We start from the raw sequence: 140,406 nt of genomic DNA, 5'->3' as shown, positions 1-140,406 counted from the left end.
CATTTTATGTTTATAATTGCTCATCCAACACATGTTTCTTGATACCTTCAATAGGGAAGACACTCTTTAAAGCTAGGAATAGATGAAGCCTTACAGAGGTTCAGTCTGTTCTGAACACAACAATATCCCCTCCCCTCCTGCAGGGAGTAGTACTTCCTGGCTGCATATTTAACTGTGAGTTCGACCCCAGCATAACCAAACCACTTACCTTGAGCTTCCCCTATGCGTCATCACTTTCTATTTCACTCCATAACTGACTTACCAATTTTCTTTATTGTCTGTCTCATTCCACTCTAATGTAAATCCATGAGAGCAGGGCAGGGCTTTTCCCCTTAACATTTTATTATAAAAATTCTCAAACATACAGAAAAGTTGGGAGAATTTTACAGTGAACCTTCATATGCCCGTCACCTAGGTTCTACAATTCACATTTTACTATATTTGCTTTTATTACATATCTATTCATCCCTGTATTCAGGCATGAATCCATTTTACCATTTTATTTCTGATGTAATTTAAAGTTGGAGACATCAGCGTATTTTTCTTTACTATTTCAGTGTGCATGTAACTAATTAGAGTTCAATACTTGTTTCTCTTTTTTCCCCTGAGGTAAAATTTACATGCATGTGTTTACATGCACAAAGTTACATGACTTTGGCAAGTGCATTCATATACCTTTATTGAGATATTCAGTATTACCACCACGCCAGAAAATTCTCTCCTCTAGGGTTGCCAGATTCCACAAATAAAAATACAGGACACCCAGTTAAATTTGAATTTCAGCAAAACAATGAATACTTTTTTTTTTTACATTTTTTTTAATTTAACATTGCTAAGGCAAGGGAAACAAGGGCAAAAATGAACTATTGGGACCTCATCAAGATAAAAAGCTTTTGCACAGCAAAGGAAAGTCAACAAAACCAAAAGACAACCGACAGAACGGGAGAAGATATTTGCAAATGACATATCAGAATACATTTTTATTTATTTTAAATTTTTATTGATTTCTTTAATTCCAGTCTAATTAACATGCAGTGTTGTATTAGTTTCAGGTGTACAATATAGTGATTCAACAACTATATATTATGCAGTGCTTATCATGGTAATTGTACTCTTAATCCCCATCACCTATTTCACACATGCCCCTACCCACCTCTCCTCTGGTAACCACTAGTTTGTTCTCTATATTTAGGAGTCTGTTTTTTTGTTTGTCTTTTTTTTTCTTTGTTTATTTTGTTTCTTAAATTCCACCCATGATTGAAATAATAAAGTATTTGTCTTTCTCTGATTGACTTATTTCACTTAACATTATGCCCTGTAGATCCATCCATGTTGTTGCAAATGGGAGGATTTCATTCTTTTTTATGGCTAAGTAATATTCCACTCTGTGTGTGTGTGTGTGTGTGTGTGTGTGTGTGTGTGTGTGTGTGTGTGTGTGTGTGTACACTACATCTTCTTTATCCATTCATCTATTGATGGACACTTGGGTTGCTTCTGTATTTTGGCTATTGTAAATAATGCTGCTATAAACATAGGGGTAACATATACCTTTTTGAATTGGTGTTTTTGCTTTCTTTGAGTAAATACCCAGGTAGTAGAATTACTGGATCATAAGGTAGTTCTATTTTTAACTTTTTGAGGAACCCCCATACTGTCTTCCACAGAGGCTGCACCAGTTTGCATGCTTACCAACAGTGCGTGAGGGTTCCTTTTCTCCACATCGTCGCCAACATGTTTGTTGTTTGTTGTGTTTTTAATTTTAGCCATTCTGACAGGAGTGAGGTGATATCTCATTATGGTTTTGATTTACATTTTCCTGATGATTAGTCATGTTGAGCATCTTTTCATGTGTCTCTTGACCATCTGTATGTCTTCTTTGGAAAAATAACTGTTTATGTCTTTTGCTCATTTTTAATTGGATTATTTGTGTTTTTTTGGTCTTGAGTTGTATAAGTTCTTTATAGATTTTGGATATTAACCCCTTATTGGATATATCATTTAAAAATATCTTCTCTCATTCACTGTGTTGTCTTTTTGTTTTGTTGATGGTTTCCTTCACTGTGCAAAATCTTTTGATTTTGGTGTACTGTCAACAGTTTAATTTTGTTTTTGTTTCCCTTACCAAAGGAGACATATCTGGAAAAGTGTTTCTATGACTGATGTCAAAGAGATTATTGCCTATGTTTTCTTCTAGGAATTTTGTAGTTTCAGGTCTCACATTTAGGTCTTCAATCCATTTTTTTAGTTTATTTTTGTGTATAGTGTAAGAAAGTGGTCCAATTTAATTTTTTAAAAACAATTAGCTGTCTAGTTTTCCCAACACCATTTGTTAAAGAGATTATCTTTTTCTCATTATACATTCTTGCCTCCCTTGTCATAGATTAATTGACCGTATCGTGGGTTTATTTATGGGCTCTCTGTTATGTTCCATTGATCTATGTATCTATTTTTGTGCAGGTACCATACTGTTTTACTTGCTACAGCTTTCTAGGATATCTTGAGATCTGGGATTGAGATTCTTCCAGTTTTGTTCTTCTTTTTTAAGATTGCTTTGGCTATTTGGGGTCTTTTGTGATGCCATACAAATTTTAGGATTATTTGTTCTAGTTCTGTGAAAGACATTGTTGGTATTTTGATAGGGTTTGCATTAAATCTGCAGGTTGCTTTAGGTAGTAAGGCCATTTTAACAATATTTGTTCTCCCAATCCATGAACATGGACTCTTCTTTCCATTTGTTTGTGTCATCTTCAGTGTATTTCATCAATGTTTTATAGTTTTCATAGTACAGGTCTTTCACTTCCTTGGCTAAGTTTATTTCCAGGTATTTTATTATTTTTGGTACAACTGTAAGTGGGATTGTTTTCTTAATTACAACGAGCACATTTTTAGTTTAATAATGTCTCAAATAGTGCATAGGACATACTTATACTAAAAAAGACTTTGTTGTTTATTTGAAATTCAAATTTAACTGAGAATCCTGTATTTTATCTAGCAACCCTATTTTTTAGTAAATTCATGCAACCCTATTTTTTAGTAAATTCGTGCCTCAACCCCCAGAGGAACCATTGTTCTGATTTTTTTCCACCATAGATTTTGCGTATATAAAAGGAGTTGTACAGGGGCGCCTGGGTGGCTCAGCCGTTAAGCGTCTGCCTTCGGCTCAGGTCATGATCCCAGGGTCCTGGGATCGAGCCCCGCATCGGGCTCCCTGCTCCGTGGGGAGCCTGCTTCTCCCTCTCACACTCCCTCTGCTTGTGTTCCCTCGCTCGCTGTGTCTCTCTCTGTCAAATAAATAAATAAAATCTTTAAAAAAAAAAAAAGGAGTCGTACAATTTCCATGAGACTTTTTTCACTCAGTGTGATTGTTTTGAGATCCATCCATGTTGTGTATATATTTCATGAGTTTGTCCCTTTTTAATGCTGAATAGTATTCATGTTCACCCATTCCTCACCTTGGGCTTTTTTCCAGTTTCTATTATGAATACTCTGCTAAGAACCAAACCATGCTTGGAAACATCCAGTGGCTGCCAGCCAAGTTCTAGGTGAAGTAGCAACTCCTTACTATGCCTCGCAGGTACTTTCTGCTTTAGCCTTCCATACCTCTTCCCTGGTCTTACCTCTCACTATTCTGTTCTCAAGTTTACTCCTCTCCAGTCATCTTCCTTTCAGTGCCCTGAAGCGGAACCTCTATGCTGCTTCCACGTTGGGCCTTCTATGTGCAGTTCCCTCCGATTGGAATACTGCTTCCTGCTGGCTGCCTGGCACATTTTGCTCAGGCTCCTCTACTTACTACAGTGTGATTGTAGGCAAGTTTCTTAACCTCTGTGGGCCTCTATCTGTAACCCTTGTCAGAGTCCTAGAATAATAAGAATTCCTTTTCTCAAGGGGTTGTTATGAGGATCAACTGAATTAACAAATGGAAAGTACTTAGCCAGGCAACCCAGTAAGTGTTCAATGTTAGTACTCCATGTTGTGGAGAACTTGAATTTTGAGAAGCTTATGCTTTACGTATACTGCATACGAATGGATGGGGAGTGATGGAAGGGGTTGACAGCAGACTGGAAGAGAAATTAGGGGCAAAAGCCAACACAGGGGTGGGGGAAAGACCGGATAGGAGTTTATAGTAATAGTCTGTGTGAGTACACTCAGTGGGAATTGAGGTAATGGCAGTAGGAATTGAAAATGTGAGAGATTCAGAAGACCTTTATTTTGGAGACAGAACTGACTGACTGAAAGTCAGAGAATGAAGTAGATGGTGGAGACAGATACCTCTGAGATTTCTGTCTTGGTTATCTGTGACAAGGTTGGTGCCAAGTAACGAGATAAGGGATTCAGGTAGAGGGACTGGATTTGGTGAAAAACAAGTTTGATTCTAGACGTGATCAATTAAGGATGCTCACTGGACACTGGTGGAACTGTCCACCAGAATGCTGGAGAGGAAAATACAATCAAAAGCATGGATTTTGATCATGAAAGAATTATATCTTTGTATCATCTGAGGATTTTGTCTTCAAGGAATAAAGCATCACCAGTGATGCTATTATTGCTGTTCTATAAATCTCATTCCTCATTTAGAGTCACCCTGGATAGGATTCTAATAAGTAGACAACTCTGTCCTTTCCACATCACGGTCTCAGGTAGCAGAGATACAGGGACAGGTGGAGAAGCCTCTTTTAGTAGGAGAGGGCCAAGGGCTCACCTGAGGAGCCTGTTTAAAAGTCAGAAGAAACAGTATTTGAAGGGAACCACTTAATAAGGTCTGACTCTGGCTGTGATTCTTTTCTTCTTTTTTTTTTTCTTCTCAAGGATTAAGACTTTGGCACTTTGAATCACTGTGTTCCAATTTGCAGTTTAGTGTGGATTATTTTAAATCCCAAAACTAAGAAGAAAAAGATGGAGTCAGTAGGTAGCCGTTAGATTCCTGATTTCAAGGCAAGAGGCCAGTAATACATGACACAGGGAAGAGTGTGTGTGTGTGTGTGTGTGTGTGTGTGTGTGTGTGTGTGTGTGTGTGTGTGTTGTCTGTTTTCCTTGTTTTGATTCTTTTCCACTGCTGGGCAGGAACCCGAGATCAGAGAAGGATCTGGCATTGCTACTGTGGTCTTCCTTTGATCTAATAAAAACTCCCTAGTCATCGTGCTGGAGCTTTGTGTCACTTTTTTAGAGAATTAGTTGTATGCAATTTTTATCTATTACTCTATATAATTTTGTTAGAGTGTATTGTAATAAAAATTTCTGAACTGAAAAGTCCTTTTAGGACAGAATTACTTATTAAGAAAAAAGAAACTGATCTGAGTTATTTTTTTCCCCTCTGGATGTATTTTAGAAATACATAGCAATAAATAAAGTACCGCCTTCCTGATAGAAATAGTCATGGAATCGAATTGTTTCAATCTAAGCATTTCCAGGGGTTATTTATCTAACCAAGTGGATCTACTCACAATATGTTATTTGTATTTATGTTCATACAAGGCTTTGTATTGTGAACCAGAATTCTGCTACATTATGTTTTTTTTGTTAGGTTATGTTAGTCACCATTCATTACATCATTAGTTTTTGATGTAGTGTTCCATGATTCATTGTTTGCGTATAACACTCAATGCTCCTTTCAGTACGTGCCCTCTTTAATACTCATCACCAGGCTAACCCCTCCCCCCAACTCCCTCCCCTCTAGAACCCTCAGTTTGTTTCTCAGAGTCCATAGTCTCTCATGGTTCGTCTCCCCCTCCAATTCCCCCTGCTTCATTTTTCCCTTCCTGCTATCTTCTTCTTCTTTTTTTTAACATATAATATATTATTTGTTGCAGAGGTACAGGTCTGTGATTCAACAGTCTTGCACAATTCACAGTGCTCACCATAGCCCATACCCTCCCCAATGTCTATCACCCAGCCACCCCATCCCTCCCATCCCCCACCACTCCAGCAACCCTCAGTTTGTTTCCTGAGATTAAGAATTCCTCATATCAGTGAGATCATATGATACATTATGTTTGAAAAGAGTTATTTAGAGAAACTGAGAGAATCTTTCATGTCATAGACACTAGGTATTTTACTGCTGATTCTGAACTTCTCATTTCATGAAAGGAATTACTTATTGTTAGAAAAGTACTTTTCCACTCTACTATGATTGTTATAGTGCTAAGGGTATTCCCATTAGCTTAGTACTCATAAATTTTCCAGGGCATATGTCCCAGAATCAGTTCTGGTTGAACATGTCTTGCTGAATTTCAGAAACATCTAAGCAAAGCACAGTGGCTTGACGTGGAGAAACCAGAGTGCCAGAGTGCTTGTGTAGGTGGTAGGAGGGCAGAACCAGTGAAGATGTCGCCAGGAATGGTAAATGGGCCTATTTTGTGTTTGTTGACAGAACATCCACGGGATGGGAAGTATTATATAAAGGAATCAGTCACTGCCTATGTTTAGCAGGCTGATGATATATTCCTATGAAGCCTCAATCTAAACAGAATGTTATTCTTTCTAGTCCCGTGATTCTAAGAAAGGCTATGCATTTCTGAAGCTGGTGATTACTGACAAATTAAGGTTTGACAATTCTAGCCAAGAATGCTGCTCAGTGTTCATTAGGAGAACGGAAGTATATTGGGAATATTTCTAAGTTGGTGGAGAATGTCTTGGGTTTGCAAGATGCCTCCGTGGTCTTGCCTGATTGTATTTAAATTGTGTGTTTTTTGGATCCTTTTGAAACCCTAAGGATCATTTCTTTCAGCCTAGTTAAGATGCATCAGGTTGACTCTTGCAAAATAGAAAGCAGGATAAGCCCAAAAGGGGAGAAGAAGAAATGTGAAGAGAAAAAGCAACAAAAACGTTGGTCTCTGCAGAGGCAGTGTGGAAGGCGGTAGGCTGATTTGTCCTCAGATAATGTGGGGGAGGGACACATAGCCTGATATCATCTCACTTTTGAAATAAATATATTCCTGAAATCCAAAAATGTAAAGTAACTTGTCCAAAATCACTCAGTATATCAGTGGAAATGCCTAAATGCTTAGCTTCCTGCTTAGTTCCTAATGTTTTTTTAAATATACTGATGCCTTGCCCATAGAGTCTTCCAGAGAGCCAGACTTCCTATAACATATCGTTTTAACTTACTTGTTGCTACACAAGGCCATTCTTTGTGCTATTCTTTACACCCTTAAATGTAATTATTGCCTTCCAGCCCCTGTCACTGTCCTTCCCTCTGTCTTTTCTCTCTTCTCTTCTCCAACGCTCTTAAAGATGATATTCCAACTTTGAGTTCTCAGAAACATTTGCTTATTACAAATAGATCAGATAGCAGATGTAGAAGACCAGGGCAATAAAAAGAATGGATTTAATTTGTTTGCCGTGAATCTTGGAATTAATTTTCATATGTAACTTAGTTTAATTCTTTTCAATGAGTATAAGTCTCAATTCTCTGAAAGTCTCAGTTTCTGTTTTTTTCTTGCTCTTTGAAGTATGACCACCTCTAGGGGTGAAATGTTGGCCAGGAATATATTTTGGAGATTACTAGCTTTATAACTTAATTGGTTTTAATCAAGCCTGTTGGTCATAGCACAACCTTTTCTTTTTAAAATCTTGCTCAAAGTGTTACCCCATTATTTTTCAGAGTGGCTTCCCAAAGCCTTTATAGTTGGTTTGTGTATTAGGAAATTCTTCTAGGTTTCTTAAGAAGTAGATTAGGAAGTAGAGTAGTTACTTAACATTAAGTTATTACTAAAGCAAAGCATTTATCTATCTATATCTATCTATAATTGTCCTTGCATGGATTAAATTTAGATGGCTCCTTTGTTATTATTTACAGAAATTGTACAGAAAGACTTGGCAGCAAAGAGCAAGTATCTTTGCCTATTTTTCACTTGCATAAAATACTGGCTCATTCTCAATTCTAATGAGGGAATTGAGAAACCAAATTTGAAGTATATGATGCTCTTAAATAGAGTTCTCATTCAGCCAAACCTGAATGAGAACTCTATATTTTTTCAGATAGCAAATGACCATGATTGAAAACAATCTTCCCATTTTATGAATAGAAATATTATGACCTAGCTATCATTTTATTGTTACTTGGTTTTCTCAGACATACTCTGATAAGCACTATGCTCAAGGAAGAACATGTCATTCCTTTCCTCACCTGACTCAAATGGATGAGTTCAAAGGGAATGTGCAGTATTACCTGTTACTTCAAGTTTACCTTTTCTAAGAGCAGTCATTCATGCCCTACAAACAGACATGCCATGAATTAGTGAGCAGGTTTCCCAGGTGTGCAGGAGTTGGAGGTCCTAAGAGGATTCAGTGGTCCGGCTCTGTTGTTATACCTGGGATTTCTGCAAGGTACGATTGAGTTGTCTTAGCCATCTACCTCTGGTCATGAAGGGCTCAGTCCCTACATTCTGAAAATAAGCCTCCAGAGAAGAAGGAGCAACTAGAGGAGATGGAAGGAAATATTGCAAGAGATATATTCTTCCTTATGTTTAGAGGGACTTTTGAGACACTGGCATGCACTTTCTAATAAATTATCCATGTGTCTGTCCTTACTCATTCCTATCGGGAGAAAAAGAGAAAATAAAAATTCCTACCAGTCTAGGAACATTGTAAAACAATGTCAGCCCGTGAAATATTTATGAAAGATTCTGGATGAAGCAGAGTCTGGGGGAAGAAAGGAATGAGAAAGGTCTGAGAGACAAATATTTTGATGATTGAGAGTCATTGTCTGGGGATTTAAAAAAATACAGCTAAAAAAAGATTGGTTCTTTAAAAGGACTGGTTCCTAATGGATGTTTAAACTATATATATTTCTCACAAACACAGGAAGAATTTCTAACAGCCATTGACTAATAACTCTCAAGTCATATTTGAATTGATATATTACCAATTTAAATGCTAAATTTATTTAACTGTCTCCTAACCACTAAGATTTTGGTTTGGAACTTCTGTAATATTCTCATAGAAGAAATAGAATAAATAGAGTCAGAGTAAAATCCACCCCCCCCCAAATTACTTGGAATTCTTAACTTAATGTCTTTTGACATTTCTGGAAGTGAAAAAAAAAACCCTACCCTATTCATTACTTTTAAACATTTTACTTACATGTATAACGCTGTGAGCTATAAATCTCTCATCTCTTTGAGAGGCCCTCAGGACAGAAGTGGTAGAATATATCTGGAGTAGACATTAGTCCCAATTAATACAGAAACAAAATTTGCAGTAGTCTATTTATATCTGAGTTTAACTTTTGGGAAAATCATATCTTTTCTTTTCCCAAAGAAAAGCATAGATCCTCTTGACTGCATGAGAAAGAAAAGAGAAACCTCTACCCTAAATAGAAGGGGGAAAAATTGAAGCTGGTAATTGAGTAAGCCTCAAGCTTCAAATTTCCAGCTCTCTGCACTTCTCCTTCCCCTTTTGCCAAGGTTTCAGGTAGTAAGAGTTAGAAGAAGCTGTGAGAAGTCCAAAATCCATTTGAATCATTTCATAATTCAAGTATTCTGGGCAGTTAAATTCTTTAACAAAGTATATTAGACTGTGTCAGATGAAGTAGGTAAAAGCAGCAAATAGCCAAAACTCTCTCTCTCTTTTTTAAAAAATATTTTATTTATTTGACAGAGAGAGACACAGCGAGAGAGGGAACACAAGCGGGGGAGTGGGAGAGGGAGAAGCAGGCTTCCTGCAGAGCATGGAGCCTGATGCGGGGGCTCCATCCCAGGACCCTGGGATCATGACCTGAGCCGAAGGCAGATGCTTAATGACTGAGCCACCAAGCATCCCCAAAACTCTCTTGATGGTAGGGCACACATCATTTTAATTAGACAAAATGAGAAGAAATGGTGTATCATGTTACAGAAAATATTAACTAGCATCAGTAGTCATCACTGAGATAAATTTGGGAAGTTCTGTGCAGATACAAGCCCTTAACAGTCTTTACCTAGGTGTTCTTAAGTGTTCATTTTTGTTTTTTGTTTTTTGTTTTTAAGATTTTATTTATTTGACAGAGAGAGAGACAGCGAGAGAGGGAACACAAGCAGGGGGAGTGGGAGAGGGAGAAGCAGGCTTCCCGCTGAACAGGGAGCCCGATGCGGGGCTGGATTCCAAGACCCTGGGATCATGACCTGAGCCGAAGGCAGACACTTAACGACTGAGCCACCCAGGCACCCCAAGTGTTCATTTTTGACTTGACAACCACTAGGTGACACTGTTGCTTCACAGAGTTAGCGCAGGACATTCCATTAACCATGTAAGCTATAGGAGAAGCACTATTGTTTATGTTTGTTATAAACATATTTTTAATGTTTAAATAAGCATATTTGATTTACTGGCCTGAAATTGACCTAATAGTGATTGTCAGTATTACTGGAAATAGTTTTGACAATACTATTTACTATATACAATTTACACATGCTGAGAATAAAGCGAACCACTATTAATTCTGCTGCTACACCAATGTCTAGTGTTTATCAGCTGCTTGGTCTCTGACGACCTTTGTGCTTAGTCTTTTAGGTAAATTATTTTATTGGGTCCTTCTGTCAGTCAAGCTTGCTAACGATGACACAGCCAGGAAGCGGCAGAATGGGAATTCAGAACCCATCTTCCTGCTACTCCAGCCCCTTTATTGATAATGTGGTGGCCAGTCACCTGAAAGGCTGGTGGCAGGACATGATCTGAGCCCTGTCATGGCATTTCCAACCCAGTTCTCTAGATCAAAATAACAGGGTCTGGGGGCACCTGCGTGGCTCAGCCGGTTAAGCATCTTGCTTTTGGCTCAGGTCATGATCCCAGAGTCCTGGGATGGAATCCCACATCGGGCTCCCTGCTTGGTGGGAAGCCAGCTTCTCCCTCTGCCTCTCCCCACACTTGTGCTCACACTGTCTTTCTGACAAATAAATAAATAAAATCTTAAAAAATACCCAAAATAATAGGGTCTAAGGAAAAAATAATAGAGCAGGTTTAACATAAACATAATATGGTTTCCTTTACATTACTTTTAAAAATGTATTTTTGGGAACTCATATTTGTGAAAAAAAAACAAAAAAACTTGCGTCTATTTGATATGCCTATTAATATTTTTATTCACAGCAGATAACCTGAATTTAGGATTGCTGGATAAAACACTGGATCCCCATTTAAATTTGTGTTTCAGATAAATGACGTTTTAGTGTAAGTATGTCCCATGCACAAATCTCAATTTCTGACAAACAACAGATACATTTATTTCTTGTATAAGTCTGTTCCAAATATTGCATGGAGCATATCTATATTTAAAAAAATAAAAATCATTCCTTGTTTATCTGAAATTCAAATTTAACTAGGTATCCTGTATTTTAATTTGCTAGATCTGGCAATATCACCTTACCTATTATTCCAGTTAATTTGAGGCAGTTTCACAAAAACTCACTAAATTTCCTTTCTCTCTGTCTTGGACTTTCTCCCTTTTCTCTATATCTCTCCCTCCATTCCTGTCTGAGGAATATACATTTGTCCTTTTAGAGGGTGATCCTGTGATCTGTGCCCCTCATCGTTTTGCTTCCTGACTTTTTCCAGACTTGCTCCATCTGGTATCATTATGCATGTCTCATTTTCACCTTTCTCCCCCTCTCTACTTTGTCTTTTTTCCATTTATAAAAGTGATTAGAGATTTCTACCTCAAAGAACCTCAAGCTTCCTCTGCATCCTATTTGCTTATACTTCTTGAAAAAGTAGCTCGTATTTTCTTACCATCCATTCATTCTTCAGATAGCTGCAACTTGGTGTCTGTACCTATTACTGTAATAAAACTTCTCTCCTGAAAGGCATTCACCAACTTTCTGATTGCTAAATTCCATGCTTTTCTAAGCCCTCATCTTTCTTTTTTCCTTCCATCTCTAATCCCTTATTTCAGTTCTCCATACTATTTCCCATGGTTGCATCATCACCTTCTTGTGGTGCATTCTGAGATTCTCAGTGTCTTTATCCCTATTGTAATAATGGCATCACCATAGACCCAGATACTAGAAAGATTTGTCTTTGACATTCTTTGGTCCCCTTATTTTTTTGCTTTATTATGCAGCTTCTGCCTCTACTACATTTTTGCATCCATCCATTCCTTTTGATTTTTAATTTGATTACATTAATCAAACAAAGGAAGGGGATTTTTCAAAATTTAAGATTGGAAAGGAATTGTCTTCCATTATTCCCCACCTTAGTCTCCTTACCTGATGATTATTCTGGGGTGAGAGGAATAAAAGGTGTATTCTTGTGATGGGGTTCTTTATTTTTCTGGACTTACGGATAAGTTGCTGAGCTCTCTGCTTTCAGCTGGTTGCTTTTGGGCAGTGATCTCCTGACCCATGAACATGGAGGTGGGAGATGAACTACTTTTCTTATCTTGTACCTGAAGTGGGTCAACAGGTTCAGAAATTGCTCTATTGATAAACATGATATAGGTATTTCCATTACATTCACTGTTTTGAACATTAGCTACTCAAGATGTGGTCTAGAATATGGGAAAGATCATATATACAGTTTGCCTTATTTCTAATCTCAAGAACCAATTCCAGAAGGGCAGTTTATACCTTGAACTCTTAAATCTTTTGCCCTAGGTTTTACAAACCTAATTATGTTAGGTCTCCTAAAGTATAATGCTTCCTCATCTTGAGACTTCCTGGGGGATGGGTAATCCATGGAGATAAGTCAGAAAACATGCTGATCATCCTGCATAATTGTTTAAGCAACCCATTAAAACAGTGGTTTCAAATAATAAGAATGTTCATTGGATTGGAGACTTTGGGAATATATATTTAATTAGGTGGAGATCTTCTTTTAAGTACAGGTTAGTATAGTGTCCATTAAAAATAATTTCTTCTCTAAAGAATTTCTTCTCTAAAAGAATTGATAGGCATAAGTACTATGTGCTACTAAGCATATTCATCACTTTTTCCTTTGCACTAATTTTAAATTTCTAAGTACAATAAAAGCTTGTTTTTTGATAGATTGCATTGAGACTCAGTCAATTTGTTAAAGGCAATTTATGGACAAAAAAATATGAGAAAATGTTTCTGCTAGCTCTCTTAAAGGATTGCCTTAGATTAAAAGTTCTTAGAGCAATAATGGTAAGTTTACACTGTATGGGTGGTCACTCCTGCCAATGCCCATGGCAGACATCACTAATAGATCTATGCAAACTTTCTTGCTGAGCATGATGCACTGCTTTAGAATTTTTCTCAACTTCAAATTTCAGTAATTCAACTGAAGAACAAATTCATCTCTATTGACATAGGATATGGATGGCCCTTTTGTTAATTATACTCAGAATGTAGAGGATAAATACCAGAAGATAAAGTCAAGAGTTTAGGAATTTTGGGACCACTTTGAGGACATAACAATGTTTAGGGTTTGAGCAGAGAGAGTGCAGATCTTCAGACTAGACAGACAGGAGTACAGGACCATGTTTTGAGGATAAATAAAGCTTTAGTCCAAGTCAGAATTTCAGATTCAAGCAAGGCAGATGGAAATAGATTTGGGTTGTTATTCAACTTGAAGGCTAAGTAGACTGGTTTGAAAAAAATTGTAAACTGGATAAGAGTATCCATTCCAGAAGAAGAAAACATTCCATTTTAATTGAATAATGATGGGAAGTAAGACATATATGGTGTTCTTCTTCTATGCTTTTAATGCATTAAGGCATATTAAAAGCTCAATTCAAAACTGTTGAAATGCACACATTGTTCAAATCATCTTAGCAACCAATGAAAGAAATTTATAGGAGTTAACAACGAACATTTATCAGTGCCTCTCCCATGTGCCAGGCATTGTCCTTGGTACTCTACTTATCTAAATCCTCCACTCGAAGACTTTGAAAAGTTAGCATAGAATTTCAGCTTTGCTTGCCAATGTGCTGGTTGGTTGTCTGGCTCCATAATATAACACTTCAAATATTTATTTTTTGTTGTTCTCCTTTTGATATGAATAAAAAGTATTGTTCTCTAGGGTTTGGTTTATCTGCTCTAGTATATATTGTTTTTACTGTCAATAATATAGTGGATATGGTGCAAAATATCATTGCAATCTATGTGCAATGTAAACCGTGCAATTTCTAGTGTAAATTTAAAGTAATGCCAATAATTAATTGGGAGAATGAGAACTCTGGTACTATTCCCTATATGCTACTTCTTGAAGCAAGAGAAGTGCTTTATGGAAGGTCTAAAAAGTCTCTTAAAATTTGAATTTTCAATAAACTAAAATGGTTTGGGTATTTGTTTACATCTTCCAATAAATGATAAATTTATAATTATTAACTCTTTCTTTTTCTATTTGGCTCCACTGCCAGAGTTATATATATGTAGTCACTGAATTTGACTTCCTATGGACAAATAAACTTGAGCACTGAGAATTTCTGAATATTATTATTTTTAAAATTTTTTATTTTTAATTGAAGTATAGTGACATATAATATTAAATTAGTTTCAGGTGTACAACATAGTAATTTAACAATTATATACGTTATGAAATGTTCACCACAATAAGTGTATTATAATATTATTGACTATATTCCCTATGCTGTCTGAATATTATTATGTGCTTTTTGGTAACGAGACATTAGTGGTAGCCCACATTAGAATTATGTTGTCAGATATGGAATGTAAACCAGCAAGTAAAAAGTATCTCAAAAGAAAAATATGTTCTGTGGCTTCAAGGTCCCAAGAAATTCTAAGCATGGTGCTTTTAACTTTTTATTGGAGAGTCAATTGATCCAGAAAACTAGACATCATTAACTGTTGTAGAAATCAGCATGGGATAGGTCGAAGAATGTCCCAGTGAGAGCACTCAAAAGATGAATTTATTATAAATCAGGGCTGATGTAAGATGTTAACCCAAAAAAAGTGCCTTGGAGCATGGGAAAAATATCCACCAATGAAAATGACATCATTAGTAATGATTCTTTGCCAGTTAGACCCTAATAATTCTACTTCTAAGGAAATAGTCCAAGATTTGGTTTAAGATTTATGTCTAAAGCTGTGTACCCCAGTGTTATCTGTAATTTAAAAAAAGCCCCCAAACTAGAACCAAAGTATCTACTCCTAGGGGAGTGGGTATGTAAACCAAACCATCTTTATGAAGGCATATTGTGCAGTCATTTAAAAAATGGTGCTCCCCTTAAGAGAAAACTCTTAAGTTTTCTATGAAATGATAAAGGCTGATGATATACTACTCAGTGAAATGAAAAATTATATGTATAGTAATGTCTCAACTATTTAAAGGAAAACTTTTCATGGAAAAAAAAACTAGGACAAATGTACCAAAGTTTCAATCATCAGTATGATTCTGGAGCATATTTTTTTTTTCTATTTTTTAACACCTTTCTATACTTTACAAAATTTCCTATTTTATAATAGTAATTTGATTATCTAATAACTAGAAAATGAAGAAAAATATTTCAAAAAATAAATGATTTCTGAATTCTTGTTAAAGTATAAGTGTTCTGCATTTTGCTCTATTTATCTTTCACACAACATGTACAAAGCCATGAGTTTAGCCATGGAAAGTAAAAGCAATAGAATGAGTAGGAACTTGAGTTTTAATTTTTGATATTTTAATACATATATATTTATGAGAGTAGTTTGGTTATTTTTCAGTTTTGTAAGTTTACTAATATTACATGTATACAATAATTGTCTTTTGATAAAAATACCTCTTGGGGGTGCCTGGCTGGCCCACTCAGAAGAGCAAATGGCTTTTGCTCTCAGGATCATGAGTTCAAGCCCCATGCTGCGTGCGTATAGAGATTACTAAAAACAAAAGAAATAAACTTAAAAGAAAAACACTTCTTATTGCAAGTGAGAACCTAAAGTAGTTATCAGTCCTGCATCTTAGAATAGCCCCCTGTTTCATGCATCAAAAGACCATCTCATAAATGCTATAAAAATTATTTCCACATCGCTTGGATCTTCTAAATTAGGGATCATCTCTAGGTACTATTTCAACTTTAAGACTTAAAACTGAATAAGGCTAACAGTACAAGATTCATTCTAGTATTGAATTATCACTAAAAGTAATTTAATAAATTAAACACTGATAATATTGGAGAATAATATTGATAATGTTGGGGAAATTTTTTTTTGGCTGATCCTTATGCAGCAATACAGGCTATATGGACTATTTTAGCTATTTTTCTTCTGAATATCACAACAGTTCCAAAGAGTCCATTTTTTTCTCTGATATTATGATCCCTTCTAGATGAGGATTCTGTGCCCAGAGGGAGAGTCTAATGGAAGTACTAGATTGAAAGGTTACATAGTTACATGACTGCTGAAGACATATTATATTTGATTTCAGGAATAAGTCTGATATAAACTCTTAAGATAACTTTTTAGACAAAATGAGAACAATTATATTTGACTGACTGTTCTCAAATAATTCCTACTAAAGAATAAATTTTAATCTGAAGGACATTCTAGTAGATGTGTCTGTTTTTTCTTATTTATTGATTTGAATAAGGACATATAACATGCATCATTTTTTCCCAATTCTATGGACTGAATTGTATCCTTAAATTTATGTTAGAGCCCTAACCTCCAATATGATGATATTTGGAGATGGGCCTTCAGGAAATAATTAAGCTTAAATTAGGTCATGAGGATTGGGCCTTTCTGATGGGATTAGTGCCCTTATAAGAAGAGATATCAGAGCTTGTTTCTTCTTTCTCTCCCTGCTATGTGACACAGTGAGGACACAATGAGAAGGTGGATGTCTACAAGGAAGGAAGAGAGGTCCTCACCAGGAACCCAACTGACCATACCTTAATCTTGGACTTCCCAGCTTCCAGAACTGTGAGAAATAAATTCATGAGGTTTAAACTACTGAATCTCTGATATTTTGTATGGCAATCTGAGCTAACTAATACAGGTAAAACAATGGTTGAAGGAATAACTAATAAGTTGAAGTGAAGTATATAATTATCAGTATTAGTACTGTCTGTCTCAGATTTAGAAAGTCTTTGGCCCAATGAATTAATAGATTCAATATGTCAGATAAGGCTTAATATAAAACTTAGTGCTTGGAATTTTTCGAAAAGCTCCTACATAAAAAGGATGGAGAACAAATCATTTAACAGAGTGGTTTGGAAGAAATTAGAATTTAATTGTATGGTATTGTTTACACTTCTCAAGTCAGAACATAGCTAATCACTACTAAATTTTAGTACCACATTCTAAAAAGAAAATTGGCAAGGTATAGCAAATCATAAGGAAGTGATCATAATGGTAAACTGTTTGAAAGCCATATTATATGATGAATAATTTTAATTTCCAACCAGAATGGAGTGACAGGGACTAAGCTTATACTTCTGCCTGAAACAAATAAAAACCTGACAAGTATGTGAAACAATACTATCAAGAATTTGGACAACAGGCAACGAAGGACCATAATCTTAGAAAGATTGGAAACAAACTAAATGAGGCACTGATTGTCCCAGCTTATTACTAGGAAAATTTCCAAGCCAGGGTATAGCAGAGCATGGGGTAGATTAGAGCTCAGAAGACTGGTGGGCTCCCTAACTTGAAGAAAAGGATCCTGGAGTCTGGGAGGCCAAAGCAGATAGATTTCACACAGAGTATGAGAGAAAATAGGGACAGAGAGACAGTCTTAGAAATCTGCACATGCAAAGTGTTCAGCTAAATAAAGATCAACATAAGAGTGTGAGGAATCTACAGACACTAGGGAAATGGCTAGAAGGAGCTATCCTAGGGACACAGTGTCAGGAATTGTTCATGTTTCCATCAGCCTGAGTGAAAATCTCATGATCCACAGAGCATCAGGTAGCAACTTTGATTTTACCTTAATAGTGGGAATAAATGTTCCTCTGGTCCCACCTGCCAGTGTAATGCTTTCAGGTCTTGCTTTTAATCTCTGAGTTGAAAAACACACTAGATGGAATTAACAATAGATTAGAAACTACTGATTAAAAGATTAGTGAACTTGAAGACAACAATAGAAACTACCTAAAATGAAACATAAAAAAAGCCTGAAATAAATATACATAAAAGCATCTGCAAACTGTGGGACAATATCAAGTAGCCCAATATATGTTTATTTGGAGTCTCCAAAGGATGTAGGGCAGAAAAAAATATTTGAATAAGTAATTGCCAGATGTTTTCCAAATATGGTTCAAACTGTAAACTCACAGATCTAAGAAGCTTGACAAACACCAAGTACATACATCAAAAAAGGAACAAAATATGCTGGAAGGAAGAAATACCAAGATACAGCATGATGAAATTACTTAAAACCAGTGATAAAGACAAAATCTTGAAAGATCTAGGGAAGAAAGATACAACATGTACAGAAGAACAAAGAAGATGACAAAAAATTTCTTGTTGGAAAAAGCTAGACAGTGGAACAATGTCTTTAAAGTACTAAAACAAACAAAAAGAACACAACAGGGCAACAACAACAAAGAAAATTGCTGCCAACCTAGAATTCTACACCTAAATGGAAATATCTTTCAAAAACAAAGACAAAACAGGGGTACCTGGGTGGCTCAGTTGGTCTAACTTAGGCTCAGGTCATGATCTCAGAGTCCTGAGATAGAGCCCTGAGTCAGGCTTCCTGCTCAGCAACGAGTCTGCTTGGCCCTCTGCCCCTCCCCCCTGTCGTGTGCATGCACTCTCTCTCTCCCTCCCTCAAATAAATAAATAAAATCTTTTAAAAAGTCAAAATAAAACCTTTTTCAGATATATAAAAACCTGAAAGAATTTATTTAGCAATCTGCACAAGACAAATGCTAAAGGAAGTACTTCAGGCAGGAGAATAATACCAGATGAAAATCTGGAACTATCCAAGGAAAAATGAAGACCAATGGAATGATAACTTCATGGGTAAATATAATAGAATTTTTAAATTATCTTTAAGACAGAAAGTAATAATGTAGATATAAATCTATAACAATAATAGCATAAAGGAAAGTGGAAGTGTATAGTTGTAAGGTCCTTCTACTAAATGTGAAGTGATATGCTATCACTTGAAGATAGACTTTGATAAGTTAAAAATGTGCAATATAAGCCCTAAAGTGATCAACAAATTAAGAGTTATGCGAATAAAACAACAAATGAAATAAAATAGAATCATAGAAAATAATCCAGAAGATGGTAATAAGAGAGGGAAAATAAAGAGCTGATGGAATAAGTATAAAATAAATAGCAAAATGGTAGATTTAAACCCAACCATATCAATAATCACATAAATTTAAATGGTCTAAATAATTCAAAGAATTGCAATCTATGCCAATAACTGAAGGTACTTAGGACATGTAGCTGGAAAATGAGGATACATAAGAGAAGCACACTCACAACCTTCCAATTTACACATATTTCCTTTAACATGTGTAATGTTAATGTTAATGTTCTTAGAAATAGGAAAGCTAAAGCAGCGGTTATAGGGGCTTAATGTTCTTAGAAATAGGACACAAAAGCAGCGGTTATAGATTCATAATCATGGAACCCTTAGAAGGGTGGATTTCTAGTACTGTACTGGGTAATTCCCTCTTTTGGTGTTTTCAAATCTTAAATCATGATATGTCCCCAGCCATAGTATATTTCACTTATTGTGTATCAATTGTTGGTCAGAAATGAAAAAAGGCTTTAACTAATTCTCAATGAACTACTATTTTTACTGTTTCTTTGTTTCCTTTTTCCTTCCTTCCTCCTTTCTTAACTTCCCTCCATCCTTCCATTCTTTCTTTTTCAGCTCAGAATGCTATAACAGAAATACATGGACTGTGTGGCTTAAATAACAAACATTTATTTCTCACAGTTCTGGAGTCTGGGAAGTCTAAGAACAAGGCACCCAAAGATTAGATGTCTGGTGAGGGCTCTCTTCCTGGCTTTTAGACAGCCACCTTCTCATTGTATCCTACATAGCTGAGAGAAAGAATTCTCGTCTCGTTTCCTCCCTGTAAGGACCGTAATTCTATCATGGAGTCTCTACCCTCGTGACATCATATAAACCTAATCATTTCCCGAAGTTCTCACCTCCTGATACTCTTCAGGTTCCAACATAAGAATATTGGAGGGACAAAACCATGTAGTCCATGATACCTTCCTCCCTCTTTTTCTCTCTCTGTCTCTCTTCTTCACCATGTAGTTGAAAATGCCTTGGATAATTGTGGAATGCACATTTGATTTTTTTCTTCTGGGTATCTTTTTATTTCACCAGAGCTATCTCTTTTTGGTTCCCATTATAAGTCAAAACAAGTCACAGAACACAAAATAATGGCAGAAAGAGAAAAACATGGTAAAGAAACAGACTGGGAAGTGCTATTTAATCCAAAGAAGGCAAAGTAAGGCATGTTAGCAATCAACACTGAGAGCACAGGATTTTGCTCACACTACTATAGTGGTTTGTCTGTCATGAATAAAATATTAACTGTACTGTTCAGGACTGTAATTGACTTATATGTGTGCATCCACATTTAAACATTCCAATCTAACAGTATTTCTGAAATGAAGAGCACCAAACAAAACAAAACAACCAAAAAAAAAAAAAAAAAGAAAGAAAGAAAAAACCAAAAAACCCCAGAGCTTATTTGGGATAGAACTAAATGAATTAGTTCTAAAGCTGATGGGTTGTTTAGTATCACAAGGATTAGGATAAATACTAAAGAATGAACATTTTCAGTAGCAGATCTTGGCACAATAATTGGGAAAAATGTTTAACAATTAGAATGTCTAAAAATTGGAAAACCTGTTAATTTTAGTCATTAGAGGAATTAAAACAGCAGTTGGATTCAGGGCTGTACCAGCTTATATAAATTTTGGGTGAATGAGGAAAAGGTACCCTTCCTGGTAGATGACTTAATGGGAGTTGCTTCCTTTGTGTGGATGTATCCCCAGGCCAGTTACATGGTTTAGTGAGCAGAACATGGCCTTAGTTTCACAGCCTCTACTTTCCTTCTCAGATGGGAACCTTGTGTAGTGTCCTCTTGTTAGAAATACTGTAGATCAACTTCTTGAAGTAGGCGTGAGTTTGGAGTGATGCTCTCTGAAATTTATGAGTCTGTATTTCCAAGAATAATGTGTCCCAGTCTTCAAATAGATCACATTCAAAGAAGCATAATGCCACAATCAAAAGTAACCCAAGATTTTCAATCTTTACTAGTGTCTCTCAAAAACCATTGAATGTGGTGCAATTTATAACCTGTACAACATTTTTTTAAAAGACTCATTCCTCATTTGAGCCTGACTCAATTTCCTTGTACTTCACATTTTTTTCAGAGGCTCTCATAGTCTAACCCTCCAAAATTCTCTCTGAAACCCCAGTGCATGAGGTTTTCTATCTTTGTTTTGTCTCCTCCCTTTCTCCTCCATTTACTATCTAGTTTTTCCTTCTTCCATTCTCTAGACTCTTTAATACAAGGAAAAGGAATTGTATTGAAAAAGATAGAACTTTCCTTAGATTGTAAGAGAATAGGGAGAAGTTGAGCAAGTAAAAATGAAATCTATTTTTCCCACTATCTCTTAACTTTCTTTTTTTCTCTATACCTATTTTCCTAATTTAACATCACAGCCTGGAAACCAGGTTGAGAGAGACTAAATAATTCTGGCATACTTTCAGGAGTAGGGACATTCATATGTTAATACTTTTTTGAGTGGGTCCTAAGTATGCCGAGCTTTCTATTAGATCCTAAGGAAAAGAAACAAAACAAGTTATGTGAATAATCCCTACTCACAAGGAATTTACAATCTCATGAGCCAAACTGAATAAAATCAAATGAAATAGATTTCAAAGAAGAAATCCAATAGACAGTGAAAATGACTACAGCTGTATACCCATGGGTTGCTTCAAGGCTACTTGGGTGTTGGTATGAACAGAACTTTGGGGAAGCCAGGGAAGACTTCATGGAAGAGGTAGTATTGAGTAAACTGCTTGGATGAGGAAAAAGACCATGGAACAAGGGAAATCATTAGAGAGATGTACTAAAGAGTCAAGTAATGTGCAGCAAAACATGAGTACACTTATCTGCTGGAACAGAGGGTCTAAGTAAGGTGGGGAGCCTTTTTTCTCAGTGGGAATGCAATTCTCCCTTCTCTGGGCAACCATAACATTTCTTGTGTGAACTTTTATTAATTTATCCCATTCTGCTTTGAGTTAGTTATACATTTTCTATTTCCTTCATTAAATGTTAACTCCCAGAAAGTGAAGACAATCTGCCCATCCCCACCACCGCACTCTACTTTTATAGCACGTCACACAGAATCTATCAAATAGTTGTTGTTCAATAAATACTTAATTAAATGGAGTTGATGAGAAGCTGGTCAGAGGTGGGTAGGGGAGTGGAGTAGGGTCACATGCTTGTGCTAATGAGTTTAACTTTGATATTGGACATCACTGGAAGTTCAAACATGTCAGGGATGTAATCAAAATACTATTTTAGGAAGAAGAATTTTTCTGTCTTTCTGCATAGGAGGTGGAACATATGGTCATCTTTTTATTGTGTAAGTGTTGCCTGGACATTTGGGAAGAGATGTCTCATATAGATGATACATAGGACTGAACTTTAAGCTAATTTTAGTCATTGAAACTTTTGAATAAATATATTTAGTCTTCTTGAATTTTACAGGCTGGATCAAAGTACTCTGAGAATCTTGTGGGTGTGAATAAATTTCTTCATACGGTTTTTTGGTATTGTTGATTATAAATAGGAGTGATACCATGCTTTGGAGTGAGATGTTGGCATGTTTTAAATAATGTGCAAGCATATCAGATTGGAAAAAAGTCTGGATATTGGAATTCTAGATTTATGCTTAAAGAAAGATTTTATGGAAAGATTTATTGTATTTTTAAAGAGTTTTTTGACTGAAATACAACAGAACTATTTTATCAAACTAATTTATCCTCCTTCCTGGTCTTAGGATGTTTTAGAACATTTGCTGGTACTAATGTATTTAGGTACTTATATACAGATTCATCTTCAATTCTAAAAGTCCATTCATGTGAATTCTTTGTTATAAACATTTTTTTAAAGATTTATTTATTTATTTATTTGAGCGAGAGAGAGAGAGAGCATGAGAGGGGGGAGGGTCAGAGGGAGAAGCAGACTCCCTGCTGAGCAGGGAGCCCCATGCGGACTCGATCCTGGGACTCCAGGATCATGACCTGAGCCGAAGGCAGTCGCTTAACCAACTGAGCCACCCAGGTGCCCTAAACATTTTTTTTTTAATGATTGAAATTACACAAATCACAGCTGTTGCTTGGTGACTTCAGTCAAGCTTTTTTTTTAAGTTTGTCAGTATAGATTTGAATTTATGATCTGGATATATTTTGAAAAAATATCTTTAGTGTTGATTTTGATTAAGAAGTAATACATACATACATATATATCTTTGTTTTATATACTGAATGTAGTATATAAAACAAAGTTAAGATTGCTGTTTGTGAAGGAAAAGCAATGTATCAGCACTATTAAGAGTGGGTTTACTGGACGCCTGGGTGGCTCAGTTGGTTGGGCGTCTGCCTTGGACTCAGGTCATGATGCCAGGGTCCTGGGATTGAGTCCTGCATTGGGCTCCCTGCTCAGTGGGGAGCCTGCTTCTCCCTCTGCCCCCGCCCCCACTCCTGTGAGTGCTCTCTCTCTCTTAAAAATAAATAAATAAAGTCTAAAAAAAAAAGTGGATTTACTTATCTGGTGGTTTTACCTTCATATCAAAGGATAAGGTTAAAATACTATGACTCAGTCTCTAATGGGACTCAAAATCTAAGGTAAGGAAGAGCTTGTAAATTTAACACGATGTAAACAATTGGAAAATGCAAAGCAAATTCTATCCTATACATATGAACGAAGTGTACCTGCATCCCTACATATGTGGGATTTGTTGTATTTATAAAGAAAGTTATTTTTGTACAGATAGAAAGCCGTGTCATCTTTGGAAAGCTGAGAGAATAGTTCTCCACCTTAATTTAAAAACAATGGAAAAAGGTACAGCAGAGGACCTTGGATGTAGCCAAGGGCTCCAAGTACTCTGTTATTCTGAAGGCTTTCAGAAACCAGATTTCTGCTCTCTGGATAAGTAGATATTAAAGGGGCTGCAGCAAACTTGTACATGATATTCTTTTTCTTGGCTTCACAATTTTAGTTAATATATTGGCTTTTTGGTTGAATTCCAATGGCACAGCTTATAAATGCAGGGTTTTTCTTCTGGGGTAGGAGAAACAATCATAAAATAAAAATCTTTGACAGCCTGTCTGTTCTATTATAAAATGTAACACCCTGTCTAAAAAAGAGAAACCCCCCAAAGGTCATGTGAAAAGAGGGCAGCGCCACAAAAAAATTTGGGGACACTTCAAACAATAGTTTGACCCATACATTATTCCTTGAGAAATTCCAGTTACAATAGCATGAGTGTGAGAACTAGATGATTTGGAGAAATAGAGAAAACTGAATGAACAATTTCCGAGACAGGGAAGAACTGTTGCCACAAATATTTGTTCATAGTGATCTTATTTTCTCAGCCCATGAGATGAAATTTCAGTTTATGAGAACTGGCTATTCCGTTTTCTGACTGGGCAGCGGCTGTCTGAATGTTTCCGTATGAATGAAAATCTCATCTCCCAGGGAATAAAAAAAGATAAGGATATTTAGCAATACCCTCTTCTTTTTCTGAATTTTGTAGAACTGGCAGTTGTCTGATATAATGAAAATATATACTTCCTCAAAAAGTAAGGCTAGATTGTCTGAATATATTTTGCACGATAGACCCCTCTGGCAGTTTTATGTTTTTGCACAGCTTGTAGGGGAGAGACTGGACTAGTTTCCTGGTTGCATTAGCATAACCCAGCCCACTTCCAACACACGCCCAGAACTACCTCATTAGCCATTGGGATTGGAGCCAAAAACATAAGACTACAGTGAATATAAGGGGAATTACTGGCGAAAGAGCTCTAGACCAGCTTAACACTGAACCCATTACTTTTCCAAGATCAGAAAAATAATACACTAACAGGAACCATTTCCCCGTCTTGTTCAGATAAGGATTCAAGGTTTTAACCTATACCTTTTATCTAGAATAATTAGCTTCACCATAATAAGGCATACAGCCTGGCTGTAGATATTTAAGTGCTTCTGTTAATCTTTCTCTCCCTCTCTCTCTCTTTTATTGACTTATTTTCCAGATAGCTTTGACACTGAAAACCACAGACGAATTGGAGCCTGGCATTGAAAGGAGGTGCTCTACAACAATTTTTTTTTGCTTGTCTAAAGAAGTTTACTTCTACAAGAGGGAATTTGAAAAATGACAGGGGCAAAGAGGAAAAAGAAAGGCATGCTGTGGAGCAAGATGCATACCCCCCATTGTGAAGACTTTAAACAGTGGTGTAGAAGGCGTCTACCTATTCTGGAATGGGCACCACATTACAATCTGAAAGAAAACTTGCTTCCAGACACCATGTCTGGGATAATGTTGGCAGTTCAACAGGTGACACAAGGTAATGTACTGCATTTGATTTTCCTGTTTTATGCAGAATAGATGTCACTTCGCTTTCTTGAAAGAATATTATGACCCAAGATCTATAATTTAGCTTGTGAAATGGATAGTCGATTAACTCTGGGGGAAATAAGCACATTGAATATCTGTATAAAAAGGCTTTCTTAGTTGTCTTTTTTTAATGTATTTTTGAAAGCTATTAAGCACTGAACCATTTTTTGAATGGCATTATTATGTATTTGCAATGTTAAAATTCATACGATGTAAGAGTAAAAGATGGGAGTAATTGTGGGAGAATGAGTTTTTATAGCTTGACCTTACTGATATAGTTTATTACTTTCACGGAATCAAGCTATAAAATATCTCCTGGCTTGTACATATCGTTTGTAAACCTAATTAGCAGCACACAATTACCTGTTGTAGCCTTGAGAGTTGCTATAAGCAAGGAACAGAGCTTTCTGTACATAAAGGAGGCTCTTTGCCAAGATCATTATTTGCAAAGAGAATCCTGTATGTCCTCAGAGCTTATGTTTTACTGTGCATGCTGATTTAATTCTGTATCATATTACATACTGTATTTATTTCTCAATAAGAAATTTAAACTGGTGAGAAGTCGAGTTTAACTTTCCCAAAGCAGATTCTAAGTGATATTCTGGATTTAGATAGGTGTTTCTATTGGTGAGAGCTGTAAGTTAAGTAGTACGTACATGTGTGTGAGCGTGTGTGTGTGCACATGTGTTTTCCTTAAAGGTATATTTGTTGTATTATTATTAGTGGGTTTTTTTTTTTTGTTAATTCAAGTAATAATTTCCTACCTGTAGCAAAGAAAGGAACCAATTTCTCAACCTTGAGAATTTGGAACACTTTCCTTGGCATAGACTCTGTAGATTTATATTTCCTTGTAGTTTCACTACATCCCTGGCTTGAACTATTATTCATACTGTTAAATTATAAGCACTCTTTTAATTGAATTATTCTGTAGCTGGAACAAACTGGTTTGTGTATTTGTGTTTTTAGTATGATTAGGAACATCTGCACTGGTGGCTTTACTTTAAGATCCATAATACTATCATACTTTATGGGATTCTATTTCCCTGAATAGTCTTATATTACATTTTTAATGACCATTTTGCCAGTAATGAAGCATGGTAATCTTTAATAAAAATACAAAGCAAATAACAGGTTAGGACATTTTCAGCCTTGTTTTTATTCAATTTTAAATTCAAAATGAGACACTACTATGTACTTTGAACCTTAGGTGACTGAGTTCCAAGGGCTTTTTCACCAGATAGTTTCAGTATAGCTTATAAATTTATTTTGCTTTAATTTAATGTAGAGTGAAAAAGAAATGTATTTTTAAAACAATTTGTAGTTTCATCTCTGTAAAATACCAAGTTAATAGGGAAATTTGGGGATGTGATCAAGATGCCTGTGATACACTGTTAGCAATAATATTTATGTAGTTAATTGTACGGCTTTCATTTGGATGTAGATTTTGAGAGATTTTGCTTTATGAGTCATATATTTCATTGGTTACAAAGAAACACATTGGCCAGTCCCTGATGGAGGAGAAGCACAAAGCTTACTCAGCCCTGTGTCTTGCAGTTATGGAACTGGCTGCTGGTTCTCTTGGAAAGCTACCAGGGACTGGACAAGGCTACACCACTAGAAAGAACTTCAGGGTTTTCATTGATGTATGAAAAGACTAAGCCTCCTAAAAGTATCTATTCTTTTAAAGACAATTCTCTCAAACTTTCTCAGGCTTACTCACTATGGGGAGATAAAAAGTGAAATATAAATAAATTACCATTGTTGTAAGGGGCCCTGTGCTAAACCCCCCTATTCATTATCTTCCCTTTTCCTAACAAAATCCCAAGAGACAGCAGTCTCTTCTCTGTTTTCCAAATGAGAAAATGGAGGCTTAGAAAAGCAAGTAACTTTCTCTGGACCTCATACCTGATAAGTGGTAGAGTTAGGACTTGATTCCAAAGCCAACACTTTTAACATTTTATACTTATGCACTACACTGCCAAGATAACTAGATTTTTTCATTATACCAATGTTATTAGTAATAGAAGATATTTCTTGGGACAGGTATGAATATCCTTCCCTTCAAATTACTTTTGCATTTAGGCTTCATCCCTGGAGTTTTTAGACTCAAAAGTGAGTGATGAGGGAAATAACTACCGTAAAATATAGAGTAAGAACTGCAGTTAGATATCATTAGCTTCTATTTATGTGAATATAGGCAATCATTATCAGCCCTATTTCTTTAGGAAAATCAGAAGAAAGGGGTAATTTTTGCTCTTGCATCATAACACAATAGAAACAAACACCTTTGAAGCAGCTTTTTAGTTACTCAGCATAGTTGAATTATATGCAGTTGTTGAATTCAACATTTTTTACCTATAAATATGGAAAGTTATATGGTTCAATCCAGTAGTTTTTCATTCTTCTCTCCCTAGAAATGCAATTAGAATTAAGAAGAATAATGTAAACTAACTTTTGAATGTATTCTATATGTCAGATATTTTAAATTATGTATTTTAAATCACTTTATTAAGGATGTCCCAGTTGTTACATATAGATGATGTCAGTTATCATCATATTTAACTCATGTACAGCATTTTCTGTATTGATTATACTCTTTCTAAAACTTTCTTGTCTTGGTTTTGAGACATTGCTCTTTCATTTTTCTCCTCCTGCCTCTCTGGCCTTCTCTTCTTGTGAGTCTCTGCAGCTTTTGACTCCTATGCTATCCACGCATTAAGCATCTGTGTCCTGAAGGCTCAGACCCTGGCCTTCTTCTTCAAGAATGCTGGAGACTATTTAATCAACGTAAGGGGTTTTTAACTACCATCATCCTTCGAATGAAACTTTCTTCTAACCTGAGATCCACATATTCAGTTGTGCAAACCTGGAATCTTCTTTTTTTTTAATTATGTTCAGTTAGCCAACATATAGTACATAATTAGTCTTTGATGTAGTGTTCAAGGATTCATTAGTTGCATATAACACCCAGTGCTCATCACAACACGTGCCCTTCTAAAAGCACTTCAAATGCAACATTTAGTCTTCGAAAACAACCTGAATAGCACCACCATCCTAACCAGAATTATAATAATTAATAATAATAAAAGTAATTTTCAGGCATGAATGTAAACACTCTTGTAAGAATATTTGACATTTTATACAAAGCTGAGGTCCAGAGAGAATAAATCACTTGCTTAAAGTAACACAGCAAAAGAGTTAGGATTCTCATTCAAGTAGTCGGGCTCCAGGGACTGTGCTCTCATCTTAGACAAGACTGCATCTCACAGGGGATCCCAAGAGTCATTTCCAACTCTTTCCTGTCTTTTGCCACTTAGCCCCCTAGCACACAATCAGCCCCTAGGTTCTGTTATTTCCAGTCCCTGATTATCTTTCCATCCAGGTAGTCTTCCTCATGCATCCTGCTGCAGCCCTAGTTCAACTGTCTGAACTATTGCAGTCATCATTCTGTGGGCCTTCTTTCTCTCCTGTCTCCTCCTGTAGGCTGTATTCTATACTGCAGTCAGAATGATTGTAAAAATCTGAATATATCACTTTCCTGTTCAAAAATCTTCAATCCTCTCTTTCGTTTAGGATGAAAGTCCAATTCTTCAGAATAATTTGTTAGATCATTAATAATCTGGGCCCCTTGATACTAAGGTCTACTCAAAGAGATCTCTTCTCTGAAAATCCCTCTCAATCTCCTGGGAAGATGTATTTTTTTTTCCCTCCTACTCCCTCTGTAAGACAGATTGTATTATAGTATTTCAATACAGCTCTTTCCACACTGGTCTGTAGGCTCTGGAAACAAAGATAATGTTCTAATCTTCATATTATTACCAGTTTGTATATTCCCTGTTGCATAGAAGTAGGTTTTTAATAAATATCTGTTAGAAATATAAAAAACAATTTAGCTCCTGCAGCCTCTGATTGTTCCATAGTAGCATGTTGACATTCGAGGAAGGAAATTAAATTTAAGTTCTTAGATTTTCAGAATAAATGCAACAGAGATACTAATAGTAAAAAATACATTATAAATATGAGTAATTAATTTCTTCTAATTCCTCTTACTTTCCTGAAGTTACAGACTTGCAGCCCTCCAGACAAATCTGGTAAAAGACAGATTTCCTTTGTCCCCAAACAGTGATAATTAATTTTTTCTCCAGCCAACATCAACAAATATGAAGCGTTCATATATAAATCCAGATGCCTGGCTTCTCTTGAAAAAGGAGAATACATGGCTATACGGGCGGCCCACATTCCCATTTGGCAAAAATCTGCTGGACTTCAGAGAGGCTCCCGCCTTTAAATAGGACATACACTTTGCATTTTGCCACACTCTTCCTCACTCAACCTGTGCATTGCCACCCTTCCTGCTAGTGTTCCTGTTAATTGCCCAGGCCTATGAATGTCTGAATTTGTTTCCCCTGCCAAGGCACTTTCTAATATGTTTTATCAAAAGGCCTCAAACTCACCCCTAAATAAAACCTTTACAGAGAGATTACATAAAATCAGTTTCTTAGCTTAGATCCATAGAACCTTTAGGTCTACATACCTGGATTAATGTATTACAATAGACTTCATTTCTATATAATCCTTTGTATTTTCTGTTAATTATTTTTTTTAAAAGTCCATAGGCATTGCCAGACTGCTAAAGGGGGAGATTGCACCTCCCCAAAGCAAATAACATTGTCTTCGTGTCCTCGTTTCAAAGGAAGAGAAAGCTTAGACCCTCTTTCAGCATGTTCAAGTATTTCTTAGAAACAATTTGTATTTAAAAAAATATTTAATAATAAATCTAGAAGCTCTTATTACTACCATCAGTTATACAAGCCATTAGAGTCTGTATCTACCGCAATATCCTTTAACTGACATTTTGTAGGACCTCACTACAGAATGTATTTTGAAGATGAGCAATATTGTAGAGACAGTCATTGACTTAAAACATGTCACAAATATGGTGGGCAAGCTAAGTAGTACAAGACTCTGGCCTCTAGGGTACATGGCCCACATTCTAGCCTGAGCAAACACTTGGGGGAAGTAGTTTCTTTGTTTCCAACCTGAAAACTCAAGCACTGAGACAGGGTGGAGCCCTAAAATGCATGACTTGCCATGTAAGAAGCTAATCCACTGAGAAGAAATATGAGAATGTTTTGCCTTGCATTCCAAGGGATCACCTAGAAATTGTGTTCCCAAACCATGAAAATTTCATGCTGCCATAGGGTTGCCTGATGTTCAAACCACAGTGTTTTGGGCCGCAGACAAAAGATGGATATTCCTTATAATTATGCAGAATGTGTGGCATTACTGGCATTGAAACATATGTGTGGAAGCTGAGCTTCGTTGCACTCCTGAGGGCAGCTTAGGGACATGTGGAACAATAAGTGGAAATTCCTGAAGCATACTGCCTTGGGAAGATGAAAGGCTTGTCTGGGAATTTTTCCCTGCATGGTCTGAGCCTTGAGGATTCAGAATCCTAGCATTAACTATGTATCTCTTAACCTAACCCCCTTAGACTATTTCTTCCTGCTAGTAACTTTTCTCTTCTCCAGAAACAAGGGCAGCAAAATATTGCCAAGTAAGTCCAAAGAATGCTTGCCCTTATCCTTATACAAATATGCCCACAAGCTAGGAACTCTTTGCCGGCCTTTCTCTTCCATTTCCCTTTATCCTGTGACCCATCCTCACATTATAACTCCAGGCTTCATTCTATACATCTGGTTTTCTTTTTCTTAAATGTAAAAAGATGATGATGTTTATATTAAAGGGCCATTTATGTACTTCTGCACTTAGAGTAATGCTCTTTACAATATTTAGCGTTGTTCCCATGGAAGAATCATGACCTTCCTTTTCAGGGTTTCGGACCTTAGCAAGGTTTACAACAAAATAGGTTGGCAGTGAGTGTGAGGATAAAGTGTGTGGCCTGTATAGACTTCTATTTTTGCCAGCTAGGATCCATCCTTACTTCTGTTAGTGACTATATCCATTTTTAGTATATGTGGTTTAGTATATGTGTATATGAGGTTGTAATTTTGACTCTAGTGATGGAGTCAAGGCCAGTTAATGGGCTGATTCCCCCTCAACCAGATTCTCAACCTTACAGACCTATTGGAACCACCTTAGGGCTTAAAAGAATACTGATACCTGAGTCCCATTATCAAGCAATTATCAGGGTTCCCAGACATTCAGGCATTATGTTTTTTCTTCTTTAAGTTGTCCCAGATTCTATTGTGCAACAGTATTGAGAACTGGATGCAGACACAGTGATTAGTCCAGGGTAAGGCTTGTGGCTCAAGTCTTGGTGGTTGGTACAGTCCCATACATCAGGCCAGTGACTGGTTCAGGGATGAGCTCTGCCACCTAGGCACACTGGCATGGATTTACTATGCAACAAGTCAGTCATTTTTTATTCAAAATGATAATGGTGGTACAAATGACCTGAATGGTTCAGTCAGTCTGGATCCCAGGGTATGTATGGACCTTTGAAGAAGAGACACCTTTGTGGGGCGCCTGGGTGGCTCAGTCGTTGGGTGTCTGCCTTTGGCTCAGATCATGATCCCAGGGTCCTGGGATTGAGCCCCGCATCGGGCTCCCTGCTTGGTGGAAAGCCTGCTTCTCCTTCTCCCACTCCCCCTGCTTGTGTTCCTGCTCTCACTCTCTCTCTCTCTCTCTCTCTGTCAAATAAATAAATAAAATCTTAAAAAAAAAAAAAAAAGAAGAAGAGACACCTTTGTTTATACGGGGACTGCTGGCAGGGAGGATGATGTGCCTCTGTAGCTTCCCAGGGCCTCCACAGCCTGAAAATGAAGCCAACCCAGCAAAGAGCGTAGCAGAGAGAAACAGTCCTCATGGCAGCTAGCACATCCTCAACTTTTTACTTGCATGTGAGAACACATTTTTTTAATTGCTTAATTAGGTTTAAGTTCTAATCACCTTAACTACACATTTGAGTGTTGTTAAATTTAAATGTATCACACATTTTTTTTCTAATTCTACAGAACCCAGCAAGATAAATATCACTGTACTTTATATTTTTACAAGAAGAGGAGTTTGAGGCTCAGAACACTAGATGATGTGCAGCTTAAGAGGGGTTCAAATCTGCATGTGCCAAGCTCCATCCCTCAGCCCTCACTGCCTTCTGTTCCCCAGTTTTGTTCAACTATAGCAGCCATAACCTGAATAGGACTGGGGCTGACTGTGGGCGACAGAATGCCCTAGCTTCCCTTCACATCAGCCCCCCAGGTGCCCCTTCCCATGATAACACGTCACCTTGCTCGATGAAATCAAACCCAGAGATTCTGGTTGAGAGCAGAAGAGGGCTCTGCTACTGGGAAGAATTACCCATACTGGGGCTCCTGCTATTTTCCTTGAGAGCTTCTCACTGCCCCCTGTTAGACGTGCTTCAAACGAGAGAGGGAGGGCAGATGTCCTTGAACACTGGTCCTGAGCATCAGTGAACACTAGCTTTTACCATGTGGTAGAGCACACAGATCAGATGTTTGGATGAGACTTTACTAAAGGCTAGGGTGCAATAAAAGTGAAAAACGGAGTGCATGGGTCTATAACCAGGCTTACTCATCTTCACGCGGTTTATTCCCCTTCATCTCAGCTCTGCTCTTCTGTATCACAGTAGATGCCATCTCTAACCCTAACTCCCCTGCCCAGGGCACATTTATCCTTTGCCATTCTGAGTCCAAGAGAAGGCCTCCCTGGAGCTCTTCTAACTTTTCTGCCACTGGAGATGTCTGCCCACCAGGCAAGACTCTATGGCCTCCGTAGCCATGAGCTCAACAGCATAGGTTTGTCTCAGCTTCACCATTTCTATAGATAAAAAACATAATAGGCTGTTTCTCTAGCCTTTGTTCTCGATCGTCTTTTTCCCTATACATTTTGTTTCTCACGAACTAATCCATTTCCATGGCTTCAATTGCCACTTTTCTGCTGGTGAGTTGTAAAAATATATTTCTAGCTCAATTTTCTCTTTTTTGTTCTAGATATAAATATCCAGCTGCTTATGGAACATCATCTTAATGTCTTCCAGGGACATGTTTACAGCTGGACACATCACTTTGCCTCTCAGAATCAGTCATTATCTGCTATTCTGTATTATACTGAGAGTCACCCCCATCTACCCAATTGTCTATACCAGAAGTCTGGGAATGATCCTTCCTGCCCTTCCCGCTTAACAACTGTCTTCAATTGAGGAGGTTCTCTAAATTCTTTCCTCTTAACATCTCTCAAATATACCTGATGGCCATTGGCATTAATGGTATTAATAGATATTAATTAGATATTAGACCTTGGTATTAATAGATACTGTACTATTGTACTTAATAGATATTGTTTTACTTGCTGAGTGCTTAAAATGTGCCATAAATTATACTTCAGAATAATCTAAGAGTTTGATACTATGATTATCTGCATTTTTAAAATTTTTATTGTTATGTTAATCACCATACATTACATCATTAGTTTTTGATGTAGTGATCCATGATTCATTGTTTGTGCATAACACCCAGTGCTCCACGCAGAATGTGCCCTCTTTAATACCCATCACCAGGCTAACCCATCCCCCCACCCCCCCTCCCCTCTAGAACCCTCAGTTTGTTTTTCAGAGTTCATCGTCTCTCATGGTTCGTCTCTCCCTCTGATTTACCCCCCTTCATTCTTCCCCTCCTGCTATCTTCTTCTTTTTTTTTCTTAACATATATTGCGTTATTTGTTTCAGAGGCAGATCTGTGATTCAACAGTCTTGCCCAAGAGGAAAGTGGATTAGTTTGCTTGTAGTGCAAAGTAATACAGTTTCCATAAAGCAGAGGGAGTGGTTTTTGTTTTGTTTTGTTTTAAAAAAACCTCTTTTTTGTTTTATTTTATTTTTCAGCCCTAGGCAGTTGTAGGTGGTTGATTTAGATGAAAGTTATCTTCTTAGATATTTATATTTTAAGTACATAATAAGATTTCCATTTCCAAGGGACAGAAAAAGGATGTAAGTTTTCTCTCAGAAGGAGTTTAAAGGCATATTTGCTCAAATCTAGGGCATTTACTATTTAAGTTTTAAAAATTAATTAATTAATTAATTTTTTATAGAGGGAGTCTTTTTTTTCTTCTTTAAATTTTTTGTTGTTATGTTAATCACCATACATTACATCATTAGTTTTTGATGTAGTGTTCCATGATTCCTTGTTTGCGTATAACACCCAGTGCTCCATTCAGCACGTGCCCTCTTTAATACCCATCACCAGGCTAACCCATCCCCCTCCCCCCTTCCCCTCTAGAACCCTCAGTTTGTTTCTCAGAGTCCATCGTCTCTCATGGTTCGTCTCCCCCTCTGATTTACTTCCCTTCATTCTTCCCCTCCTGCTATCTTCTTCTTTTTTTTTCTTAACATATATTGCATTATTATAGAGGGAATCTTTTGATGTTTTTCTTTCTGGCTCCTGAGCCTATGCTCTTATCTTAATTAAAAGCCACCATCATTCCTTCCATGCCGGTTAGAATGTCTTCTTGTTTATAGTTTTGTCTCTCTATTGTTTATTTCAAACTACAACAAAAAATTTTTGAGTTGGATAGTGGGGATCTTTGTCTTAAATTTCTTTAGCTACACCTCTGCCAATGGCTTTTGGACCTTTTTTGGTGTTTCACTCCCTAGAATACCCTTGCTTCACAGTATCTCATTGGCCTCTCTCTCTCACTGCCCGCACCGTCTTTCTTCTCATCCTTTCCCTCATGGCTCTCTGGAACTGAAACCACAAGTGTGTGTTTACTGACTTGTATCATGTTGGGAGCCAATATTGAAATATCAGAAGAGTTCTTTTTAAAACTGAGAGGCTTTTCCTCTTCATTTAAATCTAATCATCTAAAAACAAGTGACTCATATTCCTAAATGGGCACCATAGGCTGAAGTTTATTGGTGCTTGTACCCTTTCTATGGGTGTGGACTTTCCAATTTATCATATTCCCCAATACTTGCTATTCTTTTACATCAGTACTACTTCATGCCTCTTATTCATCCTCTTCAGACCTGGGGCAGGATGTTCTCAGGCTCAACTCAGGGACACCTTGATTGTCCAAATTCATGACAGTATTCAAAAGAACAGTACAGTTACTATAAAAGCAAACATTATTTAGAAGGGAGTTATGGCTATAAATAGCTAGCTTTTCTCTCATTAGACAGCATTGGACTTCTGAAGATGTTTTTCAAAGCCCTTCAATATTTGGATCTCACTTTTCCAACCACATTTCTTCTTATTCATCCTATGTTCTGGTTACACTGAACTGCTTCGTGTTCTAAAGGATCGTACTCATTTCGCCCCAGGACATTTACACATACTGCTTCTTAAATGGGTAGTTTTTACCCCCTGATTCACTCTATATAGATTATATCTTCACCTGATTATATCTTAGCATCTATCAGGGCTGGGTTTAGCTCAGTGGTTCTTAACCTTGGCTGCATATTAGAATCTCTTCTGGCACTTAAAACCTGTGCTCAAACCCTAGACCAATTAAAATAGAATTTTGGGGAATTTACGGCAAATCATTTAATTTCCTGGGCCTTAGTTAGCTTCCTCAACTAATAATAAAGTGAAGTAAAGTGAGTTGCTAGGGTTGAGAATTACAGGCTTTCACAAAGTGCTTGATACCTCAATTTTGTTCTCCCATAGTACTCTCGCTTGTCCACTTAACTAACTATTGCTTTTGTTTTTGATTTATATTTGATTCCCCCACCTAAGTTATAAGTTCCTTGAGGGCAGGGACTATTTATAGTCTAGGATGATCAACTATCCTCTCAGCAATGAAGTTCTCAAGTCCTGGGAAGCTCTTTCAGCTCCTATCAAAGTATATGAGGTTGTAATTTTGACTCTAGTGATGGAGTCAAGGCCAGTTAATGGGCTGATTCCCCCTCAACCAGATTCTCAACCTTACAGACCTATTGGAACCACCTTAGGGCTTAAAAGAATACTGATACCTGAGTCCCATTATCAAGCAATTATCAGGGTTCCCAGACATTCAGGCATTATGTTTTTTCTTCTTTAAGTTGTCCCAGATTCTATTGTGCAACAGTATTGAGAACTGGATGCAGACACAGTACCTAGTAGGTACTCAAATGTTTGTTGACAGTGAAAAATCATAACTGAGATGACAGGACAGAATTTTCCTATGTCCACTTTCCTTTTAGTGGCTACTCTCCCCATGGAAACTTTCAGTCTCTTACTGTTTCTGCTTTATCAGCTTCTAGGTCTGTTGATCCTGAAGCTTCCTGGTCATGGTAATTTTTTCATTTTCACTCTTGTGAGCTCTCACCTATATAACAAGCTATGTATGGTATGAAAGAATGATGTGATTTGCCTTAACCCCCTCTAGCGATTAGAACCAATGATCTTTGATTAACAGTCTTTGTGAACCTAGAGAATATGGGTCTATAGGAATTTTGTTTGCATGTAGTTGTGGTTCTTGAATATATGTAAATTTACTCTGGGAGACCCACTTGTAATAATCGCTTAGCCCTGAGCCCACTGATGCTATGAATCAGACAGCTGATTATACTGTGGTTTGCTAATAACAATTCTAAGACCACCACAAACCAGTTACCAGAGGGAAATAAACTTTCATCATTACCCACACAGTTTGGGTTTGATTTCTTATGTGTAGTTCTTGGAAGTACCTAGTCCCACCTAATTATTTTGTTTTCAAGAATACTAATCTGTCTTCCTAGGGTACTTTATTCATTTCTATTAAAAAACATACTTGAAAGAATACACAGTATTTTGCTATGTTCTTGGAAAGAGACAGAGACATATAAGACAATAATCCAGCCCACAAGGACCTTATTATTTTTCCTTCCTCAGAAATTTGTACAAAGTATATGAGAATATGATCTTGTTATTCAGCCTTGAAGATCTCAATCTGGTGTGGGTACGTAAGGGTGGGAACATTTTCTTAATGAAAGTTTGTAGAGTATTGGTTTCAGCCACTTTCTGCTGTGAGTAGGTTGTTTAACCTAGGCAGCTGCCAAAGAATGTGTTTTTATTTAGGAACATGAAAAGTTGTACGAGCCCATCTATATAACATAACATGAAATGAATTGTTGGTGGTAAAAACTGGACCAATATAGAGATCCAAGTGGCAGTTTTAAATAGCTGCAAGACTTGATTAGTATAGACGTATGGTAGTATATGAAATGGCATTTTAAGAACTCAAGTCCTCCTCATCATTCTTTCTCTGAAGAGGATCTCAAGAGAGGTAACGTTTAGGGAAGGGCAGCCAGTGTCCCACTTTATCTGCTGTGTTACTCTTTAAAGCATAGCTCTAGCTAAACTGGATTGTATCAAAAACAACTTAGGTCTGAGATCAAAGAAGTATTCTTTCTTGTAAAGCTAAGGTTTGGACGTGCTTGTGAAAAGAGAGCGAGAGAAAGATATATCAGACCTTACCTTGAGGCAGGCCCTGGTCTTTTTATCATATTAGGAGCATGGATGAAGAAACAGTAGAAGAGAGAAAAACGTACATGTGTGGATATACCTTTGCCCATCATGAAATGTGTCTTTGGATTAAGAGATATGAGGAATTCTTAATCTCAGGAAACAAACTGAGGGTTGCCGGAGTGGTGGGGGGTGGGTGGGTTGGGGTGGCTGGGTGATAGACATTGGAGAGGGTATGGGCTATGGTGAGCACTGTGCATTGTGTAAGACTGTTGAATCACAGACCTGTACCTCTGAAACAAATAATACATTATATGTTTAAAAAAAGAAAAAAAAGAAGATAATAGGAAAGGAAAAATGAAGGGGGGGACCCGGAGCGGGGGATGAACCATGAGAGACTATGGACTCTGAGAAACAAACTGAGGGTTCCAGAGGGGAGGGGGGTGGGGGGATGGGTTAGCCTGGTGATGGGTATTAAAGAAGGCACATACTGAATGGAGCACTGGGTGTTATAGGCAAACAATGAATCATGGAACACTACAACAAAAACTAATGATGTAATGTATGGTGATTAACATAACATAATAAAATAAAATTTTAAAAAAAGGGAACCCTCATAAATATAAAAAAGAAGAGAACATATCACAATGAATGTTGGGTAGTGTATAGGATTTTTGAATCACTATATAGTATATCTGAAACTAACACTGTATGTTAAACATACTGGAATTAAAATTAAAAAAATGTGTCTTCCTTGGAGTGTTCAACTTTGACCTCTCCAATTAGCAGCCCTCCTCTTGGGTGGGGGAGGTGGTGGGTGGTGGGGAGAAGGGGTCTGAGAACTTCTTCTCCACTGCTTGAGCTGAGGTTGTAACTAACTGGAGAGAGCGGGATAGAATCAAGCCATTTGAGAAGGTAGGATTGAGGTCAAGTTCAAGAAGGTGAGCTAAGACATGCAAATTCATCCTGGTGGGTGTAAAGTTTAGCACCTGGATGTCCACCAGTGAGAGCAGGACACAAAAGGTAAAACTGGGGATAAAGTGTCAGAAGCTAAGGTGAAATACAGGAGCAATTTAGGATTAGGACCTGGGTCCAAGATTCTGGGTAAAAAGGGACTGAGTTACAGTCTAGGAGGCCAGCAGCATGGACAGATCTCAGTGTCTTTTCTGATTTTCTACCCAGTATATGAGCAGGCTTCAAATTTCAGTGGGTGGACTTGAGCACCTAGGAGGCAGTGAGAAAATACACCTGGCTGGCAAAGAGAAGGAAGAAGCAATAGCCAGCAGTTAATGTAGAGTGGGACGAAAGTTCTTGCCCTCTGCCGCTCCCTGATCTAGTGTCTTGTCTAGATGGGTGTGATGGAAACGTGGTCCTCAGAAAAAACACTGAAAGATGCCATGGGGCAATTCCTGTTCAGATTTACTCAGGTAGAGAGTTCAAGGGGAAAGAATATCAGGACCATGAGAAGTCTTAAAGCCACCAGTCATACTCTGCCTAATGTTGTTAGCACCTCCTAGAAAACTGGCCTTCAGCACCCTTGGGTTGGTACTGGCTTCCTCAGTGAACCACTATTAACCTCATTTCCTGAACTATTTATAGTTTTTTGACTACCTGACCTTGCTTATGTCTCCATCTGCCTGATAACCAGTACCTTTCTTTGTCTTTGACCCTTTGTTTGTCTCCTCATATCCTGGGTAAATCGGTGTCTGGTAAATCTGGGTAAATGTATCGTTTCATTTCTAGGACCTTTTCTGTCTTTATCGGAGCCCCATGAAAACTATTATGTGCTTGACACATAATAGTTTACTTATAAGTGGAAATAATTTTTATTATCTTCCTTAACAGTAGATCTCACAACCTAATTGGAGACCTAGACATAAAAGCCGATAATTATAATAATTTTGGTAGTAGTATAAATGAAGAATATACAAGGTATGGTAATTACATTGATGGCATGATCAAGTCTTGCTGAAGCGGGGTTGAGGTTTGTAGTTAGGGAAACTTTCAAGAGGATATTATACTTTGACTGGGTCTTAAAGGCTAAATAATAGTTTCCCAGGTAGTCCATAGATGAACGGCACTATGGACAGGAGAAAAAAAACATATGCAAGGGTAAGAAGAATAAAAAAACACAGTTCGTTTAAATACTCATCAGTAATCTCATTTGGTGGGACTTGAACTGGAGAGGGTAGCAGGGCCCACATTCCTAAAAGGCTTGAATATCATGGACAAAGTATTTGGGCTTATTTTCTAAGTTGCTGGAGAGCATTGGTGGCTCTTGAGAGATGCCAGGGTGTGACAAAGGTTTGTGTTACTGAATAAAAACTGGCAGCAGTTTCTATTACATTCTTGGCAGAGGCAAGAGGCTAGTTAGGAAAGACTAGTTAGGAGAAATTCTATTCTGGAAAGATTATAGTCATGGGGGTGGATAGGATTAGTTTGTAGAACAAAAAGAGAAATCAGAATGGAAGCAACTTTGGGGAACACTGACATTTCAGTGGCTGAGGAGCTAGCAAAGGGGAATGAGACATGGTCCTTGAGCATCATGGTGCTCTGGGAGCCAGTGGGTCAGAGTTCTGGGTACCATACATAGTAAAATGTATGGATGAAGCATAGAGTTCCCAGGACATAAAGAATAACCCCAAAATGTGAACTTTGATGAGAGCCCTGGAAAATATTTTTAATGATAAACTCAGATGTACCAGAACAAAGTGCTTCATAACTCTTCAGGAACGAGGACAACTTGTGGAAAAAAATTCTTTCTATCCTCAACCCCAGCTTCAGTTCTTACCTTTCAATAAAACTTTCTGTGACTATGGCTCCCATATTTCTCTATCTTCTTTGAACTCTGACCATACTGATCATTCTATAAGCTGCACATATAATTGTTTGTTTCAGGCAAGAACCTTATAGTTCATATCTCATATTCCTTTTTATCTCTAATGAAATTTAAGGTGGATTTGGGTACACAGTAAAAGGTTTAAGTACTTAAAGAATAACTATCACAAAGACCACAATTTTGAGTTCCAACTACATCACTTGGTCAAGTTCTTTAGCTGCTCTAAGATTAAGTCTTCCTATGTGTACAAGGGGAATAACAACACCCAGTACATAGAGTTACTTTGGGGATTAAATGAGAGAAAACGAAGTGCTCAGGACAGAATCTAGTACGAAAGAAGTGTTTAATGCTATTATTTCAATGCTGTAATTGCTGTCTTCTATTTCTCATGAGAACATAAACTTCAGAAAGGCAGGGATTTTTATCTGGGCTGTTAATCGATGTACCTCAAATGCTTGGCACGTAGTACATGTTTCACTTGAGGCAGATGTCTTCCTGTGCCTAGGTCTTAGCTCGGCTACTTGAAGGTAAAAGGAAGGTAAGATGGAAAATATCAGTTTTGCCTGAAGTCTTCCAAAACAGTTAAGTTAGAGAAGTTCTAGGCATCCTACAAAATATTAAGGGTGCCCTCCCAAATTCGCCAGGATGGATACTTCAAATCTTACTTCCAGCTATTACTGATATCCATTGCTAGACAGGTATCATTGAACATCTGCATCTCTATGCATGAATGTGCATGTATTCTGTCTCTCTCCCACTTTTCTTTCCTCCCCTGCCTACCCAGTTAAAAAACAGAAACAGAGGGGCACCTGGGTGGCTCAGTCGTTAAGCGTCTGCCTTCGGCTCAGGTCATGATCCCAGGGTCCTGGGATCGAGCCCCTCATCGAGCCCCTCATCGGGCTCCCTGCTCATCAGGCTCCCTGCTCATCGGGCTCCCTGCTCGGCGGGAAGCCTGCTCCTCCCTCTGCCTGCCGCTCCCCTGCTTGTGTTCCCTCTCTTGCTGTGTCTGTCAAATAAATAAATAAAATCTTAAAAAAAAAAAAAAAAAACAGAAACAGAAATGAAAACAAATCTGAAAGGGAATGGGAAGAGGTGCCAAATAACTGAATTAGCATTTTAAGCTCATTGTATCATTCTGTTTGGGTCTCAAGGCCTGTGAGCCAGCACTTATATCCATGACTGGGTCAAAGAACATTTTAATGACTATTTGTATCCCGTGGATTCATGATCATTCTCATTTAGCTTGTTGTGTGTAAACTGGGGGTATTGCTGGACAGCACTGGGCAGACAGGAGGCTCATTATTGCTTTGGTATGATTTGTGTGGCCAAGCGGCCGAGTCTCTGAGGCTGCATTGTGTGAGGAGGGAGTGCCAAAACAGACTGTGGCTGAACTCACTGGTCTGCACAGACAAGGGCTCCTCAGTTTTGCCGGGAGTCAGAGATTAACTAAATGTGCCTTTCCTCTGCTCAAACAGTTCCTTATTTTCATGTGGGCCTTACTGTTTGCTCTTAACACACTTAGCTACTTGAAACTGGTGAGCTAATGAATCCCTTCCGGAAGTAGCTGGGTTATCTTTAAGGAGTAAATTAACCCTTTCCGAGCATGGGGGGCTGCACATAATCCATTTTTTGAAATGATTTAAACCATCACAGCCTGAAAAGTGATATAATCTCACATGCCTGGTCTGATGTTTACTTATATACTTACGTCACTAAAGCTAAAGGATTGCTTCTTACCCCCCCCTGAAAATTAGTGTTTTGAATATAGTCAGGTAACAACTCTAGTATTAAAAATATTAAAGGATGGGTGACCCAGAGAAAGTCCTTCACACTGACCTAGTTCAAGACCAGGAAACCAGGGACCACTGTTGCAGTCTCTTTCTCTTCTTAATCCGTGGGTCTAATTAAGAGTCCCAAGTAAATACTGTAAGAAGACACAAAGAAATGGCATATGTTGTGTATATTTGAGTTTATACTTGCACATTTGCCTCTGGTTCCTGTGATTCTTGATCACCACACAAAATCAGACGCTTCCTTTATCATTTCTCCTTCTCTTTCTCTTCCCCTGATACACAGTGTGTGTCCTCCCTGGCTTGTTATTTCTAGGGATAGCTTCGCAGCCAGCCTGTACCAGTGCACCCTTAGGAACCCCTCTCCCTTAGGGAATAAAAATCCACACTTCCAAAACGTTCACAAGATGTTCTCTCAGACCGTTAGTCTTTCTTAAAAGCTTGCTGTCTCATTCAAGGGCATTATCCCCACGGACACTCCTCTCAAGTGGAGGCTCATCATCCTCCCCTCGCCCTTGGTAATTCACATATAAAACACATCATGCTTGTATTTCCATGCTTAATATCCATCCTCTTCAATACTGCATCTCCATTTGCTTGTGCCCCTTGCAAGGTCAGTTGTCTTCACGTGGTCATGTATTTTCATAAAATTTCCAAAGTGAGATATTTTAACAGAAGTTGATTAAGAACACTGTCTCTTCCCAACTCAGCTTCCCTTGGGTCGTGCCTCTTCTGTCTGGTGGCATTGGCATGGCTGCAGGTATTTTTGGGATCTGGCTGAGAGGAAGTTGCCACAAACGGCTGATACTGACAGAGATCAAATAACACTAATCGGACAGTAATATAACAAGGGCATTATCAAGAAACTGGATAATTAATGTCAGCAGTTCTCAAATAATATTTAAGTTTCTGCACAAGAAAACTTGGAATGCCCTGAAATCTTACAGTTATCAAGAATCTCAAAAGAGGCTTATGCAGTTTGACAGTTTGGATTACACGTGATATTAGTAACTAGTTATACAGCTAAAATAAAAATTTCTGATCTACCAGTAACAACAACAACAAAAAAACCCCTTAAATACACAATGATTACTTTAGTCTGATTCCCCAGAAACGGGAGTCTGAGTCAGAGAGCTTCTGTGCAACTTTGTAATTAGGGAATGCAAGCCCAGAGGGCAGGGGGAGGGACTGTGAGGGGGAGACAACAGGAAGATGCCTGTAATGGGGCTGGCTCTCTCCAAGGGTGTCACATAGCTCCGGCATGGGGCCATGCCCCCAAGAAGGTATCGATCCACTGCACCTCCAAACCATCTTTCAGTTGGGAGAAATGTGGGAACGTGTATTCACTAGTTTATTCTGTCACTGGTCAAAGGCACACCCCTTGGGTGCTCCTCTGAGCTGACATGTGGGAATCTGGGCATTAACAGAATCACAGAGCAGGTGTCAACAGAGAAATGCCAGGGTGAGAAAAAGAGAAGCTGTCAAATTGCACTGCATGAGGTCAGACAGCCCCTGCAGAGCTATGAGAGACAGGTGAGGCCAAGAACCCCTGAAATGGTATATTAGAAATGTCTGATGTGCAAGAGGAAAGCCAAATTTATCTTTCCATTCTCTCTATAGCAAATATTACAAAAATCATTATCAGATGAAAAAGTGTTCAAAGAATATCCAGCCTAAAATTATAAAGGGGATAAAGACGTATAGAGTTGTATCAGGCAGTTAATTAATAAAAATAGTATATTATTTTTTATGGATATTTCGTAATGGAGTTTGTCAGCTTTTTAGAATTTATAATTTAGAGTTATTTCTCAGTGTAAATATTCACTTTTGTAACTAATTTTATGTTGTAACTTTATCTTTTTTCTAGGAAGCCTTTCAAAATATATAAGATTTAGGGCTCATAAAACCTGACCGCCCAGGGGCACCTGGATGGCTCAGTTGGGCGTCCACCTTTTGATTGCGGCTCTCGGGTCAAGGTCTCAGGGTTGTGAGATCAAGCCCTGCGTTGGGCTCTGTACTGGGCATGGAGTCTGCTTGGGACTCTCTTTCTCCCTCTCCCTCTGCCCCTCCCCTCTTTCCTTCTCCCTCCCTCTCTAAAAACAACAATAACAAAAAACCTGACTGCCCAAGGGCTCATGTGTCCTATCTTAAAATAATAAGAAAATAAACAAACTCCTCTTTCCTTGATCCCGTGTCACCATTTGGCCCCAAGCCTTTTTCTCTTCTCTTCACTAATAAGGTTTTTCAGGGGTTGGTTCATGTTTCCTGCCTCTTCTCCCTCTGCTCAGGTCCATTCCTTAACCTGCCCTGCCCCACCCTCCCCTTCCTTCCTATGTCCTCTATTCCCCAGGAGTGCTTGGTCTAAGGTCATCAGTGGCTCCTCTTCTGTTATCCAATTCAAAGGACATTTCTGTTCTTTGTCATACATACTGTTTCTGTAGAATAGTCACAGACTTTGGCCTTGGCTTCTTTCTCCCCTTTTCTCCTAATTCTCTTCCTATGCATCTGGCAATTCCTTCACTCCATAAATTTTGGTGTTGACCAGGCCTTCAGCCTTCTTATGATAACCTGCCCAGTCTCTTTGGACCTAACCCAGGATGTTAGCTGGTTCCTGTTACAACCACTCACATCCAGTCAGCCACCTTTGGTCCTGTGACATGTTCTAGGAAGAAAGTGCTCTGTGCTAAAGCCACAGGCCAAGGAAATGATTTGTTTATTGACTGCGTGTAATGCCTCTTTATATGGGATGGAACTGCGTTTCCTTTCTCTCCTGCCACTACCTGGATATCAGCAGGAGCTCCCTGTTTTCTGTCTGCCAATCTTGTGTGTCTTCTACATAACCGCCAGAGTGATCCCTTAAAAAGCAAATCTTGTCACCTTGCTTCCATTAGAAAGAAATCTAATGACTTCTCTAAGATTCAGGATAATGTTAAGGTTGCTTTCAAAAGTCTCTACCAAAAATGTATAAATTGTATAGGTTTATAAACTTAATGTAAAAGGTGAAAAAAGTTACAAAGATGTGTAAAAAGATGTATTATCTCTTCCTTGGATTTTTACATAAAGTATTACATAAAAAATATATATGCCTATAACTTGTTTGTCATGTCTAACAATATATAATGGACATGTCTCCAGGTTAATGGATACAGATCTAATTCATTCTTTTTAATAGCTGCATAATATTCCATAGTTCTTTTATGCCAAAATTGATCTAGTGGTCTCCATATTGATGACTATTCAGGCCATTTCCATCTTTAATTACTATGTAAGGTATTTTAATACATAGAATTAGATATTCATTATTAAGTAATTATGTATTCATGTAACAGTTCCAATAAAAGTGTAATGGGATTTCATAAAACATACATGCATCTCATGTCCTTCTCTAAACCAGATGCTTTGGTGAAGGGAATGCAAATCTCCGATTGGCCAGGCTGAGCCATGGGTCCCCACCTAGAGCTTGGGGCAAGGGTCAACTGCCCTTTCTCAAAACAAACAAACAAACAAACAAACACACACAAAAAAACTGCCCTTTCTCAGCCCATGCTCTTTGGGTGGCAGGAGGGACTTCCTGAAGGAAATTGGTGTCTTGCTACCAAAAGAAGGGACACTGGAGGTGGGTGGCTAAAAATAGCAAATGTTTTACCACAGACGCTAATGACCTATCCCACCGGGGGCAGGTGGTGACATTATTCCCGTGTTGTAGACAGGGATTCCATCCTGTGGGAGTTGGGGCGGAGGAGCAGAAATACTGAGGCTTTGAAGTGTTCCATATCATCTCCTTGGCAGTGAAATCTGACTTGAGAAGAATTCAGTTGGCTTAAAGCTGTGGTGGTGGTTTTGGTCAGCTTGGGTGTGCTTGTCCATGTTGTTTGCTCTACAAATGGAGGTTATATGCCTTATCTAAAATTGAGAAATGAGTATTCTCAGTGATATGTAGGAGTCAGTGGTAACTAATTAACTTGGATGTGTAAGGACCCAGAGGTTTTCCAACTAGAATCCATGGATGGAGTGAGGGCATGTCTAGGCTTTGCTTCTCTTGAGCACCTAAATAACACCTAAATGTTCGGTGTTAGATGCAAAATTCTGCCGGTAACCTGCCCAGAAACATTCCACACTGTGAGTCCTGACTTTGTGTATGTGTGTATGGCCACGTATTTTAAGTTAGTTTTCATTATTGGATTTATAAATATACCAATTCTGCTTTTACTCTTGGGACAAATGACTGTTCATTTGAAGAGGAAATAAAATGTGTAGCTGATAGGCCAGTTGTAGTGATTCAGTATTTCTTATCTTCCCACTGTCCCAATGTCTTGATTTTAGATATTTCTATCACCTTCTCTGAATCAGAAAATATGAGATTATTTAAAAAACAGAGAAAGAGAGGGGCACCTGGGTGCTTCAGTTGGTTAAGTGTCTGCCTTTGGCTCAGGTCATGATCTCAGGGTCCTGGAATGGAGTCCCACATCAGGCTCCCTGCTCAGTGGGGAGTCTGCTTCTCCCTCTCCCTCTGCCCCTCCACCTGGCTCGTGCTCTCTCTGTATCTCTCCAAAATAAATAAATAAAATCTTTTTTTAAAAAAAATGCTATAAAAATGGAGAAAGAGAAAAGGAGAAGTTGGGGAGGAGAAGGAGGGAGAAAGAGACAGCGAGGGAGGGAGGTGGGGAGAGCAGAACCGCCTAACACCTTATTTCATTTAGGTAGCATTTTCTCCTTTTTAACTGTTAACCTGGAAAAGTACCTCGGGATCACCTTGCCTTCCATTTCCTTTGTCCATACAAGCTGCCCTTTCATTTTCATTAAAAAGGCGAGTCATGAGAACCTTAAGTCGGTGATTAAGGAATGCAGCACAGGATTGGATCTTTCATCTCCTTTCTTTGAGTCTTACTGTTAGTGCTTTCTCCGAACACTTTCTATTACTCTCTTGGGATTATTGGTGCTTAGTCCTTACTCTTTGGAATGAGAACTTTAAGTGCTTCTATCTTTAGCAATTCTGGGCTCAGAATAAGTTCTGAAATGCACACAAAAATACTTCTGATCCTCAATATTCATGACATCACTCTGCCACCTCCACTGCCCGGCCCTAGGCATTTATCAGAAATAATTAAGCTTTTGTTATTGGCTTTTACTCCCTATGAAGTATTTTTACTGAGGGGGTGTCATTTGGATAATGCTCTAATTCATTAAGTGGTATGACTTATTAGGATAAGAATCTCGGCTTTGGGGGCGTCTGGGTGGCCTAGTTGGTTAAGCGACTGCCTTCGGCTCAGGTCATGATCCCGGAGTCCCGGGATGGAGTCCCACATCAGGCTCCCTGCTCGGCGGGGAGTCTGCTTCTCCCTGTGACCCTCCCCGCTCTCGTGCTCTCTCTCTCTCATTCTCTCTCTCAAATAAATAAATAAAATCTTAAAAAAAAAATCTCAGCTTTGGTTTTAAAATAAAACCAGGGGGCAAAGGGGCAGGTGACAAACACCACCTGCCCCCTGGTTGAATAGATTATTAGCTTCTATCTCAAATCCTAGAGTTCCTCCTTCATCATATCCAAATGCAACAGTTCATCTGTGGGCCCAGCATTCAGAACTGAAAGGTAATGTTTGTTTTCTGCTTGACAACTTAAAACAAATTGAATACAGTGCTTTAACATGATTTTGAGAAATGAATATTTTCGAGATTGACCGAACTAAAAGCTGCCCATTTTTGCAGAAGATGAGGGAAAGCTACCCTGTGCTTTTCTGAAGGGCAGTTCCTCAATCAGAGGTCACAAATAAGGTGGGGTTGATCATCCAGCAGGGGACACCTTTTTCTAATTTGCATAGAGTGCTGAGTGATCAAGCACCAGCTTCAGTTAGCTGCCGGCTGGACGCAGAAGCCAGGGTCTTTGCGTGAGCCGGTCAGCCTGGGTTCAGCCTTCTTGATATTTTTGTAAATATTTTCTTTCTTGTGTATTAAAAATTGGAGAGATTAATGAGACAATTCAGTTGTATTACTTCGTATGGAAACTCAATTCACAAAGTCTTAAAAGACTGATCATGGTTCTAAGGGGAGTAAAACCAGTGCTTCTGAGTCCTAGCTGCCTGACCTTAGAATAAATAGCTGCAGAACTTGGAATAAACCTTAGAATAGGCCAACAGAACATGGAGTCTCCAACAGAGTGGCTCTCCACGTGTAACTCCAGCACCAGATCCCCAACTTCTAACACATTACTTAATGTCTAGACATGATCTTTTGCAATTCCAGTTTCCTTTGATTTTTCTGAACAATTGCTATCATGTAAATCCAGATAAAACGGCTGACACGGAAATAAAAATCTGTATTTTAAAGTATTGAATATCGTCTTCTCTGTGATAAACAGTTCTCTTTCTCATTGGTAGTGACTGTGTGGCTTTCTAGCCGTTTCAACCAAGAGATTATAGTAGGAGCAGAGGCAGAGACTCAGAGCGATCTACTCGTCTGGGTGCTCCTTCTCCCTTAGGGGTCAGGCACTGTGTTTAGGGAAGTCATTCGCCCTGCAACCGGCCTGGGGTTTAGGGGCAAGGGGAATGGTGGGAAATGTTTGACTTCGTGCTCAGGGCCCCTCCATAGTCTGGGGGTGTTCACAAGCCCTGAAGCTACTGATGGTATTGATGCTGGAATAAAGAGTCTGTTCTGTTTCTGTTCTCTAATAGCCATTACCTCACCTACAAAACATGTTTTCTTAAAAACTGCATCTTTCAAAGCCTTCAGAAAGTGACCATTCTTTTGTGGTTATATCAGACTTGCATTACCAATTTATGATTTTTGATCTTTAAAAATTATCTAGAGACCTTAAGGTTTGGGCTTCCTCCAATCTCTCTCTGTCTCTCTCTCTCTTTTTTTCTCTCTCTCTCCCTTTCCCCTTTGCTCTCTGTTTCCTTCCTGTCCCCTTTTGGCACCCTTTGGCCTGATACTTGTTTTGTGTTTATTTCTCGATCCTTCTTTTTGTTGTCTTCTCTTCTAATCTAAGTTAGATTAGGTAATACAAATATTTATTAGCATTTGCAGTATTCCTCCCCAAATAATAGAGTTAGAGAGTTGTAATCCTGCTCTTAATTTATCAAATACCGTGTTTCATAAATATGGAGAAGAGTGTAGATAATTCTGGTCATTTGTAAGTGATTTGAACTAGTCAATATTTTCATCATTTTTGGAGTACTTACCATATTTTAGCTGGATGAGTATGTGTGTATGAAAATATGTATGTGGCTTATTTTGTAACCCAGAATAATAAAAGAATCCGAATAAGAAAACTTCATCCAGCCCTCTGTGCTTTTTGGAGGTGTGTGTGGGAGGATGGCTTGGGTTTTATGGTTCTTATTTGTGGAAAGAGTATTTGACATTTTAAAGCACCGTTTATCTGCGTTCATCCATTCCTCTTTTATGTTGGCCATTGTTCATTGTCATCTTAGCAAAGAAGCAGATTCTGGCTGAGAGTGAAAGGCACTGTTGCTCAAAGAGAAAGCTCAGTATCAGTGTCGGATGAGATGAAGGAAGTGTCTACAGGATTTCTGATCTTTGAGGTTGTTTTTGTAGAATCTACTGAAGTATTATTTTACATTTTTAGGTTTAGAGATCTCTTAAAGATTTGGGTTAAACATGTTACATGATTATTCCTATTTTAATTTGATAAGAGTATGAGATCTGAAGAAATTCTGTTTTTGAATGGATTTTGCTATACATAGATTTTGCAGGGGATTAAAGAGAGACAGGGAGAAAGAGAGAAAGGGAGGGAAACTGGAGGGAGGGAGAGAGGGGGAGAGGGAAGGAGTGAGAGGGAGAGAGGGAGGGAGAGAAAGAAAGGAGTTAATAAAGCAAACAGATAAATAGGTATCTATTCACTAGGCAAGAGGTGAGGGTCTGGGTGCCTGGGTAGCTCAGTCGTTAAGGGTCTGCCTTCGGCTCAGGCCCTGGTCTCAGGGTCCTGGAATCGAGTCCCACATCGAGCTCCCTGCTCTGCGGGAGGCCTGCTTCTCCCTCTCCCACTCCCCCTGCTTGTGTTCCTGCTTTCGCTGTCTCTGTCAAATAAATAAATAAAATCTTTAAAAAAAAAAAAAGAGGTGAGGGTCTTACTGCTTCTAGCTCCGTCTATACATTGTCTGCTGCAGATAGAATAAAAATGTAGCCAGATAGGGCAACTCCTATCCTGTTGATATTTATCACATTTATCAAAATTTAGTGTGCATATAATTCATCCAAGATGCTTTTGTTAAAGATGCTGCATGCAATTTTCCTTTGCCCCCATCATTGATTTAGTAGATCTAGGTGATCCTCTGAAATGTGGACCACATTTTTTTCTTGCCTGGAAACACTCAGTATTCTGTCTCTTGATAGGTAGTTTTTTCAGGTAACTCATTCTGAAAATGAAAGGGAAAAGTTATTTTCTAGCTTTCTGTGTGACTGATATAATGTACAATTTTTACAAAGTCACATAAGCTATAAATGCTAGGAGGGGCTTGTTGGTGGGGCAGGGGGACACGTGACATCGTCCTTCCTAACAACCAGAATGCTGCCTGTCATCCTGCATGTATGAAATTCTAGAGCAGCCTCTGCCACTGAACCTTCTAGAATCACTTTTTATTCATTTTCACTGGACATTTAGGAATATGTTGTAAGTAAATAGCAATCCAGATGGGTTTTTTAAATTTATTTTTTATTTTTTATTGTTATGTTAATCACCATACATTACATCATTAGTTTTTGATGTAGTGTTCCATGATTCATTGTTTGTGTATAACATCCAGTGCTCCACGCAGAACAGATGGGTTTTTAAAAATAAAGAAGGGATGGTCATTGGTAGACATTTTATGTATTTTAATTAAAGCTAAAGTGTCTTGTGTTCAGAAAAAAATATTTGATGTATAACTACTGTTTATTTCTTTAAAAAGAAATTAAACTTAAGAGTTTATTTGAGAAAGAGGGAGAGAGCACGAGAGGGGGGAGGGGTAGAGAGAGAGGGAGAAGCAAACTCACTGCTCAGCAGGGAGCCTGATGCGGGGCTTGATGTGAGGTTCGATCCCAGGACCCCAGAGTCATGACCTGAGCCAAAGGCAGACACTTAACTGACTGAGCCACCCAGGCGCCCCTAAACTTAATTTTAAAACAGTAAAAGTTAAACAGTAAAAAAGTATTGATCTTGGAACCATATTGTCAGGCTCCATAGTGTGGATAATGAATTAACCTCATATTCAGGTAGTCTAGATTCTAATGCTGCCTCCTTCCTCAAGTCTCTTTGTACCTTCTAAAGTGCATGATGTTCAATCAAATGCCTATCAATAAGTTGTATAGACTTGAATGAACATATCAGAACCTAGCTTAACTAGCCATTTAATGCCAAGGACCAGCCACAAGCAAGATCACTTTAATGAGCTCGTACTCACATGCATTTTGGTCACATTTAGACCACTAGTGATCATGTAGACATATCTAAGAAAATCTTCTGTGTGTATGTAACATACAAACTATATAGACAGTAGTATCGATGAGGAATAAAAATGAACAGTTATGAGTTACTCTTTACCTACTCTTTGAATAAACAAAGTTGATTTTTTTTTTTCACTCTAAGAAACTATATCTGAAACAGGCTGGGGTCCAAGATGGGAAGTGCCTGGGTTCACACGTCACCCCGCTGTTGTGATACGGTCTGAGCTTGGCCAGTCAGCTGCCGGCCAGGCGGCCTGGAGTGCGTGTCCTTCTTACCCCTTCTTCCTGACCTTTTCATCTTGTCAGCAGTGATGCTGTGAGTGCTGCCTATCCCACAGATGATGCTGCACCGATAAAATGATACACAAAAAATGTAGAAATGCTTCTCGAAGCATGTGTGGAGATATTTTGCTTATGATGTGATCGCTTTTACCAGGAAGACTCTCTGAACTCACGTTTTCTTGTAGACATCTCTGTAATCAAGAGGAAAGGTAGTGGTCCCAAAGTCATGGTTTTTAGAATTGAAATTTAAATATGAACTATATGAGGGAATTTCCTGTTACTTAGGGATAGTAATGCTAGAATCTCACTGAGCAATAATTAATTAGAATAATTAAGTCATAGTTCCTTTTGTCATTAAAAAAATCAATATCCATTCTACTTTGTAGTGGACTGTATCTTGGAGTTATAAGATGGTCCTAATTACCTGGGTCTGCTTGACAGGGTTGGCCTTCGCGATTCTCTCATCTGTGCACCCAGTGTTTGGTTTATATGGGTCTCTGTTTCCAGCCATCATTTATGCCATATTTGGAATGGGACGTCATGTTGCCACAGGTAATAATTTCTGTCTATGTTTATGCTTCTCATGTTACTAATGAAAGGGACTCAGAAGTGCTCATTAGGGGGGCACCTGAGTGGCACATTTGGTTAAGCTTCTGACTCTTGGTTTCAGCTCAGGTTGTGATCTCAAGATCATGAGATGAAGCCCCACATCGGGCTCCACACTGAGCGCGGAGACTGCTTAAGACACTCTCTCCCTCTCCCTCAGTCCCTCCCCTCCACGCTCTTGTGCACATGCTCTCACTCTTCCTAAAATAAATAAATAAATCTTTAAAAAAAAAAAAGGAAGTGCTCATTAGTTACTGATTACATTTCTAAAGCAATTCTAACTTTACTTCTGAAAACCTCAGCAAATATTAGAGCAGGACATTTAACTCTCTGTGCCTCAGTTATTCAATATGTACTGTGGCTTATTGCTATATTATTATGTAATCAAGGTTGTTTTAGAGATTCTTTGCATTTTTAAGTTGTAAAAAGGTCATAAGCGAAGGGCGTATATTCTGAATTTACAATGAAATGAGAGAAGGTAAGCTCTTTGAGGGAAAGAAAAAACTACTGAATTTAGTTACTCAAACATTGAAAAACATTTTTTTATGTAATTGATACTTGGACTAAATGATCTTTCAGGTTTCTTCCAAGCTGGAATCCATCATGCCCTTTAATCAATATACTCTTACCTTGCCTACCTATGCATTACTAAAGAAAATCTGAACTTTCACAGGTAGTCTGATAATAGAGCAAGCTGGTTAAAAACCTGGGTTGTAGAGTTAAATGGTTCTGGGTGTATGTCTTATTTGTTGTTTGCTATCTGCATGACCTTGGACAACATTTTAAAGGTCTATTTGCTGCTTTCTGTAGAGTGAAATAAAAAAAAATTCATATGATTGTAATGAAAATTAGATGAGATAGTTGATGTATAGTGTCTAATTTAGTACTTGCTGTATAAGATTTAGTAAGTTATTATTATTATAAAAATGATACCCTAATCTTAAATATTAGGTAATAATGATAAAAAATACTTTTAACTAGAAATATCCATATAGGCATTTCTATTTATTTTGTGTGCTTAAGATCTCACCTCTAAGTATGTGTCTTATTTCTTCAGTGGTCAGTTTATGTTATTGATTGCATTGGTTTCCTATTTCTGATGTAACAAGTTACCAGGAGCTTAGTGGCTTGAAACAAGATAAATTTATTATCTATAGTTTTAGAAGTGTTCAGAAGTCTGAAATGAGCGTACAGAGCTAATATTGAAGTGGAAGAGTTCACAGTTAACCACTGAGCCTACTGAGGTTATCATAATTATCATCTCCTTTTTATTTTCCCCAAACCCTGAAAGGTAGGTATTAATTATGCCCAGCTTACAGATGAAGTAATGCAGACTCAGGGTAATGTGCTTTAAGTCATATTATTGATAAATAGAGGACTTGCATTCGAGTCTAAGATGTAATCTGAATCCCTGCCCTGAAGATATTCTCTGTGCAGGTCTGCAGAGAGGTGGGAAAATGTACGTATGGCCTGGGAAGAGCAAGTAGCTGGGTGTGGCTGTGTGTTGAAGGAATATGTGTATATGTAGGAAAGTTTCTGCTTCTTGCCTGGAGTGGAGTGAAGGGTGGATGAGTCAGGGGGCTGATAAGAATGTTTCCAGTAGATCTATTTAGTTTTACACCATGGATTCAACTTTAATGGTGGAATCCAACCATTATCATTGAGTCCGTTACTAACAGAAGATTCCCCCCACCCCCACCCCCTTTTAGGCACCTTCGCTTTGACATCCTTAATATCAGCCAACGCAGTGGAACGGCTGGTCCCTCTGAGCAGCCAGAACCTCACCACACAGAGTAACACAAGCACACTGGGTTTATCGGACTTCGAGCTGCAAAGGATTGGTGTAGCTGCAGCTGTTTCCTTCTTGGGAGGTGTGATTCAGGTAAGTGGTACTGAGACTTGGGAATGAAGAAAGGGAGGCCATGGAAGGAAGGAAGGAAGGAAGGGAGGCAGGCAGGCAGGCAGTTGGTGCTTTGTTTTTATTTGTGTTCATGTCTTTGTATAGATGGATGAAGGGCTGATGTGTTTTATCTTTATGGAAACACTGTCTACTACACAGAGTAGTTACTCTGTAAGTGCTAGTTGAATAAATGAATCAGAATCAAGAAATTAAAGTTACAGAGAAGCGGTTTTTTACTTTTCAAGAACAAACTTTCTAAAAAACGTTTTACAAAATGGAAAGGGCTTCCTTATAGGCAATGAGGCAGTCCTTGTGTTCATACAGTGACGGGATCATCACTGTAGGATAAGGTAGGAGAAGCTCCTACAACGGGAAGAGAGGTGACTAGATTTCTCGGGTCCTTCCCAATTTTCAGAGTTTATGATGCTAACTCCCCAGAGCAGTAACAAGTGGTATTTCATTTGTGCCGAAGACTGACCAGCGTGAAGGCTTTTGACTCAGACCTGCACCAGACTTTGCCCCTTTCAGCATCAGGCAGCTGTTTTGTTACCTGGTCTGCTCTAGTCTTTCTACTTCTTCAAAATAGCGGGCTATGTAATTTGCTGTTTCTAATCAGTTGTCAGAATTCGATAATTCAGAAGTGTATAGAAAATAAATGTAGGACAGTACTGACTCTTAGACACGGAATTTGTCTGATAGCCATTTTGGTTTATTCTTCTGTGTTATAATGAGTTATATGTACACAAACTTCCTGGGTGACTATTTTCTGGGTTGATAGAGGCTCTGTTTTACAGTGTAACATTATTTATAAGGTCAAATATGGTGTAAAGGCCAACAAGGGAGAAAAATAGTTGATGATTGTCTGGAATTGGAGGGTTAGAAGAAAAGATGTGATCTAGAGGGAAGGAAACAGAAGTTCCTAGAATTACATTGCCTTCTAACGATGTAAAAAGGGTGGGAGAATTTAGGATGTAAGACCAATCCTAACTCAACTCTTCCCAGTTCTTTAGAGAATAGATTATGTGAGGGGCAGCTTTGCCTAGGAAGGTACCAGACTAGAAGGCCAATACTTATTGTGTGCAGCGATGACTGTGCTTCCATGAAATACAGACTGGTTGCCCGAGTACCCTGTAACCTTTGTTTTATTTTTTCAAACGCGACGATGTCCATGTATTCTGAGACTTGCACAGGCAAGCTTAGTGGGCTCTTCTGCCTCCATTGGCCACTGTGAAACCCTCTAATGGACCTCTCATCTGTGTCCATCTCAGAAATAATCAACCATGTGAATTGGTGATTCAAAAATGGGTATGTTGCCATAGATTTGGTATAGGTTTTCCTCAATTTCTGCTCATTTAAAATAAAATAATAATCTCTGTGTTAATACAGCAAAAATATCAGTACTCCTCCTGGTGCCATCATCTACCATTCATATCTCTCTTTGAATTTATGATTTTTACTAGGTTTGGACTTTCTGTTATTCTTTTAAGCATGGAACAAGTAGTTTTAAGTGTATATTAGTATTTTCTAAAAATCCAAGAAAGTATATAACTCACAGTAAGACCCAGCAACCTTCTGCTTTGTCTCATTTTAACCATTTTCCATAGTTTAAAACAATCATCAGGTATTTTGTTATTATCTAGCATATTTGGATTGAGAATTTAAATGATAATAAAATATAAAAGGAAGAGCCAGGATTCTAATAACATAAAAAATAAATGTCTCATTTCTCGGAATGAAACTCCCTAGAATCATGAGAGTAAAACAGGATATTATTAAAGATAATAAAAATAATTTGGTTTTCATCGACTTTTATTACATGTAAAATCTGATCCAGAGAGTCGCATGTTTTGTCTTATAACTTCATCAAACATCTGCTTTCCTTTGTCTTTTGCTCTGATCCTGGATATGTGACCTACGTTTTAGCCAGTTTTTGAACAGATGGCTGGAATTTATTTGACCTCCAAACTCATCTGTCCCTTGTCAACCAGAACCCTAGGGTCTGTGGGATTTGTTAGATCCAGCTTTTTGGTCATTTTTCCTTTCCTCATTCAGATTTGAAACCTCCTGAGTATGAGGGCAGTCCCAGGATTTCCAGCTTCTACAAACACAGACAGTGTTTTTATTTATTGTTTTATTTATTTTTAATTGTTTTATTTTGTTTTATTTATTTTTAATTCCAACTGATGGAACTATTTAGGTTAATAAAATTATATTAAGGTGTTTGAAATAGTCACATCCAATCTGGTTGACAAATTGTGTATCAGTTGGAAATGCTCTCAGCTATAAGTAACTGAGAACCCTACTATGGGAAGCTTACTTATACAGACATATATTGCATTTTGTGTTACAAGAGGTCATGGCAGACAACAGGTTCTTCAACGTCTGGCAACCCATTCAATTGATGAACTGATCTGCCTTTTTTATTAGATAATAAGGTCCTTTTGACTCCTCTTTTGCCTTCTCTTCTGGTAGTTCATCAATAATCTTTCCTCCTAAATTGTTGCTTTTATTTATCTAACTTCCTTTCCCATGCAACTGTTTCTCTACTTCTTATATTCGACTATATCTACGACTTATATTCCTTAACATTGTTTAATGATTCTAGTATGTCTTTCTCTTTTTTAGAAGAAACTATGGCATAAAATGATAAAGGAATTAGAATTAAGATGTATACTTATAGTGAACTCTTTTCATACCATAAAATTTCTGATTTTATTTTGAGATTGCTTCTTTTTTGCCTTTCAGCTTTCTATACATCCATAATATTTTGGTTTGTTTTCTACATAAGACATTATTTGGAACACAAGGTTTTTGAGGTTACAGTATCTTAATCTGTTTTCCAATTTTCATAGCACTTAGCCTAGCACTCAACACATAGTAGATTCATAGAAAACTTGGTGAATTAAATGAACTATTCAGAATCTGAAAATCAAGAAATAGCAGACATCATGCCAGGTAATAATTTTGTGATTTTAAAAGAATTGAGTCTGACATTTGTTGACTTAATTATTATAACAGGAGGAGACTCCGAAAAAAGGTACATCAGAGAACTGTCATTCTCTCCAGCCCACTCCCAGTCTCCCTCTCCTTTCTGCTTTATTCTCACCCACCTCCTATGGGTAACCTGTCTCGTTCATTTCTGGTTTATACTTTCACAAAATGAGTGTTTTCTTATTTACCCTTCTTTCTTACATGGAAGTTAGCATTCTTTTGTGTTTGACTTTCTTCACTTAACAGTAGTATATCCTGGAAATCACTCCATGTCCGCTCCTAGAAATGCTGTCCATGCTTTTTTATTGCTGCATTGTGCTCAGTTGTATGGATATGCCATTGTTTATTCAACACATCTCCTATATTTGGGCATTGAAGTTGATTCCAGCATTTTGCATTTGTAAACAATGCTACTATGTATGTGCATATGTATTTTCATATTATTGGTGGTGTCCGTTCAGGGTGAATTCCCAGAATGGGATTACTGGATCAAAAGGTCAATGAATATGTAGTTTTGTTTGATATTTTCAAATTACCTACCAAAAGGGTTGTAGCAGTTTGCATTCCTACGGAAATACATGAGAGCACCCTCAGCCTCACCAACAGAATGTGTTGTCAGACTTTTAAGTTTTAATCAACCAGATAGGTAAGAAATCATATTCAAGGGTAATTTGCATTTCTTAAATTATGAGTGATGGCAAATTATAACATCTTCGCATATGTTTAAAACCATTTTGTATCCATTTTGTAGATTGTATTTTGTGTTCATACATTTTTCTAATTTTTCTATTAGGGTTTTGGTTCTTTTTTCCCCCAAATTTTAAGAGTTCTTCATATATTATGGATATTAGCCCTTTATCTGTGATATATGCTGCAAGTATTTTAGTCTAATTAGACATGCAATTTATTTTACCATGCAACTGAAAAAATTTATGTAGTCAGATTTATTAATCATTTTTTTAATTGCCCCTGGACTTTGTCAATATTAGAAAGCCTTCCCTTACACTAAGTGTATAGAAGAATTCACCATATTTTAAAAAATTTATTAAATTATTTTCTATATGAATTTTTTTTTAATATTGACTTTCCTGATCAGTGTGGAGTTAATTCTTGTGTGTGGTGGGAGATAAGAATCTAATTGTATTCTTTTTCTAAGTGGTTGCCCAGTTGGGCCAGTGACATTTATTTATTTTTTTATTTTAATTTTTTTTAAAGATTTTATTTATTTGAGAGAGAGAGAGAGCATGAGAGGGGAGAGGGTCAGAGGGAGAAGCAGACTCCCTGCTGAGCAGGGAGCCCGATGTGGGACTCGATCCTGGGACTCCAGGATCATGACCTGAGCCGAAGGCAGTCGCTTAACCAACTGAGCCACCCACGCACCCGGGCCAGTGACATTTATTAAAAAGCTCACCCTTGCTTCTGTGATTTATGATGCCACCTATACCATTTCCACATTTACTTAGATCTGTTCTATTCTATTCTATTATACTGTTCTGTAAATGTATTCTTGTGGCAGTAGCACCCTGTTTTAATTATGGAGACTTCTAGTGTGGTTTTATCTGGTAGGACTGGTACACCTTTGTAGGTTTTACATCTTAGTGTGTTTTTGGCTATTCATGCATGTTTGTTCTTTCTTCTGAACTTTAGCATCGACTTGTCTAGCTCCATTTAAAAAAACTTGCTGAGGGGCACCTGGGTGGCTCAGTTGTTAAGCATCTGCCTTCGGCTCAGGTCATGATCCCAGGGTCCTGGGATGGAGCCCCCGCATCGGGCTCCATGCTCTGCAGGAAGCCTGCTTCTCCCTCTCCCACTCCCCCTGCTTGTGTTCCCTCTCTCACTGTGTCTCTCTCTGTCAAATAAATAAATAAAATATTTAAAAAAAACACTTGTTGATATTTTCATTGGGATTGTGTTTAATTGACATCTTTATGACATGGAGTTATCTTATGCAAGAACAGGTGCCTTTAGTTTTAGACTTTCAAGTCTTTCAGGAGTGTCTCCTCATACATATTTTGCACATTTATTCCTAAGTATGTCATCATCTTTGTTGCTATTATACATGGAGCTTTCTTTACCATTATGTCCTTCAGCTTGTTATTGTTTCTGTCTATAAAAGCTATAGATTATTTCCCCACTCATTTCTTTATTTAACAAATGTATCTGTTAAGATGCTGTCAGCTGCAGAAAATATAATTTATACACAAAAGTGACTTAAAAGAGAGTTTAGTGTTTCATATGACAAGAATTCTGGTAGTAGCAGAGTTCCTGGTTGGTTAATTCAGTAACTATAATTTCATCAATAGCCTATATTTTTTATAGCTTCCTGCTATGCCATCCTTGGCCGGTTACTTTTCTTCCTGGGTGATCCCTCAGTCCATGACTGCATGGTTTCAAAATGCTGCCATCATGTTAGGCACCATGTCCTCACACAATCACATCAAGACTCAGAAAAATGTAAGTCTCTTCTTGTGCATTTCTTTGTCAGGAATAAAAACTGACCCTAGAAAGTCCCTGGTGGATTTCTCCGGCTTGGAAATATCACATGCCCATTCTTAAATGAACTGCTAGTGGGGTGGGGGATAATATCACCATAACTGTCTTAGACTAATTAAAATTTACCTCTGGGATATAGAAAGGAACTCCTTCTTTGAATACCTCACAAAAAGAAAAGTGAACAAATTGGGATTCTGCTAGTGATAAGAATTTGATAGTTGTTAGAAACATTAAACATCAGTGCCAGACATGAAACGACTTTTTGGAACTCTACTCTAGCCAGCTATCTGCTAGACATAGGGAAAACTGGAATTAGAGAACAGGCTCAGGTCACTTTTCTTTTCTTTTCTTTTTTTTTTTTTTAAGATTTTATTTATTTGACAGAGAGAGACACAGCGAGAGGGAACGCAGGCTTCCTGCGGAGCAGGGAGCCCGATGTGGGGCTCGATCCCAGGACCCTGGGATCATGACCTGAGCCGAAGGCAGATGCTTAACGATTGAGCCACCCAGGCGCCCTCAGGTCACTTTTCATAGAAGATATAGTCTAGTAGGGAGAGGGGTAACTGAACAAGTCATTATCAAGAAAAAATAGTATTATTTTTGGATGAAGAAAGTGAATAAGCAAGCTCCAGTATTGTATACATGTACATATGGGGTGCTTGGGTCTGTTCATTATATATCCTGATAACTTATTGAATTTTTTTTGTTTTTTTTTACTATTTAAATGAGTTTTATTATTCATTGATTTTTTAAAGTATTTTCTAGAGGTACTTTTACTTTTTTACAAATTAATATAACTCGTGATTTCTCTTGTTCAGTTGCATTAGATGGTACCTCTGCTATAATGGTAAATGATAGTGGAAACAGTAGGGTTTTTTTTTTTTTTTGCCTTTTCTTGAACTTGCTTAAAATGCCATTAGCATCTCCATTAAGGTGCTAGTCTTGAGAATAGAGTATATAAATTTACCATGTTAAAAAATTATTTATTGTTTTACATTTTTGTGTATTTAATAGAAATTAGAAAAAGTGTTGAATATTGATGCAGGCTTTTTCAGCATCTATAGAGATAATCCTGTGATTTTTTTTTCCTCTGAAATCTATTATATGTTATGTTAATGGATTTCCTAACATTGAATCAACCGTAAATCACTCAAATGACTCCTACTTGATCATGGTGTGTTTTATTCTTAATGTGGTTTTGGATTCTGTTTATTAATTTTTTTTTAAGATTTTATTTATTTTTTTGAGAGAGAGCACAAGTCAGGGGAAGGGCATGGGGAGAAGGAGAAGCAGACTCTCCATTGAGTGTGGAGCCAGATGCAGGCTGGATGGACTCAGTCCCATGACCCTGAAGATCATGACCTGAGCCAAAGGCAGATGCTTAACCGACTGAGCAACCCAGGCACCCCTGGTGGTAATTTCTTGATAACGGTCTCTATTTCTTCTATAAAGTTGTCATGTGCAGCACTCTGTCTCCAGTATGGTCAAATTTGGTAATCTGTATTTCCCTAGAATATTGTCCTTTCTATCTAGCTTTTCAAATTTACTTGTATGTAGGCCTTTGATTTCTTATGATTTTTAAACAGTTTCTTGTTTTAATGTTTTCTGCTTTGACATTTTTTAGTTTTATATTTGCACTTTGCTCTTTTTTTCTTGATCAAGTTAGTTAGTGGTTTGTCTATGTTAATTCTTTATTTAAGAAAAAAGTAGGATTTTGAAACAGTATGTCTACTTTTTTCTATTGCTACCTCTGCTTTTAATTTTATTTCCTTTCTTTTGTTATTTTATTAGTTTATTTATTCTTTTTCTTGTTTTTGAGTTGGGAATTCAATCATTTATTATAATTTTAAAATTTTTATTGATAAATACATTTTGTGCATTTAGTGAATTTTCCCATGCTCTTTGCTTGAAATGTTTTCTATACATTCTGATAGTGTTTAACTGTCAATATTTTTTAGAAATTCAGTACTTTCAGTTTATATTTCCCCTTTCACCCAACAATTATTTAGGAAAAGGTTTTAAATTTCCAAACAAATGGGCCTTTTTGTTTTTTAATTTTGCCAATAATTTTGGTGTTATTGCATTGTGGTCAGAGAGAACTGTTTGTAATAGTTCACATTTTCTAATTTACTGATGTTTTCCTTGTAACCTAATATATGATCAATTTTTGTGAATGTTTCATGAGCACTTGGGGAGAAGAAGGCATAGTCTTTTAGTGTATAGCTGTAAGTTCTACCTTATTGATTAAGTTATTAAGTTTTCAGTATTCTTATTCATTTTTTTGTCTACTTGGTCTTTCTTGCACTGAGAATGATACATTCCTTACTGTAGGCTGCTTTCACCAGAATAAACAGACTTGCCCTGTAGTGGTTTGATTATCTTTTAGGTAAGCTGTTTATGTATACATCTTAAACATAAATGCTTTCAAATATCTCTCATTCATTGTTATTCAGGCAAAGAAGTAATTCCTGTTTCTCTTCTCTCTCACCATTTTTTTATATTGCTAGTATAAAGTGCACTTATACAACCACAATAATGTAATGTGATAGGTTTCTATGTTGTAGATTAGATTATGGACCCTTTAAAAACAGCTTTATTGAGGTATAATTGCCACACATAAATTCCACGTATTTAGAGTGTGCAACTTGATGTTTTGACATATGCATGAAACCAACACCACAATCAAGATAGTGAAAATATCTGTGACTCCCCTAAATTTTTCCTTGACACTTGACCTTCTTAGTGCTTTAGGACCCCCACCTCCCATCAAACATGAATCACTGTGATTTGTTTGCATTTTCTAGAGCTTCATAAAAATGTATTCACTGTATTATTTTTTTGTCTGGTTTCTTTCCCTCTCTGTAATTTCATTGTTGTTGATTTTCTAGTTTTTTTGTAATGGTTTTGTAGCATAGCAAGGATCTCTGTGATTAGAACTCATGCAGTATTTGATCGTAACTGAACTTTCGGGTCTGGAAATTTTTTGTTTCCACTTGTACCATCTATTTCTAAGGTACATTAAGTGTCTCATCTTGGAAAGAAAGTCTTTCTCAAGTACGCGCGGCCCCAGTGCCAGGGCATCAGCCTCGCCACCGCCCACCTGCTCTGCTGCCTCCAGCTCAGGCATCTAACTGATGCAATTTTGTGCTATTAGTGTTACTTTTCAAAAAAAATGAAAAAGAAACATTTTCTAGCCAAAAAACAGTAGCAGCCAAGAGAGGAATTGCTTGCTCACTCACAGCAATAAGGTGTTAATTTCAAGGCAAGGTGGAACCTTTTAAAATGCCAATATCACTAAGCATTTCTGTTGGGGAAACAAACACTCAATAAAAGTTAAGGCACTTTTAAAAACCATTGTTTTCTTCTCCCTGTAGCTTTTATTATTCTCATGTTGGGCATCTTGCCCATTACTTTTTCCAAGAACTGAAAGGGGTCTGGGATTGTCCCCTGCCCATTTACTTCTGGAAGTTTTACCGAGCTCTACTTTTCTGAAGCGACTATGGGACAAGATTTCTGCCCTGGAGGACATGGGTATATACAGCTCCTTTGTTTGACAGTTGCACAAGCATGGGGTGACACAAGTGGGGGTGTTTAGTGGTGCAGAGCCTTATATTATTGTACTGGTGCATTCTGGAAACACACAGGCTTACGTCTTCAAGAATGATAGAAACCAACTGCAGACCCAAATAGGAGATTTTCATTTACTTTTGGTTTTGTACTAAACATTTTTTTGGGTGTATTAAATAATGGGATCATGAATATAGGAAAGATTTAAGATATAAACTAGTTTAACCTGACTATTCAACACATCATACATACTGCTCCCAGAAAAATCATTGAGTTCATTCTTCTGAAGTGCAGGGGGAAGATAATCTAAAATTTCTTTTGATGATGTTTCACTATTTCACAACCATTATAGTCAGGAAGTCATTACTTCGTTTAATCTAAATCTTTCCAGCTGTATTTGTATCTGGCGAAGCTAAGGAGTAATACACTTAAAAGTAGAATTATAACATCCTTAAAATTATAAAAATGAAAATTTTTCACGTTGAAAATAGTAATAATAATAATAATAATAATAATATTTATTATCCTACTATATGCCAAGCTCTGTTCTCATCTTAGTGCATGTATTCATACATTCAATCCCCATCATTTTATGAAATAAGTCATTTTATTCTTCCCATTATACAGATGAAGATGCTGAAAGGTGAAGTGACTTATATTTAGAATCTCACAATTAGGAACTAGCCAAGTAGGAGTTGGACTCCAGTATAACAGCCTCTTAACTGCTATGCTAGCTACCTGGCTTTCTAAACTCATACTGAGACAGGAAGCAAGGAAACTCCATCCAGTAACTTCCAAGGCCAGGCATTGTGTGTGTTCTTTCCACATTTCACCTCCTTAATGGTAGCAGCAGCCTATGCACTAGGCGTGACTTGAATGGTGGGGCAATGGCTTTGGCTGGACGACTGTGTGCCTGCCAATTCTCCATGCACTCAAGGTCCTTTTCCATGTCACTTGCATATCCTTCAAGGCTCAGCTTAAATAGAATCATCTCAGAGAAGCCTTCCCTGATATCTCTGGACGTGGTTATAAGTGATTACCCCCACTGCCTTTGGTAAGACATTGCTCATGACTTACATGATAGGACTTTTCTATCTACCAGGAAATATGTTCCGCATATTTACACCTGCCTTTCTAGACTCTGAGTCTTTGGAGCAGAGACTGTTTATCTCCATAATTCCAGTAGCTAGTATTTAATAGATGCAAATTGAATAACTTGAATAAGAAAAAGGTCAATTAAATGTTAATGATATCACTTATGTTAAGTAGCCAAAATTAAATTGAGATTTTTTTTTTTTTTACTTTTATCAATTTACCATTTTCTCCCTCTATCCCTGACCGGAAGATAGGGAATGTGTTTATATCTGTTTAAACTGTAAACAGTTCTTAATGAAAAAGGAGTAAGAAAATGTAGTATAGTTTTCTAATTTGATTATGGATTTTGTCAGATCCGTCCCACTGAAATGTGAAGACCTAGTTAGTGAAATCTCCCACCTCTTCCCACAGCTTCCCCCAACCACCACCCGGTGAAAAACAGAATACAACCACTTCCCATACCCCTTAATACTATCATGCTCCAATCATCCCATCCTACAATGTCATTGTTTTCTATAACTGGGGCAGAAAGGAAGACAGACGGGTCAAATCACTGTCCACCCTTAGCACTTCTGATTCTCATCACCTCTTGTGTTAGAGGCTTTGTTTTCCAGAAAAGTCTGAGAACTGAAAAGATTATGGCGCCTCTTTCAACCATGTAATTCCAAATAAAAATAATTCTTAACCCCAGTGAATTTCTGATATATTCTACAATAAAAAATCAAATGAAAAATAAACTGTGTTTCATAAGCCTATGATCAATTTCCCTCTGGATTATCCAACACATGGCTCATTTCTGTTCTCCATTCCAGCTGTGTCCAGTTTAGGTGTTTTCTGTCCTTTTTCCTTTAGTTTCTCCTCTTATACTGACCTATTAAATGGCCATTTGTTCCACATTTTATCATCAGATTAATCCTACCAAAGCCCAGATCTTATTTTTGAGCCAGTGTGCAACACACTTCTTGGCAAAATTAGGTGTTTAATAAATGTATGGAAGAGTGATGTCACTCACTCCTGCAAAACTCTCTTTTCACTACTTTTAAGGTGCTCCATATTCTGACTTCAAAATGTCTTGCTTTATTTTCTATTACTCCCTTCAGGCTAGTTGTGCTCCTTCTGAACTAGCAGCTCTGTGTCTTCTGAACATATCCCATGCTGTTCCGCTTTATACTCATATTCTTCCCTCTTTCTGGAATGCTTTCTAATAACTTCTCCCACTTGGATTCCTTCTTATGTGTCAAGGCACAAGTTTACCCCCTATCCAGCATAATTCATTTCTCCCTGAAATCTATGGTGTGTTTTCTATTCCTCTCTTTTATATGTGTGCACACTTGTCTTGGTGTGGTTATTTACACACATGTCATACTTTTGAAGCCCAGCTGTCTGAGCTCCTCTAAAAGTCTCTCTCTTCTCCCCCATGCCCACGTGTGCAGAACTCAGGAACGCGTCATGCGCAGTACACACGTTGCGGAGAAATGTCGATTTACCTGAAGATTCTGTAGAAGACGTGGAGGAGGTTTTCTTTTCTTTCCCTTTTTAAAAACTTTTTGTTTTAGAATAATTTTAGATTTCAGTAAAGTTACAAAGAGAGCAGAGCTACCACCTACTCCATCCACCTACAGTTTCCTCTATTATTAACATCTTACATTAGTGTGGTACATTAGTCACAATTAATGAACCAGATTGATACATTGCTATTAACTGAAGTCCATTTGTAGTATTCAGCTTTCCTTAATTTTTACCTAATGTCATTTTTCTGTTCTAGGATCTTATCCAGTACACCACATTACATTTAATTGTCCTGTCTCCCATTAGGCTTCTCTCTCTCTCTCTTTTTTTGAAAGAGTAAAAGTAGATTTAATGAGGGAAGACAGAGAATTTGGTTTTGCACACTAAGTTTTAGACATCTTAGTTACATTTTGAATACACAATAAAAGGTCTTAAAACTGAACTAGATATACAACATTGTAAGCTTCTATAGCTTAAAAGATTTTTCTTAGAGAAGTCATGAATTTTTTTCCCTTTTATAGACTTTTGCAACCTGTTTTGAACAGGACAAGTTGAAACAGGTTTGCCCTGTAGAATATTAAAAGAGCATGGACTTCAGGGTAAGATCTGATAGAGAGGAAATGTTGAATTCTGACTCAGATTCCTCAAGAGTAGAACTGATGGTTGTTATTCCTAGGGATGTGCAAGGATGAAATCCCTTGCAGTAGGATACCTACAGTATGTGGTTTGCACAGTTATTCAATAAATGTTGATTTCTTTCCTTCATAATCTTAAATCACCACACAAATACTTAATATGTTTTAAGAACCACTTAAACTTCCTGCAGGCTGATCTGCAGTCAGTATACAATCTTTCAGCCAAAATTCCATTTCTTGCAACCCTGGAACAAAGATTGTTTATAATAATGTGTTGACCAAAGACAAGGTATTGATGGAATCAAAGGTCCCATTAGGATTCTCTTAACTATGTAAATGTCTAAGACTTTTCTTGTTTTTGATTACCTTGACAGTTTAAGAAATTCTGGTCAGTATTCTGTAGGTCCCTCAATTGGGATTTGTCTGATATTTTTCTCATGATTAGACTGGGGTTATGGAATTTTAGGAGGAAGACCAGGGAGATAGAGTGACATTCTGGTTACATCATATCAGCAGTCTAGACTATCAATATAACTTATCATTCTTGATGTTAACTTTAATCACTTGGCTGAACTAGTGTTTGTCAGGTTGCTCCAATGTAAAGTTTCTCTATTCCCCTCCCTTTCCATACTGTATTCTTTGGAAAGAAGTCAATATGCAGAGTGCACACTTAAGAGGTGGGAGTTACCTTAAGTGAGGAGTTGAGATAAGGAGTGGGGAGTGTCTATGTAAATTATTGGAATAATAATTTACACAGGAGATTTCTCAGATCCCCCATTTAAAAATGTAATCAATTATTTATATCAATATGGACTCAAGGATATTTATTTTATCCTTTGGATTATAGTCCAATACTACTTTATGTATGTTGTTCCTCAAATTGTGCTAGCTTTGGGTGTTAGGAGATCTTTCAGTTGGCTCCTATGTCCCTCCTTGACATAACTCCTCCATTTATTTATTTGTTTGTTTGTTTATTTTTAGACCATTTCCTTTCTTTCTGACACTACAAGATAATCCAGGCTCATAATGTATATTTCCTTCCCCAGTCCTAGAATCAACCATTTCTCTGAGGAGCCCTGGTTCTTCTTATTGGGGAATAGCATCCGAGATCAAGATCTGGATGCTGGGTATGCTCATTGCAACTGGAGTGTTGTTGCTTCTAGCCCTCTCAGCTGAGAGAGGAAATATATATATGTCTATTAACCCATGTATGCGGACATATCTATATATATTTCTATATGTATCTATCTGTATCTATTTTTATTTTTTTTCCCTAAGATACTCTCCCTGTTGTAAAGGCCATAACCTTAATGTCATCTGCAAAATCCCTTCATAAATTAGTGTGATTTTTTATTTATTTATTTGACAGAGGGTGAGACAGCACAAGCAGGGGGAGCGGCAGAGGGAGAGGGAGAAGTACGGTCCCCTCTGAGCAGGGAGCTGGATGCGGGACTTGATCCCAGGACCCTGAGATCATGACCTGAGCCGAGGGCAGATGCTTAACCAATTGAACCACCCAGGCGCCCCCATAAATTAGTGTTCTTTTGAATAACTGGGAATAAGAATTTGGGGAAGAATTCTGCCTACCACGCTGAGTTTATATTTCAGAACTGAAGTGTGCATTTTCCAGGTTTGTTAGTTTTTAAAAGTAATACAATGGGTAAATGTACTGCAAAGCCTGCTAAATGTAAAACACAGAGGCAGACTACCTGTATCTATTTTTAAAACCTGAGTTCCCAGATATCCCCAACTCTAATCCCTTACCACATCGATCATCCTGGCCTTCTCCCCTTGCTGGTCTGTAACTTCTCCAATGGTGAGAAACCTGGCTCCCACCATTCACCATCCATCTACTTAATTTTTTAATTCCAGTATATATGTAGAGTAGTTTCAGAATGGTTAACTCTTATCCCCGTGGGAAACAACTTTATAGCTGGACTACAGTGTTTCTTTTTCGTCACTGGTTTTATTTATTTATTAAAGATTTTATTTCTTTATTTGACAGAGAGAGAGACAGCGAGAACAAGAACACAAGCAGGGAGAGTGGGAGAGAGAGAAGCAGGCTCCCTGCCGAGCAGGGAGACTGACTCGGGGCTCGATCCCAGGACCCTGGTATCAGGACCTGAGCCGAAGGCAGACGCTTAACGACTGAGCCACCCAGGCGCCCCTCGTCATTGGTTTTACAGACTTTACTCATTTCCAGAGTTATTCACATGAGCAGTTTTTTTTTCCCCACCCCTTTCAATGAAGTTATCCATTTAGCTAGTGTGAAAAGTCTGTATATTATATGATGCCATTTGAGTGACACTCTGGAAAAGGCAAAATTGATAGAGATAGAAAATACAGCAGTGTTTGCAGATTCTTTGTCATATTCTGCATTCCATTCTGGGATCTCCGGACCTCCAAAGGGTTTTTTAAAAATATTTTCATACATTAAGGTGCACTCTTGTGCTGTAAAGATCTATGGGTTTTGACAAATGCTTGTGTTATATATCCGTCATTACAGTATCATACAGAATGGTTTCACCATCTTAACCAGTTCCTTGTAGCTTACCTACTACACATTCTCCCACCCCCAAGGCCCTGGCAACTGCAGATCTCCTTACTGTCTCCATAGTTTTGCTTTTTCTAGAATATCACATATATGGAATCATGCAGTATATAGTTTTTTCAGATTGTCTTCATTCACTTAAAACACTCACTTAAGATTTATCCATGTCTTTGCATGGCTTGACAACTCCTTCTCTTTTAGCACGAACAATATGGAGGAGGGTTTTATATTCTCAAATCCACAGCATATAACTTCATAGGTATCCATTTGACATTTTTGATTCTCAAGTTTTCTGGCCACACAGGCTTTTTTGCCATATCCCTATGCAGCACTCAGTCATTTTCCTGTCGTCATGAGCAATTTAGCTCTCTTCCCCAGACCTGCCTACGCTGCTTAATAAAGAACACAGCTCTTAGCATTTTAGCTTCCACCCAAAGAGCTTCTCAGGTTTTACCTTCCTAGTTACACCTACATTACAGTTCTTTATGTTTTTGGTTAATAGTGCACGCTCCCAGCATCTTCATTTCACCTCTCTTTGTATGGTTTTTTAAAGTATGAACTGTATCTTTATCACTGTATTCGGCAACAATGCTGTGGCTAGTCCCTAGTAGGTATTCAGTAAATATTTATTGAGCAGACAAATAAATGACTTGGTATATGTAAAAGCCCGATTACAAAGGAACTGACAAAACCTGAAATGCATGCTGTATTCCATCCACATGGGTAGAATAGTTGTTTACTATGTACTCTTTTCTTTTTTCACTGTTTGAAGGCCACTTGCAAAAAATGGCCTGAAATCTGAGATGCATTCAATTTATATAGAACACATGGTGTTTATAGAAACATTACCCAATAGTATCACGCTAGTGAACCTTGATAATGTGTGTCAGAGGTTTTCAGCCTTAGCCCAGATTATCAGCTTTACTACAAACAGCTGAAATATATTGATTGTATAAAATTTATTTTCTCATAAAACATTGCATGGGCAAATTTTGGGAGTTGGCTAGGCAGCTTAGAACTATTGTCATCTATATTATTAGTAAAAGGAGGTAAGGTGGCTGTTTAGTATGTCATTAGCTTAAAAAAATGCTTAACATTGGTATAAAATTTAAATACTGGGCCTCCAAGCAAAATAGTCTAGAAGGATCCTCATTTCACATATTTAAGTTCTAAGATGATCTTGGAAGCCACATCCATCTGTGGGTGCTTCTACAAAACCTGTGTTGCATGGGTATTTGCTGTCTTCAAGCTGTGTACCTCAGCCTCTATATGCTAGAGCCCTAATTTTGATGTGAATAAACTGTTCAAATTTGGGTAGTGGGAAAAGAGGAGTTCTTAAATTTCTCCTCTTCTCTTTCTGATCCTTCTTTTTCCTTTTTCCTCCTCCTCTTCCTGTTTGTCCTTAAAATATCTGTCATTGTCTTGGATAATGGAGAATGTCATCATCCAGAAAAGAGTAATTTTTCTTCAGTTAAATCTCGCATGTTTGCAATCATCCTTCACATACCCAATGGTTTGTATCAGAAATGAGCTCTTAAGGGGCTTGTTGACCTTTTGGAGTCAAGAATTCTTCATTTTAGGGATTTATCTCTTGCTGGGAAGATTTTTTTTAAGCATAAAAATGTGTACAAGTAGACTATTACAAAAACACTTTGAGTCTTTGGCTAAGTTTGAAAGGAGGGTACTCCATCTTTTCTGGTTTCTGTTGTAAGGCAGGTGTATGTATTTTCAATATGTGGAAAGGCTGAACTCTTTCTATCGTGTACTTTCCTGGGCCCTTCCATTTGTAACATTCAGGTTGTGGAAATGACTAAGAAGCTGCTATTAACAGCCAGTGTTACCTGGAAATGGTTGGTGAATGACTTCAGGTAAAGTGACTTTGTTTCTTAGCCATGAAAAATCATTAACTCCTCTAAAAAGGTGCTAGAATTTAGGAAACAAATAATAAACAGAAGGTAAAGTGGTGATGGTTTATACAAGGGCTCCCAAAAGAGTTTGCTTCTCAAAATAAATGAAGATTTCTTGGCATCCAGATAAGAACTTTCCAACATTCCACGTATGCATAAAATTCCATATATGCAAACAGGTTTCACAATTTCCAAGATTTGGATTGCTTGTAAACTGCATTTAGTTGAATTGAAAATCTATCTCTCTGGTGTTCATCTTACCCCAATAATATGCTAATTTTATCCTTAGGGCCTGTAAGAGTTAATGTCATAAGTTGGAATTTACTTACTAGTAGATAGATGCTTGGGGGAAATTGGTTCAATGTTTTTAACTGATTGTGTTTTCAGGATGAAAATCAACAGACTATGAATCAAGAGTTGCCAAGATCAGTGTGTTCCATTTGTGCCTATACCATTGATTGCATATTTCCCTCAGGACAATTCTACTTTGACAAACACACAGTTTCTGAAAAGGAAATGTTAGTAGCAGAAGCTGCTGCTCTGGCCTCCTATGTTGGCAGAAATAGACTGCCTGATTTCTGTGTTGGCGATCCATATTATTTTTTAATTGCATATTGAATAAAAGGGGGCTGCTAAACTGCAAGCAATTTGAATACATTTCTTTCCGCACTGATAAATTCTCTCAAGTTTTCCAGAGATGGAAAAGGTGGTGTGGTCCCTTGTACATTTTCAAAACTGTGGCTGGTTTTTCATACTGGAGAAACATGCATGGCACCTCATGATGCTCCTGGTGCATCACATATATTGCACATTTTGCAAGTTTTGAAGCCCTTTCTTATATTATTTCATATTCATTTTATAATGATTCTACAAGACAGCATAGACTTCACTGTAATGATTTATAGATGATAAGGAGGCTCAGAAAATTTCAGTAGATCTTCTATAGTCACACAGCTAGGATGTCAGGCTAGGACCCAGATTAGGACTTAGGTTTTCAGATTTGAGTGCAGGAAACTCTACTCTGGTGCAAGTTCAGAGCATGATCGCTTTTGGTCAAAGGGCCTTGCAATATAATAGCAGTGATATATTTTTCAATTCATGCTCTAGGGTTATCAGATAGCACTTTATACTTCCCTTTCTCATCACTGTGAACTCTTCATAGAATGAGATCTCATTGCTATTCTTTCCTCTGATTTTTAATAATTAATCATATTTTCCAGCAGGAATTTTAAGACCTGACCTAAATATTATAATTAACACATTGAGAGGCCCTATCAACATGACCCACTTTGTGTCCCTTTTCCAGTGTGGGGATACTCATGAATGTAATTTAATGTTACTTTCAAAACGCTGAATTTTATGTTTTGCAGTTTCTCTGACTGAGTTCACACAGTTGTATTCAGGGAAAGGGTGGGCCATCTTCTGAAAGCTCTCTCTCTGGCAAAGGAAGGATACTAACCACTGCTATGTTAATAGTGAGAGAGGAGAGTTTTGATTCTTCTGGTCATCTTTTGCCCAGCAGAACTCAATGCATAGCTTCTACTCAGACTTGATCATTTTGTCTGGTCATGACACGGTTTTGCCATGGAGCACGATGCTATGAGTAGCAAGGGACTCTTAAAGGAAAATGAGTTTTTGACTGATTCCTGGGTTTCTGAATTCATATCCCTTTAATGTATCTCTGTCTTTTGCTCTTCTCCACATACAAATAAGTCCTCATATGGTCTTATTAGTATTGGCCATTTAGAACTACTTGACATTTTCTAATCACAAAAGGGTTTCCATTTCTCAGAACCCGGGAGAAACTCAAGAAGTGGCTTTTGAGGTTTTAAGCCTACTGGGTGTAGACTAGTGAATCACATCCTTCTGAGATTTTTAAAATTAAAATATGATCAGGCAACTTTACTTTTCTCCATAGAACCCCATATATGAACTGATTTGAGAATATTTCCCCTTTTTGTGACTTACGTGATTAGGAAAAGAGAAAAAAAAGAAGTCAATTTTCAGGGGATGGGAAATGTGCTCCTTTTCACTGGAGCACTTACACTGTACCCAAGAACATTTGGAAAGTCTTGGAACCTAGTTATGTTTTCACAAAAACTCAAGATATTAAATATATAAGACTTAAGAGTCTCATCTTGCGTCAGTTCTTTAGGTCTGTATGGAATGGAAATGAAAATGTGTCAGACGTTAATTCCTCTAGGAACCCTGGGAAATGTCATTCTCCTTTGTCCTCTTAGGTGGCCATGTTTGCACTGCAGCTGGGCAGGGCCACATTCCTGCTTACGGAGCCCGTGATCAGTGCAATGACAACCGGGGCGGCCACCCACGTCGTGACTTCACAAGTCAAGTATCTCCTGGGAATGAAAATGCCATATATATCTGGACCGCTTGGATTCTTTTACGTGAGCTTTCCATATGTCTTTGTTCGTGTAATTTGGGAGTGTGTTTTGCAAAGTAGAATTCGGTGAAGTCTAATACTGAGATTTTTCGGTATGAAGGGAACGTGGGTTTCAATACGACATTTTGGGATACTTTGAATGTAATTTAGGATACGAAGCTAGCTTAATGAGTTCTAGCTACTAATTTTGGAAGCAATTCTTGATAAAAATTGAGTATGATATAACTTGGGGTCATGATTAGAAAAAAATAACGAAGTTTTTTGAGAGCCAGGTATGTTGCCAACTTCTAATGGAAGCCATCTACTGGGATTGGGGCTCAATTTAACTACAGTACACTCTTCACATTCAGCATTGTGAACTCCAGTTTGGCTCAAATCACAAGGCCTGGGCAAAACTGGAGCCCCAGTAGCCGACAATCAGTTATTAAAAGTCACTTGAAACTGAGGGAGGAACCTATGGCCAGTTTCAAAATATTACCCTAATAATACTCCATTGTTTTTGTCTTTTTTTGAAGTTGACCTAAAATCTTTGACTGCTCAGGAAATCACATCCTGTGGAGCTTTATAAGAAAATGAATGTCTTGTTAATAAGCTGGAGGGCAACCAAACTTCATTTTACTTAATTTTATGTAGTAGAGAAGGAAAAGAAATATTTTTGTTCTACTCTTCTAGGTTCTGAGCTGTGGACCCTCTAACAAAAAACAGATTAACAAGAGAAAACCAACGAGTTTATTAACATGTATATCGTATATACAAGGGAGAATCTCATAGATGAGTAACTCGAAAGAGGTGTCTGGAATTTGGGCGTAAATACCATCTTCACCTATACAAAGGAGGAAAGGGTGTGGGGAGCCAGGTTATGGGAAGGTGACTGGGAAAAGTGCTGTAAACAAGGGTAAGGTTGGCTACGCAGATTTGAGTTGCTCCTTCTTCATTGATCAGAGTCTTTTTGGTTTAGAGTCATCCTTTCCTTCTTGGTACAGAGAGGGAGACACAAGTGGAGACTTCCTTTATGAATGTAAATTTCTCTTACAAAAGGGTCACTTATATGCTGTTTTCAGAGCTTCCTTGTGTCTGTTGTTTCTCAAAAGAATAAACTGAGGATAATCCTTATGTCAAAGAGGCATATTTTGGGGTGGCACATTCTGAGCTCCCTCAATATAATGCTGCATACAAATAACATTAATGTTTTATAATGAGAGTAATCCTACCCTCAATTTTCTTGATTTTAAAGGCTGAATATTAGCTTAGCATATAAGTACAATAATTTCTTTATCTAATGCCTGATGTTGAGGTGGTTTGTGGTGTTTCGCTATTATACACAGCTTCATGAGGATCTTTCTTCTTTGTATGTTATTATCTGCATCACTAATTATTTCATTAGGATAAATTCCTAGTGATGGAATTACGGGATCAAAAGGGCATAAGATTTTTGCCAAATTTCAATCTGAAAAGTTGTGCTAATTAATATTGCATGCTTACCATATCATCAACTCTAATTATTTTTTAAAATTTGTCATTTTGGTATGTGAAAAGTAGTATTATCTATCTGCTTAAATGTGTGTTTTTCTGAGTAACTGGTAAAGCAGTCAACAAAGATAGCAATCGGCAACATGGAGCTGGAAGCTGGTTCTGAATTTTTGTTATTTAGGTAATATCCTGCTCAATGATTCATTCATTATAAGAGAGCTTAAAACTAGAACAAGAACCCTGGGACTGAGCCTGGAGGCAGCAACATAATTCCAAGCCCCAGATCAAACAAAAGCAGACCAAAGTAGCTGTAAGCTGTCAGGTGACTGGTCCCATTAAGACTTTTGGTGTCACCAGGTCTACACCAGAGAACCAAATCAGTACTGGATTCTGTCTTGACCTCCTTGGATGGTGTGCTCATCTGTGCATGTGAAGTGTAAGGAAGTGTGAGCAGGTTACAAATTAGCCTCTTCAGTCATATTCACACACAAATAATCATCCCTCCTTTTTCTTTTCTTTTTTTTTTTTTAAAGATTTTATTTATTTATTTGACAGCGACAGAGACAGCGAGAGCAGGAACACAAGCAGGGGGAGTGGGAGAGGGAGAAGCAGGCTTCTGGCCAAGCAGGGAGCCCAATGTGGGACTCGATCCCAGTACTCTGGGATCATGACCTGAGCTGAAGGCAGCCGCTTAACAACTGAGCCACCTGGGCGCCCCCATCCCTCCTTTTTCTAGTTCTGTTAAAAGAAACAGGGTAGCCTGATAGGGGAATGACATTTAGCCTTTCAGCTTGTTTCTCTCGTGGCAAGGTGCATAAAATGCTACGTTAAAGTGCTTGGTGTTTGATTTTTTTTTTTCCATTTTGTTTTCTTGTGAGGAAAACTGCAAGCTAATTAATCTTTACCTTGTCTGTCAAATACTGTGTGGCTTTTGGGGGCCAAGGGTTAAGTTCTCACAATGAAACAGAATCAGATTTTAAAATATTTACAGATGGCTGGCTTTAAATTCACAGTACTCAGTTGGTGGAAATTGCTATGCTTTGTGCTGATGGAAAATGAAGAAAGTTGCTCTTGCTTTTCAATGTCACAGAGACCTGCACTATTCAGGTGGCTTAGTTGGAATGGTGCTTTGATTCTTTGCCAGGGTTTCAAAATGAATGTGGATATTTTAATGTAAAAAATGGTGGTGATCTGAGCTTTAGATTAAGAAATAAATTTTGCATCATGCATAGCTTGCACTGGGACATTTGCAAAGTGAGCTTTGGTATAGTTAGGCTGAAGAACCTGATGATGATAATGCAAATGTGAAGTTGCCCCTGGATCATTTGGGTGGGGTGTGTGGGAGCAGAGCTGAGCTCAGCACTGAGGTATAGAAGAGAGGACAAAATTGAGGCCTTGGGCATCAGGCCAAGTGAAGCCAGAGGAGAGTGAATTAACACATTTGGGGATTTCTCACTTTTTCACTATGCTTCCTACCTCTGAGGTATCACAACTGTTCTATCCTTTTTGAAAGCTACTCAGGCTGATGGAAGATAAAGAATATGTAGCTGATTATCTTTGGAACATAAATTAATATCTAGAGTTGCGACTCTTGCACAGTGAGCCAGTGATCACTCCTAATTTTCTCAGCTGGAACACTTATTTTTCTTAAAATAATTCAAGTCTGGCCAATCAAAATGTCTATTGATTAATTTTGATAGTAGTGATCCTTACTATCAACTGGGAGAGAAAACACAGCCTTCTGCCTTTATCCTGTTCTGAGGTCACTGGAGGTTGGGGTCTCTCCTTTCTGCCACTGGGATGGTTTCTTCAGTGTCTTCTACCTGGGGGATGCCTGATTCTGTGCTACTGAGAGAATCTAATTCTCTAGTTTGAATATCTAAAATCTCCATCCCTTTAGTTGTTCTGGGATGGTGGGTGTTCTTGCCTCAGCAGAACATTTTTGGAGAACAGTTTGAATCAAATACAGGTGATAGCAGGTTCTGCCCTGTCAGATTATAGAACAGACCTCTGATAGGTCTTAAGAAGTAGATGTGCCCTAATGCTTCTCCCCTTTCTACATCTGGCATGTGGCTCACATGCCACCAGTGCCACCTAAGATCAGAGAGTTGGGCCACTTCTTCTCTTCTAGCTGAAAACTGTTAAGGAGCTTCACCAGATGAGGGGTCTCCCATAAATGTTAAAGCCTACTAAAGCTTTCAACCACTGGTCTCTTGAGCCCCTCTCACAGAATTTCTATGGTCTTCATATGCAGATAGATCCCTGGAAACACCCTTATGATGCTCCTCAATTCTCAAGAAAAGTGGATAGAATTAGGCCAAATTCATCTTTTTATTTAACCTTCCTAAATCCCTTCATGCATCATGTTTTACTTTCCCCTTTGTTCTACAAGTTTTATCTCTAAATTCATATACCTCTAATGAATTTTAAATTATGGCCATTTCTTAAAGGCCTTTGAAGTATTGCACATTCTTTTTTAGTTACTTATTGGGTAAAAATCAGTTTTTTTTCTCTGAGTTGACTTTTAGCTCTGGTGATTTTATTTAGGGCCCATACAATCAGGTAGACACTAATTGATCTTTTCTTTTCCTTAGAAAGAGGCGAGTTAGAGGAGAAATAACTTGAGAATCTCAGAAGCCCAGATTCAGATCATAACTCTGGCCTTGACCAAATCACCAAGTATCTTTGACTTCTGGTTGCCTGTTTCTTTTTTTTTTTTTTTAAAGATTTTATTTATTTATTCATGAGAGACAGAGCGAGAGAGAAAGAGAGAGAGAGAGAGAGGCAGAGGGAGAAGCAGGCTCCCAAGGAGCAGGGAGCCCGATGCGGGACTCGATACCAGGACCCTGGGATCATGACCTGAGCTGAAGGCAGACGCTTAACCATCTGAGCCACCCAGGCGCCCTCTGGTTGCCTGTTTCATAAATTGTTGATAATTATACCTATTGAGAGTCATTCCCTAAGTGAAATGCCTGGAACACAATAAGTGTTCATTAAATAGAAGCCCTTATCTTTGTACTAGTAATGCATATTTGGATATAACAAATTTAAGATTTTTTAAAGTGCTTTTTATGTAAGAGATACTTTTATATATTAACAATAAAATAGTAATAGATGCTTTTCCTGTAATCTATAGAGTACTCAATCAGATAACCAAAGCTAAACAGTAAAACAAAGTTATACTTCTTTTTGCAACTTAGAAAGATGACTTCAACATTTATAAAACTTAAAAAAAATTATATCTGCTGCTTATAATAAGGGTTAGTCATCAGAATTCAAGAAATGCTGTGTTTTCAGTTTATTTTTATTTAAAAATATTTCCATCTATTCAGCTCACTACCCCAATACTTTAAAACTCGCTTAACAAATTATAAACAGTGCTGGAATACATTTCACACTAAGCGGAAACAATAACATTCTGTCTTGGGACTCTGGCTCACCAGTTACACCGTTTTATTCCTCTCATTCTTAGATTCAAGTATTTGGCTGGTAGTTGGTTCCCCACACAGATAAGAGGGAAAAGTTTAACTCTTCTCTAGAATATTTTTTTTAAATTGAGAAATGATGATGTATCTTTTATTAGAAAGGATGTTTCCCCAAAAGGCACAATAAAAATTACAAAAATTCCTAGTTCCTATTAGCACATGTGGGTTTCTTTGAGATGGTGCCAGTTCCTCAGCCTGTAGCAACATATGATAAATTTGGCAGAGTTAGTTTCACTGGCATGGCTTTATATGAGTACTGTTCTAAATAATTATGTACAATTTTGTACATTAAACCCAAGAGCACAAGGCAAGCTGGACAATACATTCAATTACCCTTCTTGGAAGTTTTTATTTCCTTCCTTAAATCTGAGGAGTTTCAGGACTGAAAAAGAGTTTTATTCCCACCCCATCCCTGAAGTATACGAAAGCACTTTTCTAGTTTGGACATCCATGAAGGCTGCAAAGCAGAGACCAAGAATGTTAATAAAATGGGATAGAAACGTCAGAAGGAAATCAGAGCCAATGAAACATTTTTTTAAATAGAGAATGAGATCACAATTAAGTATGTACAAATGAGGTTTATATGTGGAGAACAAATCTGCTTTGAAGATCTAGGCCCTCTGGGAATTCTGAATCAAGAACACGCTTTGGTGGTTTATGAAAGCCTATGTTTTCTCTGCAGTTATTGTGACATGTCTATTGTGAATTGCAGGGATGTTCAATATACCCTGAGAAATGGACAGAATAAATGACGGGGAGAGGAAAGGAATGTTCATCTCAGCTTGATTCAATCAGTGATGCTGGGGATAGAGAATGTGGCAGGTTTAATTTGGATACGGAACAATTATATGGGAATTTGTAACAAAGGTTACTTTAAAATTTTAAATCAGAGAGCAGATATTTTTGCAACTCAAACATCTTGAGTTGAGCTCTCCCTGTCCCCCACAATTCACTGAAAAATGCAGCACTACAAAATCCACGTTCAAGTAATTCACATTAAACTTCGTCTTCTAAACAAGGGATGGCCAGATGCCACCGAGGCCAGTGGTGCATTTGGTTGTATGTGTTGTGAGTTTTGTGTGCTGTGTTGTTTCTAGTGTCTAACACACCATACTTCCCCTAGTTCACATTTTGGTTGCAGACTTAATTTATCCCTTAAAGCAATAGTGAATGGATTTGTTCCCAGTGTGGGAAGCACTTGTTGATCAGAAGTTAGCATATTATTAAGTAAAAAAAAAAATAATAATAGAATGTGTTTTTTTCTACCTTTGGAGGTTTTGTTTGTATTCATGAAAACACAGCCCAGGGTTAAGCTTTCAGCTTCATATATTTCTCTTGCTTTTCTGTTTGCGCTACTTTAGGAAGTAGAGGGATTTGAGGAGTTTGATTTAACAATACCGATCCTAAAATGTTTAATGATACAATGCTTTGTAGGCAAAGTTTATAGGAGACATCAAATTCTTAAGAACAGAGAGAACTAGTACCAACATCAATTTTGGAGGGATTGGATATGGCTTTAGGGCTCTCCAAGCAGAATCTATATCTGCTTAGAGATGGGATTCAAATATAATGAAGTTGAAAGTGAGTTGAGGCAGGGAGAGGGCATGTCTGGGCAACTGTAGCTCATGTTTAAAGGCCCCAAGGATGTAAAAGCTGCCAGGGCTGAGAGTAGACTTGTCTCCCCATCTGCCAGGTGGGAGAGTTGGACTAAGTGTGAGGTTTCAAAACCAGAAATCTTCAACAGACTAATCTGGGGAGATTTTAGGAACTACACATGGATGGGAAGAGATTAGTATGCATGCATCCTTGATTTAAGAAACACTAGAATAGATTTCCTCAGCAAATATTAACTGACTGCCTCTTAGGCATTGAGGATATGCTTGAGAAATAATATCCCTGTTCCCATGGATTTTTCTTGAAATACTGAAGAAGGCATGAAATAGGGCGGGAGGAGACAGATTGTTGAACAAGATCATCCCAGATAATGTTAATGAAGGAAGCCAGGTTGTGTAATTGAAGGTGGGTAATGGGATAGAGCAAAGGAGAAATGATAATACTCATCTTGTATTAACTGGTAAATTAAATGAGTCACTGCACATAAGATAGCCTAATGCCTATAAATGTTAGTCCCCCTGCTCTTCTAGAGAGTGATGATATTGAAATAGGCTCTCCTGTTCTTTCTACCTCAAGCTGCCCTCCCCACATCTGTATGTGGTAGTGAAAATATGAAAATTCCCCTCTGTTCAGGGTGGAAAGAAGGGGATAAGGTGAATGCACTGTATGGATGCAAGGAGACTTTCATCAAATATGAATATGTTAAGAAAAAACAGTCACAGTCCCTGTACTCACAGCTTTTAGAATCAAGTTAGAAGGCTTTATTGCCTTGCATGATTCTGCTACTGATGTTGAAGATGCAAGGCCAGGTGCAAGAAGAGTTGGTTTGCCTGAGAAGCAGCTAGGTGCCACCAAATCCCACCACTAACAGAATCAAAGACAAATCAAAGACTGCATGCTCCAAGGTGGTTTCCCCTTCACAGGGGTGGTGTCTCCTCTCCGCCCCCCCCCCAATATTCCGAGGCAAACAGGAAGCACCAGGGAAGTTTGGAACAGTTGCTTACTGGACTAAAAGAAGAGAATAGTGAGGGAGGCATTGGTAAAATGGTGAATAGGTTGGTCTAGAGTTCGGGGAACCTGCATCACAGTCCTGACTCTGTCACTTGCAAGCCAAGTCACCTAAGATAAGTCACTAGTCTTGGGAGCCTAGATTTCTACATCAATAGAATGAGTGTGTTCAACTGCTTGATTTCTGAGGCCTTTTGGGCTCTGACAACTGACTTCTAAATATTGCCTTTGTTAGACACTTTTGTCAAGATCCTTGCCACAGCTGTCCACCAGGCCTATTTATCTGGGATAGATGCTTAAATCAGCTTGCTTCTTTCTTAATGGTGCTAATCATTTAGTGATGGTTACTAAAAGCTTTCTGTTTAGTTTTACTTTGTGTTTTTTTTTTAAAGATTGTATTTATTTATTTGACAGAAAGAGAGACAGCTAGAGAAGGAACCCAAGCAGGGGGAGTGGGAGAGGGAGAAGCAGGCTCCCTGCTGAGCAGGGAGCCCGATGTGGGGCTTGATCCCAGAACCCTGGGATCATGACCTGAGCCGAAGGCAGATGCTTAACGACTGAACCACCCAGGCGCCCCGAGTTTCACTTTGTGTTTTAAAAAGACTTCTCTCTTAGTTAACTTGAAGGGGGGGGGCATTTCGTAGGTATATATGAAATCCCAAAGGCAAAGGTCTGAGTCCCCTCCACCCTCTGTGTCCGTTTGGTAGGGCTGCTGTAACAAATGGCCACAGGCGAGATGGATCCAACAGCAGAAATGGATCTTCTCACAGTTCTGGAGGCTGGACATCATCCAGGTGCCAGCGCGGTGGTTTCCTCTGGGGCTTCTCTCCTTGGCTTGCAGATGGCCACCCTCCGGCCTCTTCACATGGCTTCCCTCTGGGCATACACATCCCCAGTGTCTCTCTGTATGTCCTCATCTCCTCTTTTTATAAGGGCAGAGTGGATTGGATTGGATTAGAGCCCACTCTAATGGCCTCATTTAATTTAGTTACCTCTTTGAAGGCCCTCTGTCCAAATATAGTCACTTTAGGAGGTACTGGGCGTTAGGGTCTCAGCATATGAATTTTAGGGGAACACAATTGAGTCCGTAACACCCTCTTTGAGTTGTCTCAACAATGAGAAGTATTTGACTTGGTAACTGTGTTAGTGTCCTGTGGGTACTGTTACAAATTACCAGAAACTTGGTGACTTAACACAGAGAACTTTATTCTCACGTTTCTGGAGTCCCAAAGTCCAAAAATCAAGGTATTAGGAGGGTTACGATCTCTCTGGAGGTTCTAGGGGAATCCTTCCTTGTCTTTCAGCTTCTGGTGGCTCCAGGCATTCCTTGGCTCGTGGCTACATCAACCGAACTCTGCCTCTGTTACCCCAAAGCCCCTTCCGCTCTGTGTCATGTCTCCTCTTCTACCCTATTGTAAGTGCTCTTGTTGGATGAGAAACATATGTCTGTACAGAGATGATGCCACAAGTGTTTTCAGACCATAGTCTGAACACACGGTAGCAGACATTTATGAATGTTACCGTTTTTTTTCTAGACATATTCCTGGTTTTGTGGTTGAGGACAGACTCAAAATCATATATTGGGAATCAAGACTCATGGATTACAGATTAGTACTTTATACCTGCCATAAAGTAGCATGCTAACAGCTTTATTAAGGTTTGCTGATTGTACCATCACTCTGTTGTTTCTCTAGCAAAGCATAAAGTGATTTATGACAATTCCTAATACAAAAATAGCACAGGAATGATAAAATAATACTAAAGGGTTTATATGTTCTTTTTGGCATAAAATATATGTTAAATTATTTCATGGGGCCCCTTATAGATAGTTCAGAAATATACTCATCATTGTTACTGAAGAATTGTCAATGATAGCATTGTATAGTTAAAATATTAAAACTTTTTTTTCTGTCATGGAGATTTCATGATAGCAAAACCTAAAGCATGCAGAATGCTGGTGAAAAGGATATTTGGCTGATAGAAATTTCTGGTTGACTGGGCAGAAAATCCATTAGTTTTTAATACTTATTAATATTTCTAAACATTTAAGATCTTTCTCTCTGCCTTATGAAGTTTAACAAAATGGACATAATTTAGCTTTTCCAGTTACACAATGAGAGACTCCTGAATGGGTATGACCCCAGAAACTATTGAAAGGGTACGACCTCCTTTGCTTATTTATTTTTTTCCTTAATTAAATACTGAATATGAGTTTTTTTAGCTTTGGATTTTGCTTCATCCTCATAAAAGTGGAGTTATTAAAAATCTGATTATTTGGATCAGATAGAAGATATAAAAAATCGATCATTTGAAATTTACTGCAATAGTAGCTTTAATATTTAGCTCAAGAGCTTGCATATAATAAAACCTCAATAAACATGTTGAGTGAATTAATAGATGATAACTACAAATCCCCTTAATGTGATATAGCTCGAATATTGATAATGAGAAAAGAAGAGTCTGGGTCCTCCCTCTCTTCGTCATTCTGCTTATTCAAATTAAAGTCTCCTATTTACAGATTTATTATTATTTTTACTACATTAGGCCAAAGTATTTATTCATTCAGCAATATTTATTGAGTGTCCATCTGCCAGACACTATTCTAGAAGTTGAGAATCCATCAGTTAAAGAAAAAAACAAACAAGAATGGCCAACTCAGATGAGAACACATTATATAAATAAATAAAATTGGGGCACCTGGGTGGTTCAATCAGTTAAGTGGCTGCGTTGGGCTCAGGTCATGATCTCAGGGTCCTGAGATCCAGCCCCACATCAGGCTCCCTGCTCAGTGGGAAGTCTGCTTCTCTCTCTCCCTCTACTTCTCCCCCTTTTTGTGTTCTCTCATGCTCTCGTTCTCTCTCTCTCAAATAAATAAATTAATTAAATAAATAAAATCTTTAAAAAAATTTGTGTGGGGGTGTGCAAATGTCTATTAAGTGCTTCAGAAAAGTTTCCTCTGTAAAGACAACAGCAAGAAACAACATATGTATTATGAATAGGCTACTTTTATTCTTTGAAATCTCTCAAAATGGATTTGTTTAAACATTATCAATATTTTTCATTTAATGTCATTATAGTAAATGGTCAGTTTAAAGAACTAGTAATATAGTTTCAAAATGAACTAAACTCCTATTTTATTAGACTGACTAATCAGTTCTGATGAAACAGCTTATTTATTTATCCATACACATATAAACTGCCTCTGCTCTTCTGAGGTCTGAGAAGTGAAAGATGCTCTTCAGTAGGAATTTTTATCCACTGAAGTTTAGTGCGTTATAGCATTCTCAGATAACTGGATTTATATGAAAAATGAGAAATTTTATTTATTTATTTATTTTTAGATTTTATTTATTTGAGAGAGAGAGAGAGAAAGCACGAGCAAGGGGGGAGGGGAGAAGCAGGCTCCTCACTGAGCAGGGAGCCCGACACGGAGCTCAATCCCGGGACCCCAGGATCATGACCTGAGCCGAAGGCGGTCGCTTAACCGACTGAGCCACCCAGGCGCCCCAAGAAATGGTAAATTTTAATGTGTGCTTACGATATCTAGACCTGTATTGAACGAGGCTATGTAAATATGTGTTTGTACGTGTGCATATGTATGTTTGTATCCCTATTCCTGTTCCTCTCTGTTTCCATATGCCACTTAGGGCCTACAAGCTGACTTTAGCGGTGACTTCTCTACGTGGGACCACATGACAGTCATTAGGATGACACTCCTCATCAGCGTGCTTTTCTATTGTGTTCTTCATGCGGGTTGTGACAAGCCTTTGCCCACACCCACGCTCTTCTGGAGCATCTTGTGAGACATGCTTTGCTCTACAAGTTGTTGTTTAACCCAGACAGACGATAAAAACCCTGAGGGGCTTTTCTCATTCCTTTCATTCTGGGGTGGTCATTTTTATTACTGCAAACACATGTTCGCAAAATGCACATGACAGCAAATTTGGTATGGCTTGGCAGTTGAGCATAGTCCCCCCCTTTCTATATAGGCAGTCTCATGGCATACTTTTAATACCATGGATAAAACAGAAGGAATAATCCTCTAAATGCTTTAAAACATTTGGATGCTTGTTTTTTCTTGACAAATCATCTGAATGATATTCTCATTTTTGTCCTTAAATCATCAGAAAGCTATGTATTTGGACAAAATTATCTTGACATTCCTCTAACCCTACCCCCTATAGAATATATTTCACTGAGTAGCATTTTGGATTTTAGTCCCTGGCTTTGAGTAAGGGGTGACTATGAGAAATAGAACTTGCTCCTTCACTTGCTGTAGGAATCCTGTGAACAATTATCATCCACAACATAGAGAGACAGAAAGGAAAAAATATTGTCTGCGCCTCAGATAACTATGATATTGTAGGACCTAATTTTCTTTCCAGGTAGTGTAGGATAAAATAGAATACTGTGAAAAAGATAACAGGTAAAGCTGTTCTGATCCCTAATTATTCCTTACTGTATCTGATACACAAGTAGTGGGGTTTTTTGGTTTGTTTGTTTTTTTGTTTTGCTTTGGTTTTTGTTGTTGTTTTGTTTTCAAACTGTGTGGACAAAAGGGATTCTGGATTACCTACATTATACTCTGGTCCCTTTCACCCAGTGAGGCTCCATTTTAACTGAGTTTATTTAACATATTACAGTGTTAATGATAATGTTTAACATCTAGAATTCAGTTCAGATAGCATGATGTACCTCCTTACACCATCTCTGGACCAGATCTCTGGACCAGACAGGTTAAGTCCTTTGATTAGGAAACCTGCTGAGCAGAATTTTAGGAGATGCTAAAAAACATAGTCTATGTGAGCTCTTTTGATCCATTGTGTATGTAATATTTTGATCCATTATTTTTAGCTGTGGTCAACTTAGATTTGAGATAGTAAAAAGAGAGGCCAAAGAATGCCAACCAGTTGGGCTGCTGTGAGAATAGCCTGTGAACTAGAGTAAAAGCTAGTTTTTATCACCTGAAATGACTTGAAGAATCCATTGTGGACAAATAGAAATGAGCTTATAAAAACCAGAGTCAGCATGATCCAACAGAAGGAGGAGTTAAGGGACATGTTGAAGATAAGCATTTAAGGCCTATTTAAAACCTTTGAAATTATACAAGTGACATATCTTCGCAAGAGAGAATTTGGAAGATACAGATAAATGAAAATATCTCCTTATTCAGAGCTCTTAACTTTCCAGATGCATCCATAGATATTTAAAGTGCCTGTGCATTGATCCTGGAGCTTGAGGAAGAGCCTATAGTGTCCTCACTGCTCTTACTGATGAATCTGCATGTAGGTAATGAGTTTCAGCATCCCTGCCCATCGAAAGACCCGGAAGAATCATCTTCTCTAGCAGTGTCCTTATGTACAAAGGAGCGAACACTGAGTTTAGTGGAAGTGTCAAGGACAAAACAATTTTGTACATGCAAGTGAATTATAGCTTGCTCTGCATCAGCACTGACCACCCTTTACGCCCCACAATTTCACACCCCACCCCTTAACATATTTTTGTGAAATATCACTGAGTTCATTTGGAGCCAGATTTCAGTGTTGGTCTGTTGTGAATAACTCTGAGTTTTGTTTGTGTGTTTCCTCATCACTGTAGATCTATGCCTATGTCTTTGAAAACATCAAATCTGTCCGACTGGAAGCACTGCTGTTATCCTTGCTGAGCATCGTGGTGCTAGTTCTGGTTAAAGAGCTGAATGAACAGTTTAAAAGGAAAATTAAAGTTGTTCTTCCTGTCGATTTAGTTTTGGTAAGTATGAAATCAACATTTAGCATTCTTCCTCACAGTGTTTGCCAGTTGTTGGGGTAACCTGCAGAGGCTCACTATATTGTCTGCAGTAACCCACAGCTATTCCTGTCTCTCATTAAAGGAGGGCTCATTTTGCATGGCTATACATTAATGTAAGAATAGGAAACATTTTGAGTCAATAATTTTAAAAAGGAGGCACACGTGTTTTCAATTTACACAGCATTTCTCATATGCTTGTAATTTTTTTACATAAATAATAGAACATATAGCTTAAGATTTTAAATAAGGAGACATTTCTGAGGGTGAGACTCAAAAGATTTCTGGAGTGATTCTTTCCAAAGTAATAAAAAGGGATATCACATTCTATTGATTTGGCATCTGTAATGATATACATAGAAGTATTATCAGTTGACAAATGTCCATTAATGATTGGTAGAGTTATTAACACATTTTTTTTTACTGACCTAATTTTGCTTTGTTGAAAGGATACTCATGATTTTCACTGGCCAGGGCTGGTTCTCTAAGATATTTTTTGTTGCTATACCTGGCAAAACAATGAATTATACTTTGTGTTAGGGTTTATGGTTTAAGGCTTATGGATTATGCATTAAAAAACACATTTTGAAATTTTAAGAGCCTCTAATGGGAACTCTTAATTAAACAAAGCATTAAGTTGAAAATGTAATGTTAACACAATCACAGTCTACTAACTTAATCATTAATTGGCTTTAGTTTTTTAATGGTCTTTGGGTTACACATGTACAGAACAAGTGGTATATAAATAATTTCACCTCTTGAACTATTCATTCATATTGCTGAAATGGTGTAGGTTTACATAAATAGATAAGCCTAACACGTTGGAAACTATCTCTGAGGACTGTGACTTCTGCAGAACTCAGATGGATGGCCTCTCTCCATAGCTAGACCTTGTATGATTCTATACTCCTGATAATTTATGGAGATCCATGTAACATATGTGATCTATATAATGTGTGTGTGTTTGTGTGTATTTCAAATAAGCAGTAAAAGTGGAGGGTACTGTGATTATTAGTAGTTCTCACAGCAACAACTGTGAAACATACCATTTTATTCCAAAATCCTATCGGTATTAAGAAATCTTATTATATCTTGGGAAGCTTTATTATATTAAGTTGCATGAAACCAAAAACTGAAGATAACCTTAGATAACAAGGCCCTTGAGCTAGTAATAAAAAAATTACTTATTCAGTGTAAAAGTAGTAAGAATTATCCTTTATCCTTATAAAAAAAAGGAGAGGTAATTCTTATAGAAGTTTGTCCCTAATATTTGCAAGATCCAAGGTAAAAGTACTAATGCAGGCCTCAATACTTAAAAGTTATAGATCAAAGTGTTAAATAAAACATGTTCTGGGGTGCCTAGGTAGGTCAGTTGGTTAAGCATCTGACTCCTGATTTCAGCTCAGGTCATGATCCCAGGGTTGCGAGATCGAGCCCCATGTAGGACTCCATGTTGGACGTAGAGCATACCTAAGATTCTCTCTCTCCCTCTTCCCCTGCTCCTCCTTCCCCACTCCGCTTGCATGAGGTCTCTCTCCAAAGAAACCCAAAAAACAAACAAACAAAAAACAGGTTCTGTTTTCCTATTTTGACTAAAACACCTTAGTGATTACCTTGAAAGGTCAGAATAGAGAATTCTCCATCGTTTGAGTTCTGCCAGAATGAGGCAGCATGGGGAGAGCCCGCTCCTTGGCCTGACCCTTCTCTTCCTGAGAAAGAGCTCCAGCTCTTTCTCACCTACAAGGGGATTCATATGTATATGTGTGGCTATTCCTGCCCCAGTATCCAAGCTCCAAACACATCCCCACTCTTTCATCACCAGAGCTGTCCCCTGGCCTCTTCATGGGCCACACTGGGAAGATGAACCTGGGTGAACAGGCTTGGGGCCATTGGAGCAGGAAACTGTAGATTCCTGAGTATCCAAAGTGTGGTCCAGAAAGATGAGTACCGGTGAGTCGTGCACATACAAAGCTCTCATTTTATGGGGAGGGCTACAGTTAGAGGAGGGCCAGATTAGAACTGCCTAAAGCACTGGGCCCTCCTGGACTGGGATCCCCTGTTGCCCAAGTCTAAGGTCAGTGCTGGCCTTATACACATACGTAATATTAAAATAATATTGAAGAGGGACCAATGATTCAGCTGATAAAGGAAGTTTACTTTTGGCAAAGAGATATAGTGAGGAAATAAGATACTGTCTGAAAGCCAATTCAGTGGCTTAAATTAATTTTAATATTGACTATAGGTATTGAACATTGCGTATTCTTCCATTTTCAATAAGGAAGCAACATTTTGTGGCTATGGCACATTTTCTTTTACAGCTCACAGTATTTTCTGACCTGATATAAATATTTAATGGAAATTATTAACAATTAAAATTTATTAATCATCTTAGGAATTTTTGAATATGTTAATGCTTTTAATTCTAATAACCTGAATTTTTAACCACTTATTCTTCATCAGAAAACACTATTATATCACAATATTTATTAAGTTTAACAATATAACCTCTACAGTTTTGTTGCCTTTTTAAAAAATCCTCAAGGCTGTTTTGCTTTTTAAGTCTATTTGATGTTTTAAAGCCCTCTGTAAATTCAGTTAAATATCATTACAGAGAACAGAAATACACAGATAGGAAAAATCCCTACAAAATAATATTATTGGGCATTAATTGCTAAATATGTCTTAATTTGCTAGTGTGATTTTGTTATACCTTTTTTTTCTGACATGTGTATGGTAAATTTGTACTTTAAATAGATAATTGGTATGTCTCTTTTTAACAAAAAAAGTATAGTATATAAGTAGTTACAAGCTAATACCAAACTGATACCATAACCATGTGAAATTTCCAGTACCTACTAAAATTATCAGAAGAATGAAAAGAGAATGTGAAAATGGATGGAAAACATGGGGGTGGCATGACTAGAATAACAGAGACTGAACCAGGTTCTGAACATACATTTTAAAGGTGATGATGTATACAGCAGAGAACACCTGAACTTGCCTATCATAGGTCATACAGAGTGTAGGGAACCTGAGACTCCATGGAGGTAATTTTAAAAACGGTGAGTCCAGCATATTATTAACTAGTGTATTTTACTTCAAGAAATAGTAAAAGCTCAAAATTCAAAATTACAAGGAGACTGTAAATCATCATTGGTTACTAACCTATATAGGTATATTAATGCAATATCTCAAACTCTTGAAAAGTTGGCGTCATAGAGGGAAACCGTGCTGTGTTATAAAGCATTCCTTCCTGTTCCAGGAGACAGGGATTTAGGTTGGTTCTAGTGTCTGTACACACATACACTCCCATATTCTATTCTGCGCCCCTTCAAAATCAGTCACAATTGGATTGACAGGTTGGGAAGGATATTAGAAAAACCATATTATTGGGAGGCCATTTGATTTTTGAGACGGCAAAGCAAGTGTGCTCAAATTTCAGAGGCATTTTTTTGATTCTCAAAATTTTCTTAATTTTTAAAAGTCTGTGCAACTGCTACATTACTCTTGACAATCATGGGACACATAAACAATGTTTACTTTTAGAAATAGTTTCACGGTGTTTGAGAGGCCAGTAATAATTTTCTTTTTCTTTTTTCAAATGGAACCACACAGATTATTGCTGCATCATTTGCTTGTTATTGTACCAATATGGAAATCACATATGGATTAGAAGTAGTTGGTCATATTCCAGAAGGGTAATGTAGTCTTTTTCTTTCTTTCTTTTTTGTTTGTTTGTTTGTTTGTTTTTGATGGAGGAAAGGTCTTGGAGTAAGTGGCTATGGATTTCATTTCTTTCAAAGGCCCTCTATAGGACAAATTCTAATTAATTTCTATTTGAAAATGATAGAAACAAACAATACACATATGGAGAAAGAGTAACTTCTAAAATGTTTACCTATTACTAGGGAAGCTGACAACTATTTTATACAGCATTGCTTCAGGTAAAAGATTTGGAAATTATTTACAAAGACACTATTTAGGAAAAAAAAGGAGGGCATTGAATTTCCAAATTATAGTCATGCTCTGGGATTTATTGTTCCCTATTCCATTCATGTATTCTTATGACTATTTTTATTTCACTTAAAACGTACTAAAAGCACACAAGCATCATCTGAAATAGCAACTCCATAGGCCTGGGTGGTGTATAATGGTGAGAGAGTGTAGAAGTAGAGCAGAGGGTATGATTTTCTCAAAGCCTTCCTCTGGACCCTAAGAGGAAGGTTAACAAGAAATGTTCACCCTAAAAGGGCAAAACATTGAGGCAAATATAGCCTGAAGGAACACAAAGACATCTTAGGGAAGAGAGGGGTGTCCATAGGGTTATTCCCTCCTGATGGGCTGTATACATATATATATATATATATATACGGGTATTTATAAATGTGGGGCAAAGTTACAGTTGTTTCCTCTATATTTTTATCTTCCAGTCCCAAATTTTGGTTTCTAATTACATTAAAATGGAGGAACAGTAGAGGTTAAAAAGATAATTAAATAAATTAGATAATTAAACAAAATCTGTCTTTAACCTTTAACCTTTAACCTTTATGTAGATGCAGGCTAATGGTTATATTTAAATCAACTTGGGTTTTCTTCAGGGTTCTCTACTTTTCCACCTTCAGAAGTCAATTTATTGACTAGGTCAGCTTATTGTTATTAATAATTAGGCAAGCTCAATTTTTATGAAACAAAAGTTCTTAAACTTTGAAATGGCAGCATTCTTGTATATCATATTAAGATATCTTAGGGCCTCTAATGTTATGAATCAACTTCTCTTGGGTGTAAACTTTAGTAAGTGGATAAAATAAATCATGCCTCTCCCCTACCTGCCTTAATTCTCCTTTATTTTGAGTGAGCTTTCCAGACCCATTCTCTGAAGGAATTATAGAAAGAGTGGCATTGAAAAGAGACAGTGAACCCCAGCTCTACCATTCACTTTGTGATTTAGATGCCTTACCTAAACTTTCTTAAAATGTTTTCTCCACCGTAGAGTGCACGAGTGGTACTCAGTGTGGGGTTGTGAGGACGATTAAATGAAACAGCTAACTTGAGAGGGCTGAACATTCCACTTGCTTGTTGATATTGAGTCAACATGATTTATCTTCCCTTTTTCTTCTACTTTTTCCCCAGAGGGATTTTTCATTTGTTTGTTTTTGGAGGAGAAGTCCTCCAAAGCATCATCAGGGATAAATAAACAAGGTCCCTTGGCTCAAATGGTTTTCAAAAGACAAGGAGACAATGGCTGGGTATTAGTTGAAAGAAATATTTTAAACACTTCTTTAAAACTGGGGAACTGTATTTTGCAACAGAGGGTAGATGGAGGCTTTACACACATTTTTCTTAACATATGTGATGCATAGTTAAGTGTACTGTGAAAGGATTGAGTTAAAAACATAATTAAGATTATGAACTCAATGGCACATTTAGGGATTAGCTCAAGAACTGTAGCTCACAGTAAACCATTGTTTGCATACAACACTGTAGTACTCAGCTCAGGAAGTACAGTTTTTAACGCCTGCCAATTACATATTTGGAAAGGTTTGAATGAAAGAACACTCGAGATTTGCTTTTGTTCTGATACAGGAAATTTTTGTCGAGTCAGAGTTCTGTAGCGTAACCTGGGCGTAAATGCCGATGGACGCATGGAGCCCGTCTCCGTGGTGATCCTTGTGATTTTGCTTTTCTGCTAAGTAATATTGAAAACAAAGCACTTCTAACTGCAAGGCTGCCTGGTTTTCACATGAGTGTTTCACTTTTTCTGTGTAAACTTCATAGTCATTAGCACAGTTGAACTCAGTGCAAGTTGTTACAGAAATTACATGAAAATTGATGACTTCAGTATGGTCTTTCTTTCCACAGAATCCCTCCACCTAGAGCTCCCCCAATGAATGTCCTCTCTGCAATAATCACTGAAGCTTTTGGAGTGGCACTTGTCGGCTATGTGGCCTCCCTGGCTCTGGCTCAAGGATCTGCCAAAAAATACAAATATTCAGTTGATGACAACCAGGTGGAGTACACCCCAGCCCCCCTCCACGGTTTTTGTGTCATGGTACTCCATATTACCAGACCCTGAGAATGTTGAACTTATGAGAAATATAACTTTTCTAAGTGTATAGCAAGAATGGGTAGACCAAAACAAAAATCTCTAAATCATTCATAGAAAGCTGAAAATCTGGCCTTCATGGGTTGGTTTATAATATACTTTTTTTTTTTTTTTCCACAGGGAGAGGGACATCTTGATGTCCTTTCTGATTTTAGGATAGAATCTACATATATTTATCATAGCATGCCGACTTTTAAAAATCATGGATTTCAAAGTAAAAATAACACGAATATTACTTATTGGTGTTAGTAAAAAGCTAAAGGTGCAAGAGTTTATTCTAAGACTACCGAAGAATGAAAATTTTACTGATTATATTTCTGAACTGACTTCTGCTAGTTTCTTATTTCAATCTTTGTGGCCCTACATGCCTGCACAGGTCTGCAGAGGTAGATGTGGAATAGTGGTTATGAATGGCTCATTACCTGTGTCTAAATCTCACTCGGACACTATGTGCCCTTAATTGGTTCTGTGCCCTGTTTTGTCATCTGTGAAAAAAAACCAGATTTATTCATTTAACAGATGTGTATTGAGCTCTACCATGTACCAGACACTGGTCTAGGAATAAGGGATGCAGTGGTATATGACACAGACCATGTCGTTCCTCATCTCAAACCCTTCCGGTGGCTTCCCATCATGTGCAGATAAAATGCCTCTTTTCCAAAGCTTACAGGGCCCTACACGACCTGCCACCATCCCTGTCCTCTGTGATCTCATATCCCTTTACACTCTGTCTTTGCCACACTTACTGCCTTGCTTTACCCTGGCCTCACTAATCATGTTTCTGGCTCAGGACATTTGTACTTGATGCTCCCTTTGCCAAGAACTCTGTTTTCTCAGATATCTTCATGCCTCTTTTATTCAAATGTTCCCTTCTCAGGAAGGCCTTCCTTGGTAAACTAAAATCCTAAACCCAGATTTTTCCACTCCCTTCTCTGCTTTGCTTTTTGTATTATTCTTGTTTACTGTCAGCATTTGCTCACTAGAGTGCTAGCTCTCTGAGGGTAGGAATTTTTGCCTGTTTTGTTTATTGGCAACAGTAGATGCAGGAAAACATCAGGAGCCTTTTGCAATAATCCAGGTGACATTTGATGACTTGGACCGGGATATAACACTGCAGGAGATGAGAAGTATACGGATTCTGGATTGAATGTGGATACCATCTGGGAAAAGGGGAAGGAGTAAAAAATATCTCTAATGCTTTTGGTCTAAGCAACTGGAACTTGAGGTGGGGAAGAATGTGGGAGGACCTGGTTAGGGATGTTAGAGAGCAATAACCCAGTTTGGTTAAGTTTGGGTTACCTGTCAGCCATCCACATGGAGATGCTAAGTAGCAGGTTGGCCATATGAGTCTGAAGTACAGAAGAATGGCCCAGGCTAGAGATGTAAATTTGAGAGTTGTCAACGTGCATTTGGGTAGCTAAGATCAGAGAGAGAAGTGGTCCAATATTTGTGATTGGTTAGATGAGGAGGAACCATAAAGAAAATGGAGAAATGGCAGCCAGGGAGGTAGGAGGAAGACAGGAGGGTGTGAGGTCCTAGAAGGACCTAGAAGGAACCTTTAAGGAGGAGGAAGTGAGCAACTATCTCAGAGGCGACTTTTAGGCCAGGTAGGTAAGAAATAACCACTGGATTTAGCATTGTGGAGGTCACTGGTGGAGTGGTGGGAGTACTTCCAAGGAAGGTGATTATGAGCATTAAATGCTTAGAACAGTTTCTGGCTTGTTGTAAGCACTCAATAAACGTTAGCTATTTTTTTTTTTTTTAAATAATGGTTAAGTCACAACAAATGGGGAGAACAGAACTTGAACGCAAAAAAGCCTCATCCTTTGACAGGATGTCCCTGTGGTCTCCAAAAGTTGATTGTGATTAAGTAATATATTCTCTTATTATCAATCTTGTAGGAATTTTTGGCCCATGGCCTCAGCAATGTGATCCCTTCATTTTTCTTCTGCATACCAAGTGCTGCCGCCATGGGAAGGACTGCTGGTCTGTACAGCACAGGGGCGAAGACACAGGTAACTTCATTGTTAGAATGGACCAAAAAACTGCTGGTTGCTCTCCTTCTTGGGAAGGGGGAAAATTGAGCTCCTCTCTAAAGTCCTGAAAATATTTTCACTCCTTAAATTTTTTTTTAACTAGTTTCAAGAAAGTCTATTTCTCTCTCTTTCTTACGAATGATCCTTCCAGAAGCCCAGTTGACGCAGCGAGCAGACAGAAGTCCTGCTAGTGCCTGGGTTATTGTTGGCAATCTTTGAGTAAAGCTCCCTCTAGTGGTGCTGCTGATTTTGTGTTTTGCTAATCTAAACAATTTGAAAATTTTCCATTCTTGTTCATTTCCTTTAAATAAAATTAAATATTATATGTAAAAATCTGTCCTTGACGCTGACATTTCTGTCTATAGAGATGTACAGGTATATACAGGAGTGATAAGTCGTCTGTGCACATTTTAGGTTAAGGAAACAATTATATATTTTTAGGAACTTAAATCAATTCAACATTTGTTGAGAGCCTGGTATATACCGGGTATTATGCTGGGTACCGGTAGGCAGACAGTGGTGATAATGAAGACGTTGTTTTGATGATGATGATGGTGGGAGCGTTGGTGAGGCATATATGGAGTATGTCATACTTTTTATATAAATGGACTCTTTTAACCTGTAGGCAACTCTATGGAGGAGGTATAATTATTATCCTCAGCTTCCACATGAAAGAGTTGAGGAAAAGAGGGTTAAAATAACTTACCCAGGTCACAGAGCTCATGAGCGGCAGAGCTGGGATTTGAACCCAAATAGATCAACCTCAACCTCAAACACTTTTAAGTACTGTTTCAGACACAAAAATTTATGCAGATGTTATTATAAGAAATTAATATTAACAGCTAATCATTAATAAAACAATTCACATTTATTAGCATTGGAATTGAATGAGAATTTATAAAACATTTTATGTGATGATTCAAACATTTATTAGGGGTCTACTTTATATTAAGTCATTTGGGGGGGTTGTAGAAGAATAAATTTGAAAAAGATATGGTTCTTGACCTTGGGGGCAAGTGGCAAGAGAAAGATGGGTAAATGGAAATTAAAATATAGCATAGAAGTAACTAATAAAATTACTGATGAACGTACCGTGAAGCAGAAAGGAAGCAGCAACAAATTCTGAATGTATAATAATTTCAGAGATAATTGCCACAACTCATGAGCTGAGCTGTGACGTCCTCATTCAACCTTGTTTTACATGACAGTTTGATTAGCTTTTATGCAGCTAGTGACTTCAAGCATAGGTTTATCATGTGAACCGGCATGAACACTCGCAAACTGGACTCTCAAGTGTTTGGGGGCTAAATCTGAATGTTTAACACGTAGTGTACTTACTCAGTATCATCCCCGACTCTGAAGACACTTCTATCTATAAAATTCTAGGATTCTATAGTAGTTTCCACCTGGTTTCTCACAAGGGGGGAGTATATTCGATTTCCTCTCTTCGTGTTCAGCCTAGATAAATAAAGAAATTGGCTAAGGGCATACCAGAGCCTGGGCTTGTAGTCTGGCTCCATCACTAGCAGTTGAGTGACTTAACACAGGTAACTTGACCTCTCTAGCCTAACTGGACTTGGCTGGTAAAGTATTTGTTATAGGGATTATATGAGTTAATACATGGCTTAGTTTGCCCATAGCCTGAGCACTAAATAAATAATCCTTCGATGTTAACAATGATCATTGATGGCATTATTATTATTGTTAAATATTTTTATTACGATAAAATCTTTCCAGAACCTTTTGTTTGACATTTAATATTAAAACATCCCGGTTTGATTGTGATGCAGTAAGACAGTTTCTATTCCAAGTTGCCCCTCCAACTTGCTGGGGATGATGAACAGGTTAACATCTTCATCCATCACATGGACGAGAGAAGGTTGGAATGTGAGATGTCTTCCACCTAAGTGTGTATCAGACCTGGAGTTTCCTTAGGCATTTACTACTTTTCCAATTACTATTTTCGTAGTAACAAAACTGTCTCATTAATCTTTGTAATTTTAAAGATTGAATGTCTAAGGGGAAAATACATTGAGAAAACATTATTTTTAAATCTTGGATTTTTTTTTTACCATTCTAGTTGGACATACATGTGTTCGACTAATAGGGTGGGGATGGAGGGGCCGCTTTCTCTGTTGTGCGGGCCACATGTTTGAATGATAAGAGCAACAGAACTCTTCTAATGACCTTTGAGAGTTATTTTCTGCATGGTGTTTTATCCTAGACTTCAGAAGAAATGACAGAAATCTAACAAAACACAAGGTCAGAGAAACAAAGCTCAGCAGGAGAGTATTTTCATGCTGTTGGGATGTTGGGATGGTCACTAATCAGTTCAACAGTTCCCATTATATTGCTTGTTGGGATGGTCACTAATCAGTTCAACAATTCCCATTATATTGAATAGAGAAGGAATCTGATTTAATGGGTATACCCAGATTGAGGATGCTTTCCCATGGAAGTTGTTTTAGACCTATGATATGTGGGTATAACTGATAACTGACATGACTTGAAGAAGGCACGTGGGGAAGCCAAGTCTTAAAAGTTTTTTTTTTTTTAAGATTTTATTTATTTATTTGACAGAGAGACACAGTGAGAACAGGAACACGAGCAGTGGGAGTGGGAGACGGAGAAGCAGGCTTCCCGCCGAGCAGGGAGCCCAATGTGGGGCTCGATCCCAGGACACTGGGATCATGACCTGCGCCGAAGGCAGACGCCTAACGACTGAGCTCCCCAGGCGCCCCAAAAGTTTTGTTTTAAATAGGCTATTTGTGAAACCCGTTTTCTGTGTGACAAGACTTCACACAACAACCCCTTAAATGGCTCTGTCTCTTTTAGGAACGAGTTATCCCCGGTAAATTAATCTAGAAGACCTCAGAGCTCTTAACTTTCAGGCTAATGACAAGTAATTAAAGGAGCAGTGGGAACCACCTTCCATTGTTAATTATTTCAGCAACGGAATCTTTCCTATTTGGAAATATTATTGGTATTTCTGTAGAAAGTTACCATTTTCAAATGTAAATATGAACTTACTATTTCCTCCTAAAGCCCTTAAAAGGCTTTGCATATGTCTTAGAATTCACGCCTTTACGTTACCTACAAGGTGCTGAGTGTTTCCTTCTACAGCCTAATCTTAGACTCTCCTCTTCCTCTGTCCCAGCCCTCGGGCCCATGATGCTTCTTCCCTCCTGTGGGCAATTGTCATGGCTTCTGTCGTGGCTGCCTCCGCTTACCCTTTAAGATAACTCCTCCCATCCTTCGGATCCCACTGCCCCTTCTGGCACAACTGTTCTTCTCTTCAGGGTCCTTAGCTCTGCTGCACATTTAACGTTCATCAGTGTGATTTATATGATTGAAGCCTGCCTTCTACCCTTGACTGAGGCTCTTAGAAAACAGGGCCCCTGTCTGCTTTGGTTCACGGCATCCTCAGTGTCTAGCCCAGGACTCAGCACATGGTAGGTGTTCAGTTAACTATGTGTGATAAGAATGAATGAAATGAAAGTATCTGATAATGATAAAACTAGTGGGTTTTGCTGACATTAAAAGGGACAGGTGAAGCCATGCAGCTTTTATTGGGACTTAATACAGTATGTTTGAAGTCAGGAAAATCCCACTTGAAACCAGGCTTAGGATCACAGACCTTAGGAAAGTACTGTTCAGTAGAAATGTGTAGGAGCCACATAGGTAATTTAAATGTTTTAGTTGTCATATTTTAAAAAGCAGAAGCTGCTAAAATTATTTTAATAATACATTTGATTTACCCAATATAGTCAAAATATTATTTCGACAAAGAATCTATCTAAGAATTGTCAATGATATATTTTATTTTCTTTTTGTACTAAGACTTCAAAATCTGGTGTGTATTTTACATTTCCAGCCTATCTTAAGATGGACCATCCACATCTCCAATGCCCAAGAGCTACATGTGGCTATATTAGTCCATTTAGGAACATTTTACATACAAGAGCATTGGTGGTAAAGCTTTCAGTGAAAATTGAAAATTAAATTGAAATGTTTGAATTGAAATAAGAAAAGATACTAATCATTTAATCCCAAGTGCCGTGGTCAGAGACCAAGATATTTCTTTCCTTCTTTTTTTTTTTGAAGATTTTATTTATTTATTTGAGAGAGAGCCCACGAGCAAGAGAGAGTGGGGTGGGGGAGGTGCAGAGGGAGAGGGAGCAAGAACCTCAAGCAGACTCCTCATTGAGCATGGAGCCCACGCATGGGGCTCAATCCCAGGATCCTGAGACCATGACCTGAGCGGAAATCAAGAGTCAGAAGCTTAACCGACTGAGACACCCAGGTGCCCAAGAGGCCAATACATGTCTTTCTTTTTTTTTTTTAAGATTTTATTCATTTATTTAATAGAGAGAGAGAGACAGCGAGAAAGGGAACACAGGCAGGGGGAGTGGGAGAGGGAGAAGCAGGCTTCCCGCCAAGCAGGGAGCCTGATGTGGGGCTCGATCCCAGGACCCCAGAACCATGACCTGAGCTGAAGGCAGCTGCTTAACCAACTGAGCCACCCAGGCGCCTCAAGGCCAATACATTTCTGTCCTCCACACGTAGAAACCCTTTTTACAGTGATTCCCTTAAGATGTGACATGCTGAGCATGGGTATCTAGGAATAAGAAGGTCTTGGTGCTGCCTAGACATAGAGCATGAAGAAGTAAGTGTTGCAGGTCTTCCTTCTGTCCTTCCCTCTGAGGCATGGTAATATGGGAGGGAGTGCAGTGTGCCCGGGGGTTCTATCCCCTACGCGCTTCCCTTTGCTTCCAACAGAGCAGATATCCTGGTGCTGTGCAGGCAGTTTGGGAGGCATAACCTCTCATGAAGGATGAAAGGCTGCATCGGCTGCCCGCGAAGCTTGGTCACAGCCGGAAGTTTTTCTGCAACCCTGAGAGCTGCCTCTAGGCTCTGATTTGCCAAGTTGTATTCTTTGAGTCTTTCAAATTTGGCTTATTGCTTCCAACTTCTTTAAAGCTTCTTAACTCTAGCCGTAGTTACTCAGTATCCTCTCTCTCTCCTGCTGCCCTTTCCACTTTTGCCATTCCAGCACTTTCCACAAAGCTGTGCACAAAGTCGACCGACTTTGCATTCTTTAGCACCCATTTAGGAGGGAAATGGCTGGCACCTCACCCTTCCTCCAGGCGTCTCTCTCTATATAGGTATGGGTAACATGAATGCGGAATCATCTTTGTAAGCAACGTACAACATATACCAGACATATAGTAATGTAAAAGAAGAAACTGCCGATTCCATTATCCTTTATGCAGAATTAACTCAATATGAGTAGTTAGATTTTAGAGCAAAAAAACTCTAGCCATTTAGTTCATATGACATGGAAAGAGGTGACGAAGAGTAAAATACCTAGACAGTGTTTGCCCTGTGCATAACTAAGGGTGCGAACGCTTTTCATTACTGGTTAACAGTGTAAGCCAAACTGAAACTCATTAAGAAGAGGGCACTTAGGTGGCATTTGTTTTCTGAAGTTTGAAAGAGAGTAACAAGGGGGGGCGCCTTGGGGGCACAGTTGGTTGAGCACCCAACTCTTGGTTTTGGCTTGGGTCCAGATCTTGGGGTTATGACATTGCGCCCTGCATCGGGCTCTGCGCTTAGTGTAGATGGTCTGCTTGAGATTCTCTTTTTCTCTCTTTTCCTGTGTGCCCCTCCCCCAGCGTACTCTTTCTCTCTCTCTCTCAAATGAATAAATAAATCTTAAAAAAAAAAAAAAGAACAAGGTTCTCTCTTGTTTTGGTTGCAACTTGCCTTTAAAATATTTCTCTTGGTAGATCAGAGATATATAAAAAGCAGCATTTCATATGCAGAGTAACAGATATTCAGAAACTGGGTAATACTTGAAAATATAGCTCAACTGTGTTATTCCAGAAACCTGAAGTTAGAGAAGTCTGGGATGGCACTGCAAATATCTGATCGCTGTTCAACCATGTTGCACAGTTACCGAGTTGGCCATCTATGAATGATGGCTTTGGATCTCAAAGATTTTTTACAAATCTGCATCTCAGCATCTGGGGGTCTTGATTGAGGACACAATGAATGTCAGTATTTTGAGAGCATCGAGGGCAGAAACTATTATATTACTGATTTTTATGCCTGAGGAATAGATACACTGGGCAGAACTGATACTTCTTGTCCAATTAGATACAATTATCTTTTGAACTAGAGCATCAACAGGGATGAGGCAAGTGCTTTGAAGTAGTTAAGCCATTTGCTTATATGGTCTATTTCATTATGTGACTTACCATTGAAGGTACACAAATAATCTTTTTCACCCATAGTTTGTCACCTTTGGAAGTAACATCCATTTAGTTCTTGACTTATTTTGACAAGGACTGAAATTGTAGTTCAGTGAGTGCACAATTGTTGATGTACCTACAAAGCATCATGTAAACAAAAGGTCAGTTAAATGTTAGAGAAAAGTCCAAAGGTAGTTGTAGTTTAATGTTTTAAAATAAAATTATTCAGTTAGGTTGTGATTTCTATAACAGTTTCCGTGTATTATAAGATATTTAGGAACCTTAAAATACGTTTGGCTTTATGGGTCCCATTTTGGCTCATAATCCATATGCCTTCTAATTCCCAAACTCTATGACCTTGGACAAGTCACTTGGCCTCCTTGTGCCTCAAACCCTTCCAAAGGAGTTTAGACTGTAGCTGTCCAAAGTTCCTATCTGCGAAGTTTTTTTTAAGTACATTTAATAGTGAAAGTGACATTTCACTTGTAAGTGAATTGAGTGAAGAGTCCCACAAAAGGGGTGCATGCCATTCATTATCCTTTGTCATGAAATAAATAAACCTTTGCATTCGGTATTCCTTTCTTTCCATAAACATACTTCACTTACTGAGCTATCTGAATGAATCCTATGATCTGCTGCTCTTTGACACTGGGCTTTCTCCAGCCTAGTGGAATGTCAGACATAATTTGTTGTTTAAAAATTCTTACGTAAAGTCGCCAGTTATTCCTAAATGATCACCGTAACAGTTTGGTATACTATGACTTGTTTTATAAGTGATTTTAGTTTCCTAATGACTTGTTTCCCATAAAAGGATTTTTTCCTCTTTATATGCTGGGGAATGCTAGAGATGAGTTCCACTAAATATGAGAGGAACCTGTGTCTACTTTCACTCAGGTTAATGGTTTTGAGTTTCATCCATGCTGTTGCATATATCAATAGTCTGTTCTTTTTATTTGTTGCTGAGTAATATTCTGTTGTATGGATGTACCACAATTTGCTTATCTATTCACCAAGTGGGTGGATATTTCAGTTATAGTTTTTAGTGTTTATGAATAAAGCTGCTGTAAATATTTACATATAGGTATTTGCATGGGCATATGTTTTCATTTCTGTTAGGTAGTTCTGGGACAAATGTAAGTGTATGCATAACTTCATAAGAAACTGTCAAACTCCTTTCAAAGTGGTTGTACTCTACTGCATCCCCACCAGCAATGTCTGGCAACTCCACTTGCTTTGAGTCCATGCCAACCTTTGATATTGATAATTGTTTACATATTTATTTTTAATTTTAGCCATCCTACTAGATCCTGATTCACTTGCTATCTCCATAATGATATCTGAGCATCTCTGTGGTCCTGTGAAGCCCTCTTTTCTCTCCTTAGGCTGACAGTTTAGCTAAATGTTTTTACTAAGTCATGCACATTTGCTTATGTGGAATCAGGTTCTCCAACAAGTGGAGCATAGCTAGGAGTCAGGTGTTCTGAACTGCCTTTTGTCAGCAGGTTGAGTTGGTTGGGACAGGATACTAATGACTCTTCAGGATTAATAAAGTTAAGTTTACTTCACTGCAGAGACTGCTCCTATAATCCCATATCACTGCTTCATACTAGAACCCTTCCTAACAAAGAACTCCAAAGAGAGTAAGTGCTTCAGTGGAAATTTTTCATCAGCCGGAGAAAAACCCTAAGCTGCATATTCAGTTATTATTCAAACAACTCGCTAGGAAATGAGGAGAGTCAAGCTGAACAACAACAGGCTAACAGACTTTTAATTGAAATGTCACTTTCACTATTAAACAAAAAAAGCCATTTCTGTGATGTGTGATAAAAGTTGATGGTGTCCTATTTCTTTGTGTGGAATTGCTTTTCTCCCATCACTGACTTAATTTGATTGTGCCAATTTGTCAGCTGTCATGTTTGGGTTCCCTCAGCTGCAAAATATAGATAATGGTAGTCTATGCAATTTAACAATCATGCACCAACATTTGGTCTCTTATAATCAAGATGAACTAAGAATTTTATTTCCCCCTATAACTTTGGAATAATAATGTTCAAGGCTTGCTTTCTCATCTGTCTTGTATTTTACAGGTGGCTTGTTTAATATCTTGCATTCTTGTCCTGATAGTCATCTATTCAGTAGGACCTTTGCTTTCCTGGCTGCCCATGGTACAGTAGTACTTTTTCATTATCTACTTTTTAACTTTACTTTAAATGAAATCACTGTATATTAAAATGTCGTAGAAGAGTAACCTCAATGGCCCTACATCTGAAAACCATGTGACAGAGGTAATGATTGAATGGAGGGGGTGGTGATCAGAGACCACATTTGTAGGGAAGGAATGGGAAGGGACCTTGACTGTCTTTTGTGTTTCTTATACCCATGTGTAAAAATGGCATTGTGGAATTAGATTTATTCTGTGCTCGTTAGGAGGGTGGAACTGGGCAATCTCTGGTATAAGACACAGACTTTGGAAGAATTTTATCAGAACTTGGACTGTTAGAAAAATGTGGGTAGGGCAAGGGAGCAGGGAACAAAATGATATTGATATCTTTATACAAAGTGACACAGAACAGCAGTGTCCTTTTCATAAGCCTGGGGCACCAAAGTGACCCAAGTAAGATCCTGGTCTTCAGAGAGCCAGAGACCATCTCAATCCTGTCTTGTTCTAAATCTTCATTCATATAGTGAGAATCAGTCATTTCCACAGCAGGTTCTTCCAATAATCAAGTTCACTTTTCAGGAGAGTTATACATATCTTCAGGTGAAACCAGATAATTGGTGTTGAAGGCAATTATAAAGAAATACATAATATAAATATTTAATTTTTTGTAACAAACTTCAGATGGCAGTGGATAATTATTTTAAAGTTAAGAGGACATTTAGCTTTATAACATGAACCCTTATAATTCATTACTTTTCTTTTTTTCTTCCTTGTATTTTACAATGGCATAAATTTTAGGTTGTGATTTTCTAGAATTGATATTATATTCCTAAAGTACAATAATAGGTTAGTTCTAAACAAAATGAATATTGCTTTAGTCTTCTAAATAGTGATTGCTTTTCTCTAGTAAGTACTTTAAAAACAAAGACATAAATTCAGATTAAAATCTTTATCTTACCTCTTCACCAACTTATTTCCTGTTTGTAGTGTGTTCTTGCAAGTATTATTGTCGTGGGACTGAAGGGAATGCTAATACAGTTTCGGGACTTAAAAAAATATTGGAATGTGGATAAAATCGATTGGGTAAGTAGAAATTTGACCTAAAATTTCTTTCTTTGGCTTTAACATGTATTGCAAAATCAACTTTAATATTTTTATTTGCAGAAAATAGTTTTGCCACTTGAGACTAGCTACCGTTTATTTTTTTCAAACTCTTAATAAAGACATTAAAATATAAAATGTCTTTATAAGAAACAGAAATGGAATTTTGTCAAATTTTGACTGATGTGTTGTTTGAGAACTTTTAATGAAATGCTAGCTAACTTGAATGGATTGGGGATTCTCAGTTTCCATTATGAATTGATCCTGGAAATGAAGCTCATCAAGGAGGTACACACTAATAGAACAAGTATGAAAAACCATCATTAATTGCTAAGAAATGTGTTGCATTAATATAGGTTGAACATATTAACAGTGACCATATTCCTTATAAAGTCTCATGAATTTAGTTTTGAAGGGGTTACATTGAGAGGAGCATTATGTTAATAGAATGTTGCCAGCAAGAGATTAAATTTTACTGAACAATGATCAAGTGTGGCTTCTACTAACAGAAATGTTTAACATACTTATTCTAGAGAAATGTATCTATGCGGGAACATCCAAAATACTTTCCCTTTCCAGTATGGGTAAAGTATTTCATAAGTACCCTCTGTTTAGCTCTATTATGACATTCACCTTATTGAAATGCAATTATCTATATATTTCCCCTCCTTCAGATTCTTTGCTCAGGATTATTTGTGTTGGTGCCTATTTTCATAATACTTCTCCCAAGGCTCAGTATTACCCTACCAAAGTACAGGACTGGGTGCCATGGGGAATGCAAAGATAAATAAAGAACTATTTGTCCCCTCCAGACACTTATATTTGTGCAGGAAGCAGACATAGACACATCAACTTATTATGCAAGGCATGATACAATATGACCTGGAAGCAAAAGTACAAGCTTAGGGGAAAAAAATGGAGGCTGGAGCATTTAATTTGGACTGGGTCCATATGAAAGAGTCTGACAGCAGAGCTGAAATTTGAACTGAGACTTGAAGGAACAGTATTTGATAGGCAGGCCAAAGGGTTAAAATTAGTCAGACTCCTGGAGGATCATGACTTTTTTAAGGTACTATGTGTGAGGTAGCACATGGAAATAGAGAAATTAGAGGATGCAGACTTATTGAACAAGCTATTTGATAACCCTACGATAAAGGTATTTCTAAGGAACTCATTAATTACATAAGAGGGAGCACCTTACCATATTGGAAGGGGAGTGATGTCAGGGAAAGCTTCTTCCAGGAAATGATGGGTAGAACATCTAATGTGAGGGTGGGAGTAGTAACAAATGGAGTTGCAAAAGTTAAGAATGAGTTGGACTTGGGAAGGTTGCTCATGTCCTATAAAGAAGACTAGACTTCATTCTGAAGGCAGTGAGACATCACCAAAAGGAGAAATAGGAATAAGATTTATGTATCAGAAGGGTCACTTGAGTAATTTGGGGAAGATGGATGAAACTCCTTTAGTGGTCAGACAAATAAGTGAGGAAGGCCTGGAACACAACAGAGACCAAGAAGTTCAAGAGGAAGAAATAGAGTTGAGAAATATTTGAGAGATTGCATTAATTTGTCCTCACCACCAATTCATCATATAAAGTGCATCAGTCTAGAACTACTTCTAAGTTTCTGGTTAGGAACGTCATTGCAGGAAGATGATGTCATTCAGTTATAGAACACAGAAGATTGTTTAAATGCATTTAGTGGTTACCTTTAGGGTTTTTTTTTTCCTTTTAAATACAGGTTCTCATTCCCAAGTTACTTATTTCAATTCATCTCTTTGTTTTCTGTATGTCATCATCAAGTTGTTTTTCAAGAAATGCTTATGTGTTTTATATTCCCTGAGGTGCTGATGGTAAAAATATCTACACGTCGGTTTGTTTTTTTTCCATACTAGAAGGAAGTTTTTGGCTGAGTCTAAAACGTTTTCCCACAGGACTTTTGGGACTTGGCACTATCTTCAGGTATTGAGGGATAAGACAGAGAAATCACAGCTCAACATGATTTTTTTTTTGTTATTTTATGTGAATTAGTTTTTCTGCATGAATGTTCAGTGAAGTTCTTTCTTGCCCATGATGTTTGGTAATAACAGGAGAATATTTCCTGTGGTTGAACACCCAGCATCAAGTTTCTATGAGAGAGATGCATCCTTTTGATCTCAGAATTAAGGATTACATACAAAATTTTTCTTCTAATACATCTCTGAGTATTTTTTCAAATCTATATGTTCTTTTAATGAATTATGTATTTCTTGACTTTATTTTGTCTTTCTTTGTATCTATACATTTTCTATGATTATTTTTGGAAGCATGTGTGTGGTTTTTCTGGACTATTTACTGTATCTCTGTTATGGATTTCTAGTTGTTATTCTCTCTCTCTCTCTTTCTCACTCTCTTTTTTTTTTTTTAGCTTTAAATATGGCTTTTATCTCTATAATGTTTTTATTTCCATCCACATTCTTTTCTATATTCTTCCAGCTTGTTTTTTTAAATCTCTTTCAGTTTTCCTATTTTAAAATATAGTTTTCCTTCTTTGAATCTTCACATCTATTTTTGAGGGTTTGTGTGTATTTGGGGGGTTATATTGCCTATTATATGTCTAAACCTATCCCCTGTCTCTGTTTTGTTATTTTGTTTCCTTCCCCATTTCTATGAATAAGTCCCTTACTGATTCTTTTATGACTATAATGCATTTTTAGTAGACCTAGTTATTTGCTGAAAAATAATGTGGGGAGGGCAAGAGGTAGGAACTGAGATGGAGTAGCCCACAGCTCTGATTTAGGTATATCATCAGGAGATTTGTCTTGTTGAAACAAAACCTCACAATCACAGGCTCTCTTGTGACCTGACACTTGCTGTCTTCTCTCCGTTCTTCATTTGCTTCATCTCTGTCAGTCTCCTTTTTAGGAAGCTAGGTTGTAAGTGAGACAACTGGCATTACATTTTACTGCTCTTCTTTCTATGGTATAAAATAAGTATCATATGGGTACATTTCCTTCTTCTCTGGTGGCCCACCATTCCCCCAAGAACTTAGAACTCTTTTTTTTTTTTTAAGATTTTATTTATTTATTTGACAGAGAGAGACACAGCAAGAGAGGGAACAAAAGCAGGGAGAGTGGGAGAGGGAGAAGCAGGCTTCCCGCTGAGCAGGGAGCCTGCTGTGGGGCTCGATCCTAGAGCCCTGAGATCATGACCTGAGCCAAAGGCAGACGCTTAACGACTGAGCCACCCAGGCGCCCCAGAGCTTAGAACTCTTATCAGAAAATTATTATATAGATTGTTAAAAACTGTGACATTCATGAAGAAATCTGTAATTGATTGAAATTTGAGGGTAAATGTGTTGACTTCCAGTGTCCTCCTTGATATCTTACAAATGTCACAGTATTTGGCAAATCTACACCATATTTTGTAGTTAGGAGTTGCGACCATGTTCTTGTTTCATTGAATCTGGGTTTTCCTCCCTATATATTCATTTTTTATATTGTTTTGGATGGATTTCAATAGAAGGTAGTAGAGTAAAAGTGCCTTTAATATCCTATCTAAATCTATACTTAAAAAGGTAATCCTATAGCAATATAGCAAGTAGCTTACAGTGCTGATAACAAAAGCAGGTAATTAAATAGGAGGCTGTCAGAATAGTCTAGGCAAGCCATAGTAAAGTGTGAACTAGGGCATTCTCAATGAATTGAGAAGGGGGTATGGTTTGAGATGTTTTTTAAATTAATAGTTGATAGGAAATGATTGGACAAGTAGATGAAAAAAGAGAAATAGTAAATATAATTCCACGGTTTCTGATTGTAGCGTCTTGAAGAATATTAGTGTTAAAACTGAAAGAGAACATTGAAGGAAGGGGAGATTTTGGGGTGAAGTTAATGAGTTTGCATTTGAGTTTGAAGATATTGGTAGACAGTTTGAAAAATGGTTTAATAGCTCAGACTTGGTAGTATCCTATATAGAGATGATAGTTGAAAATTTGGAGTAAATAGTATGGTGTGGGCAAAAAGTATGGTTGAGAAAGATGACATGGATCTAACAGATGAATGATGGTTGAATGAGGTGTTAGATTTAGCTTGACAAAGCCTCCTAAGGTTGAAGTGGACAGGTCTTTCTTAGTTGCTAAGGAATTCAACAGTGAGAAGCCATGGATGATTGGGATACAATCTGGGCATAGCATTTATAGTGAGAATATTGCACAGACTTTTTTGGATATAGGTTATATTACCCAGTAGACAGAATATGTCCAGATTACTCAATAGATAGAATATACCTAAAATATCGTGGAAGTGAAGTTACCAAAGATGTGTATATATGTAAAATAATTTGAAGGTTGAAAGTTTAAAAAAATCATATAAGCGGTCATCACATGAAAAGTTAGAAATTTTTATTTCTTTAAATTGTTTATAGTTTAATAATGATTTCACTTTGAGCTGTAGATCAAAACCCTGTCTGAGGTAATGAGGAAATAGGAATCCAAAATGGAGACCATGGGCTCAGAGCTGAGTTTGAGTAACTGAACAGTGGGAAGAGAGTTCACATCTTTAGAAATATAATAATGTATATCAATCACCAGAACAGATCAGGAAGAGGTGAAGTGATTGAGTAGCTGCTCAAATGTGTAGGGGTTTATGTGTTTATGTATTTCCTACTTGAGGTCAGCTTTGGGGTTAGCTTGTGTTTAGGGGCTGTGAGTGCTAATAGAGGAGGGATCAAGTGGGGACACATAATGAAAAAAATAGGAGCCTGGGAGTTAACAAATTCCTTATAACTGTGACAACCAACATTTGGATCTTTAATAGAAATTGTTACAGAATAGTGTTGGGACTTACTCTAACCAATGGAACTGTTTACTGGCTATGTTGTTAATTTACATTTGATATTTTTTTCAAAGCTATAAATGTAGCCCCAGGAAATAACTAAGCATTGTGAACCCAACTTACAATAGATGATATTGTGGGAGAGTAAATATGCTTTAAAAATAGAACCAGATGGTACCAAAATTTTTGGTTGCTCTGATGAATCATGGCCTCTGGGCTCTGTGGTTTTTTTAAATGGCAGGAACCAGGATCCTCAATTCCCTATGCTATATTGAATCATGGAGGTTGGCCATGAGGAATTGGACTTATAAAGCTTTTGGTGAAGTCTTATTCTGCCACACCCGGGCGGGTTCAGTCAGCATTAAGGGATGAGTAAGAAACAAAGCAATCATGGCAAGTTGAAGTAATGATCAAAAACTTGCAGCCTTATTTTGTATGTGATGGAGCATAATGTCATACATTAGGGAGGAAAAATTACACCATATACATATAAAAGACTCAAATAATTGTCTTTTTGCCTGAATAGAGGAAAAACATCTGAGTGTCTAACCTATGAGATGACAGGCTGAGGATGATGTCATAGTAAGTCCTAACTTAGCATTACGTTTCTTGGTGATAGATCTGAACATGAGAACACTTAAAATATATTTTCTCTTTTTACTCCAGAATGTTTGTTTCTTCTATATCAAAAGGAATTTTATAGATAAAAATCCCTCCATTTACTTCCAAGGGCTTAGCTTTTCAAAATAGCCCATCATGAAGAACCACTGAAGCTCCATTTAGATAAATAATACAAAGGAGAAGCATTTTGAGTAAAAAATGCGATTTAGAAACATTTGCTTCAAACTTCTCACCCCACCCCACAAAAATCTGTGCTATCTTCAGATTATAAGGAAGTTTCTAACTTTTTCATTTGCATCTGAAATTGAATTAGTTTGTTGAAGATGTTTTAAAAGTTCTAATATAGCCATCTGGACAGAAAGAAATCAACTGAGAATTGTATGCATAGGTAAAGTGATGCAAATAATTTGGAGAAAAGAGAGAGCTTGAACATTTTGTTGGTCTGCTATTTGATAAATGCAGGATACTGTGTTTAGAAAATATCACCTTCTGTATTTCACAAATTATTTTGTTTTTAAAGATTTTTTTTTGCCAACAATAAACTTAGAAATGTCAACTATAATACAATATTTTGTGATAGATTGTCATTTCAGGTGGGTGGACAAAATTGTAATAATGTTGGAATCCCAGCTAAAGGAGAAAAATAATTTTCTTGCCATCTTTTGAAATATTCCCAAGACCTAAGTTGGCCCAGATTGTTCAGCTTTCACAATTTCATAAGAAGTCGCCCCTTGCAAATAAAATTATAACAATCTCTATAGTGGCTGATCTAAAAGTGGCATTGGTAGTGTTAGATTCAGTCATTTTAACCATTAACTATTTATAGATCTGAAAGGAAATGTTGTTGGAGATTGAACTAAGGGCTGGCAATTTCTAGAAATGAAAGAAGGTGCCTTTTCCCCACCTTTGCTGCTGGGAGTCCAATGGGACCAGGATTTGTTTCTCTGTTCCCGGGCTTCTGTTCACCACTTTAAAAATAATCTATTCTTGCTGAGAGATTTGGTCACAGGAATGTGAATATGGTTGTGAGGAATTTGGCGATCATGAGAAAGATGAGAATTACCAAAGGGCTCGCATCTTCTATTTCCTCTTTCTCTTTCAGGGCATCTGGGTCAGTACATATATATTTACGATATGCTTTGCTGCCAACGTGGGGTTGCTGTTTGGTGTGGTCTGTACCTTAGCTATCGTAATCGGTCGCTTCCCGAGGTAAGATCTTACTTAAATGCTGTCTATTTTGACACAACAGCAAAGTAAATGGAATCACCAGTTACTTTTATTTCTGTGGAATATTTAGTGCAACACTCATGTTTTAGTTGGTATCAGAGAATTAGAGATGAAAAGAAAACGTTTATCTACATACGATATATAACTATATACATATATATATAAAACAATATAATAATATTGGTCTTAATGAAGAAAAATATCTTGTCCACACTATAAAGTAGAATATATAAAATCTATCAAAGTAAATAAATTAACCCATAGCCATACACTGTGTCACGGAGTTGTTTTTTTTTTTAAATCAGTGAAGGGGATATATTATCCAATGGCTACATAGAATCTAATCATTTAGAAATTTAAATAACTTCAGTAAATTTAATTTTTTAGAAGATAGATTTATATATATGTATATATATAAAAATTTCTTCTAGATAATTTATTGAAGAACTCTAGATAATTAATTGAAGATTTCTACTGAACATCTGTAAACCATTCCCCTATTTTGACCAGTTATTTTTCTACTTTCTGAGTGTTCATCATCTGATAATGCTTCTACTCATTTCTCATTCTTCCCTTGAAATTCTTTGTGAAATAATATACTTCAAAAAATTTTAAGTTTTACTTCTATAGAGTCTATAAAGAGATTTCTGTAGAAATCTATCTGTGTAGATTCATCAGTATCTGGTCCTATCTTGCCATTGATACCCTCTTTACTTCTTTTTCCCCTAAAACAAGATTTTCCCAAACACTATACACTCTCATAACTCTTTTGGTCAATCTACCTCTTGTGGCTTGGACATATGGGGCTCTGGGAACCCAGATTAGGTAAATTGTATTTATTAATCTCTACTTAGATGTCTCCAGTGTTACTTTCTATTCCCAAGGATCCCAGAGAAATACAGATTTACCAATGTTTTGTGAATAAAAGGGATGTAGGATTTTAACCATTACAGATAAGTTCTAATTGTTAAGATAAAATGACATCCTTATTACATTTTCATTGTTAATGTAGTGATTAGGAAATGCCATTTTATTTTTTATCTGACTGAATTCTAGGGCAAAGACTCTGAGTATAAAAAACATGAAAGAAATGGAATTGAAAGTGAAGACAGAAACGGATGGCGTAAGTTTAGTTTTCTTTTCCTTTGTGTAATTATTAACAATTTTTGTAGTTCAGATAGTTTTAAGGTATCATAAGTAAAGTATGATTTTAAATTCATTATAATTTTATTTTTAATGGACATGAACTTTCAGTGGTATATGTTTTTTTTATAATTTTTTTATTTCAGTGGTATATGTGACCACCATACATGTGGCAGTTGACATGCAACACATCAACAGAACAACAACAAAAATCTTGTATTAGCATTCAGCTAAGATGATAGCACAGTTCATAGAACTACAGCTCACAGTGGAATCATGGTTCAGATTAGTTCAGGCATTTGGAAACCTCTTTTCCATTCGCTAAGTTGCATAAAATAGTCAAACTAGACCAATAGTCTATTCTGAATTAAATGATGGAAGAAGATAGGAAATAGAGAAGGGAATAAAGCAAGGTTGGATCATGGTATTGCTTTTATTTATTTAACACAATTAGATTGTATTATTAGCAGAAGTTAATTAAGTCCAATAGTTATGGAATGCCAATAGGATTGGTTTCTTGTGCAGTGGACATCTTTTTTAAGGAAACAGCTTATGGAAATTGTCTTGCCCTGTTCATGCTTGGGCAGGCCAATTGTGTTTGAGTTCTAGTTTCTTATTCTGAAGGATGACCAAAACAAGTTTAAAGTGAGGCGAAAAAATGTTGACTTAAATATTTTGCCAATTTAAAAAAATTGCCCTCACTTTGAACCTGCTTTGTAAATGTTTGGCTAACTGTTTTTTTTTTCCTCTATCATATTTACTTGTTTCAGTACCTCATGATTGCCTTCAGAACAAAGAGAACTGGCCTCCCACCAGAAGGACCAATTGTCAGGGTATTTCTGAGTAGATTGGAAGTAGGAAGTAGCACCAGGAGTCCTTCTGTGACACGCAGGGAAATGGTGCACATGTTTACACATGCACATGCACGCGCACGTGTGCGTGTGTGTGTGTGTTTAAATTGAAGAATAATTAGCATACACCATTGTATTAGCTTCAAGTATACAACATAGTGATCAGTATTTATATACATTATGGCTTGTGTTTTTAATAAGTGAGAAAAAGTTTGCTTCATAGAGAGCTACTAGAGTCAGAGCCCTAAGAGTGTCCCAGGCTCAAGATTTCCACTAGTGATGCCTTTCTTTTCTTTCTTTAAATTTTCCTTGAGAATTTAGTGCTCACACAAAGTCCCAGCCTGGCTCTTGGGCCCCTAGAAGCCTCTGTGTATCCAACCAACACATACAGCTATGCACATTACCCTTGGCATTTGTGGCTTGGAAAAAGAATTCCAGTTTGACCATTTTTCAGCTTAAAGATTATTCAGAAGAATAAATTCTATCATCCATTCCTTCTTTTCAGGCTAAATATATGGGCAAGTGAATGAGGGGATTTGTAGGGAGATAAAAATGCCAAAATTCACCCATGTTTTTAAACACTAGTTCCAGTGTAGTTACATAACTGAATTAATAACTATGTCACATGGAAATGTTAATTTTCTTAGAACTTTACACTTCACTAATTATTTAATGTTTTGTATTAAAAATAAGAGGGAAAGAAAGCTCAGAGCAAGATTTGAATGTGAGTTGTTAGGTGGAGTTTTTAGCCAACTTCAAGTAAGGCAGTGGTCCACCACTCCCCTCCTCCGTTCATGCTCTCCCACCTTCTTCACATGAAACACACATCCTCGACCTGGGAGACCTGTTTTGGGGTGAATTCAACCCCATTGAGAATTTCTTTTCTGACACAATTTGAATCTTTGTTCCTAGACAAATACTTGTTTTTTAAAAAAGTTAAAACAACATATTGGCCCAATCATGTGGTATGATTGGTGGGTTGATCTTAGATGTGGGGCTTTTTTTCCCTAAAGATATTATTTATTCATTTGACACAGAAAGAGAGAGAGAGAGAGAGAGAGAGCGAACAAGCAGGGGAAGCACCAGAGGTAGGGCGAGAAGCAGGCTCTCTGCTGAGCAGGGAACCCAGTGTGGGTCTCGATCCTCATGACCTGAGCTGAAGGCAGATGTTTAACGACTGAGCTACTCAGGTGCTCCTGATGTGGAGGCTTTGTGATAACTAAATATAACAGACCCAAGAATTGTTTTATTTTTGGTTTGTAAGAGATTTACACTTTTTAAAAAAGTTTTTAATTCCAGTGAGTTAACTACAGTGTTATATTAGTTTCAGGTGTACAATATAGTGATTCATCAATTCCATACATCACCTGGTGCTCATCACAAGTGCTCTCCTTAATCCCTATCACCTATTTAATCCACCCCCCACCCTCCTCCCTTCTGATAACCATCAGTTTCTTCTCTATAATTAAGAGTCTGTTTCTTGATTTGTCTTTCTCTGTAAGAGGTTTACTCTTGATTAAAAGTTAATTTGATAACGTAAGGTTTTTGTTTTCTGGAATTGTTTATTTGTAGCAAATCTCACTTTCTAGAGAAAGTTGTGTAGCCATAGAAATGTTTTGAGATTATGTAGTTTAAAAAAAAAATGTACCTACGTTGGGGCACCCGGGTGGCTCAGTCGTTAAGTGTCTGCCTTTGGCTCAGGTCATGATCCCAGGGTCCTGGCATCGAGCGCTGCATCGGGCTCCCTCCTCAGCGGGGAGCCTACTTCTCCCTCTCCCACTCCCCCTGCTTGTGTTCCCTCTCTCACTGTGTCTCTCTCTGTCAAATAAATAAATGAAATCTTAAAAAAAAGGAAGTGGAAGTCATATAGCCTGTTGATAACCACGCTTTAAAAAAATATGTACCTACTTTAAAAGATGAGGAAGCTGAGAGTAATACCTAATATTTTCTTTCTTTTATCTTCCTTTCTCTGCCTGTATGCTTCACTATTCCCTGGATTTCCTCTTCTATGCAAGTACTAAAGCCTGAAGGAGTATTGCTTTATTTAGTTGGTAAGGAGTTATTTCCTAGAACTTACTATCTTCTCCATTTCTAGGTCAGCCCCTGCCCCAAAGGTCATGGAGAGCATGATTTCAGTTGCATACCACCAATTGGTGCCAGGAAGACCTGGGCAATGGCCAAAGCAGGCTCCTTTTGTTTGGAAGCTTTTTCTTCTCCCTTCCTGCATCTCTTACCTACATCCTGGCAATCCGGTGTAACCTAGGCCTGCCCAGAGTGAAACCACATTCCCCATGCTACCTCTTGGTTTCTTTCTCCTAATTAGGACTATCAGTCACTTGTAAGGTTATAATTCCAGCCAAAAGAAAGCTATGTCATTATGAGGTAAATGACTGAGAGTTGACCCTTTAGGACATTTTCATTAAAAAATGCTGATGGTCAAGTGAATGAATTTTTGATTTCTAGATTGTATGGAAGACATACTTTTGGGAGGAGAGGGCTTCCTGGTACTCTCTGGATATCCTAAGATGCTGCCATCCCCAAATCAGTAGGAGTAAGGGCCATTTTCTGAAAAGATGCAGGCTCGTCTCCTAGTTATTAATGTTTTTTAGTAACGAGGAAGTACATATTTTCCTAAGAAGCATGATAGTATGTTAGGTTCTCCAAATAAGTTTTAATAACGACAACCTTGGCTAAAACATTGTTTCCATCATTGAGTGACATTTGTATTTGTAAGATTTAGACTCTTTGGATAGAGTTATCCTCCTTTATTTCATTCAGAACTCTGAATTTATTCCTATTCTCCTCCAAAAGGAAACCCTGCAGCAGGTGAAAATTATCTCAATAAATAACCCACTTGTTTTCCTGAATGCAAAGAAGTTTCATACTGATCTAATGAACATAATCCAAAAAGAAAATGTGAGCAACCAGCTACTGGATGATATCAGCAAGGTAGGATCAGCTAGTTCATGATTACAATAATGTACTACAAATAACCTTATATCGTGATACTAAGATACGAATTATGAAATATAATACATTATTAGAGTGCTTGGAAACCTCTCCTTCAGCAAAGCCTTCTATTGTATTATACTTTTCATTTGGTTCTTGTAGTTATTTTTTAGGTAATCACTCCCATTCATTCGTTCATTCACTCAGCATATATCTAGTGGACATGTGTACTAGATACTATAACCCTGAGAAGAATAAATAAGACAAATCATTTAGCTTAAAGGACCTTTTTACGAAGAGAAAAGAGTCCGATCCCAATCTAAAAGAGATAGAATACGATAAATGACTTCAGAGAAGCATAAACTCTTGCCATCATTATAACATTATTATAAAAAACTAGCCTTCTTTATCTCCACAGGTTATCTTCATTAACAGAGATATCAACTGTGCATCATGTTGATTGTATGTAAATAAGCTATCTGTGATTATTTGAATCCTTAAGCCCTTAAGCATGAACTTTGGAGCTAAGCTGCCTGGGTTTGCCATTGATGAGCTGTGGGAACTTAACTGAGTTATTAAACCTTTTGTGATTCAGTTTCCTGGTTTATAATCAGGATGATTAAATGAGTTAATATATGCAAGGATACTTGCAAGAACACTGTCTGGCCTACTAAATACTATAAAATCTTGACTAATAGTTTGAGCACAAGTAGTAACGTCTCCATGAAGCTTTCCATGACTACTTCAGATTACAATTCAGAGCGTGTATTATCCCCACTCAGGTACATAGGAAGTATTGACTCTCCCATTTCTAGCATCTCAGGAGCTGTCCAGTAACACATTCCTGTTCCTTGCAGCTTTATGCTTCTACCTCTGGGCCTCATACTAATCCACACCATAGAGGCCATAAACACAGGATCAGATATATTATTTGCTGGGCTCAGTGCAAAATGAAAAGGTGAGGTCCCTTGTTTAACAATTATTGAGAATTTCAAGATGGCATTAGCAGAGCATTAAACCACGTAGGGGATCCTTCTAAGCATGGGACTCTGTATGACCACACACGTTGCAAGCCTACAAAACTGACCCAGCCTGTATATCTCCAGCCCTGTGTTTTCCTCTCACTGTACTTTTTAGAATGTCACTTTCAGCAGATTATTAGGAACCCCACCTGTAATTTTGGGTTGAGAAGAACTTGCACTCATGCCAAAGATGGACATCATTCCTAGTTGTTCAAGTTGAATACAAGGCCTCTTTCTTTTACAAAGCCATGCTTACTTTATAGCAGTGTTTAGCTCTGTTATGAGATAGGCAGGTTCTTGTGGCTGATGTAAGCTCACAACCACCACACACAGTGATATTGTGGGAAAATTTGTCCACAATTCCAAATAATCTAATTAACTCATAAGAAACTTGCAGTCTTATTTTACCAAAATGTAAATTTGCTTCTTGAAATGATATGCTTCTTTGTAGGTTTTATCATGTCTAGTAGAGTATCTGACATGAATATTCTTATAACCAGTTGTTTATTGATAGTTGATATTATTTTCCTTAGAATATTTTCCTGTAAGACTAAGGTTGTTCCAACGTGTTTTCAGAAATTGAAAATTGGCGTATCTTATAGCATATCAAGTCAGAAATAAACTTCATTAATGCAGCCTTCTGGGAGGAGGTTCCATATATATGATTTCACCTACTTGGGACTTAAGAAATTTGAGTCTAATAGTCAAGTAGAGTTCATTGAATCTAGGTTATTGGTACATAATGACATCCAAAGGGATTCTTTAACTCAGAACTCTATGGTGGCGAGAAGGGATTTCTTGAGAGTATGTTTCACTATAATGAGAATAATGCAAATATTGTATGTATTTACAGACTGTGAGTTTTAAAGGATATACTAAGGATTCACACGGTAATCTGGAAGCTCTGCTGTCTGAGGAATCAGAGATAAACCTTTATTCAGAATGGTTAAATGGATGGTGTTGAGTAGCATGGATGCTCTTTGGGACATCTCATCTTATTCTTATCATACACTGTGTCTGGGATATCTACTTCTGTTTTAAGACCCGTGCTTGTTCCAATTTCAGTTTTAGAATAAGGAGTCTGCATCAGTTAATTTCTGCCACAGCTTTACCTACTTTCACTGAACTCTGCACAGTGGTCCACAGTTCTGTCTTAAACTGGGGTGCTCTACTGGGGCCTTGGTCTTCTCTCCCAGCTGCATTTTCAGCAGATGGCCATGATGGACGGGCATTTAAAACAACCTAGGGCAAGAAGAATCACACTGTATTCAAAACACAAACTGATAAAGGACTTCCTGTTTTGTTATACTGTGACAGTATATTTCCTACATGTCATCATTAAATATCTTCCTGAATGTAGAAACTTAGGAGGATCTCAGGGTGCTAGTGTTTATTGAATTCATGTTCATTATTATATAGGTTATATATAGATACTCATATCATAATCACCATTTTGTGAATTCACTTTGCAAAGGAAGTTTCAATCTGCTGTTTATCCAAAATTTTCTTTTGCTCAGACCAGGTATTTTTTTAAATAGACTTTAGTTTTTGGAACAGTTTTAGACATACAAAAAAAAAAAATGAAAAGTGTTAGTACAGAGAGTTCCTATACACCCTTGCACCATACAGTTTTTGCTGTTATTAACATCTTGGGTTAGTGTGACATATTTGTTACAATCAGTGCTACATTATCATTAACTAAAGTTCATGCTTTATTCAGATTTCTTTAGTTTTACTGAGTGCCCTTTTTCTTTTCCAGGATTCCATCCAGGATGTCACATTATATTTAGTTGTCCTGTCTCCTTAGATTCTGCTTCACTGTGATGGTGTCCCAGACTTTTCTTTTTCATTGACCTTGACAGTTTTGAGTAGTATTGGTCAGGTATTTTGTGGAATATCCTTCTATTGGAATTTATCATGGTAAGATAAGGGTGTAGCAGTCCACAGGTAAAGAGTGTGGAGTTGTGCTTCACCTACTTGAGGGTGGAGTATCTACATAAATTATTGCACAGATTTCAGACAAGATTAAAGATAAGAGGAGGGAAAAGAAACTCACATTCACTGAATGTCTCTCAAGGAGGAGTCCCTTTAATTAGGCTAACTTAATCATCACCAGCCCCACGATGTAAGTGGTATTACCTGAATGCTACAAAAAAGGAAGATTGAGACTTAGAAATGTGAAATTACCTGGTGGAAATATAGCTGATAACTGTCAGAGCCGGAATTAAAGAATATAAGCTGCACCATTGGGTATCTGGAAGAGAAAATAGATGTTCTCTAGTCAGCCTTTAAGATGAAACTGCTGTGATGTCTTGGAGAAGTGGTATAATGTAGTGCTTGGGAGCATGAGGTTCTGAATGGAAAAGCATGAGCTTTGGTTTTAGCCGAGGTTCTTACTAGCTTTGTGACTTTGGTGAAGTTATTTAACCTTTCCAATCTTTAGCTCCCTCTTATGGAAAATGAGATTAGTAAATTCATAGGATTTTTCTGAATCAAATAATTAACGTAGAGTCCTTGGTATATAGCAAGTAGTCAAAAATATCAATTACTATGATCATCATCAACATTTGAGAAGTAGATAGCATGTGATCTCGTTAGAGGCATCAATTATTGTCAATTTCAAAGAACTTTAATTGTAGGATGCAGAGTTATTTTCATTTTCTAGCATTTCCATAAATCGGGACTGTTTCCCAGGCATTTTCATGGAGCTGCAGGTGAACAGTTCACTTTCATATAATATGAAATGTATGGTCAATGACTCTCTCTCAGAGAATGTTGTGTTAATGAGGTTAATTTCTGATTGGATACACTACATGAAAACGGATGCAAATGTTTAATTCCTGATCAAAAGTCAAAACAAACTTAGCCTTGCAGAAAATGTTCTGAACAAGATAGTCTGACTTGGGAATGTATGTTATTTACTGAGCTACTTAGAACCAATGGTCATTTTATTATTTCAATGTGTTGTATTTATCATTCTGAGAAAAAAAGACTAGTGAAAAATAATATTTCGAGCCTAATTTTCTTATTATTTATGGAGAAAAGAAAGATGTGCTGTTTCCAAGAACAGAAGTGAAATTTTTGTTATTCTTCTTTATATTCATTTTCATTTCAGTGTGAACAAAACACGTTGCTGAATTCTCTATCCAATGGCAACTGCAATGGTGAGTTAGCTTAAAAAAAATCTAAGTGTCCTGACTGAATATGGACCAGAGAATAAGTCTTCTTTCCTCTTCCTGCCATTCTGCCCTTCCCCCTGCTGTCCTCCTTCCCCTTTCCCTGTTCTGCCCTCCCCCGCCCCCAGTTCTACTTCTCTCTCCCTCATTCCTCCTGGTCCTCCCCTTTCCTCTTTTCCTTCTTCCCTTCTTCCTCCTCCTTCTATCTCACCTCCTGCTCCTTTTTAGAAGCGAGTTTAAGTAAAAGGTATAGACTTGCACAGGATGAAGTGTAAACTTTATTACAGGGTATTAAAAATACTTGCAATTAAAAAAATACTTGCAACACTGAAGTAAATGGTATTTATAAATGAATGGAAGGAAACTACAATGTCCGATGGTTAGAATACTCAATATTGAAAAGGTGTCAGTTTTATTTATGTTGAATTGATTTATAAATATAAATTTAATCCCTATTAAAATTCCAATAGGACATTTGAATGGCAATTGACAAGCTTATTCTAAATTTGGTATAGCAATTCAAAAGGCCAGGAATAGGACAAGACACTCAAAATATGTGAACAAGGGGGAGAGAGTATTTTCTTAACTGTCAAGATATATTATAATGCTCTCATAATCAATGCAGTATGGTATTGGTTCCAAGATAAATGAACATATCAACAGGACAAAGTAGGGGGCCCAGAAGGGGAGAAAAATTTCACACATATTGGTGTTTGATTTGTGACAAAACTGACACTGCTGAGCAGAGAGGAAAGGACAGGCTTCCTGAGGATGTGACAATCATGTGTCTACAGTGAAGGAAATTACTCATTGTAATTCACACACCGTACCACCAAATCAGTACCAGCTGAATCAAAATCCTAAGCGTGGTAAACAAAATAAAAATTTAGAAGAGGATATAGGAGAAAATGCACAAGAGATGCAAAGCATTAAGCATAAAGAAAATTATCATTAGACTTTACTAGATCGTTTTTAAGAGTTTTTGTTTAATGAAAGCCACCATAGTAAAGCATGAGAAGATAAGCCACAGTGGAGGAAGATAGAACATATAACGTGGAGAAAGGACTGTACTCCTTTACAAATCCATGAATAAAAAAAGGCAGATGACCCAATAGAAATGGGTAAAAGACATGAGCAGGCATTTTCAAATTTGCCAGTAAACGTGTGAGAATATGCTTGACTATTACAGTAGTTACTGGAGCAATGCAAATTAAATATAAATATATAGAGAGTGGACTTAATTTACATTGCTCCAGTAATATGTATGTACATATGTAATTGGTAAAGATTTAGAAGTCTGACAATGCCAAAGGTTAGTGAGAATGTAGGACAAGAAGTCTCCTACGATGCTGGTGGGGGTGTAAAATGTTATAACTACCTTGGAAAATGGTTTGGCAAAATTGTATAAAGTTAAAGATATACATCCCTATTAGCAACAATTCCACATCTACTTATGCAATCTGCAGAAATGAGAGTCTGTGTACAACAAATTACACAAAGAAGACTATTCACAACAGTTAGTTAGGAATAGAGGCACAACTCGGGTCCCTGTTGTAGCAGGGCAGGCATACAGGAAGGGATGCTCAAAGCTGGGAGAGGAGGGCCTGGTCTGGAAGCAGTCTGCAGGGAGACAAGCACCTTACTCCCTCTGCTGTGGTCACAAGGTTATGAAAATGGAGGGAGAGGATGAACTTGAAAGAGATTTCAGCATGTCAGGAACACAGTCGGCACTGTTTGAGTGTTGGAGGAGGGGAGAGGGAAAAACAATGATTCTGAAGCTCTGAACCTCTCACACTGGGATGATGAGACCTGGGGGGAGTGGAAAGGGAAGATAAGTTGACTTCGGAGGGTGGTGTACATAAGATGCTGAGAGGTCATCCAAGAGACGTCCAGCGGGTTTGGGGAGAACACGGAATAGATCTGGAAGTAACTAAATCAAAGGGAGACATAGCTGAGCAAGGGATTGGGAAACAGATAAGAGAATGAAAAAATCCACCCCCCCAATAATTTTCACAGAGGGGGAAGATTTGTAGTTGAGCATGATTGAATAATCAAAATCTATGAAACAAACTATATAAATGATAAGATGGCAGTCATCATATTTATCTGAATGAAAACAAAAATTGCTCAAATATGAAATCTTCCATTATCATTCCATTTGGGGAGGTCGTGTCCCCAAAACATTGTAGTCCCGTTATGCCATTCCCAAGAGGCCCTCCTGCACACATGTCTCTTAGGGTTCTGGTTTGCCAGCTGAACTCCACTCCTTCTCACCTGCTAAACTTCTACTCATCCTCCAGACGTCCGCTCACGTATTCTGTTTTTCTCTTCATTCCTGCATTTATTGTTTCATGACCTGTTCCCTCAGCAAATGTTTCTTGTATTTACTGAACATCTACTTAGTCCTGGGCACCATGACAGGTACTGCATGTTCAAAGCTGAAGAAAGCAGGCATGATCTCTGCTATCACGGATCCTAAAACTTGTCTAAAACAAGTTCCCTGCCCTCACCACCAATCCTCACTCCCCACACCAGCAACCCAGGTATATTGGTTTCCCATTGCTACTGTAACAAATTACCACAGACTTAGTGGCTTAAAGCAACACACATATATTATCTTACAGTTTCAGAGGACAGAGGCTGAAATGAATCCTACAGGAGAAAATCAAAGTTTTGGCAGGGTTATATTCTTCCTGGAGGCTCTAGACGAAAATCCATTTATCTCCTTGCTCTTCCCAACTTTTAGAAGCCATCTGCATTCTGTGACTCTCGGCCTCTTCCTCCTTCTTCAAACCAGCAGCATGGTGGCATCATCAGATTTCTCTTTGACTTCTTCTACCACCACATCTTCTCTGATTCCCACCCTCCCACCTTCCTCTCATAAGGACCCTTGTGATTACATCAGAACCCCCACCCCCGCCAGATAATCTAGGATAACATCCCTATCTTAAGTTCTTAACTTAATCAAGTCCACAGAATTCTTTTTTGACATTTACAGACCTACTTACAGGTCTGGGGATTAAGATGTCCATTATGGACAAAGATGTCCATCTTTGGTGGCCATTATTCTGTCCCCCACACCAGGTCACTCCTATATCTTCTTAGCACTTTGTGCATAATTTTTCCAGCCTTCAGAATATTTCAAACTACTAGTTCAATCAGCTGGTTTCCTGGCTTGGTTGAGAGTCTATGGAGGGCAGAGAACTTCATCTCCCTTGTTTACCATTCTACTGGCCTTACTTAACACAGCACCCAGAGCCCCGAATATGTCTATACTGACTGACTGCTTGAATGAATGAACACATGAGATGCTTGGTAATATGTGCACATGTTTTCCAAAGAGAATGTTATGGTTTGTTCTAAATATTTCATAGCTCCTTGTTTTCTTGAGAAATTAGAGGTGCAAATCTGCTTCTCAATAGTTAATTGGTATCAACAGAAAATCCCTTCTCAAAAAATTATGAGTGACTCACAGACTGTCAAGAACCTTTTGAAGTATATGAAAAGCACTCTTAAATTATGCAACTATGAATACTTTTTAATTAAAGGAGTTAATGAATATTCTACAGGAAAGAACTGGCTTCCACAGTCTGGAGTTAATTGCCCACCCACACCTGATGGTTAATTTCTTTCTGAAATGTTGTTTTTTGTAGATAAAGCCCATCGTTTACCACATCCCACATGGGTATAGATTAGTTGTCTCCTTTGCACATGCTCCAAGCTTACCTCATTTTGCTTAAGGCAGGATATCAGCTGTGAATTCACTTTACTCTTTTCTACGATGATGTGATTTTTATTGCACTGGTTGATTTACTTAGAAGCTTAGAACACAAGGTTATAGCCATAAAATCAGTACAATGGCAGAACTGAGAGGGTACTGTGTAAAAGAAAACTTCACTTATTTGTGGAAACATTTCAGAAGTGTCCATTCTATTTAAATTTTCATTTGAGTGAATTGGTAACTTTACCACTAAAGATGTCTTTTTTTATTTGGAAAAGGCATCATGAATTGCTTCTCTTAAAATAGCTTACTTAAATTATTATCTACAACTACATGGCACAATTCATTTGTTTTATTTTATTTTGTTTCATTTTGAATGACCTGAAAATATGCTCTATTTTGATTAAATGAACAGGAAAGAGGAAACTGGATGTAAAAATGAAAGACAAAGCAAGCACCGTAGACAATAGAAGGGAAATTTTTGTACTGCGGTTGATAAAACCCAAACATTTTTATAGTTAACAGCCTATCACCACTTAAATTATGAAATAACTGTAAGAAAATATAGAGAATGACAAGTGCAATTTACAAGTGAAATAAGTGTGATAAGTTAGGGAAGAAGAAAAACTTGTTTCTTAAAGAATTTTTTGTACCTTTTATCACCATTTTCTGGTCATTTAGATCCAGTGACCAGTCCCTCTAAATAATATCTAAATAGATTGTTTTTTCACGGTAGCATTGAGTTCAGATTGACAGATACGTTTCTTGTGAACTATTAGTGGCTTCCTGAAGCAGTGAGTTGATAAAAATTCTAAGATCTTTGACCTCAGTGGAAAAAGTACCATGATTGATTAGCCATGTCTGTCTGGCTGAGGAATGGGAATGATAGAACTCATGCCATATAGTAATAGTTATAGATAATAATTTATGTGGCTTCTTTCAGGAAAAGCAATGCATTGACATTTTTTCAACATTTCTAAATAAAACAATTGCTAATATTTTTTTCAAATTATAGTTACTTTTTTTCCAAGCCTCTTTTGTAGATAGTACCAATGACAATTATGTTTTCTAGTAAATAAAGAATGAGTCTTAAAGATCTCAGAAAAATTCATATTTAAAAAATTTTTTATTTAACATAATAAAATAAAATTTAAAAAAAGAGGTTAGTGAAAATGCTGAGTTTCAGTTTGTCTCTCTGTGAAATGAGAGGTAATTAACGCATCCCATCTTCCTCTCTGAGTTACATAATAATTACCTGAAATCACGTTCAAATAATTAAAAGTTAAAGAGTTCAGAAGTAATCCGTAATTAAGTGAAAAATAGAAAAACTGGAAAGTGCTTGGAATCAGTCTTGTTAAACCACTGTTACCTTTCCACATTCAACGGTCAGCAGCAGAAACCTCTAAGAATTCTCCTTAACTCGAGTCTCTGTTTCTCCTACAGAGGAAGTGTCACAGCCATGCCCAAATGAGAAGAGCTTTTTAATCCTGGATTGCAGTGGAGTGACTTTTTTTGACTATTCTGGAGTCTCCATGCTTGTTGAGGTATTTACACAGCTTGTGTTTGGACTGATTCTTTCCCTTTTCTGTAGTAACAGGGGTTTTCACCAGCTACTCTCTCAGCCCTGGGGTCTTGACTCCACTTGTTTCAACATTCATTTTACCCATTCTCCCTTAAGGACATAGAACTTGACACCTCGCACTGCCATAGAGTTGTCTTCAGGAGATCCCATCAAGCTTCTGGTGTGCGTATGTGTGGGGTCCAAGGGTGGGGGTAGTCACATGGGGTCATCAGAGAGAACAGAACACAGGCTTGGGATGTAGTGGGCATGTAGTGCCTGCTGGGCAGTCAGCTTATAGGCTTCTAGAAAGAAAAGTCCCCTCCGTGAAAAAGTGGCCCTGGTGATGGCAGGATGTTTTCTCTCACCCTCATGGATGGATGTAGTTTCACCAGATACCATATCTGATCTCTCAAACAGTCCCCAGTGCAGGGGCTTTTCTCCATTCTATTGGATGATGGTGCTTACTTCTCTACCCCATGATCTTCATGGTGTCTCCTTGGTCCTGGTGTGCAAAATATAAAACTTCTTATTTCCTTCAAATGAACATGGCTCACAGGACATTTCTACAGAAAGAAGAATGCCTAATTTTTCCAATTCAAGGAAAACTCAGACACTTCTGGAATTTTTTTCCTCCACTTATTTTTTAAAAGATTTTATTTATTTATTTGTCAGAAAGAGAGAGAGGGCACACACAAGCAGGGGGAGCGACGGGCAGAGGGAGAAGCAGGCTCCCTGCAGGGAGCCTGATGCAGGACTCGATCCCAGGACCTTGGGATCATGACCTGAGCCGAAGGCAGACGTTTAACCTACTGAGCCACCCAGGCGCCCCTATTTTTTTTTTTTTTTTTTTTTTTTTTAGTAAATACTATGTCAACAGGGAACTTACCTCCTTTTTCCATTTGTTCTCTCCCTCAGTGTCTTAAATTTGTTGGGGAAGGGTCTTGAGGATGGAGCAACATCTGTTCCTCAACTGTCCTCAGTCCTCCATCAGCTTCTGCTGCATGGAACTCAGCTTACCTGTTTCTGGGTATCTGCTCCTGAGGGGTTCTCTACACTTGCTTCATAGTCTCTCCCATGGGTAGCTTTGTATTCTGCCAAAAACTTAATCAAAATCCTGTGAAAATTTCTGGAGCTCTTTCTCTGCTTATCTCCCTCATTTCCATTTCTCTCTCCCACAGATTTCGCCCACCTAATCCTTCCTGAACTCTACTTCCGTCTGCTCAGCTCAGTGAAGCTCTTGCATTTTACTCAGGCATCCATCACTCTCTGGCCCAGAAGCAGCTTTGTGCAGAAAGCTGAGCTCTTAGAGAGCTTGTCTCATCTGTCTTCTTTCTCTCAGGGAACTCAGTCCTGTGCTCCCTGTTCCCACTGTCTAAAAACAGTTCGTATATTTTTGTTCAGTTGTCTACTTACTTATGGAGGATGGGATAGTCTTGTGTTAGTTACTCATCAGGGCAAGATGCAGAAATTGGAACTGGGGTTTTAAAGATTTAAGATCAGTAGTTTCTAGACGGTTTTACATTATAGGTATTGGTTGTTTTCTGTGGTGTTGTGTAGTTGTGCCTCTATTCATTTATAAATATAAATTTGAAATGTCCAAACTTCCAAATTCAAGATAGTCAGAGGTCAAAAAATCAAAAACAAAAACAAGAAACATAGTGCAAAAGTCAATTTCAGTATCCTTTCCTATGAAGATAAGGGTGAGAATTTGGGGAGGAGAAACTGCTTGGTGTGAGACAGTCAGGGTGTGGTTCCAGTATCGTCCCACTAGCTATGAGGTGTGGGGGGAAATCATTAACCTTCCTGGATCGCAGTTTATTCACCCGTAAAAATGAGGGGATGATTTTGTTTCAGTATGAGCAGATATTTAGAAAGCAAATCATGCAAAAACGGTTGAGTGTTAAATATCCTAGACTTAAATCCAGTGGCTGTTTTTGGTATGTCACCTTTCTTTTTCCCCCATATAATATGCTTTCATTTTCTTGTTGTTCACTATAAAAACTTTGCAGTTTGGCATAGTTCAACCTGAATATGTCATGTTTTCTTGCATCCAAATCTGGACTGTAGACAGATAGTTTTTGACTGGAGGGCTCCCTGTGTTCAGCCTTTCTCTTTCCTCTGCGTCACCAGGGTCTAGAAGAGTGCTCTTCAGTGGATGTGCAGAAGGCTCACCTGGGGTGCTCATCAACAGCACAGTCTTCTGGGTCCTAGTTTTGGTCCAGGAATCTTTATTTAAACAACCACAGGTGATTCTGAGGCAAGTGGTCCAAGATCATATTCTGAGAAACACTAGATTAGGATTGTCCCTTTACTGGGAAAGACCAGGATGTACAGTTTTTGTTTAATTATATTTTAAATTTATTTTGAATATGCTCAAATGTTCATTAGTGCCTCTCTCTAGATATTGCAAATCAGGATTAGAGTTAGTAAATAGGAGGAAATGGTTACCTATTCCCACTAAGTTTAGGATCTAAAGTTGAAAATTCAGAGGAATCCAAATAATTCGGGTACTGGGCATGCTGAGAAAGAGGTTTTTTGTTTTTTGTTTTTGTTTTTTTCCATTCATCTTCACAGTTTTAAAATACTACACAATGGAATTATGAGATAAATCAACCGATGCATTTCATTTTTAGATTAGTGAAAAATAACATTTACTCTTGGCCTGGTGTTTCTTATCTGTATATAGGACACCAGCAGTTTTGTGTCAATTTGCCTTTTTAATTTCCTTATTACTATTTGGTTTATTTCATCATGGTTACAGTAAATTATGGTGTATATTAAGAACATTGACTTTAAAGATAGATAAATCCTGGCTCTAAATATTAGCCATATAAAGAGTTCCATGACCTGGGCTTAAGTATTTACTTTTCTGTAAGCTGAAAGTAGACATACCCACTTCATCAAGTTGTGAAGCTTTGCAATGATGTATTGCAAAGAAAGAACACAACAAAATCTCTAGAAGTCAATAAGTACTCAATAATTCTAGCTTTTAATAAAAATTTTTCATTTTGCAAAAGTCATTTCTTAAAATGCAAATAGTATCATTGTGACTAATATTATTTTTTAGTTTCAGCCGCTAGAAGAGGGTCTAGAGTAAAGAACCACAGAGTCTCTTGAGCCATGCATGTCTTCTGCTTCCTAACATTCCTGGATTATTTCCTTAGTCACTGTAGTGCTAGGAACTTCCCATGTGAGTTATAGGTTGAAGGAAATGGAATGACTTCTATTTATTCTTCCACTTAGGGACACTGGGAAAGTCAGTGAACTGGAGATTATGTTTATCAACGTCAATAAACCACCTGTAGCAATGTGTTTGTGCTTCCTGAGCTTGAGAAAAAATCAAACACTCACAAGTTACCTTGAATTAATCCTTTTAACTTTATAAAAACAGGAGTCATTTATTTTGGCCAAGTTTCAGTCCATGTATTGTTCATTTGTTTGCTTATTTATTCATGCTCAGAGTGACACATCTCCTATTACTCTGCAATTCTTCTAACATATAACGCTTACTTCAGGAACAATAGAAGGGAAAAATTTTGAAAGTATCATGCATACTCTTAGAATGTGTTGGAAATGCTCTCTATATTTTATATGTAAGATACTTCTCTATTACATAACCAAATCCATCCTGTTGCTAAAACTTCTCAATTTATTTTCGCTAAGTTTCGTGGATTGACTTTGGTCTGGGTGAATTCAAAATCTGGGCCTTCAATAAGTTGTTCCTCCATGGTGTTTTCTAGGACATGAATGAGGCAAGACTCTAAAATATGCCAAGCCTGTTAGTTAAGGACCCCTCATCTTGATGGACTTTTAAAATGGAAGTTGGGCAATCAAACTTGGCTTCAATTATTTTAGTTCTCAGCTTACCATCCAGGGATGGGACTTGAGAGTCCCTGAACAATCACAACTTGTTGTAAAATATTAAACTAAGCAGTAGGTCAACAGTTTTCATCACTTTTATCAATGGGTCCTTGACTTCCAGTCAAAGAAGGTTGAGAACAACTTTCTATCATTCTTACAGGGAAGGAAATGCGGTGTTTTAATTTTTATTAAATGAAGTTTCATTTATTAAATGAGCATGGAAGTAGCCAAATCTAGTTGCAAGAAAGGTAAATACCCTGCGGCATTAATCTTAATTGGTGAAGGCAGTCTTTTAGAAGTTTGCCGGGGTGTGCCTGACTGTGTAGCAATACCTCCCTCTGCTGGTCTGATATCATAAACATTGGCTTTTTGTTTTGTTTTGTTTTTAAATAGTAATTCTCCTTTTTTCTTAAGCCCGTCTTTTTCTTTCCTGCCTGCTCTCCTGAATTAATTATGGGTATACTATTTTCATCCCTCCAGGTTTACAATGACTGTAAGAGCAGGAGTGTGGATGTATCATTAGCACATTGCACAGGTAAGGGAGGGTTCTCGGCTAACATTGAACATGATCCTTCTGCTGCTCCAGCTAGCCTTATGTTACTTGTGTTTTCTTGTAGCTTCCTTGATAAAAGCAATGAAGTACTGTGGAAACCCAGACTCAGAGAAACCAGTTTCTTTTGACTCAGTATCTGCTGCACTAAGTAACATCTATTCAAGTAAGGTGAGCCATGCAAGTTGGCATGCGGGAGTTATACGAAAAATTAGAATGTAGAATCAAGAGCTTTGCTTTTTTTTTTTTTTGTATTAGCCTATTACTCCTCTCAGAGTCCTCTGCTACAATAAAGGAATTTTTCCATTCCTTACTTGGATTAGTTATGAACATTGTTTAATAATTGGGTCTTCTACCAATATCATGGCTTAGAGGATTTGGGGATCACCTATTAAGTACAAACTGCTTGCTTGTAAAATAAATGCTTCTTCCAGGATCTACTATCCTGGGAATTTGAATCCACCTCTGTCAAATGCTAAAACTTTATATTAGCCTTACATAGCTTTTTTTTCTGCTCTGATACCCTTGCCTCTAAGTTCATATTGCCATCTTTGGAAATATTATTTGCAGAGCCCAGCACTCCCATGATATGAAGCATCACAGTTATCCTCCAAATACTGGGCTTTATAGTTAGTCTTAGAGCTGTTCCTAGAGCTTTGATTTCCTGCAATTTTTCTTTGACTTTGAATCATTTTGCTTTTCCTCATCCCTAGAACAGCGTTTGGTACTTTCCAGAGTCATCCCTATCACATTCAATCAGAACAGTATGTATTTACAAAATAATAATAATAACAACACAATTATTACTATTACTATTATTATGATATATCTAACATTTATTGGATGTTCCTTATATTGCAGAAATATTCTAAGAGCTTTACCTATATTAATTCATTAGACTTGCCACAACCTTATGAGGTAGATACTATTATTTAACCTCTTTTTAGAAATGAGGAAACTGAGGCCCAGGGAAGTTATACCATTTGTAAGTGGGAGAGCTGGTCTCAGAGTCAGCAGTCTGTCTGACCTTGGACTTGGAGCTTTCAACCACCATACTCTCATGCCTCACAGAATGTCTGTCTGCTTAACTTGGCTGGACAGCTTGCATCAGTTGCTACTGTTCTTTGATTATGGTACCAATTTAAGAGTGGAACATGTGCTTATTTCTTCCTCTTCTATTTTAGAATTTGAGCAAACTCAGTGATCACAGTGAAGTCTGAGACCCTTTTGCTGCAGTTCAACTCTTGCCTTTAGCAACTGCTCTGAAGAGGCCATACATACTCTGGCTTTTTGCACAGCCTTTTTTGTTGATGAGATCCTACAGATGACCTGGACTATAAGGATGATGTGACTTAATAATCACGTAGCCACTGGTCAAGATTCACCAGCCATTCTTCCTAATCTTTGTTAGTAAGCAGATTTACTTAGTAGGTTATTGTAGACTTATTTTATAAAAATTGGTATGCATTTAGATTTAGTTGTACTGAAAGGTAAACATGAATTTATTTCTTTTGCCATGGTATTTGGTGTTGTTTTGTTTCCGTTTTTTTTTTGTAAGTAAACTTGCAAAACTGAGAAACACTTTGTCGTAAGAGATCTAAAACATTTGCAAGCCATTTGTAAAAATCCAGGATCATCTGCAAATAATACATAAAAACAACTTAGCAAATGTGCCATATTCCCCTCCAAAAAACCCAAAAAACTCATTAAACATCAATAAGATTAATACAATAGGTTATGAAATTCACAGAAATTAAGACCAATGAAAACAAATGACAAACTAGAAACCACTGTTCTTTATGTCCTTCCATGCAAGGAAGTCTTCAAGACTATTTTCAAGATAACCAGTGTCCCAGTGAAACCAAGTTCTTGACATTAGTCTGTTTTACTCTGAATACTAGAAATGCTTAGCCCCAAATTCTACATTCCAACCCCATAAAGTCTCTGTTTTTACCTTAGGTTTGGTTGAAGCCAGAGCATATGGAATTTGCACATTTTATATTTTGTCACAAATATGATTTTTAGATGAGAAAATAAATACCACCAGTAGAATAGCTTTGTGCTATTCTAATATACAATTAACTATTCTAATACACAATTAAAGTCCCAAGTAGTTTGGGACTTTCCTATTTCAGAGAGACAGTCAACATAATATAATACATTTATCTCTCTATCCATTTAGATAGATAGGTCTCCATAGTATGTTTTTCTTTATCTTTTGCTAGAGTAGAACTTAGATATGTGATTATCTGTAAAACTACCAAATCAATAGGATAATTGACAAGCACCATAGCCCAGGGTGACCTGTATAAATTATTGTTTTCATGCTTATACATATATTTTCAATCATGTACAATTACAGAGTTTCATATTTTTATCAGGCAATTTGATACACTTATGAAGAAATCCCGTTTTCTAAGATAGGTCTGCTTCAGTTTGAAGGTATTGGAACTGTTCTTGAAATTACCAGTATAACAAAAAGCCAAGTACTTTAAACTGAATTTGAAAAATAGCTTGAAAACAAAACTTAAAGACTGATCATTTGGGTATTTTTGTGGGCATCTGTATGAGAATTTGCCTGCCAAGTGATATAACGGTCCCTAGCAAATGTATGGTGAACATTCATATGGTCCTTAGTTTTCACATTAAATGATAGGTAGGACAATGTAATAAAATGATGGGGAATAATAAATGTTTTGAATCTCATAACTTACCCCCTCCATTTCAATTTTGGTTGACACGAGTGAAAAAGAAAAGTCTTTGTCCTAAAGGAAGCCTCAATCCTTTCATCTCTGATTTGGATTGAAATGAGTGAGGACAACTTTCATTCTCATCAAATATTGTTCCAAGAAAAAGTGGAGGTAATAGTTGGAGGTAAAATTTCCTTAGAGAAAAGAATTTCACTCTGTTTTATCCATTTAAATTATCCCAGTGGTGGATGGTGGCAACATTTACCATCTGGAATCCATTGATATTGGCACATAAAGATAAGTCAAAGAAAGTTAAGAAAAGAAAATGTATTTTGCTGTGTATAAATTGATATTCTGCTGTCCAACTTTGGCCTATAGCTAAATTCATGCACTGCAGGCATTTTATAATTTGTTAGAGATTATGGGCCATGGATGACCTTAAAATCATTACAGTTAATCAATGGATGCTTTGTTCTATTTTATTGTTAAAGGTGACACAGTATTGTCTGAGCAGGTGTATTTGAACTCATTTCAGTGTTTAAAGTAGAAGTTTAATGGATAAAACTTTAAAGCCAGGAACTTGAGTGTCAAATGTTAATGTTATTTTCAAAGTAAGGGAACACCAAACCCTGTGCCAGGTAAAGCTCTTTGTTCTGTCTTCTTCTGCATACCAAAGTCACAATGACTTCTTAACCTGGAAGAATTCCTTGGAATTGAGTTCTGAGAGTCCAAGATTGAATATGAGTTTTGTACACACAAGAATCTAAAATACACATATTTATTTCAAAGCAAGCATTAACAAAGGAACTATAATATGGTCTTGATGCTAGAATATTTCTAGTCATGCTAAATTATTTTTATGAGATCACCTTATTTTTATATATGATAAACTACTTCCATATTACTTCTTATGGTAAAATAAAATTAGAAAAAATTAAAACTGACCTATAAGAGTGTTAAGGACCTAATAGAATGACATATATAAATTAAGCATAAAATATGAAACCAGGAAAAGACCATTAACATTAAATTTATGCAAATTAAATGCCCTTAAATTTTACCATTTATCTTTCATTTTAAAGGTTATTTGCCCCCGATTATATGATTCAAGTGTTATAAGGTCTAGCTTGAACTACTTTGCGGTAATTTATTTGACAGCTTTCTATTCTATAAATGCGTAATGTAATGAGGAAAGAGATCTTTCTTTTTTAATGAAAACATTAATGTGTTAATACCCTGTATGGATAATGTTTGGCATTTAGTGGTTACCAAAATATATTAGTATGTTGTTGAACATACATATGCCTTAAAAATACACGTTCTGTATTCTGTGGGATGATCTAATTCGATATAGCATATGCTTTTTGGCAGTGAGTTTCTTGCCAGATTTCAAATAGGGAGTTAAGTGATGCCTTCACAATCCAAAGATTTTTAGTTAAAAATCATGTAGTCTAATATGCCACATTTATTTTTTTATATTTTTCAATGCATTCAATTATCTCTTTTATAATTCTTTGTACTAACTCAGCACGTAACAAGGAATTTACATGGAAATAAATTGAAATATGATAACTATTATGCTTGAACAGATTTGTGTCCATTATTTCAAAGTATTTACTCTTCTGCAAAGCAAATAATACATATTGCTTTCTTAGACTGACCAGGGTGTGTTGAAAATTCTTGGAAGTATCCATCATGCTTGGTAATTTGTTCTTACAAAATATCAAGCTAGGATGGTAAGATATTATCCCTTCATTTATGGACCACTAATAAGGGCACTTTCTGCTGCGAGACAACATCTACACAAGCCTTTCACCAGGTTTACATCTGTTACGGTCTAATTGTCATTAATGGGTCTATGCTCATTTTCTATTTGTTTGGGTTCTTCATTTATGTGTTGTTTGTCTTTCCGAGTGTCTAGGCCAGAGTCCGTATTCTTCAGCATTTTAAAGGTTGCCATTCCAAAGATCAGAAGCTAAGGCATGCTTCTAGGTTTTGGAGCTACAGCAGTGAATAAAACAACAACAACAAAAAAATCCCTGTCCTCATGGAGCTTATATTCTAACAAGGGAAAACAGGACATCAATGAATAAATGTAAAATACACTTATTGTAAGTTAGATGATAATATGTGCTAATAAGAAGAATAAAGCAAGGAAAGAGGATAGGAAGTATGGCGGAAAGTGGGTGCCCTAGACAAGGTGGCAGGAACAGTGACTAGTCGGAGTGTCTTAGTCTGTTCAGGCTACTGTAACAGAACGTCACAGACTGCAGGACTTCCACAACAGACATTTTTCTCTTCGAGTTCTGTAGGCTGAGAAGATAAGGATGAAGGTGCCAGTTTTTTTTTGTGAGAGCTCGTTTACTGGCTTGCAAATGACCACCTTCTTGCTGTGTCCTCACCTGGTGGAGAGAGAGAGAGAGAGAGAGAGAGAGAGAGAGCTCTCTATCTCTTTTTATAAGGACACTAATTCCATCAGCTTAAGACTTCATTTCATGACCTCATTTAACCATTATTACCTCCTTATAGGCCTTGTCTCCAAACACCCATATCTCACACTGAGGGGGTAGAGCTTCAACATAGGAACTTTGGAGGGGGCGAGACACAATTCAGTCCATAGCAAGAAGTTATAAGTTTCTTATATATTTAAAATTTTTTCTTTTTTTATGTCCAAAAAACACGCTTACTAGAATTTTATGTTTAATAAAATGTAGTGTTTTTGCATCAAAACGTGATAATCATGAACTATGTGGTTAAAGCATTACTAGAGACAACAGGTTAGCATAGACATTGCTAACCATACCTGCTACTTAGAGAAGGTTCTGAGTGAAGTGGTCGGAAATGGGTTGATAATATACCAATGGCTATTCAGAAGATGAGCCATATGTTTTGGTGATGGTTCCTAATGATTAGCCATCTAATTAAAGAAGATAGAATTGAATTAGTTAATTTCCTTTTAAGCTATCATATTGTTTTAAAGAAAACACCAACAGAAACATGCTTAATTCTACCAGTTGTCACAGAGACTGGCACAGAACAGAGTCTGGATGCTAACTGCAGTGAGAGGTTTCACTCTTTTTTTTTTTATTTCTTTGCTTTGAATTTTTTGTTGTTTTGTTTATTTTTTTTAAGAAGGAAAGGATGCTAGGTTACTACAAACTAGCTAAGTGCTCTGAAATGATCTCCTTCAGAGTAGGCGTTATATACAAATCCTTACTTGTTTTCTCTTGATTTAGCAACAGGGAGGTCATTTTGTTCAAATGTATCTCCTTGTTGTCCTAAATTATAAAGGACCACTCTCTCTATTAAGTATAGCAAGCTTTGCAGTATTTTTTCGTATTTTGAGCCTCTGGTTCTTATGACCACATTTAGAAATTGGCTAATTAATAAGCCCAGTAAGGATGTGGTATATATACACAATGGAATATTATGCAGCCATAAAAAGGAATGAGATCTTGCCATTTGAAATGACGTGGATGGAACTGGAGGGTGTTATGCTGAATAAAATAAGTCAATCAGAGAAAGACATGTATCATATGACCTCACTGATATGAGGAATTCTTAATCTCAGGAAACAAACTGAGGGTTGCTGGAGTGGTGGGGGGTGGGAGGGATGGGGTGGCTGGGTGATAGACATTGGGGAGGGTATGTGCTATGGTGAGCACTGTGAATTGTGCAAGACTGTTGAATCACAGATCTGTACTTCTGAAACAAATAATGCAACATATGTTATGAAAAAAGAAAAAGAAGAAGATAGCAGGAGGGGAAGAATGAAGGGGAGTAAGTCGGAGGGGGAGACAAACCATGAGAGACGATGGACTCTGAAAAACAAACTGGGGGTTCTAGAGGGGAGGAGGGTGGGGGGATGGGTTAGCCTGGTGATGGGTATTAAAGAGGGCACGTTCTGCGTGGAGCACTGGGTGTTGTGCACAAACAATGAATCATGGAACCCTACATCAAAAACTAATGATGTAATGTATGGTGATTAACGTAACAATAAAAAAATTTAAAAAAAGAATATATACTTACTAATTGCTACAGTAAAAAAAATGTGCTTCAATAGTAAAATAAATGAAAATAAAACTAGAGTTCTATCTTTATTTCCTTTGCTTCTAGAGTTATTTTTTTTCCTTCTTAGTTTAGAAGTAAGTTCTGCCTTTGTGAGGCTAGAAAAGAGAGGAAAGAGAGAGAGCCTCTTTTATAATGTGTTTCCCAGGTCAACCTCCATAGTTAAGCCCCCTGTTTCTTTACTTCCTTATACTTTGGTTATATATCCTAACAGGGTTCCCAAGCTTCCCTATTGTCTTAAATTTGTAGTAAGGGAATTACCGTTGAAGTAAAGGTGGCTTTACTTAGGTTAACAAAGCCTGAGAGAGTGCAGGGAAGGGAGGGCAGGGAACACAGTGACCCGGCACGGAATGGGTTTGGAGGAGAAAGAAAGATGGAGGATAAAGGCAGGTTTGCCGAGGGTATTGTGTATATGAGGAGGAGGTTGGCTGACATGAGTGACTCTATGGTGGTATGATTTCAGCGGTATCTAGATGTATTCTGAGTCCAGTTATTTGCTTTACCAATCTTATAAGGGGTCTGAAGTTCTCATCATGAGTCATTTATTTAAGCTGGAGTAAATATTATACGAAAGGAAAAACACATGTAAGTCATTGCCATGCATCGTGTGAGCTTTAGGAAGGACTAGTTCATCTAATTGGCTTATAAGACTTTGTCATAATTTTGATGAGGAAGGCTGGTTTGAAATTGTTTGGAGCTCAAGGTGCTGCTGAGGGCAGGGTTAGGAGTGGTGGTGTGGTGTTAGGATGCAGGCTGGTGTGGCAAGGGGGGCCAGACGGTGATGTTGGGGAGGCAGGCTAAGCCTTATGCCCCTGGCATTCTTGGATGATCAGGGCCTTCCTTGTCCCTCACCCCAAAGACACAGACACAGTGGAAGCAGGGTTCATGAAGCCAAACAATTCTTCCACATAGCAGCTTTTCCTGGGGCTTGGACCTATGCCTTTTGCTTTGGCTCTGGAATTAAAATTTGAGAATAGCAGTGTGACTGCCAAAAACAGGATTGACATACCATTCTTGTTTCGTGTAAACCTTTTCTTTTTTTCAGTTGCCTCTCCTCATGCTGCCAATGAAAATATTGAAGTAGTAAGGGTCTCGCTCAACAGAGTAGAGGTTTTATCAATTAAAACCAGTCAAATGATGGTGCCAGATTTCTCCTAAATCTTAGTCGAAATGTGATCCTGATGATATCTGCACCAGAATCACCATGGGTATTTGCTAAATATGCAGATTCAAGCACACTACCCAAGATCTAGTGAATCAATTTCTTTGAGTTGGGCTTGGGAGTAAGGATTTTTCTCAATCATCTGCTTTAGTTTTGCACGCTATAGCTTGGAATCCTAGTCACAAAGGCCATCTTTGGTCTGGTATTTGAACGAAACCCTGTTCTCTGTTAGGCTGTATTTGGGATTGTGCACTGGTCACCATGTATTCTAGATATATGGCAGATCTGTGGTGCTGTTCTTGAGGAAGCAGAACTGGGTGTATAGTTGTGACACGTGGCAGAGGACCACATCAAATTCACTGTAGCTTTGGGTCATTATGAATTTGTGAGAGTCAGAAAGTATCTGAAACATACTATACCTATTCATATATTCCTGGGTGAGCTTCCGAAGACTGGAAGTTTGTATTTAACACCTTTCATCATGGAAAATGTTAGTCTCCTCATTTCACAAATTTATACTGTTTCTGACAGGTACTGATGCAGTCACGTAAGAAAATGGTCCCCTCCTCCAGGTTGCTGCTCACACATTAGCCATTAGAAACATACTGTAAAAGAGAGTGAGAGAGATTTCCCTTCTAGCCTCAGGCTCCATGGATAATTATTTTCTTTCAACACCTTCATTGAAATTCCCTGTGTAATGCTACCAGAGTGAATTATAGTTAAACCTTTTATTCTGCACATATGGAACTGGGATAAAGAGATGGTGCCAGCAATATTACTCAGCTACTTTCAGTTTGGGGATTGAGGCTGATGTAAACCATTATAACTAGAGAGAAAATAATATTCAATTATGAATCACTGCCAGATGTGTGAATGTATGTCTTCGGGTTTCTTGTTTCTGGAATCCGCTTACTGTAGGATATTCTTTATCTACTTTTTAAGTGATTCTCTTTCTATGGGTAATAGATTTAATTGCCCTACATATGCCAAAGATCAAAAATTAATAAGATATGTATTTGGACTCCACCTCACAATAAAAAAATAAAAGGAAATTGTTCTAAAGTAAATGTTATATAACATATGTTCTGCAAACCCACGTCCTGGGGGAGCTGTGAGGAGGGACCCAACTGCACAACTTCCAGTGCCTTTCTTGCCCCAGGCCGACCGTCCTGCTTGATGCCAGTGTGAGGGAGAGAGAGGGTAAAATAAAACAGGGCATAATAATTGTTAGAGAAATGGTTTGCGGTCTGAGTAGAACTGGAAGGGTATCTAATCTGTGTGGTCTGACATCCTAGATCCCAACCCTGGGGTATACACAGACCACCAGATTGTTTGGAATCCAAATGAGGTAGCTGGAAGATGGTCACATTTCTTTCTTTTTTCTTTTCTTCTGTTTTTATCTTTTTTTAAATTTAAATTCAAGTTAATATATAGTGTACTATTAGTTTCAGGGGTAGAATTTAGTGATTCATCGGTTGCACATAACACCCAGTGCTCATCCCAACAAGTGCCCTCCTTAATGCCCATCAACCCATTTACCCCATCCCCTCACCCACCTCCCCTCCAGCAACCTTAGTTTGTTCCCTAGAGTTAAAGGATCCCATTTCTGCAGATTGGTGTCTGAAAACTCCCAGTCTCTAGCCTGAGGCGGGGCTTACAGCTGTTTGTCAGTGCTTTCACTTCTCTGTGCTCAGTGATTCTGCCATCCCTATTTTCCAGTATTTCCAACCCTCACTACATCCTTAACCCCCTTCTAAATCCCATTCCTTAGGGTCTTCCAGAGGTAACCCTGCCTCCACTTTTAGGAGGCATGGTTCTGCATTTTCTCCCTCAATTTCCTACTGATCCTGGCCACCCACAGATATATACATGCAAGCCCTTATACACTTGTATTGTTTGAGCATCACTGGATGAGTTTTCTTTCTTCTAATCAAGATGATATCTGCCACATGGAGTTTTTCTCCTCCCCATCTTTCTTTCTTAGTTTATTTTGTTTTTTGTTAAATCAAAACTTTCACCTTGCTTTTCCATCTTGTTCCACCAATTAATCCCTCGTTCCAGTGTCTTCAACCTATTTTATTTGATTG

At 37.6% G+C, this 140,406-nt stretch overlaps 1 protein-coding gene across 1 annotated transcript; it reads left to right on the top strand.

The window, feature by feature from the left end:
• Positions 1 to 25,247: 25,247 nt before the first annotated feature.
• Positions 25,248 to 131,619, top strand: SLC26A7 (solute carrier family 26 member 7). The gene is made up of 18 exons (XM_028112116.2): positions 25,248 to 25,440; positions 52,676 to 52,786; positions 54,550 to 54,722; positions 73,729 to 73,893; positions 87,065 to 87,217; positions 90,869 to 90,951; positions 93,113 to 93,260; positions 95,258 to 95,371; positions 103,734 to 103,811; positions 104,795 to 104,890; positions 111,441 to 111,547; positions 112,622 to 112,688; positions 116,371 to 116,508; positions 120,646 to 120,694; positions 125,871 to 125,971; positions 130,330 to 130,384; positions 130,467 to 130,570; positions 131,584 to 131,619. Exons 1-18 carry the CDS (start codon positions 25,248 to 25,250, stop codon positions 131,617 to 131,619), a joined length of 1,971 nt encoding a protein of 656 aa, XP_027967917.1.
• The last annotated feature ends 8,787 nt before the right edge of the window (positions 131,620 to 140,406 follow it).

Source organism: Eumetopias jubatus, unplaced genomic scaffold (genome assembly GCF_037043125.1).
Source record: "Eumetopias jubatus isolate StellerSeaLion01/CBP00866 unplaced genomic scaffold, mEumJub1_p1.0 scaffold_4, whole genome shotgun sequence".
NCBI lineage: Eukaryota > Metazoa > Chordata > Mammalia > Carnivora > Otariidae > Eumetopias > Eumetopias jubatus.
The sequence above is the reverse complement of the archived record's forward strand: the minus strand, read 5'-3'. Positions and strand labels throughout refer to the sequence as shown.

What these genes read in the sequence shown, in the direction of transcription:
- SLC26A7 (XM_028112116.2), top strand. Translation starts at nt 25,248, where the DNA reads ATGACAGGGGCAAAGAGGAAAAAGAAAGGCATGCTGTGGAGCAAGATG. An exon ending in TGAAGACAGAAACGGATGGC is followed by an intron (nt 112,689 to 116,370) that starts GTAAGTTTAGTT and finishes CTCCTCCAAAAG; the next exon opens with GAAACCCTGCAGCAGGTGAA. An exon ending in GAGTCTCCATGCTTGTTGAG is followed by an intron (nt 125,972 to 130,329) that starts GTATTTACACAG and finishes TCATCCCTCCAG; the next exon opens with GTTTACAATGACTGTAAGAG.